This window comes from Mytilus galloprovincialis, chromosome 8 (assembly GCF_965363235.1).
Source record: "Mytilus galloprovincialis chromosome 8, xbMytGall1.hap1.1, whole genome shotgun sequence".
NCBI lineage: Eukaryota > Metazoa > Mollusca > Bivalvia > Mytilida > Mytilidae > Mytilus > Mytilus galloprovincialis.
In genome coordinates, this window is record NC_134845.1 from 39,246,742 (window position 1) to 39,390,920 (window position 144,179).

The 144,179-nt window shown below is 31.6% G+C and overlaps 2 protein-coding genes and 1 long non-coding RNA gene across 4 annotated transcripts; 1 reads left to right on the forward strand and 2 right to left on the reverse strand.

The window, feature by feature from the left end:
• The first annotated feature begins 929 nt into the window (after positions 1 to 929).
• On the forward strand, positions 930 to 64,606 carry LOC143041903 (protein dachsous-like). Of its 2 annotated transcripts, none has more exons than XM_076214041.1 (19): positions 930 to 3,204; positions 42,458 to 42,641; positions 44,003 to 44,233; positions 46,113 to 46,531; positions 47,029 to 48,148; positions 48,931 to 49,935; positions 50,371 to 50,610; positions 51,694 to 51,828; positions 53,018 to 53,227; positions 53,514 to 53,883; positions 54,268 to 54,656; positions 55,459 to 55,668; positions 56,251 to 56,462; positions 56,915 to 57,200; positions 57,631 to 57,818; positions 58,809 to 58,913; positions 59,258 to 59,402; positions 59,893 to 60,064; positions 60,709 to 64,606. In XM_076214041.1, exons 1-19 carry the CDS (start codon positions 1,447 to 1,449, stop codon positions 63,245 to 63,247), a joined length of 9,918 nt encoding a protein of 3,305 aa, XP_076070156.1. In that variant the 5' UTR covers positions 930 to 1,446; the 3' UTR covers positions 63,248 to 64,606. The 2 variants fall into 2 exon arrangements, with proteins under 2 accessions (XP_076070156.1, XP_076070157.1); XM_076214042.1 differs by lacking the exon at positions 930 to 3,204 and adding an exon at positions 20,410 to 20,431.
• A 10,831-nt stretch (positions 64,607 to 75,437) lies between these two features.
• Positions 75,438 to 78,000, reverse strand: LOC143041904 (uncharacterized). Its single transcript, XR_012967831.1, has 2 exons — positions 77,598 to 78,000; positions 75,438 to 75,918 (listed from the first exon to the last, which is right to left on the reverse strand). It is a non-coding gene; the product is annotated as an uncharacterized LOC143041904 (long non-coding RNA).
• Positions 78,001 to 108,450: 30,450 nt separating this feature from the next.
• On the reverse strand, positions 108,451 to 114,126 carry LOC143043278 (uncharacterized). Its single transcript, XM_076215664.1, has 6 exons — positions 113,991 to 114,126; positions 113,488 to 113,651; positions 112,340 to 112,525; positions 111,556 to 111,677; positions 110,779 to 110,836; positions 108,451 to 108,654 (listed from the first exon to the last, which is right to left on the reverse strand). Exons 1-6 carry the CDS (start codon positions 114,092 to 114,094, stop codon positions 108,455 to 108,457), a joined length of 834 nt encoding a protein of 277 aa, XP_076071779.1. The 5' UTR covers positions 114,095 to 114,126; the 3' UTR covers positions 108,451 to 108,454.
• Positions 114,127 to 144,179: the final 30,053 nt, after the last annotated feature.

The window sequence follows — 144,179 nt, forward strand, 5'->3', positions numbered from 1 at the left end:
CTATTATAATATTCGTAATATATTTAATATATGCATGCGTTTTTTTTTGTATATTATTTTGACTAAAAAATTAATAAAAATTGTCAATTCAGGGGCAATAACTCCAAATGGATTGTCCTTAGGAAAGAAACCTCGACTCGGTGGTTATTCATCTTTTATCAGTTTTGATCTAACTACTTTAGTTTTTTTCCAGTTATTAACCTCGAATTATTAAACATAACTAGAGACATATATGTGTATATATGTCTCTGACATAACAAACTTAAGTTTTACCAAAAAATTTTAATTGCAGCAATAGATAAATTTCAATGTTTAGATAAAATCCCTCAGAAACATTCAGGACATTCAGGTAAAGTGTGGTAACATTTGATCTAGTACTACTACTGGTAGTGTTAAAGGAGAAATTATGATTTAGAGCACAAAAAGTCGAAGAAGAATGAATTGGCGGACGACGATGGACATCAATTAAGTGTCAAATAAAACCTTTTTTTTTTATTTTTTTTATTTTTATAATTTCTCCTTTTTTTCCTTTTGCATTTTGTCTTCATTTGCGTGTTCGTTTTCTTAATATAAAGGAAATGCCGGTTTTATTATAAAGTGGAATTACTTATATTAATCTGATCTAATTCCAATTGATTTAGTCAATTTTTGTTTTGTTTTGTTTATTGTTTTTTTTGTTTTTTTTTCTTTTCCTTTCTCTACTATGACAAAATATATTCATCAATTTGAATTATAATTTTGGGATGTCTCTGCACACATTACACATATTATTTTTCTTCAATTTGATTTAATTGAATAACCGTATTTCAGCTAGGTAATAAATTGGATTACTGTCTTTCTGTTGATCCATCGATTGGCTGTCAAATTTATTACTTTACAAATGGACTCAATAGTCGTATTTCTACCGAAGCGGTAAATCTCAAACGATACGAAACCGAGGCTTGATTGGACACCTAAACATAGAAACTGCAGTACAGGTAGTAAGTGTGTATATTGCATGAAATTCTACAAATTAATCATGTGTACGGACTAAAACAAGGTTATAAGATGGATTTGGACGAAAACTTAAATTGTGTTTTATCTATCTGATATGATACGATATGAATTTCATCAAACGTCAACTGAAAACGCAGGTGTGATTTTTTTCACAGGTAAATTATAGAAGTGACAATGTTGTATACCGTTGTAATTGAATAATGGGGTCTCGTGTGACGGACTTGTTTTACACCCAAGCAACAAATATCTGAAAGCATGTTGTGAAAAATACTAAACTGTGAAACAATTATATCTTCATTCATATTATGGGATTACAAATGGAGAATTTTAAAATAACTATAAATATTCGAATAACCATGTAAGAAATTATTTTATTTTTTAAATACTGATATGGAATAAATTGTAACAAAATTTATTCTGTCATATTACAGCAAAATATTTTAAATCAAAATGGTGAGGTTCAAGATTTGTGCAATGGCACAGAAAATATCAGATAATCTGTTATTAACATTTTTAGCAAGTTTTATTTTATTAAATCATTTCTGTTGTGGAGAATCAAGCCAGTATTTAAGTGTAAGAGAAGAACAACCTCCAAATGTTTATGTTGGTAAAATTGGAGATGGAATGGCAAATGCTGTGCCTCCTTTTGAAACTTTTGAAGAAACACAAGATTTTAATATAGACAAAACAACTGGTGAAATACGAACTAGTAAATCGTTAGATAGAGAAACAAAAGAGAATTATGCACTTGTGTTTTTCAGTGGATCAGGTGAAATAATTCAGGTTTATATAAATGTCACAGATATGAATGATCATGCACCATATTTTCCAAATGGCAGCAAATCCTTGAGTCTTTCAGAAACTACTCCCCAAGGAACTAAAGTCATCGTTGGAAGTGTTGTTGACCGTGATATAGGACAAAATGGAATTCAAGATTCTGTCATTATAAGTGGAAATGAAGACGATCATTTTATTTTGCGTAAAAAGATGTCAGGTAATAGCTGGCTGAATTTAGAACTTGAAACTAAAGGTGTTCTTGATTTTGAATCAAAGCCTGTTTACAACTTAGTCATTCGTGTAACTGATGGAGGGGATCCTCCAAAATATGGGGATGTCCGTGTTACTGTCATCATAATTGATGCAAATGACAACCCACCACAGTTCATCCACACAAAATATTCTATTAGAGTCAACGAAAGTATAGCAGTCGGAACGAGTATTGCAAGAGTAGAGGCAACAGACCAAGACTCAGAGGAAAATGCAAGAATCACCTACACATTAGATCATCGTCTGAACCCTGAGGAACATTTCGCCGTAGATCCAGTAACTGGTATTGTACGTGTCAATAAACCTTTAGATTATGAAACGACACAGAAATATGAATTATCTGTGTTAGCTACAGATAATGGTTCCCAACCTCTCTCATCCTCAGCAAGGATAGAGGTTATTGTTGAAAATATCAATGAAAAACCTGCTACAATCAATCTTGTGTTTTTAACTACCTCAAACCAATCAGCAAAAATAGCCGAAAATGCTACTTATGGTACTCTGGTTGTTAGAATATCAGTTAGTGACCCTGATCATCCAAATGAATATTTTTCAAACATCAATGTTTCATTGCAAGGGGACCTTGGACATTTCGGATTAAAAACAGATGACAAAGTCATTTACTATATTTATGTTAAACATCATTTAGATAGAGAAACTGTTTCCAAATATGATTTAAACGTAATAGCTGTAGATTCAGGGAACCAGCCACTTCATGCCTCATCTTCCTTTACTCTGTGGGTAGAAGATGTGAATGACAATGGACCAATCTTTACACAATCCCAGTACCTAGCAGAGATTTCTGAACAATCAGCTGTTGGCACACCTGTCACTAAAGTCAGCGCCTCTGACAAAGATGAAGGTCTAAATGCTAAAGTAACTTATAAAATTTTAGACACACCCGATAGTAACTCTGACTGGTTTAAAATTGATAGTAACACTGGATTTATTTCTACGCGTGTGGATAAAACGGATTGTGAATTAAATGCATTACCAAGGATTGCTGTTGTTGCAACGGATTCAGGTGTCCCTCCATTTTCCTCAACAGCAGTTGTCCTGGTGACGATCAAAGATGTGAACGATATGGAACCAGAATTTCACCAGTCTTTTTACAAGACAGCAGTCAAAGAAAATGCGGCACAAGGATTTTGTTTCCTACAGGTAAGCTTTTAAGTGATATAAATGTTGATGAAATGAAGCATACATGTAATTTGAAAAAAAAGTAAAATCAAATGTCCAAGTTGCTAGATTTTCTCATTTTCAGAAAGACTTCAGACACTGGCATTCACCCCCCCCCCCCCCCTTTTCAAATATACATTTGTATGTTTCTTGTAAATCCAAGCATATCTACGACTTGATAGGCTGGAACCAAGGACCCTTGTAAAATTATCTGGATCTCCACCTTTCTGGTATGAAAGGTCATAGAGTCTTTTATCAATTTCTATATTGAAACGTTCTGGTTCTTTTGGTTTTGCAAGGGCAATGGTTGGGGCACAATGAAGAAAAACATTTTTCAGAGTTACTAGTTAAAAAAGCTGGCTCTTCAATATAAATGCTGACTTCATGCCGGTCATTCATTATGTATCATTATGTAGGAGGTTTTCTTCTGAGTAGTTGCTTGAATGATGTTCCATGAAGATAAAGAGATTACGCTGATGGACTTTTTTAAATTAAGCTAGAGTCGTAAAATTTTAATGTAAACTGATGTTTCAAAGCATATATTTTGAAGGGGACAAGATTGCACTTGTTGAAAGTCTTATGGTTTGAAAAATTTAAATGCACCAAGTACCAGTATTTATGTAGTCATGTCCTAGAAAATATAAACAAAGGATAGCACAAATTGTGCTATATGTGTACCGTAACACACAGTAGAGTTTACATGTATACATTTATGTAAATTTACGACAAAAACTTCATAAAAAAATTAAAAATAGAAATGGTGGTGAGATGTCTCCTCTATGTTGGCCATTATTTCATTTTATTATATGGTAGTGAGATATCTCCTCAATGTTGGCCATTATTTCATTTTATTATAAAGCTAGAGTGATGAATTGTTGTTCTCAGTTTTTTCACAAGTTTTGACCAGTGATAAATGGTCCATCTTTATTATATAGTCATTTTCATGAATCATTCTAAACTCGCACATGTGGTGCAAATTTACCTGAACTATCACAGGTGTAGAAAATAAAGAAAAATATCAAAAAGTCATGATACAAAATTATCGGACATGTATCATTTTTTTACTGATTTCTGTTAAAATTTAATGAATAAACTTCAAATAATGTCAGAACTTTACAAAATGTACTTTTTATTTTCATATTTATCTTGATGTATAAATTTAGACATTAGACTTATTTCATAAAATGTTTGTGAGCAATATTCTAATAAAAGGTTATTGAGGATACCACTTTAGGTAGTCTGAGCCACCTACCACATGATACCACTTTAGTAGTCTGAGCCACCTACCACCTACCACCTACCACATGACTTTTATCTAGTAAATTCATCTTCATTCTTAAATTTTAAAACAAACAAAAGTAAAAATAGTTTTGTATCAGGTATTAAACTTCATTCTTTCTTCATTTGAGAGGCAATTGTTGTTGGAATTGTCAATCTTGTTTCAATTTTGTTGTTGACACTGATGACAAAGGGAGGACATTTATGAATAAAAAATTATATTGTAAAAATACAACTTTTAAGTCATGACTAAAATGCTTTTTCATTCATGTCTTCCATGGAAATATATACATTCCAGATTGTGTATTCAAATCTATTTCCTTTTTTGTTTGTTAATGGTTAATTGTGTACGATTATATGAGGAAAAAATTTAAGCGGAAATGAAAACGATTAATAAACAATTGACTTGATGGTCAGCGGGTGCTTTTAAAAAGTATGTCTGCTCGTAGGGGTTCACTCGTTAAGTAAAAGAGCAGATTCACTTTGTTCGTGATCACGCAAAATGAAATTTGATCTTGGGTGACATCTTTTGTAAAGGTAATTTTGTGTTGGAAAGAAATGTTAATTTACGTATACATTGTTGTGGTCTGTTTGGACTTTTCTTTTGTATGATTCTGATTAAGATCTCAATTATATGTTTAGTAATAAAAAGAATGTTCGTAAACTGAACAGCATGATTAGAAAGTCAAATTTTAAACTGGTTACCATAACTACAAGTTTGAATTTGAATTACAATCAGAATTTTTTTTTGAAAATTAAAGCCAGGATGAGTGATGACATTTTGTTAGTATTTAATTGATGGAAAAAATAGTTTCAGTATTACTTGATGATTCACAATATGACCTTTCCTATATTTTAAGCGACAGTTCAAGATAATAACTTTTTTATAATAAATTTGAATTGAAATAGATAAATCCTCCAAAACTGAAAATGACTAGCTTGTTTTTTAAACAACTTTAACATCTACAAAGGCTAATGAGAATCATGCTTATCAAAAAATGGAGAAAAAAAATTGGTTGGCATGCTGAGAATTTGAAAATGAAGGACTTTCATAAATTCCTTTTGTTTCATGTTCGTTATCTTTGAAAAACTCAAATACATGTATGTATTTGAAAGAAAATGCCTATGTTGCAAATGGCAAATGTGAACAGTAAATGTATAAGATAGAATCAGCATGAGAAATTATGATTTTCTCACATTCCAGTATGTAGTAGTGATAGTAAGTAAAATGGAATAAATGACAGTACTTCTTGGCATAATTATATAACATGCATACAGTAGATGTCAAAAAACATTACGACAGAAATGATTCGTGACAGGAAATCACATCTACCATTGAATCTATTATTAAATATTTTTTATGTAAAATTTATTATTGTTTTATTTTAGAACTTTTATTTTGAAACCTAATAACAAGGTCGTTTTGATAAATTATCATTTATGATTTGTTTTATTACGTTAATTGAAAAATATATGGTACTCATATCTTGCACATTTCCCCATTCTGTCATGGTTCGAGTGCTTTTATTAAATTTTTGGTGAAATTGAAGATTTTTTAAGTACTATCCAATCAAAGAATGCAGTATTATTTTCTATGGTTAACTTTGTTCTTTATCCGTCTAATAGTGTTTCTATTGATGTAATGGTGTTTGAAGTCTGAGTTGTTGGAAATGACCATGAAAACACTGATAATAGTATAGATTGTTAGACGGTCACGTCAGGGCATACCAGTAAGATGAACTGATAAACTACTGAGTGACCAAAGCAATGTTTGGATGTGTTACTGTTTAATTCCAATTTTGTTTGATATCGCTGGTATTTGGCGAGGTTTTGTTTGAACTGAGATGAGACAAAATCGTGTGTTTGTGTTCCAGTGAAATGATGGACGGAGAGTTTAGAAACTTTGTATACTAGATATAGATAATGTTAAACAAACAGATTTTTACTAAATTGACTGTTTTGTAAACATTAAAATGAATGTTGTTTAGAAGGATGAATGTTATCAACATACATGTTTTCTTCGGCTACACATGAAGCTTGCTTTATAGTAGAAAAATTTAAGAATTAAAGACCCAATACTGAATAGAATTAGTTCATTTTTTCATTTTTTTTAAATTAATTTAACGACTATCATAGTATGACAATTTTAAATATATAGCCTTGAAATTCATTGGTATTATATCCAAAATCTCTGAATATATATATATAAATATTTGCCAAGGGCATGGAATTTCAAGCAAATCACATTAGTATAGATGTGAATATAAAAAAGTTCTTAAGTAGTTTGGATGTAAAGCAAGCAACCTTCAATCAAAAATAGTGTTAATCCTTCTACTACAATTATAAAAAATGTATAAAAATAGATTTTTTTTCAAATTTTATAGAAAAATTCCTAAGAATGGCGACAGATTATTTCAGGAAAAATATAGGCCAGAACGTCTATTTAGAGAGATAGTTAGTGAGTGGTAGTACAACTTCTTTTCATAAAAAAAATATTCAAATTATTCTTCACAAAGGTTTTAAAAATTCAGACTCAGAAAATTTGAATTTTAACAAGAGTGATCAATTAGATTTTGTCAGTGATTTTATGTGAAGTGGTCTACAATATTTACTGTCACACACCGTTATAACCATAGAAAAGCCTTGATATTTCTTTGTATATTCTAAGTCATTATACAGATCTTTTTAAATAGAAAACTACTTTAAACCCGTGTGACCATTCTTTTCCTTTACATTTGGTCTTTGTTTACTCAGAAACAAAGAATTTGGCTCGGTTTGTATTTAACTTGGGATTAAAACCTTAAGGTTTTTTAAATCTAAAGTGTACTTATTGGGTTCTCTGTTTCTATGGCTTTAGCCGGTATTATATCATCTTATTAAATAATCGAACATTGGCATGTTGTCTTTTCGACTTTAGAACCAACCTCGATAATTTGAAATAGGGATATACATGTATGTGTGACTGTTTACAAAGATTTAGATTCTTTAAAATCTCATTCGGCCATTTTAATTTTGTAATCAGTGAATGTGTCAAAATTGTGTAACAAAATTAACTATCAAACAGAATTAAGTTTGACCAATAATGATAGTAATAATCCCCGTTATAGAAAATACTAAGGGGGGATTACTCAGATATTGGTCAAATACAAACAAACAAACAATAGATAATTGCTAGTAATACTAAAACAAACAAAAAATGTTGTTTTATAACATTCCACAATAATGCAGGTTTTATCCTATAAATGTTTTAAATCCCTGATAAAATGGGAAAATAGTTGAGGTTCTCACAAATGTTTATCTACCTAATCATGAAACACTAGCAGCTAAATGTCCTGTATGACTTGGAATTAGACAAAAGATGAAAAGAAATGACATGCTTTTTAACTCTTTATCTACCAAATCTGTAATAAATACAATTTCACTCAAAAATGTCATTAGTATAGGAATTAGTAATGTAATTACTGATGGCAGATACCAATAATTAATCCATGGTCTACTGATAACAATGATGGGAAGCTAATTGAGTTTTTTTTTACAATTAAAATTATTTTTTAATGTTTTAAACTAAATTGCACTGACTAACTCATATGTGTACATTTATTGTTTGAAAATATAATTTAGGATTGTGATTCAAAAAGTAGCTACTTGGAAAAAATAACATTACCAATATTTAGATTCTCAATTAACACTGTTTTACACTCTCGAGGTTTATGAAGCTCACTAGCTGCATTTTGTTTGGTCCTTTTCTGAAATAAATAAAATATAACCCTTTTTCTATAACTTTGTACAAATGTATATAAATAATGCATGATCATGATGATGATGATTATGAGTTGTATCAAAAATTTTGTATCATTGAAAAGGTATGTAAAACTCTATAATGTTTTACCTGAAATTGAACAGATGAGAAATCACAGATTATAAGTAGGAGAGGAAATGAATATTTTAAAAGATATATATCAAATGTTTTTTTGTTTGTTTTTAAGGTTAAAGTTATAACTTGAAGCAATGCATTAACATTTTTCATCAGTGCCGTCCACTGAAAGGATCATTAATTTTTTTATGACAAAAGTCTTATTTGAAATATTTGGACTAATGCAGAAGTATACATTAAAATAATTGTTCTGCATGACTTGAATTTACACCCTGTGAAATTAGCGAAAATTGAAGAAAACAATTATCAGGTTTTAATTCATTTTCTGAATCATAAACAAGGGCAATAACTCTTTAAAATTACATTTCAATTTCTATTCCTAAATTTATTTTCAACTTTTTTATTGTTCTTATTAATTCAGGGAAACTAGGTGCAAAATTTTAACAGCGGAAGTTGTCTCTGTAAAAAAAAAATAATCTTAAAGATACTTAAGAATGATCTGAAGCCTTTCTTTAAATTGAATGGATAAGAAAATATGTTACAGAAAATGAAATCAGTCACATGAAACATTGCAGAAATCTTCTTGTTCGGTGCATTGCGGAATAATTTCTACCTTTATACCACAAAGAATTCCTTATGTCAACATTATGTTAATATCAAAAGTGTTGATATTCAGTCCTATAAGAAGAAAGAAATTGAGCAAGATGTCCAATTTTAAGCCTCGTTGAATCCCATTAATTGATTCGCACACAAGATGAAAATTTTCATTAAAAATTTGATTAATAGGTTTAAATGCAAAATGGAGATTCTTTTGATGTAACGTGTTGTCCCTGTGGTAACTGCTTCAGGGGGAGATAACACCCTTGTTATCAACTGCTGTTTTTCAACACAAAAAAGTCAGATTATTTGACCAATAGTTGACCAGACATAATTTCATAATGACAGTTGTCAGGACATTAAATTTAAACCATTTGAAGTCTCTTTCAATTGAAGTACTAATAAAATTCAGTTGCTGAATAACCTCCTACGGCCTCTGGTTGTATTGCATTTGTGAAAAATTTGGGTATTTTGCATTGGGTAATTGTGGCATGAAGGATAGCTCATTCACTAACATGTATTTATGGCATAAGTAGAGTTCATGCGGTTAATTGTCATCACACGACAGGCAGTTGGAGCAAATTGCTATGCATGCTCACAACCCCTATGAATAAATTGTCATAAAAATCAAAGAAATCTTATAAAGCTTTACATTCCAATAGTAAAATGTTTCACAATAAAATGCAGGGAAATAAAGAGGGTTTTCAGAATATTATTTCTGTTTGATGGTTTAGAGAACTATACTAATGAATGGCTTGAACTTGTGAACTTAATTAGTCAAATTTTATGGTCTAAGATTATTATGAACATAAAGATCTATAATAGTGGAAACTAGGAAGATTTAGCTTGAAAAAATCAATAGAATTTTTATGATAGTAGAATAGTTTTATAGGAAACAGGACCATAAAATTGAATGCCTTGAAAAGAAAGGCAGACTGACATAAACTTGTTACATCTGTGGCTGCTATAATTGATATTAAAAGCAGGGCCGTAACTACATTGAGGCAAATGAGGCAAATGCCTCATGTAAAAAATTTCAAAAAAAAAAAAAAAAATGAAACAAAAGTTCGTTTTCATATCAAATTGTTTTCACGGAAAGTGTCTTGCAAGAAGCAAGTTCTCTTCACTCTCTGGTGTATCTCCTGGATGTTTTTCGTTATCCATGTTTCTATTTTCCTTTTAGTTTTCAGAGTTGATGGTCTATTGTTTGTACTTCTGTGTTCCGGGTTCGTCTTTTGTTCATTTATTGTCCTACTTTATGACTATAGTCTGAGTGTTGATTTTCATTTGTAAACGTGGTTTCGCAATGTTGTACAGTCCACCGATGTCCAGAATTGTGCGAGAAATATATTTTAAGAACATTCGATGCTACTCAGTGGACACAAAAAATAATGTCCTTTCTGCATGGATAATTGAATTTGATATCAAAGAATACAAAACAGTTTGTTTTATTGTAAATAAAACTAGATAGCTGACATGGTTTGAATTAAAGTAAGGTCACATATTTCCCGGTATCAAATAATTTGAAGAAAAAAAACCAAGGTATTGCCATATATGACCTTTTACATTGAAAGGTTGAACTTGCATTAAGTCGTGTTGAGACCCTTTAACAGATAATAAAGGAGTATGGGGACATAATCGCACCCAAAGTCAATGCATAGAAAAAATACAAATGATCAATGGTCAAAGTTTGTGTTCCTGCTCTTCATCTTGATAGTTGCCGGATGGTTTTCAACAATACTTTTAAAGAATCATTAATACCGTAAAAGATCGTAAAACAAGGTGAAGATTGTCCCTAGTGTGGACTTAAGCAGTACTAGTACTTAAAGTATAATACTGCAATGTCACTATATTTAAATCTAGTCATAGAAAATCACCAAAGTCTAATCACAATACAAGACAAGAACAGACAAACAGATACGGTATTAATAATTATGAGAATTACGATTTTTGCTTTATCCTACATATCGGTCTTTTAATGTTGTATCTAATACCTAAAAGCCTTAAATCACGATGAATCTTTGTTTTTGCTTTGGGACCTGATTGTCGAAAAAAATATCTAAAAATTAATTAAGCCGTTTCAATGCAAGAAAGAGTCTGGGAAACGCTCAGAATGCAAGATTTTGCGTTATTTTTCTCAGAGCTTCTGGGGGCCTTAAGCGGCCCCCAGACCCCTCGCCCAAAATTTTCGCCTCTCTCCGCTCGGCGAATATATTTTGCCTCACTATTAAAAGAGGCTAGTTACGGCCCTGAAAAGAAGAAGATGGGATATGATTACTTACAAGACAGCTATCCTCTAGAGACCAAATGACATGGGTAATATTGGCAGTATAACTAGTATGCTTCAACAATAAGCAAAACACAAAATGTTTAGTAAACTATAAAAGGCCCTAACATGATAGAATGGAAAGCAGTTCAAACCTGAAACAGCCTGCATTTTCTAATTAATAAATGAAAACAAGTATAACCAACAACAACTAACAGTATGTGGTTTTAAAGTTTTTTTTGTTTCTTCAGTCATTTATTTATCCCATCATTTATTTTAATTATTTGATGAATCCAAAAAAGCCACATTTTTTTCCATCTCCCTCATATGTAGTTTACCTCTAAAATGTCTCTTTAGTGTTGTTGAGTTACTGTCTCATTATTGTATACCCCACATCTCCTTTTTGTACTTTACATATTTCTTTTGTTCATGTATTTTAGTTCTGACATAGCACTAAAATGTCAACCTTCCAATTAATTATAAAGCATACTAAAAAGCTTTTGTTGTGTTTCTCTGACATGATATACTGCAATTCATATCTCATTTACACCTTCTTCGTTAAATAAAAATTCTTGCAAGTTAAAAGTAATTTACACTTGTTAGAACAGCTATGGCAAAAATGTTTAGAGAATTCAAAACAAAGCAGTCGCAGAGATGGAAAGCAAAATCATCAAAGCGACCAAGATCTCTGTTAAACAGATGCTTAAAGCATGTTTATCCAATCATATCATTAGCGAGTTATGGCAAATATGTTTTCTCAAACAACAGGAAAATGATAAATATAAATAATTATAATATTTATTTTCATTTGACTGCTGTTAATAATGCTCAACTATATCCTCTATAATTGGTTCCATTCTGTTTTAAACCATAAAACTGTAAGTTACTGCAATATTTGTCTTATGAATTGATGTTGATTTTTCTGTGAATCTCAGAGTTAGCTGTTGTTATTTCATTGCTATGTTTATTGTCCTTAGATGCTTTATCTGCCAAAACATACTTGATTGTACATATTTTCTTCTAGTTTTCATGAGCACTTTTTTGTGATCTGGAAAAGGACACCTCAAGTTATTTTTTTTCATAATTTATTTTTTTGTATTGAGGATATATCAGATTTTTTTTATAATTCCTTAACCTTTGCTGTTCCAGGACCCAGGTTGACACTCCTGAAACCCCCCAACACACCTATACTTTTTCAATCAGGATGTAAGTTTCAATAAGAGAAAATACCTGTTTGTGCAAGATCCCTATGGGCATTCATATACCACCCACCCCTACCCCTGTAGTAGTTAATGTAATGAATTGCAATAATGATGCCTTAAGGATCCACAGAATTATTTCGTGCTGTCAAACCCCTGGCACTGAACAGATGAAACAATGTTAATTTAGAGTAAAAAGAATATTAAAATTCCTCAACCATGTTTTCCAGTAACTTGTATGATGAACAAATATGTATAAGGCCATATTGTTTATGATGTTACTGCATTAAAATTACATTACATGCACAATTTCCGGTGAGTTAATAGTCCCTAGTTGAAATGGGTGCAACTCTGAAAATTAAATCAAGTGTTAAACTACGACTGCACATAATTAATTACCAGAATAGTTTTTTAAGTCATTTATTATATTTTCAATGTATATGCACTAGGTAAAACTCTGAATGAGTTCTGCCATGTTGGTAGCATGCCTTGGGTCAGACGGTATATTTCAGTAGCTTCCTCTGTAAAAGCAATTTTCAGTCAAAACAACTTTTTAACTTATTCAAAATATTTGTATTATTTCTGGCACATATAATAGGCTACAAATGTGTGTTATAGAACAGAGGGATAAAAAATAGAATAAAAGGTTGGCTAAATTCAAAACTGAGAGAGAGGGAGCACACTGTAAATCACAGTGATATTTACTTTAGAACAGCATAATTAATTTGACAATTATTAGGGTCTACAGCAAAAAAAAGATATGTTTAGACAACTGGACAATAATTTGGGTAAAAATCTTTGTGAAATTGTGTTACATGTACTGTTGTTTTTGGGATGCTCTTTCTCATGCAGTTAGAACTGAAAAGGTGTAGTTCTAGAGACTGCATGAATACTCTTATCATTTTGGAATGGAACTTGGCCATTTGACTGCTTTTTAGCTTGTTTGTTACAATAAATGTTTGAAAGATACAAACTAATTTAATTTAGTGCAGCACATTGCTGTTGAACAAAAGTTTATCAAAAACACATCATATTTAGTATTGCCTTTAAAGATTTCTCATCAAAATGTGGTACAAATGTATTGAAATTTTCTTTATTTAATACGAACTATGATTGCTGTGAATAGAGACATTTATACATTGAAATTGATGTTTATTGCTGTGGCCAAATCTAGACAAGGGGAGATTTTATGACTTTAAAAGCTTTAGGTATATACCATTTTATGACCAACTTTAAATGAATCCTAGGTATGGACAATAACATCCACATAAAATATTGTCCATAAATATTTTGTGTATTGCCTCATTGACCACTACTTATATTGGTATATTTAAACTTGAGTGTTTTATTTTGTTGTGAAGTATTTATGTGACTCCAGGCTCTTAAGCAAGCTGTCATTGTGATATTTAGTGAGACTTTTGTCGATTTTTGTTCACATATCCTATCTTAAAGAAAGTTAAAATAATTTTTCTTTTACTTTTTTTTTTTGGCTGTTGAAAAATGCATAAACAAAATTAGAATTTGCTATCTTGAATTAGACACGCATTTTCACTGTAATCGAATTAATTTCTAGATTTTATTTGCATCAATTTCAGAGACTGGTTTGCTTTTTTTGAAAAATAAATATATTGAAGCAAATTGATTGGTTCTATACAACTTGTATATTTATAATTTATTGGTCTTCCTAGTAAATTTATCATATTTCAAATTTTAGAAGTGTATATTTGATACATCGGCAACATGTATAACTACCATACCGCCCTTTATCAACATGTAAATCATACAAAAACAATTAGTTAAAATGACTGAAAACAGTTAAAGTACATGACAAAATACAGTTGTAAGCAAAGGCGTCTCTTTGATCATGAGCTCTATAGTTATCTAATTTACCAAAACAAAAACATTATATACAAATAAATAAACTACTTGCCTGGGTTTAAAAGCAAAAAAAATATGGCTGTAAGTTAATATGGGTCTTGACATATCAAATAGAATAAAAAAGAGAAACTTTGAAGTATTATTTTTATTTACTTGATCTTGTAAGGTCCGTTTGACAAAAGATTATTGTGAAATTCTATCACGGTGATAGCTATCAGCTACTACACAAATTTACTATGAAAACAAACCAGTTGTGAGGCCTATAGACATTATCAAACTTTATTTTTAGCATTGTCGTTGTAGGAGTAGATCTTTTTGAGAGAGTGTATGTTAAACATGGACTGATCTTGCCAAAAATATGTCAGGTACATGCCTCGAGTAGTAACAGATTATGTATTTGTGATTTCAATTTAAAAAAACCCAGAAAAAGTTTAAATTTGTTGCATGCAGCTTTCAAGTCTTTTCCAGCAAAATCTGCTTTTGTTTTACTTCATAGAAAATCCAGCTCTCTTTCCACAAATAAACTTTAGCTGCCATGATATTACTAAATTTGCTGAAAGTGGTGGCATGACATACCAATAATCAATCATAGGACATGTAAAGAGCTTTAGTGTCAACACAAAATAAAATTACATTCAGAAACCATTTCAGTGGGATTTTTCCCGGGCTTGTTTTTGACAAGAGTACTCATTCAGTCCATGTTATATGATGAATGGCTTCTTAGTGAAACAGTGATCTGCTTAGAGAGGCAGGGTGATTTACTAAGGTATAATTGCAAATCATTCGAATTTAAGGTTTAAGAGAGTTCTTTGTTCATTTAGAGAAAGGTGAAAAGTTATAATTTGTTCTCAGTGGGTCTAATACATCATTCCGTCTCAGTATAGGTTATTACATTGGTCACAAACCCGAGGTACAATTTTGATGACAATCTTTCTATTCTTTTGAAAGGTAGTAATTTAACGTATTGAAAGGAAGGCAGACCGATTTAAATTTATTGTTGGCCGTGAACACAGTGTTGAATCAGTTTGGGAGTATGTTAATTGTTTGAATTTTCCATTCATATAATTGTTCATTGGCATGCAAGAAGCGTTTTTATCGACATACAACTGTCTTTATAAGTTATAATTGTCTCGTCAATGCTTCATTAAAAATCTGACATGGAATCCTCCCCTGGTATACAATTCTAGTTACAGTTTGGTAACATCATTCATTTGATATAAAAATCTACACAGTTTTTTGTATTACATAACTTTGTTTCTTTAAATAGTGCCCATAATAGTTACGTTTGAATTGCAATTCATTGTTCAATGAGTTTTAATTTACAAAATTTAGGTATATACAGTTTCCATAGGAACAATGCTCAGATTGAGGAAGCTTCTGTAAATAGTTGGAATTTGAACATTGTGAATTTGTTTTTATTTTGTAAACATTTATGAACCTTCAAAATATTTTCAAATTTCATTTGGAAATAATTAAGCTCATTAGCTGGTGCTAGGAAATAAATTCTTAAAACTCGCCTTGTTATCAGGAATAAAATTTTAATACAATTTTGTGAAATTTCAGTATTTTAGTTGCATATTCTATTCAAATTATTGCAAATAGTAACTTTATTTTATTGAAATTTTAGAAACCATATCCATGAGGAACTTATGGGGGAGGGAGGAAATATCAGTACTCATCTGTATTCTTATAGCTAGAGCAGTGTTTTTCAACATTTACTGTACTGAATTAAAAGTTACACAGGTTTTTTTCTCTCTCCAAATTCAACCTTAATTTTTTTTAATCATCCATAACCTAATAGAAGTATATTGAACTTATAAAGCACCAAGTAAATGCTAGAATTATACATATACTATTGAAAACCATTAGACTCTGTATGAACATCTATAAATGTAGGTGACATTCTGTCCCTGTGTCATCATAAGAACAGATTAAGCCTGGTTTTAACTTTTATAACTGTTTTAGGGGTACAAGAGGGATATTTGAGTGTAAGATTTAAAATCTTTTGGTATTAAATGTACACCTTATAAAGTAATTCTATCAAGAGCAAAATTTGAAATTTTATTAATTCAATGTAAATTTTGAATATAGAAATTTGAAAAAAAAAGATTTTTTACAAACATGACTGTATTGTCACTTTAGTAAACCCTAGATAAAATGGTGTATTTTACCATCCTTCCAAAATTTAATATTTTTTTCATTTAAAAAACAGCAGGAAAAGACGCTTAAGAATGCATTAGTTAAGATTGGATAAAAGTTATAAGTCAGTGAAGTTTTTACATTTGTATAGAGTAAAAGGACACGGTCTATGCATTGGTTTACTTTCGGTTGGTTTGATCTCGATGAATTGATTCTTCTTGCTTTTTCTCCTGCTGTGTAAATACTTCAGCTAAAACATTTTTTTTACTGAGTCTTTTGTTAGGCTAGATGCAGTTTAAATTCCGACTTTGATTTGTCTACTTTTTCAAGTGTGTTGAAGCATAAGATTTTGTACTATGTGTATGTATTGTCATATAATCAATGAATCCATAATGTGTAAAATAAACTGTTATTGACTACTATGAAATCATAGTCTATTGTTAGAACAAAACTCATCACGGATTTATGATGTTATGAATATATCTTTCATAAGAAAAATGGGCGGTATCGTCTTTATACCTGATTTAATCGTACACAGACTGGTTGACAGTTTGCTATCTATTTAAGGTTCACACTGACCATCTAAAGGTAACAGCTGTACTTTGTAGTGTAAAGCCACTTAAAAAATGGCTATTTCTTACAGGATCCTTTATTTAACATTGTATTCTAAACATAAGCGTGAACTTGTATGAGGTCAAGTAACATAGGGCACTCAGACTTTGATAAATACTGAAAGGAAATGTTTTTTCTTTGCTCATTTATAGCACCTGCATATATGTGGTGACCACTGGTCAGTCTTTTGTTTGTCTTGTCTGCCAATACTGCCACAAAAGCACAAATTGTGATAAGGTTGTGGAAACTAGACCTTCCTCTGAATAAATAATTTTATTCTTATATGAGAGGTATTTTTCTGTTGGTGTTAGAGTTGGATAAAAACATTTATAGGATTATTGTATATTACGTAAAGGTGTACTTGTAATGAGATTACATAAGATGTGTTTTGCTTTTTTTGTGTTGTTGAGTTGCTGTTTCATTAACATTGATCCACTATCTCCTGAAGTATATACAAATTTATCAAATTGTATAACAGCAGGGAGAGTATAAAGTGCATCTTTATTTCCTTCTTGGTGATTTATCATCAAAACGCTTACTTAAACTGTAATTGATGAGTCTAGAATTATTAAACGTGAATTTAATCATATCTTAATATATTCAACAAAAACCAAAATTACTTTTGTCAAAAAAACATTTTATAAATTGTAAAATTATTCACATCTTGTTTGTTTTCTCCAAGGCATAGGTAAATATTCATAAGGATACAGGTAACGATCTTGATCTAACATCAAAGGCGATCTCACCTGAGGGAGGGGGTCGACATTGCAGGTAGAAAATTAAAATTTCAAGTACCATTTGGAGATAAAAAGTATTTATCATGTGAGAAGGTCACTAAAGTATGTAGCAATATCTTAAAAGTTAAGATTTCAAGTGACGTTTTTGTTTGGGTCAAGAAGTTTTCAATATGGTGCTAACTGTTAGAAGTTTGTCTTATCAAGGGTGGAGATTGAAAAAAATGATGTATTTCATGTCTGTTAAGTATACATATAATAAATTTTTCTCTTTTTTTTCTTCTCGGTACTGTTGGATTTTGGGGACAAGACATTTTTTCTCACAGCTTGTTTGTAAATATGATTTGAAGGATTTTTTCAGGTAAATCATTGGAAGGGACATATAACTTTTAGATATTTTTCATTATTTTTTTAAACAGCTGAATTTATGATTGGTAATTTTAGATAATTTCTTCAGTGGTGGTCTCCTCATAGTTATACCAAGAACATGTAACAATTCATATCCATGGTGAATTAATTTATTGTATTGCTCATAACAAATTAAAGTATGCTTTTAAATAAATATATTTTTTTACAATATGTGTTTGCATACTAGTAAGGGGTTTTACTTTATTAGGTTACTGTACAAGAAAACATATTTTAATTGAAGTTAAGATATGTTACAAAATTTCACACTTACGAAAATAATTACAAAAGATAAGGTAATGCATTCACCAAAGGTGTAATTTTGTGAAATAACAATAATTTTATTTATGTAAAGTAGGTGTCCCATTTAATGAAAACATTTGTTGCAAATATATGATGTATTACAAAGCAGAAAAAATCTTCTTGAGAAAGTACCTTTCATTTAGTGTAGGCAATATGCAAATTTGGGAATCTAAAAGAAGTGTGCAGTCTTGACTCAGCACTGGTATATCGAGGCAATGGACATTAATGTTTGATTTTATTAGGCATCCTTTTTTAAAGGCAATCTAAATTTAGAATTAAATAAGAGAAATCATGCCTTAGGTTAATATATGGAATCAGGAAATTAAAAATCGCTTATTTTAGTTTTGTTTTTAAAATCCATTTATCATGGTGAATCATGTTTTTTACAGTACTATAATTTTTAGGATATGCAAATTTGTGCTGTGAATTCCAGAGCAAAATACATACATAATGATTCAGATTTTGAAACCAACCGTTATAGCCAAAATCTTTAAAGTTATATAGAAAATTCTTGTAGAAATGATATTTTTGTGATATAAAACAGAAATATTTTTCCTTAAAAAAGACTGCTAATGCTATTGATGGATGACCATAAAAAAATTTGTGTGAAAACTAAATTTGTCCAGTCTGCACTGTCAATATTTAACTTAAGATAATCACAAAAGTAAATTACCCTTCTTATTAAACTTTAGCTGGCATATGGCCAAAACAAATTCTTACTAACTGAAAAACTTTCTTAAAATTTTTTAAAAAAGAATAATTTGCCTGCCAAGGCCTATAGCAAATATATTGATCTCAATAAGTGGAGATAGGTGTTTTGAGTCGTAATGACACATAAACACAATTGAAAGGGCACAAAATTAGATGGAATGTGGATAAAATTCACAATTAAACCTTGTTTTACCTTGTTTTTTTGTCATGTATTTGTTTGTGAACCAAGTACCTTTTTAGATGACAAATCTTTTATGAATCCTTGTCAGAATATGAACAATTAGGTCATTAATATTGTCTTAGTCAAGTAGAGGCTCTCATTGGGGATTGGTGTTGCCCTGTGGTCAGTTAGTCATATATTTTTTTTAAATGTTTGTTTGAATGAAGTATTCACTTATTTAAATTTTTCAAATTTTCAATTTATTTAATAAACATTGGTCTTATTTTTGAGCAGATTTTTCAAGATTTTTCAAAACCCATTGAAAACTATTAAAACTACCAAAAAAATTTTCTTTTAAAAAAATGTCTATGAGGTGAAACGACATAAGTGTCCAGCGGCAAATGTCTTGACATATGTTTTAGGGGGTGGAATACATTATACTTGTAAGATGTTTCTCCCTGGTACTAATTCCCGTTGAAACATTATCTGTCCAGTTTATTTTCGTTCATCACCTTGACTTTTTTTTAATTTGATGACAAATGACTTAAAGTGTTTTGTCTTGAATTTCAACACTGTTGTTACATTACAATGCAAAGACCATAATAAGATGAATTTTGATGGAGTGGAAATAATATATGTATGCAATATTTTTGCAGTCTGTAATTTATACGCAACACAAATGCATTCTTGTTAAGTATCATTTTAGTTAGTTATAGGGTCCAACCACATGATCTATTAACTAGGACAGCATGACTTTTATTCCCGCAGAATTAAAATAATTTTAGATAGTCATGATATGATATTTCTTTAAGCAACACATTTCATCATTGAGCCAATACAGATAGATTAAAATATTTTGATAAATAGCTATTTTACTGTGATCACCTAGTGACAGGTGTTAACTGGGATATAAGGGGGATTAACTCTTGAGTTCAGCTCAATGTAAGAAAGGTCGGAGGGTAATAATTTTGATAAGACTTGTTGAATTTTTCAAGTTTTTCAGCTGATAACATTGAAGATACATTGCTGGGAGATTAGGAGATTTAGAAAATGGTTAACTATTTGAAATATGACAATGAATTGATTGTTGAATATAATATTATTTTGTGGGTATCACTGTTTAGCAGTTGACCATTCACGTTAGTTAGGTCACTAGCAAGCACACTGGTAAAACAGATAAGATATTAATCATGGAGATACAGACCAAAATACATACACAAGTTTAGTGTTCGCCTGAGCATTTAAATAGTTAGTTCATATTTTTTAAAGGTAGACCTGTGACTGTTTTCTTATTGAAGTGTGATAAATAAAAATTGTGGGTTGCAAAGAGACATCAACCCAAAGTTCCTTTCGATAGTGTTGTGTAGACTGTTGTTTCATTGTTTTATCATAGTTTTTTTTACCAAGAGGTTGACCATTTCTCTTTTACATGAATTTTGATAGTCCTTTGGGTATCTTCTGCATTCTCAATCTTTTACTCAATGACAAAAATAACTAAGACATTTGAAATGTCTGTTTAGTGTCTGTTTACTTTTGAAAAATTATATTATTTTTGTTAAAATTGAGTGACGTCATATTTGTTCTACAAAAATATCTTGCAGGGTTAAGACAAGGACAACCACTAAAAGCTATGTACAATGTACATAAATATAAATATTTAAGCCCCACGGGCAGTCCTTATTATGTTTTAATGTCATTTCTTAATTCATAATATTAAGTTTATGTGAAAGCCGGAACAATGAAAAGTATATATTTTTGTGCTTTGAGACATTTTTCTATGTTGGTCATCATTTCACGCTTCTGTTAATTTTGTTTGACAATTTAGTCATTTTAACCATGTATTGAGGGGCGTATGTTTGAAGTAAAACATTTTAATTAACATTTATTTATCTATGTTTAACATGGGAGTATACTACATGAGGAGCAGTGTCAGGGACATCCTTAGGGTCAGGTTTAATGGCGATGATATTTACACATGATAGGACTATCTGATATAATTACTTCTAATGATTGTTTATATCAGTGAAGTATAAACAGCGATAATCAGTCAAATTTTAACTCTCAGAAGTTCTTGTTCACTGTTTAGATGGACAATGAATGAACAAGCAAAATATTTTTTTTTTTATTAATTCGAGCAGACAGCATTATTTGTTTAGAATCTGAATTAAAAATTTACAAATAGGGTGTGACTTATCTTTGTCAGGTTTTGAAAAAACGCAGATGAATTATAAATTTTACAAAAAAATCACATAATTAAACGATCATGTAAAATTTAGTCGCCGTGCAGACTGTTACAGGGTTATACCAAGTTAGGTGTATGACAGTGTTGAGTATTCTTAAGTGATGGTTCGTGATATCAGTATGTGTAACGAATATTCACCCTCCCCTGTCAATACTGTAATTAGAGGTCAAGAAGTAAGTGTTGAAATCAGAAATCAAGACGAGATAGTTATCTCCCCCTTTAAGTGATAGAATCAATTAATGATTTATATTTATCTGATCAGTGCTGTGAACTGACTAACTCTTAATTGGACATATAGAAAGTTTTTTATCCTTTAATTAAATTAGTAGAGTGATTATGATTCACCTTCTGATGTGTTCAGACAGTTCTGATGGTAGCGGGATATCAGAATGGTTTGGGAGAATATGTCAGATAATGTTTATTTGATAAATTACAGCAAATATCTTGATTTGTATTATTTACTGTAACTTAGAAAACATGATTGAAAGTTTTAAACAAGAAATTTAGTTGTCATTTTAATTAAAGGGAACTGACGATCGTGATTGATATCATTTTTGAAATTCGTTTTGTCAACCATATTGTACATTTTCTGATGAACTAATGGATAAAGCATTTCCTCAACATTGATCGTAATCATGAGTGACCTTCTATAATTCACAAATTGGTTGTGTCAAAAGTATTGCTTTTGTGTTTAAACTTTCTGTGTAATTTGAAATCGATAATTTATAATCGTTGAAATCTTTTTAAAATCTTAATTCTCTAGGAGTGGTATTATGGTCTGGATATTAGAAAAAGTTAATTCAGTGGTTATAAGGACTTAAATGATTGGTTAGGTAATCCATTATATTTCTGATTCAGGAATTAAGACAAAATCAAAAGTGTCAAAAATATAATGTGAAAAAATTAAATCAAATTATGAAGCTTATTAATTATTAATTAAACGTATTACTTTTTATCATATTGAAAAACGAGGATACAGTGAATGTTTAAAAAAACTGTCTTTGTCAACAACACATTTGAAATTTGTATATATATGCTGAGATCGTTTGTATTCATAAGAGATGTAATTTATGTCCAGTTAAATTTAAAATCTGAATATAAATTGCCATATTTAGTGATCAAGTAAAGATTGAAATCATGAAAAGATGAATGGACTTGGAAAAAAATACTGATTTATCGTAATAGAACCAAAGTTTATTTTTGTGTGAATGTGGTTATTAAGTATTTAAGAATTATTTGTCTCTTCACCCTTGCATATTTCATACTTAAATGTACAGATTTTTACTGTTAAATTCATATTTAATTTTACTAAAGTTCATTAACCCTAAATGGTTAGGAATGAAATTTAAGAACATAAATATATCTAAACATCAAACAACTGAGTGAAAAGCATATCAACTTGGGACAAAAGGCATAACTAAGAATAACATTAATGTCTGCATGGCTATCCCCCAGATGAATTCATATGAATTAGTAAAGTATTAGTTTTATAACATTGCTCCCATTGAATGATTCACCAAACAAAAGAAATGGATTATTTTGTACATAAACAATGTCAACAGAAAATGAAATAAATGATTGCATGTCCCCTAAGGGGAAACAGCTCTTCACACTCACCATGGGAGACAACTCAATCAGATGAAATTTTAAAAGGTTAAAATCAAGTTCATAATATTAAAGTTCCGGTTTGTGATACATTTTACTTTACATGCCATGTTGCTGTTAAGCTTGAATAGGCTGAAACTTTACAAAATATATGATTGCTACTTTAATTTAGATAAATTTTAGACATGTTTGCTAAATCTTAAGAAATTTTATCTCATGAATTCCCCTTTAACCTTTTAGATTTGAAAAGTCTAAATGATCGTACTTCTTTTGTTTTTATCATAAAGAGAATTGACTACCTACTTTAAATGAGATAAGCCATGATAGAATGACAATGCAATGTACAACAAAATTATTTTCAACTTTGACAGGGATGTTTTTTTTTTGAATTGTTTTTAGTTTTAATATCAGAATATATCTAATGAAAAGTAATAATTGTTTGTATAACAAATGAAGTTTTTAAAAGAATTTTTGCATTCAGGTGTTAGATGGATTTCTTTCTATTTGTTTTAATATATTGCTGTTTGAACTGCCATCTGGGTAGATATCTCAATTCATTAGATAAAGCAGGATAAATAAATATCGTTCAGATCAAAGTCCTTCAAATGATTTAAACTTGTTTTTTCAAGATTTATTGCTTGAAAAAAGGATGCATATATAAATAAAAGATTGAGATTTCTCTATAATAAATTGTGCTAGATATCATTCAATTTACATTGCTCTATTTTGCTAATAACATCCAACTGAGTCTTTTGGCATAACACTGTCTTGCTATTATAGATAATAAAACATGTTCTTGTTGAAAATGTCTAATATCTAAAAGTATATCATATTTTCTCCTTCTTAAATGAGTGAGTGAAAAGCCAGACCAGGAAGTTTAATCTACAGTTGCTTGCAAAGTTAACAAACAAATATTACATCATAAATTGGTGTCAATTGTTGTAAGTTGTCCATAATCTTGTTAAAACTATCTTTAATATATCTTTATAGTTTATAAAAATTACAGAATTATGCTTTTTTATCCATTTGCATATGTTCTATGTCATGATATGCATTTTTTTTTTACTTATATACTTGAAATAAATGATAATAAGTCTCATCATTTCTCATTTGTAAAAGATTGCTATTGTTATAATATAAGTTCTTGACAAATTAAGCTAAATATGGTCTTCTACAGTGGGTTAATGGGTTACGTAATTGTAAGAATTGTACAGAAACTTGAACGTCATCCAGGAATATGCCAAAATCTGAACAGAACGCCATTAGTAAAAGTTACCACAGACATGTGACACATTGAGAGCAACCACATATCATTTCTAACTAAACTGATGTCACTAAATAGTGGTCCTGATGTAATTGTCAAAACGTGAACTTAAACTGTCATCTAAACTACCGTATGAACCTGGACGACCTCTTTACTGGACATCTTGTTAAGGTCACTCAGGAGTTTCTGATTTTCTTGCTTATTTCAACAGCATTTGGACTGTTATTGATGGCAATCAAGAATCTTTAAGTGAAATAGGGCTTACGGAAATTTTACGGTGTATATCCCATCTCTGCTGACCTACCATGTTTCATGAGATAACTTAAGGTCTTTCTTTTCGTCTAGGGATTTTCACCCCTTGTTGTACCTCTTGGTTTGCTAAGCTTGGTTCTATTGTATAGCTGCAGGCTGTTTATTTTTTTCTTTCATGTCAAAAGATGTGCATGCAGGAAAATGCACACATAAAAAGTTCATGTTTGTTTCATCTTTAGTACAGATTTATCAAGATGTCAACGGTCAAAAAATAAATAGGCAAACATTTTAGCTCTTAATAAATGGACACACATGACAAAATGAACAGCTTTTAGATTAAGGAGGTGAAAATTTGTTGTCCTTGTAAATAGGGTCAGTCAGGTGTTTCCCGAATTGTTTTTTTTATTATGACGGGTTTATTGAGGAATTACGAGTTGTCATATTTTCTTTATCCTGTAAATATAAAGGCTTTAGTACTTGTGTTGATCAAACAATTGGACATTTGTTCAGGTCTGATCAAATAAAATTAGATTTTGAAATATGTCAAGAGATTTTAAACATTACATTCTTTTTTCGGCGAAAATTATAAATCCTGTTAGTACCAACTCCCTATTGTATTCAGTGCACTTACTTATTTACATAATAAAGGTTTTATTAAGCACTGGTTATAATTTTGTCAAGTCTTATTTAATAGATTCACTGTGTTGATGATGTGTATTGTTAGAATAGTCGATTTGTGTTTTTTTACTTCAAGAATTAAACTATAATACACATAGATAGAACAGAGGTCTAATCAACTTTTTATATGCAACGACTGGTATTTGCTATATTTACAACTAAAAGAAAACACTTATATTAATAATCAACCATTTTCTTGACAAACTATATTTTATTTAGGTGAAGGGAAACCAAATTGTCCAGTAGTCCACAATGTATGCTGATCTCTATTTAGAGTTCATGTGATTACCTCAGGGTTTTCCTTTGGATGGTATATTCCAAGTGCATTTTAAGTTTAAGTGCATATCAATCAACTATTTTTTCATCTTTTTTAACTGAACTAGTACACAATTCTGTTTAAGGGTCAGTTCAGAAGCCGTCTCTGGGTGTGTGTTGAATACCCATTGGTGGCTTTCGGTTGTTTCTAAAAATTTGGCGGGGTTGTTTTCTCTTTGGTACATTTCTCGTTTACATTCTCAATTTTGTTAAGAACAGTTTATCATAACTTAATCCTTCAACATTCACAGAGGTTGCATGGTCTTTTATAAAAATAAAAAAAAAATAGATATACTTTTTAGAGCAAGCAACTGTTGATTGAGTTGAATTAACTAGTACCATTGACTTTTTAAGTCAGTTTCAAGTTGTATTTTGATAAAATTGTGTATCCAGTCGAATTGAAACCTGAAATTAAAAATTAGAATAGATATGCACTTTCTTTGGAAATGTGACAATTGTTTACCCTTTCTCTGCCACAATAAAGTCACATGACTGATTTCAACAACACTTACATGAAATTTATTGCACATTAAATTAGGCAATAATATTCCACATGGGATTTACAACTGGTTGTTTCTCTGTTTTAAGATGCTGTTTTATACTTTGAATTCTAAGGTTATAAAGAAAACCTGTTAAGATTATTATAAATGTAAATATTTGAAAAGAGAAAATGAATTTAAATCTAGATTCTTAAGTGAAAAATTTACATCAATATAGAAAAAATTATAAATCATCAAAATATTATATTGCTATACATATTGAGTAATATAATTTAGGATTTGCATGAATTTTCGACAGAATGAAGGGTGTGAAAGTACTTTAAATACTTACTTTCTGTGACTTTGCGAGGGAAAATTCAAAGCGTGTGTTCAAAAAGAAGAATCTGTATTTGCAGTAAAACTGTCTTTGAATCTAGTTTTTGGTTTTTAATATAAGTAAATACAGCTTAAGTATGACAGGTTGTTACAGTAATTTCTGTATGTTTACTATGGACTGTTTGGCAATGATTTGACAGAAAAATGAAGACACCTTTATTTATAAACATTTCCAAGCAGACTTAAACGATAAATGAATTCCTTATTCCAAAATTTAAAAACGAATTAAAAATCAATTTCAAACTTTTTTTAATGTAAAAGGTCTTCTTATATTTCATTTCAAAGTCAAATTTAAAATTTAATTAATTGTTCAAACTTACATAACAAAATCGACTGTAATATTTTTAACTTAAACTAGGACTTGAGTTCAGATTGTACAATAATACAATGTTTCACCACATTCAAGTTAGGCGAGGCTACCGGGTAATACTAGATAAATTGATTTTTAAAGAATATTGATCTTTTAATGTTTATTGAGCAAACTTTTAAATTTTTGAAATGAGAACACCAAATAGATTAATAGGATAAAAGAATGTGGCAATCAATACAGCCAATATCTACTGTAGGGCCATGTCTTTTTCACAAATATTTGCTAGTCGTATTTAAGCTTAAGTTTCAAGTACATTACACCTGCAGCATACATTGAGAAGTAAGGTATAAGCATGATCCTGAATGGTTGTGTTCAAATTTTGCTTTCTGATGCATGCTGGGGGTTTGATTTTGAAACAGATTGAAGAAGTTGAAAGTACATTATACATGTATAAATGAAAAAAGAATTATTAAGTGATCACATGTAAGAAGCACATATAAAATTTTAATTATGTTTTATCTGAAATTTTTGTCATAATTTTCAATCTTTTACTCACAGTCAGTTTATGTACCAACTTGAATTTATATGTCTACTGCAATTTTGCAGAGATCATTATTTGGATATAAATGTTGTAACAATTTTTATCACCAAACCATCCTTTTATAAGTTTTGACCTTCAATTCAAAATATTTGCTATGATGGGTACCAACTCTTCATTGAAAGTTTACATTCTTTCACCCCCATTTGTGGACCCCTTTAGCGAAAGTGTAATGTGTAGATTTTAAACTGAAGATTTTAATTTCGTCAAAGAGATATGCATTATCTTTGTATATGGGGACAAGACACCATGCAGATGTCGGAATGTTCACAGATCGATAGCAAGATTAACTAAGCTGTACAAAGTAACACAGACTTATTGTTAAGAATTTATAAGAATTATGTCAAATAATAGCTAGAAAATGGTTGGAAATCAATAATTTAAAACATATCTATCATCTAACTGAATAAAGCGTTTGTCAGCTCGGTGGGAAAGCTTGTCTCCGATAAGTACTGAAATTGACCAGCCAGTATCTATCCATGATGTTTTTTTGCCTTTAAATTTTAAATGTGCTTGGAAAAGCAGCCATTTTATTGTTGTTTGCACTTTAATGATTTTACTTTGTCATTGTACTTGGAAATCTATATTTCGACAGATTATGAAGATGTCTTTGCCTAGTTATAATACCTGTACACAAAAACATTAGTATTTAGTATAAAAACATTGGCATTTTCAAAAGGTTGCAGGTTTCTTATGTCAGATACATAAAATTTTACAAGTTCGGGTGTTTTGTGTCTCTTTGTTTGGCAAAAAAAGATGTCACCTGCTTTAGAGGAGTAATCAATACTGTTTTACGAGAATTTAATATGTGATGTAGACTTTTTCTGTCTGTAATTGAATGAAATTCATACCATATTGTGTGAATTCAACTTTAAAAAACATCCATAAAAATCGTCTAGTTAAGAAAATACAGATATAATGTTATTTCACAGGGAGTCAAGTTTTATTAATGCATTGTAAAATGCGACCTTGCGAAATAAAATGCATGGATTATATTAATATGTTAAATGTGAAGTAGTGACTTTTGTTGAATAGGTACAGCTAAAATATTACTTTTCTTGCATAACTTTGCATCTAGATGAATTTCAAAGTCAGAAATGTTAAATAAGAGTCAGAGATAAGTGCTGATTCATTGTCGCTTAATTTAATATAGTAGATTTAGGCACATTGGCATTTTATACATTAAAAAAAACTTACGAAAACTGTAATAATGAAAACATTTATATATTTGCCAAATGTGGTAAGATTTTATGTTAATATTATTGTACAATTGGATGTAAGCCTGCTTAGTCCAGTAAATTAGAATAAATACTATTGCTAAAGGAGTTATAATGTTACATTCCATCTTGTCAAAACAGGGACTAGCATATGCAATCTTTCTCAATGGATTTGTATCAAATTTATGTAGAAGCTTTGTTGCAAGAAAATTCTCTGACACCTTATTAAGTGTAGATGTCCTTTGAACTTAGAAGGTTTTTTTTTCCATGAAAAAAATGAAATTGGTAAATTATGTAACAGAATGACAAGAGACTAAAGATTATGCTGCTCTTTTTCTTAATCAAGAGCATAGGATCGACACACTTCTTATATTTTTAATATTTGTTAAATATGAAAAGAAATTTAACTGCAGAGTACATCTGAATTTTTATAAGATTAACCTGAGACTACTATAACACATGTTATAGTAGTCTCAGGATTAACCATGTATTAACATATGATTCATTTTTTATAGAATATGAAGCAGGCAAGACATTTCAATGTGTCCACATATTTATTTCTCGCTAAGAATTTTGAAATGCATAAAGTATGTTTATTTCCTTTTACTGAACCGAAATTCCATTACGTAACAAAAACTCATCTTTTGACCAAAATTTATTTTTCACATCTTTATAAAAAAAATTTGACAAGCAATTCATTTGATGATGTTTTAAATCGTAATTAAGTGGTCGTAAAGGATGCCCTTGCTGTGTTCTCTCAGTCAGAACAAAAACAACAATGACTATAATTAATTAGGTTGTTGTCCTGACTTGTAGGAGTGACAACGATAATGACCATTAATGGTAGGTACATCTACCATCCTGTTGTTATACTATGTAAGGAACGATCGTAAATCATTTCTTACATGTTTTCATCTGAATTATACAAGTAATTAATATTTACGTAATTAGCAATAAACAGACACTACCTCACTCAAGAAATATTAATTTTCATCAAATAAGTTATATAAACAGACACTACCTTACTCAAAAATATTAATTTTCATTAATTTAGCTTGTTTTTTTACTGACGAATGTGCTATTTTGGGTTGGAATGAATACTTTCCTTTCATTGATTAATAATTTTGTACTAAGAAATGCAAAAACATTGTTTATTAAATAATCTAGGAAGGATGGGAGGTTTTGTGTGTAGAAATCTTACTTAAAATTAAAATGATATGGGAAACTGAAGAAAATATTTTGTCCAGAATGAGATACAATTATATTGTGCCACATTTTTAGATCTATTGAAAGATTGTTTTTCCATTTGATTAAAACGTTGTGTTATCTTGGGGAACATTTCTGTGTTTCTATAATGCTAGCTAAATATTTGGTCATGTCAAGTTAAACACAGTAAAACTAGAATTAAATTTCAAGTGTTACAAATGGGCATCAAACATTACATTAAGTTATATTAAGCTTACAAAAAGTTATTGAGACGAGGTGGAATTTTTGAATTAAAGTTTGTCTCCAAAGTTATGGTTATATAGGTATTATAGACAAGTACCGCCAGAGTTATCAGCCATGTTTGGTAATTGATTATAGATGTTAGTTTCCTGTCATCCAGCTCCGTCAAATCTACTTTTGTTTTGGGGTTTATCTTTAATGTCTGGGGGTTTAAGTTGAAAGTTTGTATGAAAGGTTTTTCAAGAGCACATTCATTTTCCTCTCTGGATTAACAGTCGACAGAAATACTGTTTGCTTAAAGATTTGACGCTGGAATTTTTATACAATATTTTTTAAGATTTAAGTCGGATTTCTTTTCAAGTCTTAATTGTTTATTTTTTCGGTCTAATATTTGTTAATATTTTTGTGACATGCTTTAGAAGTACCATGATTGATAGAAGTGTTTTGAACTCTTACTATAAAACTCAAAAGAGACAGAAAATCTAGCAAATATTTAATAATGAGAACTAATAAACCTAGAAAGAGACAGAAAATCTAGCAAATATTTAATAATGAGAACCTATAAACCTAGAAAGAGACAGAAAATCTAGAAAATATTCAATAATGAGAACCTATAAACCAGTAGAAACAGACAAAAAATCTAGCAAATATTCAATAATGAGAACCTATAAACCTAGAGAGACAAAAAATCTAGCAAACTGACGTAGTGAATTCCCAAGACAAAATCTGAAGAGTCTGGGGAATTTAAAAAAAAAAAAGAATTATTGTGTATATAGTTATTCAAGTTCAATAACTCTTTTAAGTTTTCATACAAAGTTCTATCGAGAAAAAAAATCCTCATCTGTTTGATTAAACTGGTTTTCATGCTTTCATGCAACAGGAAGACAACTTTATAAATTTAAGTCTCAAGTTAAAAATTACCTCTTGAACAGAGCTAAGATTCAATTTGAATTCAAACTTGTCCCTCTTCAGATATTTAGTTTAAGATACAATTGTCCATTTCTGTAGGTTCTCAAAGTTAAATATCTTGATAGAACTCTGGTACAGGAAAGATGACTTCTCATATGCAACGATCATCTTTACAAATAAATGAACTTGAGTAAAACCTAACTTTAAGTCAATGTGGGACATTGACTTGAAAAATTCTTTGATTCAGGACAATAATTGTCAGAATCTTTACTTCAACCTTTCTGCCCCAGAAACTTTGATGTAATAACTTCATCGTGGACTATTAGGGTACATTTACCCATCTAGACACCAATAAATACAACATTGTATTGAAAAGACAAGATATATAATTCACAGGTCAATAAAAAAGAGATTGCGTTTTATGTCAATAAATGTTGGTTACCCCATGTTTTTTTCTTTTCATACAGAGATATAATACTTATATTGAACTTAAGTTTATTTCTACTCTATATTATGTATGTTAAAATGGGTAGTTTATTTAGCAATTGATGGAATTTTTATTTACATTAAGTTTGGTAGATTTCAATATAAATGAAGTCGTCAACCTTTCATGTGGTGTTCTGAAGAGTTTTTAAATTTTACAATTTATAATTTACAGAGAGCACAATATCATTTTAAAATATTTTTCAACCATTCAAGCTTGAATTAATAATTTCTCTGGTTCATTACATAAGGATATTGAAAACAGACTTGTAAAATATGGTTACGTTTTTAATGAAAACCTATCATTTTCAGCTCGTAAATAAGCTGTTTATTAGATGAACTTAGAAAAGAAGTAAAATACTGTTAGTTAACAAGGCAGTGCTTGTTCTATTGAAGCTTCTCATAAATATTTGGTTAACGTTGGATAGGGTGAAAATTACAACAATGAAATAAGTAATTATGTTAGCGAAATCAAAGATCTTGTTTCACGCTAGAACTGACCTAATCTGCTTAAAACATTTAGGACAAGGTACAAACCAAAGTTTAAGGTTGTGTTAGGCTATATTTAATTGTGTTGAATACATTAAATTTAAATGAAATGTGAGAGGATTTATAAAAATATGATAAAATATTTTATGATATTTATCTTCAGAAAAGAAAAAAAAAGTTTAATATTCAAGGGAGATAATTCTAGTTTTTGTTGATTTTCATGTGGATGTGTCTTACTTAATTTATTTACAATTATTTTTCTAATCGAGTTATTGTTTGAGGAATAATATTGTAAATAATAAAGGAGAGTTGGGCAGTTGTTTAAATAAGGGAATGTTTATCTGATTAGTCAAAATTACCAATTCCTTTGTACTCGCTAACCCGATTGATTGCTTAACCCCGGCAAAGTTATGACCTGTAAAATCGACAATTTTCTTTGTATTTTCTTACCATAGTGTCAATCAATATGGTATGATAAGAAATGTTACAAATCTATGTTAAACCGCATTTGATATAATATTGCCATTTATATTATTATTTATTTCAAAATAAAGTCATTTCTTTGTTTGGAAATATTTCCACTTTAAGGTATTGAATTGAGATTGAATATTAAACAATTGCTCTTGGTGTGGAGTATTTTTAAGATAAGACAGAACAGGATTTTTAGTATTTGATGTTTTGACAGTTTGGGACAAGTATCTAGGATTTTCATAGCAATCTTGTTTTCCGCTGACCCCTGTGTGGTTTCACAAATATTACAGACTAACATATATATAGGATCATTATCTGTTCAGAAGTAAATGATATAGTTGATGTGTTTTGTCAGCCCATTAAAGGTAAAAATTCAATATGGTTTGAAATGATAAGTTAAAGGCTTAAAACTTTTTGAATTGAAATGAAAAGTGCAGGTATTGTTAGTTTTGAAGGTGACCTCATTTTTAAATATCATAGTCTTTATTCGATTTCTAGATATTGATGACAAATTTACTTCTTTAAATGACAATTTTGAAATAAAATAAATCAAGTTTTTAACTATAAGTATAAATTAGGGAATCATTTTTGTTTTGTTTTCAAAAAAACAATTTTATTTTGCATCAATTAATCATCTCAATAGTTGATGATTGAATATAAAGTTATGGTTCATCGTCAGATCCAGTAGGCCCCCCCCCCCCCCCTATGTGGGAAAAATTTGGTTGATTATAATATATAGGGAATCACTGAAGCATAACTGAAGCCCCCTCCCCACGAAACCCTGCCTCAGATCAGTTAGTGCCCCCTCCTTATAAAAAGTTCTTGATCCGCCACTGTGCTTCAATTTTTTAGGTCCTATTTTGATATTGACACAGTGAAGTACATGAAAACTCAAAAATGGACCAAAAACCTCCTGTCCCAATTTCCACTATTCAATAGGAAAGAAAAAATTATACATTTAAGTACCCTTATAACCATATTTTTGTTTGTATATAGATTTTACAGTACATGTTGGTATTTGAAAATTGTTTTTAGAGAGTTCAGATACTTCAGTTTTATCATTGGAAGCATCGAGGATAGATCAGAGTATCTTAGCTTCTTTAATTATGTCAGAACTTAATCTATAAAAACTATGTTTCAATATTTAAGTTAGTCAAATCTTTTTACTTATCTAATCTATAATGGAATTAAAACGTTATAAAAAGATATAGCTATTTATATTTTGACATAGGTAAAAAAATTGAGGTAGATAAAAAAATCATTAGAAAATGTAAAAGTAAACAAATTGATACTGCTTTTTACAAAAACTGTACAATAAATTTTCTGGAGATGGTATTAAAGATTTTAAAGTTTTTAAATATTTATGTAATAAGAATTAGATAAGTTTTGTAGCAATAGAATTATAAACAAAAAAGTAAGTGCCAGAGAAAAAGTAAACAGAAATTTGTACTGAATATTGATGTAAAACAAAAAAACGAAATAGATTTCTTTTGACGATTTAAGTGAGGAAGAAAATAAACAGATTTTTTTGCCAGGGAAAACACAGTGCAGACTCAAGTAATATATCTTGTTTTAACTGTGCAAAAAACACTAAACAGATAGGCATCAGTATAGTGATGTTATAAACAGTTTATATGATGAAAGTTTTTACTGAGAGAAACCATCAACTTTTAAGTGCAGAGAAAATAGAAAGTTCTGTTTTATGATTTCTAGAATTACAGCAGTTATTGAAAGATGAGTGGATGCTACTGATGGACTTGAGAACTCCATGTTGATGTATCTATGATAATTTATAATTTATTTATCAAAATCTTTTAACAAAAAACAACAGTTTGTATAAAAATAAGAATAGCTGGTTCCAGGCTGTCTAGAAAAAGAGGTGAATGGTTCACATCAATAGGACATCAACCCAACAACACAATGTTACCAGTGTGCATAGAACATTTTACCTCCAGGACACCATGAAAAAATAAACTCTTTTATTTGAGATTTTGTGAGTAGAAAAAAATGTCTCATTAACAATTATACTACATCTCCTAATTTTTATATTGACTCAGACAAGAATTTTTATAATAAGAATTACTATAGAAATCCTTAGCTCAAATCACTACATACTGTGTAACGAATGCCTTAACCATTCTTTCAATACTAAGATTCTGCTATAGAATATATGTTTCTACAACAAAATAACACAATATCATTCAGTTTTTAAAACTGTGAGATTCATTGTCCTCATAAAAGTTTTGTTATGGATTTTTGAAAATGATAAAAAATAAAGTCCCATGTTCTTCCAGCAGTAGAAATATAAAATGATAAGATAATTTACTGTAATGTTGTGATGAGCACAGTATTTCAGCTGCTGTCTATAGTCTAAAGTGATCATCATTATTCTCATCAAGTCAAATATATTTGTTGCTGTCTTGATGGCTTTGGTGTAGACAATACAAAAATTCATAATTATATAATATTGAGCTATTGAGATTTACTTTTACATGTACATTGATGGTAGTACTGTAGTATAAATGTTTAGGGATTAGTAACTGAAAAAAATAAAATTTAGAATTGACAAAATGAATATTTGAGTGATCCATTGCACTAAGAACTTTCAGATACAAAATTAATTATTTGTTATACATAAACAGCTTTAGGACAGACATGCCCTTGCCGAGTCTTCTCTAAAATACTAATTTTTATTCAAATTTTTCTTTCAAATCTTGAGATCTCCATTTGAAATGTTATTTTTTAGTCTATTCATATGTAAATATTAAGCATTTTCTTATAGATAATGGAAGAAGTCTAGGTCAAGTTTTAGCTGAATAAATTACTTTGCTTAGATGAAAAAGTCATGTTATATTTTAGGAACTTAGACATAATAAGTGTTTCTAAAAACAGTCATAAGAGTGCTTGAGAAATGACCAAGGATTGTACTTTGCCAAAATATCTATGTTTATTTCAACTTATTCGGGTTCAATTTATGTTAGGTATTAGTACCTCGATTGTATTTTCAGTAGTCCTTTAGTAAGTAAGTAAGTTAAGAGTTAATCTCGTCATTCAAAAGTATAGTACTGATGTTTGTCTTGGCAAAGGAATGTTGGTCTTTCAATCGAAAATGGAAGTGAAAATTTTAAACCTTTTTAAAAGCAATTTCTTTGCATGGGGCCAATATTTTTCAATAAGTCTTAAATGGTTACAATATTTACCAGGTCAAATTTAATTGGTTAATTACAGAGACAATTTTGATTTATGTTTTTGTCAGTTTTCATCTTCAGGGCTTTAATATACAATAATTAACTTCAATCAGGTGATACTGTATACTTAAGAAAAAAACACATTTCAGGTGTCTTATCAGGTGTTAAAAATTTCAATTGGACAAGAACTTTAATTTTGCCACTTTTTTATATTTTGAGGTTATTAGTCACAAGTACAATAATTTGTCATAGCAATCATAAATTAAATATATTTCTGACACTTTTTTATTTGTTTTTTTTTTCAGTCTACAGTACATTTCTCTTTGTACTTGATAATTCTCTATTAGATATTTGCTTAAAAAATGATTGAAATGACTTTTTCCCTTTTCTGTTCACTTTATTATTATGAAATTGTTATTTGATGCAGGCATCTGCCTCTTTACTTTCTCTCTTCAACATTCTATTTAATAAATAACTTTTTTTTCTATGGCCGGATCTGTTTTCATTAAGTTACCAACAAAAACAACACTGAAGTCTTTGTTTGGTGTGAAATTTATTGAAATAAAGTTATTAAGATTTAAAAGAAGGATTGTAATATAATAGGAAGACTTGCTCGGATCAGGTCAACTTCTTTTACTATAACAAGGATACTACTATTTAATATTAATATTAAATATGATACTATTGTATAGGGATAATTTCATGTTTTTATTCAGTATTGTCATATTTATATTATATGATATTAAGTTTTTTGCTAAATTAAACTTGTATTACACTATTAAACTGTGTGAGGCATTATAAAAGTGAAAGTTGTTGATGTTTTATTAGACTCGCGTCTGTCTGTCCTTAATTATTTGTGTGGTTTTTATTTTAAATGTAAAATAATATAATCGCCAAAGATCATTTATCCTTTATTTTCTATCACAATGGAAAACATACCCGTCTTTTTTGTGTGCAAAATAGAACAAATATTGTATTGTTATTTTGGGTTTTGTTACATAGCATTAATAAGGGTAGTATGGGGAATTCCTGCAAATTTTGTGACATGATTCAGACATAAAATATTGCCATTGACAAAATAGAAGGATGACAAAGAAAGAGATCCCTCTGTGAGGATGAGACTCCAGTGAATAAAATTATAGATTATATTTTAATTTTTATACACACAATGCTTTAGCTGCTTGGCAGCTAGTGCCTTGCCTAAATAATCAGTTATCTCCCCTTCATCAAGCCTACAAAGGGAGACTATTTATACCTTTTTCTTTGTTCCTTAATTTATAACTTGACTTGTGTAAGGGAAAAAAAATTAAGGCCTATCATTTTAAAAGTATTTTTAAGACATTGTGTCAGAATAATAAATCATTAATGATGCAAGAATTTTTTACTTCAAGGAATTACATAATTTGTCCAATTATTATTTTTCCAAAAACATTTTTCAATAACAAAGTATCATCAATATGATATATAGAAATTTCTGTTGAATCTCAACAGCATAAGCATATCACAAAACAAAACGCAAACTAAAATTTGCTTGAATGCCAAAATCTTTATGTAATATGCATTTCAATATCGTGTACATGCATTCTAAGTTCTGTCATACCAAAGCACTTGCAGCAGCAGCCAGAAGTACTTCACTTCTCAATGACTTTCCTAACGAAGCATAGTAATTAACACGTAATATACATTAGATCATCTGGCAATACTTCTGAAGCATCCGTCAACAAGTCTTTGGTAAAATACGACATACTTGAACAAAAAATGGAACGTAATTATTAAAACATAATTCTTATAAGAAAATAGTGTCTGTAGCTTGTGGATGTGTTGTACCACTTGACGAACATAAGAACTAGAATAATTAATTGCAGGTTTATGGTACTTCATTATTATGTAATGGATGAAAGCATTATACTTTTTTTCTCACATATTTTTGTAATAGTTTTGTCTAACATAGTATTGAATGGAGAAACCATACTTCTTTGTGTCATTTTATGTTATTTATAGATTGTACTTTGAAAATGTTAGTACAAAGTCTTTCATATATACCCAAATTTAGATGAATAGATTTCAAAGATTTTGCAGTTGTTAGGTATATTTGTCGAGACTATGATGAGGTACCCAGTTTTTTCCCAATTTTGTGCTATCAAAACCAAAATTTTAATGTGCAACAAACTTTCTCTTTTCAACTTATCTTTCATCTACAGAATGTTAAACCTTCAGGTTAAACCATTATTTCAAATGTAACAACCCACAATCAGAAGATTTTTCGACAAACTTAAAAAAAAACCACTAAATATCTGCACTAAAGGTATTTTCACAGTATTGCTCAAAATGATCAATGACGTCATGTCCTTATAGGGACTTTTGATAGACACTTTTATACATAAATCGTAACATATACCTGTTAATTTCTAGTAAGAAAACATTTAAATAGATTGGGTCATTTTATATGATTAAATATAAAATGTAATGAACCTCACACAATCCCTTTAAAAGATCAGAGCATTTTATATAGATGTTCCTACGGCACATTCTTTTATATTTAATATTATATTATTAAAAGATAAATGATTAAACATTACTTTTTGTAATTGAAAATCAGTTTAAAGGAAATTCTGATATAATAAGCAAAATGCTTGCTTGCAAAATGGATGAATTTTGTGCCTGTTATAATGACCAAGTCATGCTATCTGGACCATATGGTGTTTTTTTCTGTTTTATTATTTCCTTGTTTTATGCATCTTTTTTTCAAGAAGTCAGGTGGTGTCTGTTTTGCAATTCCAAATTTCCCTTTTTTGCACTAAGGTAGTGCACTGTTACTGCTGTAAATATAGTCCAATAAAATTTTAAAACTTAGATAAAAACTTATATTTCAAATTTTGTTGGAAAATTGTTTTGTTTTTAGTGCAGAAGTTTCTGTTTGAAAAGTTGGAAAAGTAATTCTGTTTGTCTTGTTTAGTCAAGTATACTCAAGAGCAATTTTGAAGCAGAAAATATGAAGCATTTGTCTCAACCATAATAATCATTCCTTCTATTCTGCAATTGAACTTGAGAATGTTATGTAATGTTCAGAATAATTTTTTTAGAAAAACCTACATGCAAAAAAGAAAAGTTTTAAGAGTCAATATTATTACTTTACTCTTTACTCTTCAAAGAAAAAGAAAACTACTACACTATTTTCTTTCATAATTTTGAAACAGGAAGAGACTTCTTTACCATATTGAAGAAATTTACATTTGAAGTGGAATAATTTGTTCCAAGCTTGTGTCAGAAATAATATTATTTCATTTCTCAGGAAGAAAACATGTTTAGTAGATCTTTTGACCGTTGATTCGTATCTGAAGTTTGCTAAGTGAGGTTTCTTTGAAAGATAAGATGAAATTGAAGCTTTATTTATGTAAACTGTAAAAAACCAAGCTGTCAGAAAGTTTATTTCTTCTAATTAGTAAAGAATGTAACATGCTGATTGGGAATTAAGATAAAAAGGATTTATGGCTGTATGTTTTACCCCTATTTTGTCAGCTGAAATGCTTAAAGGGGGAAATAAATCAATTATTTCTTCAAAAAGTTTTGTATCAGGTAGCTTGCAACACTGCTTGCAGACAAGTGTAGACAGGAAAAATTATGGAAAATAAGAGAATGAAGATCTTTCAGGAGGGAAATTTGAATTTGATACTCTGAAAGTTTGTCTATAGGAGTCTGTATTAACATTTATTTTCTGATTAGAATTTAATATACTGGATCAAGAGCTGAAATTATCAGCATGCTTTAACATTAAGAGGCCCAGGGGACAACTTATCTTTTAGTAGGAGATTTATATATATTATTAGTTCTTTCCTGCACTCTAAAATGTTTTTGAAGTATACAAGAAAAAAAGGAAGAATTTTTTTTAAAACTCATATTTGTTCAGAGATGATGTTTGATACAGAATAAATTAAAGGGATTTGAATATGACCTTATTTTAATTACCACCATAGCGTTAAACGATCGTTTACATAATTACGTAACTCTCGTAAGATTTATGTATCTTCTATGTAATATTTCCTATGTCTGAGTAAATTGAAATATTTTAAAGCATTTAGGTTAAAACCTTATGTTTGTTTAAAATTTAGAATAAGTTTTGTTCCATTTCTTTTGAAGATTAGATTTAGAATACATTTTATTGTATCATAAACTAAATTCCGTCTTTTTGAAATGAAATTTAAATTGCTCACTATAAAATGCATCAAATTACTTTTAGGGTATATTTAGACTTTATTAAACTTGTCTCAAAGAAAAATCTAAGATATATTTGAAAAGGTTTGTCATAATCCTCAGCAGGGTTTAATTCTAAATAGTAATCTCAAATCTTGTTAAAAGTTTCAAAGCAGCCATTGTCCCGATTTCAATATGTCTGTTGTAATTAACAGTTAAATTACCAGTGTTAGTTTTGATGAAAGTGTCATGATTATTTTGATATTTGTAAAATGAAGGACGGGGACACCATTTTCTTAAGGTTTGACAACAAGACAGATGATATATAATAATAAATATTTCTCAATTTCAATAGGGAATGTAGGTAATTAGTACAAATAAGATGGAAGATAGTTTTTGCCATAGTATAGATAAAGAATTATTAGCTCAGTCTTGGGTGGTTGTGGAATTTTGATAATTGTGACACATTAATTGCATAAGGTGTTTTTTTTCTCCATTTTATAAAATATTTATATGATAAATTGTTGATGCTAACAAAATATCGTCAACTCTTTGACCTTTTTTCAATGATGTCTATTTTAAAAAGACTATGGAGCAAGGTCCTACAAGATGTAGGTGTAGTATAAAGAAATGATAAAATTGAATCAAATGATCTCCTACTGTTTGTGTGATATGTTGCAGATCGCTGCACTTTATTAATAAACTGCATGATAATTGTGCAGTAAACATCAATAAAACCATTAATTAGCATATTTAAAAGGTTTTGTGTTATGTTTTCTTGACTAGAAAGATGCCATCTGTAACCATGAGTTTATATTAACATATAAAAGGTATAAAATATTGGAAACTATTTTATTTTAGCTTATCATGACTATGCATGGAATCGTACCTTAATTATTATTTTTTGACGAGTTTATTTAAGAATTGAATGCTTCTTTTTGTAACTTCATTGGGGTGTAAAAGCGTTGACCGAAGTACACTTCCTAAAAATGTGCGCACGGTCAACGCTTTTACAACCCTATGAAGTTATAAAAAGAAGCATTCAATACTTATAATTACATTTTTTTAGCAATGATCATGAAAACACGAATTTCATTATTGTTTTATTTAATTCACCTGTGCACTTTATTGTGGGACCACGTGTTATCATGAATGAAAAGTTTTATTGAGCAATGCAATTGCTTACGGAATAACATGTGATGTGCAATTAGTCAATCAGAGTAAAGTATCATAATGAAACATACATCTAATGTAATTAAAAGAAACTTAACATTTACATTGAATATATTATGGCCATGAATTTTAGCTTTTTAAAAATGTGGAATGAAAATGTTTTTAGAAACTAGTGAGAATATTTTTTTTTCTGTAAACAAAACAGTATTAACAAAGATACCAAACTTCAATGCACTTGAGAACAAAGTAAATAGAGAATTTAGAATAGGCATAGATAACAATTACATGGTAATGTCTATTGTCTAGATGTTGAGATAAGATTAACAGTCATGTAAATCATGTAACCTTTGATTCTGTGAAGACACCTGGCTCCATGTTGATGTTGATTAGCACCATGGAAGATTTATAGAGTTACTCCCCTTTGTTGAAATTGCATTCAGCTTCTTGTGGGTTATTGTGCCTTGAATTCCTGAGAAATGTAATATTTCGTTCATTTCATAGTTGTATTATTGGAGCAATTTCCATGTTATGTTATTGAAAAGAAAAAAAAACATGAGTGTACACAAAAAATATGTGCAAGAGACATTGAAATTAAGACCATGAGTTCCAAACAATTAACACAGAACAAAAAGCCATTCTTTCTTACCTGAAACTTACAGTTAGAAAATAGCTGAAGATTTGAAACCTGGATCTTCCCATATATAAGTACTTCAACAAAATTAGAAAATATGTATAATGAACATATTTCAAAGAAAGGGTTAAAAATGCACAAATTCAGTATCAGCTAGCATAAGTTTGTTTACAGTCTTATGTTGAGGCATATTTAAAAATCAAATAACATATTTCTCTTATTTCTATGCAATTGTGTATTGAAAACCTCTTCTCTATGTCTGAGAGTGTCTTAGCATAAAGAATAAATAAAGCAGACATAGAAATAATATTTATCAGTAGCATATTACATATGATTGGACTGACTCAATCTTCACCTGATGGACACAATCAACCACTTTTGTTTATTGTCAGAATGACAGATCCCTTACATTCTTATGTAATGTTTATAATTGCTTAGATAACTTTGTCTTTAGATTCCAACTTGCCAAACTTTCTTTTCCCATACAGAAAATATTTTTGCAGACTTACTTCACTCGAACTACTTTGGTAAAATTATTGTAATACAATCATAGAATTAGAACATAATAAGATGACCAGGCAAAATGGGTGGACACTTAAGATACTGGACAGTTGTACAATTAGACCAGTGTATCATGCAAATTATACTGTTTCTATTTATCATCTTGCACATTATATATATTGTTTCATTTGCATCTTTTTATGAATGAAAAAATGAATATTTTTGAAATTTTTCATTTCAGGTGTCTGCCTATGATCCAGACTGCAATGGAAATTCCCAAGTCTCCTATCATCTGGCCAACATGTCTCACTCCAGTATTGATGTGTTTAATATCGGACCTACCTCTGGTCGATTGTGTGTAGCCAAGACACTGGACTATGAAACACAGAAAATCTATGAGTTTCCTGTTTACGCTACTGACAGTGGTAAGATCAATATATGTAATATGAAATATTTGCCACTGGACATTTGGCAAGGAACATGATAGATCAGTTATAAAACAATTGACAATCACCCTCTGTGGATTTTTTTATAAGATTAATGGGAACCATTTTAATGTGTTACGGTCAACTGCATATTGAAATACAAATTTGTAACAGGCTTGTTAGCAGATTTTGACAAAACCATGAAATTTTATATTTAATATTTTAAATCAACGAAAATGGGTTTCTTCTTTGATATACAAAACCACAGTATTATATAAAGGATTTTAAAGGAAACACTCAAAAGATTTAGTAATCATGACATTATCAATAGTGGCTATAGGGCTGTTTCAATTTTACTATGTAAGGAGGACATACAAGTTACATCTACTGTCTTAATGGGAAATATAATCTTTTTATATTTGAGAATGTATCTTTCTATTATTATCTTTTTATATTGTTATCTTTAAATATCAGTCAAATATGTCCTTCCTTTTTCTATTGACAAAAAGACGAGGAAAAAAAAAATAAACCAAAAAAAAATAGTTAATTTATCTAAAATTAGTTCATTTAAGATTTTGCAGTTGGTAAAATACAGTTTTCATAACAGAACATGTATATAAAAATAATGTAACTCAATTTTGAAAATTTCCATATCAGCATTTTGTCTCCTGTATATTTCTTTTATAAAGTAGCTATTAATAAGATTTGTATTTCGATTACACACAAACCAGATGTGACAATACATTCATCTGGGGATTACACATATTTGATGTGAAAACAACAGAATTTATGCTCATTTGTTCCATTTTTTTATGAAATATACATAAATGTCAATGTTTATTCAACACATGATTAAGTAATAATTTCTAATTGGTTTATTTTGTATCTGTCTGATTAAAAAATACCTCAAAGTGGGTCAGCTATATTTATCCTTTTTCTAATTTTGAAAGGGCTTTTCAAGTGGACCAAAATTATTTTATGCAAGAATATGGAAGAGTAATGAGAAATCTGGTATTAATCCAGTAAAATATGAATGAAAGGAAATAGTCGGGTATACTTCAAAGAGTCAGCAACCTAACAACACAAGTAAAGGAATTGTATTTGTGGTCGATTTGTTGGCGTAACCTTTTATACTTGCAGTAAATAAAGTCTATGGTATTTAATTCCTATTGATAGCTGCAAGACTTCTCTGATCCTAACAAACTAAAATATTCAAATTAAAGCACAAAAAAAAATCTCGTATTTTGTAACATTTTAATGCTATATATATATGTATATATATATTGATACTACAGAAAGGAAATTTGTATGCTCACGCATGTACATATGCTTATTTAAAAATAAATGATCTTTGACTTCAGGTGGATTAGATAGTTCTGTAATCGTCAGCATCACCATCGAGGATGTTAATGATAATCATCCACAGTTTTATCCACTAAACTACAGTACAAATGTCAATGTCAACTTACGACCAGGACAGGATATCATCACGGTTCAGGCTAGAGACGAAGACAGCGGTAACTTCAGTGCTATACAATATAGCATAGCTGGTGGAAATGATGACAATCTCTTCTCTGTAGACAGGTACTCAGGTAAGTTTCTTTCTAGACAGGTACTCAGGTAAGTTTCTCTCTAGACAGGTACTCATGTAAGATTTTAATGAAAGTGAACTATGTAAGATAGATGGAACTATTTGTATTGGCTTTATGCCAGCCATGCTGTTATGGAATGATTTATAAAGTCATGGTGGACAATCCTTTCACACACTTGACTAAACTTCAGGCAAAAGTAATAGATGTTGTAAAGCAATGTTACTTTTGTCATTAACGGAATATAGAAAATAAACTCTACAATGAATATAGTATGAAATTAGTCTCGGAAATTTATTATGATGAGAGACCAATTGCAACTATTTGACTTTGGTAGGAAACTTTAGACTTACATCTTTTCATGAATTTCGGTATAAACTTCTTTCAATGTCAAATTGTTCAAATTTTGCCCTATTCAAGCATATTTCATTCTTTTGAAATCACGTAACAGAAAAAAATTAAAATGAAATAACATCCTTCCATTAGTCATTATACATGTTACAAAGAAAACCTATTAATGACAACGAGAAACAATTGCTAATAAAGAATTAATGACAGGATGTAGAAATAAAATTTGTGCATATGCAGTTAAAATAAACGACAAATCTTTTTGAACAAGTTTCCAGTAAAATGAAAATTGTTTTTGATACTTTAAGTTGGTACTTTTGATATTCATAGCTATTCCTAAAGTAGAAATGTTATGCATCTTTTTAAGTGCTTTGTCATTAAACAGAAATTCTTTTGTTAACTTCCTGTGACGAGGTTCGAGGAGTAAGAATGCATCAAATTGTCTTTTTAAATATTAACGATTAATCAATTAAATCTAGACTTCAATGCTTGATTTTTTTTTCATAAATATTGTTTTGTGCAGTATAAAATCTTCTTTAATATTTATGATATGGCTGAATGAATATAACTATAGAATACCTTTGCAGGTAGATAATTTGGATCATATAAAGTTATATCCAGTGAATTGGGTACACAATTCGAATACGAATTATATTGATAGCAATAAAACTATTTAAGTCGTTAGAAATAAGTGTCGTACAAACATTAGTTTGTGATGTATGTGACCATCTGTCTAAAATTATCACCCAAAACTTGTAAATTTTATGAAGTTATATATCTTATAAAAACTTTAAATGTTTTATTACTCATAAAAATTTGAAAAAGTAAAAACGTTTTAAGTTTCATCTATTTGTAAAGATTTATTCTTGTTAAATTTACAACTAACAGAACATTAAATGTGTGTTTCTTTGTATAAATATGGATATATTAAAACATTTTCAAAATGTAACTGTCTAAAGAAAGATTCCAGGCATTGTTTCGTCAAATCCACCTTGTCCAAAGTGATGATTTCAGTGCATAATATATTATATGCAAATAAGAACATAAAAGAACATTTAGCTTTAATGTTTGAATAACTGATTAATTTCATGATACAGATTAATCTTTTAGTCTATCCAAATTTGGTTGAAATAATGATTTTATTTTGTAAATTCCACTCCTAATCGGTCAAAAGTGATCTTCTGGATCTGAGAACATAAATCAGAAGGTAATTTGCCATCCACATGTTTTTAGTGTTTCATGTTTGTAGCATACTTTTCTCAATCCTGATATCAAAATAAGGAGATGTGGTATGATTGCCAATGAAACAATTATCCAACAAAGTTCTAATACAGTGGATGTATGCAATGAAAGGCAACCGTACAGCCTTCAACAAGGAAAAAAAAAACCTATACTGTATAAGAATAACCTTACAGAATGATTATCTTGGATTGGATGAGAGTTTGGTAATGATTTTCAGTAAAATACAATTTACCTACTGCTATTTATTTTATATGTATCTTAATGTTAGTAACAATATCATTTTATTTTTCAGGCAAGGTGACCTTGATAAATGCTCTACCACAGACAGAGAAGCGCTACATCCTACAAATCAGTGCCCTTGATGGTGGTGGACTCAGTGCCGCCCAACCAGCTACCATAAATATCAGTGTCACAGGGGCCAATTCCCATCCACCTGTGTTCAACCAGGCTACATATAGATTCTCTGTAGAGGAGATTGTACCAATTGGTACCACCGTTGGTAGTGTTTCAGCCACTGTTCCCTCAGCTGGAAATAGTCCTGATATTTTATATACCATTGCTTCTGGTAACATTGATAATTTCTTCACGATTAATCAACAGACAGGGGAGATAAAAACAAGAGTTTCAAGACTACAACATCATCTGTATCCATCTGTTCTGTTAGAAGTCAAGGCTGAGGCTGGGATCCTTCCTGTTTATGGTTCTGCTCAGGTATTATTATTGACCTATTGATGACCAGATAATTTTAAGAATTTAACAGCTAAAAACTTGCTTCCATTCAGTTGCTGTAGCTTTAATGTTGTCCTCACATTTACTATGCTGTCTCATTGATAATTACCCAATATTTTATATCTTGTTTATTTACATGATTTCATGAAAGGGTATTGAATTGTTATAGTACAGTTCCAAAATCATACTACATCATCACAAAGTTCAGTATATTTTTTTATAACAGCAAAGATGTATTTAAGCACAAATAAATTCAGTGACATTATTAATTTAGTTGGCAGAATTATGTTTTGATTTTGTTTGACCTGATTCCAATAAACAGAACAACGACAGTTTACACACAAGGAGAATTTATTGAAATACAGACATAATTCTACCAAAAAATACCATCTTTGATATATGATAAAAATTAGAAATACTTTTATTGTTTGGAATATTGATTTCATGTATGAAGTACTCATGAATCACTTTTATTTTAGGTGAATATTACAATCTCAGATGTGAACGACCATGCACCACAGTTTATCAGCACATCAATTGAAATCACTGTGTTTGAGGATCAGGATCTCACCACAACAATCTACATGGCCCATGCCACTGATGACGACAGTGGACCAAATGGAACAGTCCATTATGGACTCTCTGTGAATCCTCAAAACACTTTCGCAATCAATACCATCAGTGGTGAGATCAGATTACGTACAGCATTGGATTATGAAAACAAAACAGAATATGTGATAATTGTCAATGCTTTTGACCAGGGGATACCCTCTTTGAATTCAAATTTAACACTGAAGGTCAAAGTTTCTAATGTCAACGACAATCCACCAATTTTCACGAAATTGGAATACTTACAAGATGTGAAAGAAACAACAGCAATGGATACAGGAATTTTAGAAGTTACTGCTATGGACGCTGACAACGATCAGGTGACGTACACTTTATTACATGAGGATTCTGGGATGTTTGGAATTCACGGTGGAAGTGGACAAAGTGGGTACATTTATCTTCGGTCTGAGTTAGATCGTGAAACAAGGGATACATATACATTCACCGTACAGGCAAGGGACAACGGTAAACAAACAATTCGTTCTGCAACAGCTAAAGTCAAAATTACTGTTACCGATGCTAATGATAACAATCCTATATTTTCACAGTCTGCCTATGTGTTTAAAATACAAGAAAATAATGGTGGTTCCACTGTAGTAGGCAAGGTCACAGCCACTGATAGAGATATAGGTAATAATTCAAAACTGGAATATTCTATTATTGACCAGGTCAGTGATTTTAGCATTAATCCGTTTCTTGGTGAGATATCCACCACTAAAACACTAGACAGAGAATCTCTCAAAGATAAAGATTATCAGCTTAAATTTTCTGTACAAGTAGTGGATCATGGCAATCCACCAAGAAGTCATATCTCCCATGTAACTGTAAAGGTTGAAGATGTCAACGATAATCCACCAAAGATCCTGAACCAACTGCCATTGGAAGAGTTTGTAGATGAGAACAGAATGAAAGGGACAGTAGTGATCAAGATTCTAGCTGATGATCCAGATAATGCTGAGAATGGCACTGTTATGTTCATGTTTGATCCAGGTAGGTTTATCCTAACTGTTTATGTAAAATCTTTAGGAAAGCTTAAAAAATACATGACTGTATTGTAGGTTCATGTTTTTCTATGGATTGATACGTTTTTAGCGCACCAGTATAAGAAATAAGGGAAAAGATTGAAAAACAATGCACTTAAAGTGTGACTTGCATTATTAATTGCAGAATTGAATAATGAATTTTCTCTTGATTAATAATCAAATTCTAGTCTAATACAACTGACGAACATAATGAATACACTTACATGTCAATTAATGAGTTCAGAATACAGTAGCATAAGTATAATGTCACTATTTAATTTAAACTAATATATTCTTTGCAGAATTTGTCAGGTTTCAGATCATCTAACCCTGTTGAGGAAAGTTAACAAATACACACAGAAGCGAAATGTTAAACTACTGAAATTAGTCTACTGTTCATTATAAATTCATTTTTTGAAGTCATATTTCAAATATCTTTCATATCAAATTTGGATGCTAAATCAACATCAACAGTGGTCAATGGGATCTCTTAAAGTTATTCTATTAGAGTTGGGAAGGAGAGTCTTCATTGTATGCTCTGAATTTTTTAGTCTTAGAAAATACTTGGGAAAACACTGGTTCTAATATGAATAAGCAGAAATTTGCTTATTTTCTGATTCAAGAATTTTTAGTTTTAAGTATAGTGCTCTGATACATTGAGTCCAAAAGACAGTGTGAAGTGTTGCTTTAAAAACATAATTTTGATTTTGATTTTTGTTGATACATACTCTCTGTTTATAACCTTTACAGCTAGTGACCAGGAGTCATTGAGAAACTTTGAAATCCATCCGACAACAGGATTAATAACCACAGCTGAAGTATTGGACTATGAGAGCAGAATGGTATACATGTTGAAGATCATAGCCAGAGACAATGGAAATCCTCAAAGAGAAAACAAAACAGATATAACTATTCGTGTCAGAGATGATAATGACGAAACACCAATTTTCCCTAGTGAGAATAAAACTTTCGAAATTTTGGAAAACACCCCTGTGGGTTCAGTGATTGCCACCGTAAAGGCTTTTGATAAAGATTCTGGTGAAAATGGAAGAGTTTCATATTACTTGGTAGAAGGTAATGTTTTTGGCTTGTTCTCTGTGAATATCTCAACTGGAGAGATCTATTGTGTACGAGAAATCGACTATGAGGAATCCTCCTCTCATACTATTGGAATCAAAGCTATTGATAATGGAATTTATAACCCTAAAAGTTCTGTGATTAGTGTTTTAATTAAAGTGATTGATTTAAATGACAACCCACCAGAGTTTGAATTCGATCCCGTTGTAATGAAAAAGAGAGAAAACTTGCCTGTTGGGCAAATTGTTTATCAATTTACCGCTACCGATAGTGATTCTGGTGACAACGGAACAGTCTATTATTCCTTAAAAGATCAAAATCCAAATTTAGACCTACTCGAACTAGAAAGCAGGACTGGAACGCTGAGGGTAAAGAAAAATATAGATTACGAAACTGTCCACCAAATTTCAATGGTTGTTGAAGCTCATGATGGCTGCCCAACTGATGGATGTCGGGAAAAGACAGCAGTTTCAGTCTGGTTATTTATTGAAGATGAAAATGACAATAGTCCAATATTTAATTCCTATGCACCAATCAACATCAAGGAAAACGAAGCTGTAGGATATAGGATTATTTATGTTGTGGCTACTGATCTTGACAGTGGAATTAATGGTCATGTGATGTACAGCATTGCTGGGGGTAATGATGAAGGAAAATTTCAAATTAACTCTCAATCAGGTAATTATATTGAAATGACAAATATTTTTTATCATTGTTTATAAACAAGATTACCTTTTATTTTGATCATTTGATCACAAAATCCTCTCCAAAGGTTCTAAGTGGTTTTCTTATTTTCATCTCATTTGCATCTAGTTGTAAAAAAAAGGGATTTCATATTCATGTACCAGTAAGTTTATTTTGAGCGATATAGATATAAGAAGATGTGGTATGAGTGCCAATGAGACAACTCTCGATCTAATTCAAAATTTGTAAACCATTGAAGGTCAAACACAGATCCATGGCTCACACTGAACAGCAATCTTAAAAGGACCTGAAAAATGACTAGTGTATAACAATTCAAACAGAAAAACCAAAAGTCTTATCTATATAAAAACAAGAAACACATCTGAAAAATTGAATTATAAAATAAATGTTTTTCTCTTCCATCTCCAGGACTTCTCTCTATCCAGTCTGCCCTAGACAGGGAAGAGAAATCTCAATACATATTAAATCTGATGGCCAGAGATGAAGGGGTGACACCAAGGACAGCATACACCAGTCTTACTATCAAGGTTGTTGATGTCAATGACAACAAGCCTGTGTTCCAGAAGTCAACATACAGTGGTGTGGTTACAGAAAATAATGGCGGAGGAGATTTTATACTCGTCATCAGTGCTACTGATCAGGATACAGGTAGGTGGAATATGTAGAAATAAGAAGATTTATCGCACTGCAGGGAAATTATCACTTTGTGATTGGTTTAACACCGTCACGTGGTGACCCCTATGAGACCTTAGGGGTTAGTATATTTCATAGGGGGTTCATGACACGTTAATGGTGACGTCATCTATCAATGTTGTGTTTCATTGTTTATTTTTCAACAGAATGCAGCAGAAAAAGTTGAGTGTGCGATAAATTCGTTTTACAGTTAACTATTGACCCCCTACGGATTCATAGAGGGTGAATTAAGTTCATAGGGGATTCGGCCTCCGGCCTCACTCCCTATGGATTTTACTAACTCTCTATGGATCTATAGGGGGTCAGTAGCGAATCATATAACTCATAGTGGTGTGAGTGCCAATCACCATCTAAGTCACAATGTGTAAAAAGTAGACCATTATAGATGAAAGTACGGCCTTCAACATGGAGCATTGACTTAACATGGTTTACGATATGCTGTAATATAAATGCATCTTTTAAAAGAACAGCAGGAAAATATCAAGAACTTGAAAAAATCATAAGTTAAAAAATTACACAACACCATTACCATATAGAAAAACTATAGATAGACAAACAAATCTTACTCTACTCAGAAATCGTAAAGATTGACAAATGCATACTCCACCAAAAAATTAATGATGAACTGATTTACTCTGGAAGGGTACAAAAATGATCCACAATATCATATGATCATTGAAAAGACTAAATGGCATGTGACTTCATAGCTATTTGTCAAACTTCGGGAACCATGTCTAGTGAGTAGAGAATGGAAAAACCTCCACATATGAACCTAAGGTATTAAACATTAAGAGTACTCCTTGAATTGACCATCAGCTGAAAAAAGATAGAAGAAATCAAAAAATTTAAAACAATTCTAAGGAAAAAGAACATAAACATGAACAACTTTTTTCCACTTTTTGTGAAATCCCTAAATTGTCTCCTATCATCTCAAAACAATTGTCCTGCATGAACTTGAAATAGAATTCATTTAGGTTATTTATCAAAATAATTAAAGTATCAAAAGCGTTATAAATGTGAATGTATTTTCTATTCTAGGAGATAACAGCAAACTGACATATTCTTTACCAAAGGGTGTTGCAAATGACAGATTTGTGCTGGATCCCATCACTGGACATTTAACAGCAACTGGTACCCTTGATAGAGAAGAACAGAGTTCATATTTACTTACAGGTAATAAAAAATAAGATGGAGAGTCCTTCTATGCTGTCTTTCTTTAATATGTATAATCCCTGAATCTAATATGGAAAAAAAATAATGAAATACTCCAAACTTCTGATTGGATACCTCAACAGTCCCAAACCAGAGTCTTGTGTGTTTTTTGTGTTTTCTGAAAATGAAAAGTCAAGAATTTACTTGTATGAATGATTGCAAGAACTCTTCAATTTGCTAAATTGTCATGTCATCATTGCATTTAAGAATTGACAATATGATTCCTTTCAGCAAGGATTTTGTATATGTAACTTTTTTTTTAAAATCAGATATTCAAACAAAAAATTACTTTATGAGGAAATATATTAATTTTAGATGTTGTATGATTTATCATTACAAATTGGGATGTCTAGGAAGACAGGTTTTATCTTATTAAAGTTTTTTATTTAACCCAATAAATTGTCATTTAAGTTAGAGATGCTAATCTCCATTACTTTTATAGCCAATAAAACATTTTACTGATTACTTGATAAAAGGTACATGTGCAGATGTTCCCAATCATGATTTGAAATATTTAAACATTCATGTAATCACAATTTAAAAATTGTTAAGTGTAGACTTGATTAAAAAATGTCTAATGTCAGAAATTTAAGTATGTCTGAATCATTCAGACACAAATTTAAATGAATGCAATTTAAATGAACGACATGCTTTAGTTTCAAACAATTGATGACGTACACTGTTTCATTCAAATAAATACAAATATAAAAACAATTTTCTTTTGCACAATGCAGAATTTGTTTTAAAAAGAAATCACTCGACCGATCACATTAAAGTTTTAAAAGGGTGAATGATTAAAATTAATCAAAGATAATTTAATGTATTTTCACTCTGAAACTGATCAAGGAAATAAAATAAATAAGGAATCATTCAATTTAAATTTCTCTCTAATGACACAGCATTTTTAATACACTAAAGAAAAACTTAGAATTAAACTTTAATTGACATTCCAACAACCCAAATGGCATGTTTTGAATATTTTTTTATTTCAAAAATTCAAATTGATATTTAGCCATATGTTTTTAACATTCTCAGATAGTAGTATTTGATAAAAAAAAAAAAAAAAAAAAAATTTTTGCTTGTTTGGTGAATCTACAATAATAACATAAATCATGAGTTTGAATTTGACGTGAATCTGTTGATCTTTCAGCTTTTGTCCAAGACCATGGAAATCCTTCTCTATATGAAACAACTACTATTATCGTTAATGTTCAAGATCAGAATGATAACTCACCAGTCTTTGAGGAGTCAAAGATTACTTTAGATATCCCAGAGAATGCTGGACAACAGAGCTTGCAGAAGATACTGGCTCATGATAAAGACTATGGAGACAATGGCAAAATATTCTATACTATCGATGGTATGTCATTGTTTGTATAATGTTTTTTTTATTTTTCTGAATTTTGGAAAGGATGGAGTTTCCTAAAAACATACCATTTTATACATGCTATTGAAAGAGTAAGAATTGGCATCATTACTTAGCCCCCAAAATTACAGAAAAACTGATTTAACCAATTTGTTTGTATTTTTTTAATTAAAGGTTCCTATAGAAGCTACCTTCTCAAAAGAATTATCTTTTATAGAAATTCCTAGCTAAATTCTTGTATTATATTTTTTGATTATCACAAATATATTTTATTTTGTAGCTGGAAACACGGGTAATGCTTTTGAAATAGATAGTGAGACAGGAGAACTTACCTGTAATTCTCTAGACAGGGAAGCAGTTTCTAGATACAACTTAACCATTGGTGCCCGTGACCAGGGACAAACAAGTCGTAAAGCCACCTGTTTGGTCATTGTACATGTGCTTGATGTGAATGATAATGCTCCTTCTTTTGCCAAGGACAGTTACGGCCATAATATTCCAGAAGATATTGCTGTAGGGTCAACAGTTTTATTGGTGTCGGCCATGGATATTGACCAGGGAGACAATGCCAAGGTCACATATTCCCTTGGTAACGATACAGAAGGACAGTTCCAGATAAACAGTGTTTCAGGGGAGATAATCACAAGTCGGTAAGTCAAATTTAAGAGTTTTAGTTTGTGCCATTTCAACATTCCACATGGAGCATTAAAACATAGAAAGGAACCAACAAGTACAGAGTAAAATCAAAAACAAGACAGACAGTTTTTCCAACTTTATTTTCTGAAAGTAATTAAGTGATTGATACATTACAATCTGAAAGATTTTTTTTCACAAACTGATTTTGTATATTTGGACAGTGCTATATTAAGAGAGTATATATAATGTAGAGTGAAATCAAAGTATGGAATCATACTGAATATGCATGAAGTATCTGTCACTGGACATTAAGAGAAAAACCATTCAATTCATAGTATTGGTATAAACTTGATAGTGTTTATTGATTTTGTTTTATCACATTTGATCGTCGTTTTCAGTTTATTCGACCATGAGAGGAAGTCATCTTACACTTTCAATGTTGTTGCTAAAGATGGCGGAGGAAACAAATTCAGTTCTAACGTTGTGGTCACAATAACAATTGATGACATAAACGACAATGCACCCGTCTTTACACAGTTCCCGTACAGTAAAAACATAGCCAGTGGTAGCTCATCCAATTCCTTGGTGACGACAGTAACAGCAAGAGATGCAGACTCTGGAGATAATGGTCGTGTTACGTACAGTTTAGTACAGAATACAAACTATTTCCGCATCACTGCAGATAGTGGGAATATCTTCATCAATACTAATTTACCAAGTGATAAGAAATTATACAACCTCAGAGTATTAGCAACGGATTCTGGTAGCACAAGAAAAACATCAACAGGTGAGACATATATAATATTTTTTTCAAAAATTGCAACGAGCATTATATAACTTACATTTGTAAATTTTAGGTAGCCTGTTCAATTATAACTTATCTATATTATCAGTGCATCATAAGCCTATGAAGGATGGCTGACATAAAATATGTTTCGTATTTGTATTTGTATTATTATGTTATATCAGGCTGCACTTTAATAATAAAACTATATATCTATATTCCTGGTAATTAAAAACTATTAATAACAATATGATTGCCACATGATGTTTTTATTTTCATTTATTGCTGTATCTAACTCTCTTGTACTGAATCCTTCATTTTGTTTAAGTCATTCGTGAAAATATGCAAATTTTAATGAGTGTAGGTATACTTATCATTTCATACAATAAAAAAATCTTTATTAAATTGAAGAATTATTATGGAATATCATTTCCAATGGATTAAATTAACAGTAATGTCTCCAAAAGGAATAAAGGATATAGAATAATTGTTCCAACGGTAACAGATGTAATAAAATTGTTCACAAGAAACTTTCAAAAGTTACTTATGTTAGGAGGAGAAAATATACTTTGACAGCACAACATTCTTGTTGTCATGTTAAACTTTCAGTGGAATGGAAAATATCTGAACAATATTTCTTATTTAAAAAAGAGTAGAAATGAAAACATCTTAAACCATAGTTATCTTAAGAAGTAGAGAAAATTGAATTGAATAGGAACAATGTGAAATTATGACAAAAAAAGAAGGAAAAAATGATATATCTAAACGTTGCAAAGAAATATATCAATTATTGTTTTGTTTTTAGGAGTTGTGCTTGTGACAGTTGGTAGTCCAAGTACATCAGGCCTGAGGTTCAAACAACAACAGTATACCACCTCACTGAATGAACATTCTCCACAAACCAGTGAGGTACAAACAGTAGAGGCTGAACATTACGGAGGAGGCTTAGGAGGAACCATTACCTACAGTATAGTCAGTGGAAATGAGGGGCAGACATTTAGTATCAACTCTCAAGGTAGGTTGTACAATACTTTAGGATATTTTTTGTGGAGTCAGAAGCTCCCAAGTGAGGAGAAAATTTGAAACAATAAGGGTTGTCATCTGTTATTTAAACAGGCTGCACAGTGATGATCTAGTCCTATGCTCAAGACTCGTAAAATTTGATTTTGACTAGTAAGTATATCTAAAACTTTAGACACGTAAAAAAAATGTCGGAATATTGATATTTCACCCTTGTAGTTGTGTTGACAGTTTTTAAGGAAATTTATAAAGAGAGGCTTCTCACAGAAATATTTTGATACATGAGATAAAATTAGTTGATTCCTACCCCTAGATCAACTTCAGTATAATTATGGTCTTTCATTACAGTTATTCATTTTTTTGTGTGGCTGATATATAGTTTCTATAATACACCCACATTTTTTCTGTAGAAAAATTAAAAGCATTATTTGCTGTGAAGCTGAAAATTTCTAGAAAATATACAGTGAACTCATAAAAAAAAATTATATGAAAAGACATTTTGAATGAGGTCTTGAACACTGAATATGGAATGACATTTAATAAATATTATATCTTATCATGTTTTATTTTTTTCAAGGTGTGATCTCTGTCAAAACTCCACAGACATTAGATTATGAAAAGGAGAGAAGAATGGAGGTTGTTGCATCTGCCACTGATGGTGTACTGTATGCTTACACCACTGTGTGGGTTGAGCTCATAGACAAAAATGATAACAGTCCACAGTTTGCACAGAACCAGTATTATGCCTCAGTACAGGAGCACTCCAGTATGGGTGCCTATGTCACACAGGTAATGATAGCAATCATGCAAAGGAATTAGGAAATGCTGAATTCATAAAGTTTCTGATATTGACAAAGTAAAATCTGATAACCTTGCAATTTGTTGAAATCTCTTATTTTATCAGTAAGCTGTTATAAAAATGTTCATGTTTTAAATATAAAATAAAATCTTGACAAGTATTATGCAATATATTTGATCTTTTTTGTTTGTTTTTATCTTCTTAATTGCATATGATTTACAGAAAAAATGTATTTAAAAAAATATCCAATTAGTGTTGAATTGTGATGAAATAATTTCAGCAGTGAATTTGATACGATATTGAATAAACTTCAAGATTAAAAATTTTTTTAAAGGCCAAGCAGATATATGATTTCTTCAATAAAAGCTTACTTTTTTCTGAAAAAAATGATTATGATGTGTAAATTTCCAAAAACAATACTTTTTTATTTTTGTTTGTACAGGTGCTGGCTACTGATTTAGATGATGGTAGAAATGCAAACATAACATATAATATCATTAACGGGAATGTTCGTGAGGCTTTCACAATAGAACCCATCTACAGTGGCATTGTCAAGGTCAAATATGGAGGAGATTATGAGATCCAAAAGAAATATGAGCTAACGATCGAGGCTAAAGATGGAGGAACTTCTCCCAGGTCAAGTGAATGTCGGCTCACAATAGATATTACTGATATCAACGATCAACCTCCTAACTTTCCACTGACAAAGCCAATAAATGTTTCTGAAGGTGAGTTATCTCCAAGTGCATTTCATTAAAACTATCGGTAATTGAGTTAATGCTTTACATTTTGAAAAAGCAATATGATCCTTTAGATTATACTATTCTAAAAACCCCAACAGATTTATAATTTTGGCAATGAATCATTTATATTTCTAGAGTTAAGTCCCTTTTTAACTTGGTAAATAGCAAAGCTTGAGAGTGGACATTCTTGTCTTCCAACGCATTCTTCTGTTTGAACATGTTATGATATAGTATTCAGTATCCAGAGGGGGTGCCGGGGGTTGGAACCCCCCCTTTTTTGGACGATCAATGCATTTGAATGGGGACATGTAGTGGGACACCCCCTTTTAAAATGGCTGGATCCGCTCCTGGTATTGTAAAATAGGAAGTAATTAGAGGACCAAATGTTAATAAACTTGTTATTTAACTTTTTTAGGTAGAGCAGTTGGATCGTTGGTAGCCATGATAACAGCTAATGATAGAGATAACCCAGTATTACAATATGACTTTGCTCGTCAAGGAAATCCCGGGAATACCTTTACTATGGATAGATTTAGTGGAAAGATCCGATTGGCTAAACAACTTGACCATGAATCCAGAAAACATTATGCACTAGAGCTAGTGGTAAGGGTGATTTATAGTTATTTGAACATTAGAATATGTTAACAGATAAGCCAGTGGAAATGGTACGGAATAGCTAGTAAAATGTCGTCTATTTTTGGGAAGAAAGTTAGATGAACACACTAAATCTATACACAGCCTGACAACTTATATCTATTCGTTCACGTTGACTAGTAAAATGTCGTCTATTTTTGGGAAGAAAGTTAGATGAACACACTATATCTATACACAGCCTGACAACTTATTGTATAATTTGTTCACATTGACTAGTAAAATGTTGTCTATTTTTGGGAAGAAAGTTAGATGAACACACTATATCTATACACAGTCTGACAACTTATTGTAGAATTCGTTCCACTGTGCAAGAGGACAAACACATCTTCGCAGAATAATTTGAACTAATATTTTCGCAACAAAAACATTTTATTTTAATTTCTTTTTATAGTTTACTTACATACTGACAATGAACTTTCACTTTCACTTTCACTTTCAGTTGCTGTTTATAACGTTACTTACCATTGTAACATTGTGACGTTTAAATTTTTACAACCTGATTTTATGTACTTAGTATTGTTTTTATCCTGATGACCGTGACCTAGGCACCCAAACATGTCGATCAATAAAATTTCTGCAGCAGTCCCTAAAGTGTTGTTGTTTTAAGACTCTCTACATTTTAGATATTTTAAATGATGTTGACGTAAACATTTTCTATAAATTTTTCAAACATCATTGAAGCAAAGCCTGAGAAATCTTTAAAACAATAGAAAATACATGCAGGGTTGTAATGATAAAAAAACACAAAATAAAACAGCAGTTAAACTTAAATGAATTTGATTTAATTGTCGACTGAGGGCTTGACAATTGTATTCATTCGACAGCACACAGATATATCTAGAAAATATGACTTTCAATTAATGGATAAATTTCAAAGAAATTAAGTTTGCCTTAAAATGATTTTGCTCCATAAATACTCACTATGAAATATAATTACAGGTGACAGATGGGCCCAACAAAGATCCCACGGTTTCCACCACGTTAGAAATAAATGTTACTGATGAAAACGACAACAATCCTGTGTTTACTCAATCTAGCTATCATGTAAGTATAGGACTATTTAAAAAACAGTTTTATTGAATTATTAGGGTAATTACTTTTCCAAAAATTCAGCAAACTTCTACATATGTAAACTAAGAAAATAAGGTAAAGAAAAAAGTTAGATATTTGTTTTAAAAAATGACAGCCATTGATTAGCTTAAGATGATCAGATCATACTGAATTATTTGAAATAAAAGTACTTTTCAACCATTATAAAAAAGTTTGCAACTTTGAATTATCATTTGATAAATATCTGTAATATACACCAAAGGGCTTGTTTATAAATTGTCATTTCAAATATAAGATCCTTAGGAAGATTTAATGCTTATCCTCATTCTTTTTTGCAGGCAACTTTAGCAGAGTTATCAGCAGTTGGAACTGTTCTCTCTGTAGATATTAATGCTACAGATGCTGATTCTGGGACAAATGCTCAGATAGTGTATAGCATCCTCAATGATGATACGGCTTCATTCTCTATTAACCCTCAGTCAGGTATGTATTCTAGAGTTATATTTTAGAAATTTACTGACATTAAGGTTACCAGATATATTCATTTTGCACTTAAACATGCTAAAATTACATAAACTGAAGAGATAAATAAATCAGTCACTTCAGTGTTTCAATGAATCATGCATTGTTTAATTGATTTATTGGTATGTATGAATAATTTTGAGTGTATAATATAGATTTTGTTCTTTAAGTAGTAGTATTAAGGATCATTAAGATATACAACAGTTCTCTAAATTTCATGATAAAAACGAATTCTAAATCAAATGTTTTTGGCTGAATTTTAATAAACGTTTCATTTTGGTATTTAGCTGTATTTGGCTCTGAATGTTTTACGGGAACCTGTGTGATTTTAAGTAATGACAGACAAATTTACATTCAATTGAAATATGTCTATTCAAGCTTACACAAGAAATCCATGAAACTTATAAATAAACAAACACAAGTTATTCACAGAATTTATATATTTTTACAGGTCAGATGAAAACTACTCAGGAGATAGTATTTAATTCAGCCAATCAAATCATTACTGTGACTGTTAAGGCTCAGGATTCTGGTTCCCCTCCAAGGTCATCAACTGTTGCTGTCAAGGTCAACATAACACAAGTCAATCAAAGTCCCCCTGTATTTGAATCTGCTAATTACACGTAAGTATTCATGTTTTCTACTCTTTAGTCCGATGTTGTCTCTTTGACACATTCATCATTTCCATTCTCAGTTTTATGTCATAAGTCTATCATAATTCAAAGGCCAAGAATAACCTTGTAAACTTGGAATATACATTCAAAAATGAAAGGCAAAATCAGTACAATGCTTGCTAATTTATGTATTTCATCTAAGAACTAAATGCTAAGCACTAAATAAAAAAAACATATCAGTTCTGCTTAGAAATGCACTGGTAATCTTCAACATTTTTGCTTAGACCCGGACACCAAAAATATAAAAAAAGAGAAATATTGCTAAACATTTTAACATATTTGTAAACACACGAGAAATATCAAATAAGAGACACAATGTCAATTAATATGTCAGAAAATAACAGTCCAATCAGCTTGAAACTTAGTACAAATGTTCCCTATGATATGATCTTTCTAGTTTTAATGCCATATTAAAGTTTTGACCCTAATTTCACATTTCACTGAACATAGAGAATGCGTTGGGGCATCCTTTATGGACACATTCTTGTTTATACCTCATTCCACGATGTCACAATGGTCCAATCGGAATAATAAATAAATATTTTTCATTTAATCATAATAAAGTAGTTAACATATGTTCTCTGTACTTTTAGGTCAGTTGTGAGTGAATCAGAAAGAACTGGTTATTCAGTGCTTCAAGTTGGAATCAGTGGATCTGGTCATATAATTGATTATTCAATTGTCAGTGGTCTAGACAACAAATTCCGTATCAACCAGAAAACAGGAATTATATCTGTTAACAGGGATTTGGACAGGGAGAAAAAGGACAAATATACTCTCCAAGTATCAGCCGTCGTCAGAGGTTCACCACCTCAAACCACTTCTACAAATGTCAATATTTTCATCGGAGACGTGAATGATATTGTACCCGAGTTCTCACAAGCCGATTACGGTATAACTTTACCAGAAGATTACAATACAGGACAAGTGTTTATGTCGGTCTCTGCAAAAGACACTGATGCAGGATCAAATGCTGAAATATCATATTCTATAACTTCAGGGAATGATGATGGGATTTTTGAAATAAACCCTGATAATGGAAACTTAAATATAGGGTCACCTTTAGATTACGAAACAAGGACATCACATAAATTAGTTATATGTGCTAAAGATTGCAAACAATGTACAAATAGTATCAGGCTTTCTGGATATGCCTCGGTCCAAGTAAATGTCACTGATGTCAACGATAATGGACCTCATTTTCCACAACCGTTTTATTTCCTCACTGTTAAAGAAAAAGAGCCAAATATGACACTGGTCAGTGAGGTTCATGCTAATGATAAAGATGCTGGTCACTTTGGAATTTTGACCTATCAGATTGATTCTGACAAAAATCATGATCAGTTTTTCCATGTTGATCCAAAAAATGGAAATATTTATACTAAGAGAAATTTTGATTATGAAAATCTTCCTTTTCTTCAAACAGGAAGTCATAATTATGAACTTACCATTATAGCTACGGATGTTGGAGGTCGATACACATCTGCTCCTGTTGTCATTAAAATAGCTGATGTGGATGAATTTTCACCAGAATTTTTCTCTGATAAGTTTGTTTTTTCTGTCCCTGGAAATGCTAAGCCTAATACGGTGATCGGTCAGGTTAACGCTACAGATAAAGATGGGGGTGATGCTGGTAGGATTTTCTACACGTTAAGTGAAAACAATGACAATCTAGACTATTTTGGAATCAATATGACAACAGGACTTGTCTATGTAAAACTTGGATTTAATGATAACCCTCAAAACCGGAGGAAAAGATCAGTTGGGTTAGATTTACGTCAGAAACGTTCATTGGATAGTGATTTAGTAACTTTAGTAGTGAAAGCAAGTTCTGCTGTAGAAGATGCTAAAAAGACTACAGCAGTTTTAGAAATACAAATTGATCAAAGTTGTTCTGGATGTACACTTCTTCCTCAGACTCAGCCAGAAGAAGGCATATCTACCACTGTTATTATAATCATTGTTTTAGTGATAATAGTGATCATATCATTAATAATAGTTGTTCTTGTTGTAGTGCGTTATAGAAGCAGGAAAGTGCCTCCTGTAGCACAAGTTTATGAGGGAGATTTTAACGATGCTTTTGATTTTCCTGCCTCTTCTCCAAAGGCTAGAGAGGCTTACAACTACAAGGAACACATGATTACAACACCAGATGTTTCTGAACAATCTCATCACTCTGCTTCAAGTGGGCGTGGCTCTGTGGAAGCAGATGAGGATGATGAAGTTATGAGGATTAATTCACAGTCTGTTCTAAATTCATCAAGTGGATATCGTAGTAAAAATATGCCAGATTCTGGTCTACCAGATGATGACAATTTATCAGAACCTTCGGTTCAAAATTCTAAAGACTATTTAGCCAAACTTGGCATAGACACAACTGTAACTAATAAAAAATCAAAACCGACGGAACATTATTGTGATGAAGGAGGCGGGGACAATGAAAGTATTAATATTTCTGAAATAGACTATAGCAAATTTGGTCCAATTAATGATATAAGCTATAGTGAAAGTGGTAAAGACATGGGTTTCCATGAAATTGAACCTCAACATGAGGGAACAGTATCTAATGTGATAAATAGTGAAGAAGAATACTCAGGTTCTTATAACTGGGACTATTTGTTGAATTGGGGACCACAGTATCAACCATTAGCTCATGTTTTTGTTGAAATTGCTAGATTAAAAGACGATTCTATTCAACCAAAAAAACAGCCAGTGCAAACAGTTCCTCAGAGAACTATAAACTCTTCATTGAATCCTCAGGTGAAAATGGTGCCACCGCCAATCATTACAAATGCTCCGCCCACCTCTGTTCCTCAGCCTATCAGATCTAGTCATGGTTCAAACAAATCGAAACGGACTAATAATAACATGACTACATCTTTTCAAAATATGCCTCGTTCTCCTATAGCACATGAATCAAGTTTTACCTCCCCTGCATTAACTCCGTCATTTACACCATCACTGTCTCCATTAGCAACAAGGAGTCCGGAGCCGTCTTATAATGGACAAAACATGCAAAACATGGTACATTCACATCAAAATACAAATCGTGGTATGCAAAATAGAGGTCGTCACCATGGCAGTGGACAGGTTATCTTGTCACATGATCCAGAGGAGGAATTAAGAATTTAAAATGTGTAATTTTAAATTAGTTGTTGAAATATTTGTTCTAACTAATTTTTTTATCTATTGGTTTATGATTACTTACAAAAATATGCAATTTTTTTTACATGTTGAACAATTTCTAGATATTTTTATACCAATTTTTATGTAGTGTTTTTTATTAAACCATTAAAATCATTTCATATTTTAATGATCAAAATTTGAATGTTCTAAAACCTTCAGTCATGATTCATACACAAAGTAAGGGAAACAATAAGCAATATGCTATAGTCCATGTTTTTGTGTTTTTCTTCCTTTAAAAGGATGATATTTTTCATTTGTGTCGATTATCATGTAAATATTTAGGGACATTAATGTGCCAAAGGTTCAATTTAAATGTCATAAACTATACTTACAATAAATATGCTTAATTTTACCTTACTTAGGCATGTTACATTAAAATAGGTCAAACTATCATATCTTTGATCAGACAAAGTGCAATTAATAACATTAAACTCATATAAAAAAAGATCTGGATATTTATAAAATTTTACAAGAATTCTCTACTATTTAGCTTTATTATTAAGTTCTCTTATATTTATTCTCTTTATCTTGATTAGCTTTACTATATTTTGTTGTCATTTTAAAATAATTTGTTGTCCTGATTTGTTTTTTTGCCAAACAGTGACAGTTTGTTCCTTTTCTTATTATTGCACATTTAATTTTATGAAATATTTTCTTATTAATTGGTTTGTTTTATAATGAACTTATAACATTTTCTAAATGATTGGTCACATTTAGATTGAAACATATATATATTCAACAACAAATAAAAGGCATCATTTAAGTTACTGGTAAAACAATTGGGGGAAAAAACGATATAAATAGTGACATAATGATAAATAATAACAAAAAAATCTTATTCAAAGCAACTTTAAATCCTAGAAATATTTCATTGAAAAGTTCAATTCATTTTGGAATTTTATAGATTTCTTAATTTTTACACAAAAACAGAAAAGTGTAAAATTTGTTGTTGATACTTGCATTATTTATTGAAGTCAAACGATTTTAAACCAAATATATTAGTGGTATAACATGGATTAGATTCTATTTAGCTTTAGTTTTATGATTTTGTTATGTTACAGTTGTTGCATTTACTAATTGCAATGTCTTCTATCATATTTATACACAAAGTGACATAATAATAATTGTTCAAATATGTTTGTTATTAACTTTAAAAGTGCATATGGGAGGTAACTCCAATTTCCATGGGAGAAAATTCCAGTCTTCATACAATCATTCATTGTATATATTATTCATTAAATCATGATACGTCATACCAAATATTATATTTTTTAATAAAAGAAAAAAGATAAATTAATAACTTTACATATATTTTTTATTATTTCTTTATAAGCATGTGATTCTACTGACATATTGTAATATGTATATTAAGTATGCAAGGAATTACCTATAACCATTATCCATCACACCAACCACCAACATCCAACTCCTGAAAAATAGACATATGTACAACAACACACAGCACATGGTTAAAAAAAACTTGATACTGTCACAAAATGTCATAGGGTTAATTCAGTATAATGTGTTCACAAATCTCTAACACTGCTCCTTTGTATTGTTGTTTATATTAATAAGAAGATGTGGTATGAGTGCCAATGAGACAACTTTCCATCAATGTGGCAATGTATAGAGAGCAAACAATTAAAGGTCAAAGTATGCACTTCAACATGGAGCCTTGACTCCCCACATAACAACAAGCCATTAAGGCCCCAAAATGACTGGTGTAAAACAATTCAAACAGGAAAACCAATGATCTAATCTTTATAAAAGAAACAATAATTTAAAATGAGAGACACCTTTAAATCACACTTATATGGTAAACAACAAGCTTCTGACTTAGGACTGGTGCATAAAAATGCAGCTGGTTAAACTGTTTTAACAGGTGCCAACCTTCACCCTAACCCTGAGACAGCAATGTAACATTACAACATAAAAAAGACACCCTATAGAAAATCAATTGAAATGATACTGAAATTTGGATTTCTGTTGATACATTTTGTATTATGTTTGCCATTGTAGTGGATTCCTTCATTTTCCCAACTCTCATTTGTTATTTGGAATATTTTTTCTAATCTAATAATTTGTAAGATAAGCAAGCAAAAATTAAAAGAGAGTATAAAGATACCATTAAAACTCATTAGTATAAAAAAAAACAATGCCAAAGTTGAGAAAGAAGAACAACTTCACCAAACAACCTAGAAAATAAAAAAAACTGAGCAACAACAACCTCATCAGGGTAATCTCAGGTGCCCCGGAAGGACCAGCAGATCCTGCTCCTAATGTGGCATCCATCATGTTGCTCTTGTTAGTACAAATCAAGTAATAGGTATTATTCTTTCAGTCGTATTTGAGGAAAAAAGGATGTGGTATTGGTTACAAAAGAATCCAATATTTTGTCATCTGTGAAACTGGGAGATGTATGCTCGATATGCTGCTGGAATGTTACTAGAAAGTTATAGAAATGAAAAGTTCACAATCAGGAATCTGAAATCATCACTATGTCGTAAAGAATTGTTCTCAAACAATCGTTATTGTTAATTTCTAAATGAAATTTATGAGATGAGGCAGATTTATTGTAGATTTTTATTAAGTTTTATGATAAAGATGTAGGCAACATAGTCATCAAACTAATAAAACAAAGGCAAAAGATACCCTGTTTCACCTTACCCAGATTTCACTTCCAAATTTCTTCACATAAAACAACCAAGGATTTGTATAGTACTATACAAATCCTTGAAACAACTAATAAAAGAAACCAAAAGGGATATTCAAACACATCAGTCAAAAATAAACTGACAACGCCATGGTTAAAAAGGAAACAAACACAACATAGATGACTATGCGGTATGGGCTTTGCTCATTGTTTAAGGCTGTACGGTGACCCATAGTTGTTAATTTCTGTGTCATTTTGGTCTCTTTTGGAGAGTTGTCTCATTGGCAATCATACCACATCTTTTTTTTATATATAGAAAACTGCAAACTGAGCAACACGAACCCCACCAAAAACTGTGTGGGATTTCATGTGCTTCGGGAGGGTAGGCTGATTGTGCTCTACATGTTGAACCCGTCGTGATGCTTATGCAAGTAAACACCTGTTGATAAGTCTTAATTCGGAAGATCACATTCTTGGAAAAGGAGATGGAATCATATATATATAAATAAAACTTCCGGTTTTGAAATTATCCGTCCCAATCTAGGACAAACATATTTCATAAAAGTTACGAAGGGATGATTTCAACTTCAACACTTGGGACTCTTACATGTAGTTTGATATAAATGGTCAACCAATTCCATGTGTTTTGAAACAAAACCAAAAAGAAGAAAAACGAAGGTATATGGCCACAACACTTGCATACAATCTTTGTTAACTAAATTTTCACAGTGGTTTGCCGTGTATTTCGTATTTCTTATTTTGAGTCTATACAAGGACTTTATACTTATTATAGGTACTGGTCTATAAACATACATCATAAGTTTTAAACAATTAAAAACTTCGTTTAAAAAAAACCCAACATTTTACTTTTGAAATCATTGTTAAAAAGTCTCACTGTTGTAAAAATGAATGCTAGACTAACATTTCTTAAAACTTCTCTCTGTCTCAGGGACTATTGTACAACTATATGGGACTATTATACTTGTATACTTTTGTTCTTCTACAAATAAATCTTATTCAAAAATAACAAAGAGTTTTTAGTGTATCTTAAAACCGTCAAACTAGTTCATGTGCATGTGGTTAATAATGTACAGATGAGTGATTGGTATATTACTTTGCTGACGTCCAAAGGCAAAATATACATTCATATTTAGGAATTGAAAAACATTTTATTGTAACCAGAAACCTACCGCATGATTATTTATAGAAATATAAACATTTAAATAATAAAATCAAGAAACACAAAGGTAGTACCCATATTTTGAAACTATCTATCCTATCTTACATGTTGACCTCAACAGTTTGGGAGACGATCCGTTTGCGCCAAAAATGCGTCCTTTTGCACCACAACTTTTTTTCTCTAATGCTACGTTTGCGCCACCTGTTTTAAAATTACATGGTATCATTTGCGACAAAAATAAAATATACGATTGCGCCAATTTAAAGAAAAACATTCCTTAAACAAAGAAAACATTTTTCTATTACAGTTTCCTGATTTGGAAGGCAAAAGGCAATCTTAAAGTGGAATATAAATTAAATGTTCATTCCTGAATCCATGTATTGTATACAATTGCTGGATATTCCTCGGACAACACTTAAATGTTCCATCAGCAAAAACATCTTCTGCCCCGCATACAAAGAAATTTCAAGTTGGCTTCACAACCGAGAATAACAATGCCACTTTCAATATCTTTTACTAAAACATACTCTTCTTCTTTATTTGTGATCACTCTACCTCACTTAAAATTTCTTGAAATTCTACTGAACGTTTTGGTAGGGCAGGGTACAGTTATCTTCTCTCTCTGTACATAGACTGTCTTATGCACTTCAAGTCATTTTTCTGTAGATGTTCCTCTTTATGATGGAATAGCTCCAAACATATGATCTTAGCTGGTCTTTCGGAAACTTTGTCTGTACCTTTCTTTTGCATGCTGTTCGTAGTATTTGACGTTCTAACTTTTGTGGGTCTGTCGCATGTATATGTGCAAGATTTCCACTCAGACAAAAATGATACTAAATATATATTAATCTTTAATATGTACGATCAATATGTGTTCAGGTAAATTGGGGCAAATGAGTTTCGAAAACTGGCGCAATTGATACATTTGAAGAAAAAAAAAATTGGCGCAAATGATACCCCTGAAAAACAGTAATTGGCGCAAAAGGAGTGTTGCCAACAGTTTGCTGTGTGTTTTTTTTTTCTACATTGCCAAGGGGATCTCAAAAACATCTTTAGCCTCTCCACATTTTTTTGCGCCTGTCCCAAGTCAGGAGCCTCTGGCCTTTGTTAGTCTTGTAGGATTTTTAATTTTAGTTTCTTTTATATATTTCGGAATTAAGTGTGATGTCCATTATCACTGAACTAGTGTACATTTTTGTTTAGAAGCCAGCTGAAGTACGCCTCCGGATGCGGTATTTTCTCGCTGCATTGAAGACCCATTGATGGCCTTTGGCTGTTATTTGTTCTTTGGTCGGGTTGTTGTCTCTATGACACATTCCCCATTTCGATTCTGAATTTTATTTACCTATCAATGAATACATGCATATTTAATTCTAATACAACAACGTTTGTAACGTTCATTTTGATTGGATAACGTCACTTATTTACATGGCATCAATTGACAATTGATGCTATGGGACGTACGCGCAAGCGCAGACGGCATATGACAGAATTTAAATACATGTTTTAACGTTGTTTTCTGTCAGTTTCATTAGAATGGAGATAACAATACTGTATTTTTAGCTCCGACGGCATCAATTGGGGATTTTATTGTCGCAAATACCCGTTTACTGTCTCCGCTAACGCGTCGCTAGTAAACTTAATTTGCAACCATCAAATTCCCAATTGATGCCGTCGGAGCTTAAAATACAATACAGTTATCTCCTAACTGACATCGGACTCGGACTTCTATTGAACTGAATTTTAATATGCGTATTGTTATGCGTTTACTTTTCTACATTGGCTAGAGGTATAGGGGGAGGGTTGAGATTTTATAAACATGTTTAACCCCGCCGCAATTTTAAGCCTGTCCCAAGTCAGGAGCCTCAGGCCTTTGTTAGTCTTGTATGATTTTTAATTTTAGTTTCTTGTGTATAATTCGGAGTTTAGTATGACGTCCATGATCACTTTACTAGTATACATATTTTTAATTGACCAGCTTACCTACGGTTGCGGGAGTTTCTCGCTACATTGAAGACCCATTGGTGGCCTTCGGCTGTTGTCTGCTCTATGGTCGGGCTGTTGTCGCTTTGACACATTCCCCATTTCCTTTCTAAATTTTATATTTAAAATTTTGTAACTGTTTTTGAAACACCGGATAGTGGGCTTTGTGCCTTTTTCAAAAAGATATTTTTCAAGTGAAAATTATCAAAATTGATCAGCACACCCTGAATACAACAGAGCTTTTTTAATCTACAGGTTGTGTAAAACTGTCAGATTTTGTAGTTAATTAGTGGAAATGCCAACTTTGTGTGGTAGGAAGAAAACCTAAACAGCAAAGTTTGGCTGTCAAATGTGAGAAGAACACTATTATAATGTGCTTACAAGAAATAAAAATTATAATCAGGGTCATCAGGTTTCGATTTCTTGATTTAAAACAGAATAGGTAAGAAATATAAAAAAGAAGATGTGGTATGCTTGCCAATGAGACAACTCTCCACAAGGGACCAAAATGACAGAAATTAAAAACTATATAGGTCATCGTACGGTCTTCAACAATGAGTAAAGCACATACCGCATAGTCAGCTATAAAAGGCCCCGAAATGAAAATGTAAAACAATGCAAACGAGAAAACTAACAGCCTAACTCATGTACAAAAATGAACGAAAAACAAACAATATTTAACACATAAACAAACGACAAAATTACAAGCTCCTAACTTTGGACAGGCACATGCATACAGAATGTGGCGGGATTAAACATGTAAGGGGGTGTCCTTGGACAGTGATCGATGTAACAGTAAAACATAAGAAGGAACTATACAAATCAGTTGAAGCTTGGTTGTACGTGTAATAAAGTAAACTTATTTCAAAAGGGATAACACATCCTCATTGTTAGGGAGATGTTGTTTGCCGCGTGCCTGGGAATTTAGAAACAAATTTAGAAACGATCCTGGTAAACTTATCGATCCTATTCTATAAGGTTACAATTCAAACTGTAATTAGATCTTTGAATATCAATTTTATTGTTATTAATATTGATTTTGTTATCAGTGATTTAAAAAACAAATTGTAATATAATACGACATTAATTTTTCCTTTTTATTATTATTACAATTTTTCTATAGCGCTAAATCTAAAACAATATTACTCAAAGCGCTTTACATCACATGTTAAACGAAATATACACACAGACAGTGATAAAAATATAAAACATGAACCCACAAAATAAATATTTAAGAATTAAAACTTTTCTAGATAAAAGGATTAATAATGTGGAATTTTTTTTTTTTTTTTTTTAAAGTGGAATATATATATCAATGAATCAAAATAAAAAAACGAGTAAAAAAATTATACTGAATAAAGTTGGTAAAATAAATAGCCAAAAAAGTCTAAAATAAGATTGCTATTACAAATTATCAAATATAAGTTGAAAATTTGAAAACGTATTCAAAAGATGAAAAAGGAATATTACCATGTAAAAATATAATTACTGAAATGAAAAATATGCGTGCTACTAAAAAAAAAAAAAAAAAAAAAAAAAAAAAAAAAAAAAAAAAAAAAAAAAAAAAAAAAAAATACAATGTACATATTATAAATGAAACATATCTCCAGTTAAAAGAAAGGTTCGATAAATCAAAATCAGGCTAACGTCTATGGCACAATGTATCACAGAAACGAATTTAAGGGATAAAAAATGCTTGTCGAAAAAAGTGAGTTTTTAAGTTCTTTTTGAATACAGGCACCTTTGAAGTTTTTAACTGATAATCTGCTAAATAGTTCGGTTTATGAAAAAAAAACATGGTTTAATATAAAGATTGATATGTTATTCCATTAAAAAGAATCATGACATACTTTGTAAATGCAACTTCATGTAGATAGGCGGAGCTTGGACTATGGTTTAATCTGTTATTGTTCAAGTTAAAGCCTCGGTCACACCTTACCGGATAGGACGAACGGACGCATAACGGATGAAAATAAAAGTTGTCCGTTGACAAAATTGTTATTCGTTGGGAGTCCGTTGATGTGCTGATCGAATAAAACAGACGCGCAACGAATGCACAACGACGGACACAAACCGGATATGCAACGTACGAGAAACGGAAACGTACCGGACAGAACGGATGTCGAACGTATATCCAACGGACGAGTACCGCATAAAACGGACACCTAACGGAAGCGTACCGGATAAAACGGATGAACAAGATATACAGAAACGTTAAAGGCGACGATAATAATACATGTGAATCGCATGAATATTCAAAAATCTGACATACCAATAATTGTTATTTCTGACGCGAAATTTTCAATTGGCATTTATCCGTTTCAGATCCGTTCATCGTCCGTTTTATCCGTTATACGTCCGGTAGAAGTACGTTTCACGTTCGTTCGACATCCGTTTTATCCGTTAAACGTCCGGTAGACGTCCGTTGATAAATTTGTCTACCAGACCTTCCAACAGATGTATAACGGACAAGTAACGGATACGAAACGGAAACAAAACGGACGAGTACCGTACAAATCGGACGCCTAACGGACGTTCAACGGACATTTTATCCGTTGGACGTCCGTTCAAAGTTTTAAACATGCTCCAAATTTTCCAACGGACAGAATGGACGTCGACGGATAAAACGTACGCTAAACGGACATGAAACGGATATCGACGGACGTCTGAACGGATAAGAACGGACGTCTAACGGACATGAACGGATTGAAAAAAAGTTATCCGTTAAGCGTCCGTTCGAGCTATCCGGTAATGTGTGACCGAGGCTTAAACCATGATTTAAACTCCGCCTCTCTGTTACCCCTCCATGTCATTGACAGTTTAGTGAATGGACGAGGACGAGGATTTTGTTTGTTTTACAATAGGATCTCTAATTTCTGGGAATTCCGTCACTAATTTCCAAACAAACCATTAATTTTTTTTTGGGGAAGGGGGGGGGGGGCATAACCTGTGCACTTTTTTGTGATAGCACGTGTCATCATGAATGTTAAGCTTCATTGGGATATGAAAATGAATTTTATTATGACGCACAAGCGTTGTTATCCAATCAAAATAACGGATTCTTCTGAAACGTACATGTAATGTAATTATTAGAACTTAAACAATGGAAGTGCTCTTTGACCAAACAGGACACCCATTATATCCAAGGTCATCGCCGCTTGCGAGAGTTGAAACCTAAAAAGTTCCTTGAATATCTTTATATTTATGAAAGGACAATCTTAAAAATGTTTGCAATGAATCAATTTTTATACCGAAGTACTGAATACTAAATAAGCAAAGAATGCCAATGACCTGTAGTACTGCAAACTAAAGACATAGTTTTTCACGTGGTAATTTTATGTTTCTTAGCTTAACTTAGAATATAACATTGAAGAAGTTATCTTTTAAAACATTATTATTCAAAAGCGATGCAATTAACCAGCCAGCAAAATATGGAAGACCATTTATATCACTTAGGATGTTACCATTAGGTGATATGGGATTACGGGATCAAACGAACATCGTATCTCCAACATTTAAGGCAACAATGATACTTCCTGTCGAAAAATGACCAGAACATCCACTTTCGACATTAACATGAATGGATCCCTCTACTTCGTCGTTTTTCACAATTTCGAATGTTCCAAACGTTTTGCAATACATTCTAAGGTATATATGAATCCGTATACTCCATTGATCGGCGCAGTGAAGGCGCCTGCATAACGATTATAACTGTTGTGAATGTTAGAATTCACTAAATCAAATACTATAATTTGGTGCTGTCCAGGGTTCAATTCATTGTGACTCATTTGTGCATAAAATGCAACCGTTCGAATGTCTGGCGCTGATATGACAAAGTTGTAAAGAAATAGAAACTGTTGAGCATAAATTTTTTGAATGTATAGAAATAAAACAATTTCGGAGAGAATTTTCTATTTGGTGGTGTTTAGTTTTTTTGGAGTAAAAGTATTTTTGAATAAAGACAGTGTCATTTTTGGTGTATTGAATTCTAATAACTTAGTTTTAAATTATTGTATTCTACAGGCAAAGTATTACATGAAATATGTAAAGAAAACACAATTAGACGGAATGGAAGTTATCTAACTAAATTAATTTTTGAGATGATCATATACATTTAATGTATTCCAAAGTATCCTTTAGACGTATCATATACTGAGTATTCACATCATTTACTTGTAAATTTTTACTATGTCTTATTCGTAAAATATCAATAGTATAACAATGCCATACATATCATGTCATTCACTTATGTATTGTAAAAATGTATGTATGCACTGTAGTTTTAACACCAAAAAGATCAATAATTTTTTTTCCAAAAAATCAATGTCTGGCAATGGTAGTTCGAGCTTATCGGTGGTAATATGGTTCACACATATTCAATAACTGTCACCTGAATTATGATAATATCTGCATAACTGTCGACGTGCTTCAATCAAAACACTGTATCAAATCTGAATCAACTTATCAATTATATTGCAGTGATGAGTACTGAACAGATGATACCATCGGGAACAAAACGTTCACTAGGAATTGCATTGGTCCAGTGGTTGTAAAACTCATCAAAGATACCCGGATTTGAATTTTGTGGTTTGTCTACTAACGATTCATCAATGACGATCGAAATATCACAGTAAGAATGAGGCATTTGTCATTCAAGACTATTTTCTTAGTTCAATGGTGTTGAAAAAGAAGGAGAACGATTGGTAACATTAGTATGCCAATCATATCTGGTGAGTTAGTTTTAATTATTTAAATGATTTCTGCTCTTTTACAGTGTATGTCAACAACGTCGATGTACCGTATTGGAAAAGAAATTAAGACAATAGTCCTTCCGAATACAGTTGAACTGGTGTGCTTTGGTATGACCTTGACCTTATTATTAAACATTCAGTTTAATACTTTCTACAGTAGTTTAATCTCGGTATGATAAAATTTGGAAAATATAGTTACTAAAACAACACTTTTATACATCTAGGTCCAGTGTGTCAATTTGTGCTGACTCGCTGTTTGTTTATTTTGTGTGTGGTTTGATTTATATATTTTCGATACATCACATTAAGAAATAGTTTTGACTATAAATAAAACAAATTTGTTCTATTTTAAGAAACTAACCTGTGATAATATAAAGATCACACAAATCAACATCACATTTTGTGACGTTGATTTTTCATGTGACGCGTGATTTATATTTCGTTTGTGTCCTGGTATGCTGTCTTACATTCTATTGAGGTGTCCGTTGTTTTTCTTTGGTTTATATGTTGTAATGATAATATTATATTGCCATATAAGCAAGATGTTTGGCTAGCAATAAAACAAGGTTCAACCCGCCATTTTTCTTTAAATGTTCTGTACCAAGTCAGGAATATAGAAGTTGTTATTTACAGTCCGTTTCTATGTATGTTGGCGTTTGCTTTTGTTATAGCTCAGTGTTTCTGTTGTTCCGTTGTGTTCATCGTATAGTTGATGTGTTTTTCTCGGTTATTGTATGTTTCCTGGATTTATGTTTGCTTAATGGAATTATGACTTTTGAATAGTGGTATACTACTGTTGCCTTTATTTTTATTTTTTATTTGAAAGTAAACTGTAAAAAATTTGAAATACCGATACAAAAAAAAAAATGAAAATAATCACAATCTAACTTGTGTGGTAGGACAACTGTCCTTAAATTAGAAAACAGTTAGTTTACCTCTAGATAACACCAGTCAACTAATTCTTAAAATAACAATTGTGTAAAAAGTGAATTCACTGAACTCCGAGGAAATCTCAAAACGGAAGGTCCCTAATGAAATGGCAAAATCAAATGATAAAACACATCAAACGAATGGACATATAAATACAAGAATTTGTTTTTTAAATATTGTGTTTTTTTTTACCATATTCTCGTATAATAGAATGTCGTTTTGTTCAGGTTATGTCATCATCAAATTTGTAATGAACGAAGTATTAGTGTGTACAAATGTTTGTATAACATCCTTTGAATTGTCTCAACTTTGTTTTATTTAATAAATTTTTCAAATCCATGATTATGAAATAAATCTGTACATTTTTGTTTGTGGCAATAAAAGTCAGTACAGCGTAGAACGGGATCATTTGATTATCAGTTGATTAACAACTTGGGGTAAACGCCATTTCTGTATCCATTTATATTATATGTTCTTCAGTGCTCGTTTTGTTACTCCACTCTTTGTGGCAAAAAAGGGAGGGTTAGTATCTCGAAAGATCTGAAGGCGAAAATATACTAGAGGGGCAGCCAAACTCATAGATCACAAACAAACTGATAATGCCACGACTACATATCGTTGGTTGGAGTTAAACATAAGTGATTTGTCGCAATCTTATTAAATTTTCAAAGCGATGAAATCAGCCATCCAGCAAAATACGGACCACCATGAATATCGCTCAAAATGAGACCAGTAGGTGTTACGGTAGAGTGGGTTCTAACATACACAGCATCTCCAATATTTAACACTATCACAATACTTCCAGTCGAAAATTGACCAGAACATCCATTTTGGACGTTGACATGGATTGTTCCCTCGACCTGGTCGTTTTTCATGATTTCAAATGTTCCATATGTATTACAAGGCATCCGCAATGCGTAGATAAAGCCGTATGCTCCATGAATCGGAGCAGTGAAAACTCCTGTGAAATTATTATAACTGTTGTGAATATTGGTTTTAACTAAATCAAATGCTATAGTATGGTGCGGTCCCGGGTTCAATTCATTGTGACTCATAAGTGCATAGAATGCAACAGTTCGAATGTCTAGTGCTGAAGTCGCCACGTTTAGAAGTCTCGATGCTGGAATACAAAGAGTTGGTTAAATCAATTGAAATAACAATACATTAATAAAATCAAGATAGAATTTGCATAAGTTATTTAAACGGACATAATGAAGTTTTAGTAAAATGCAAAAAAAGTAATGTATAAACAAATTCAGTTGTTGTCGATTGTTCCTGTGTTACATATTTGTTTTTGATCATTTTATGTACTTAAATTAAGCTGTTAGTTTTCTCTTTGCATAGTTTTTCATTTGTCATCTCAGTGACTTTTATAGCTGACTATGCGGTATGGGCTTTGTTCATTATTGAAGCCCATACGGTGAGCTATATGTGCTAATTATGTGTCATTTGGTCTCTTGTGAAGAATTATTTCATTGGCAATGATAGCACATCTTCTTTTTTTTTTATTAAGAGCGAAAAAAAAGAAGTAATTTATCCATTTGCTCATTACGTTGAGTCTAGAAATATGTAAAGGATTTGAGAACGATTATTAAAAAAAAAGGGGAGAAAGATACCAGAATGACAGTCAAACTCGCAGATCGAACATAAACTGACAACGCCATGGCTAAAAATGAAAAAGACAAACAGACAACATAAAGTACACAAAAGACAACTTAGAAAAATAAAAACAACACGAACCCAACAAAGACTGGGGTCGATATCAGGTACTCCGGAAGGGTAAGCAGATCCTGCTCCACATGTGGCACCTGTCGTGTTGCTCATGTTATAACAAACCCGATAAATATTCTAATTTGGTAGGTCATATTCATGAAAAGGAAAGGGGATTGTAGTTACGACGTAAGGAACATATCCGATATCGTCTGTGAAACGATTATTCAATAACGGTCACCCAACTTGTGAAGGCGTTCATTAAATTTACGAAGGGATAATTTCAACCTAACCATTTGGAACTCTTGGTTTAATAGATTCCTTGTAAGCAGCAACCCTCTATCAAGAAAATCATGATAGGAATACAAGCCCGGGAATATCGTATCAATAGGGAGATATATACTCCGTATGGAGGCGCTGATGGAATGTTGCAACATAGAAATGGAAAGTTCATAATTGGAAAGCTGAAATCATCTCTTTTGTCGTACAGTTTTGATTTCAACCGACCCTCATTGTCAATTTCTAGATGTAAGTCAAGATATGAGGCTTTATCTCTAGCTCGATGGGATAGATGCGTTTAACATAGTCACCAAATTTTGAATTATTTAGTGAGAGAAAATCATCTGTATAGCGGGAAGTAACATTAAAGGATATTGCTAACTTCTTATCTTTATCATAAGAAGTTCCCGTATTAAGTCAACTTCATAATAGTAGGAAACAAGTCGGCAAGAATAGGGGCACAATGGGTTCCCATTGGAATGCCGATAGTCTGTTGAAAAATACGTCATCAAAACGTAAGAAATATGTGGTCATACAAGAAATAGAATGATTTAAATGTCATTCTGCTACTTTAACTGGTCTCTGTATAAGTATTTTAAAAACTTTTGTGGATCCCAAGGTTTTGTCATAATGATGTTTGGTGAAAGAACACTCATGAAATGACATGGAAACATCAACAAAGAAACAAGCTCTAGACAATGAATGCCAAGTTTCTGTGAAATTTGAAATCATGTTATTTATCAAAAATAAATGACTTAATTACATATACAATGAAATAAAACATTTATTAAAAAGGAAAACAGCACTGACCTCGGTTAATTGAAACTTCACTCTTTACTATTTCTGAAATTCGTTTTAAGTTCTTGTCTTGATTGTCCCTTTTCAACATAGTATTTTCTTCTGTTGCCGATTGTAAGTTTATCTTTGGCTTCATTATGAGTCGTCGTAGAAATGAAATGGATTTGTCATGAATTCCTTGTAATTGTTTGACCTTGGAAAGTGTCATCTTCAATTGGGTTATTTCATTCTTCTGAATCTGAACAACCGATTTTAGGTCTTCGATCTCGTTGGATTGCTTCACAAGAACTGTCTCAACCAGGTTCAGTCTCTCTTCATACCGATTTTGTTGCAACGTGGTGTCTGCACGTACGATAAGAAATGTGGCAAGGAAAACTATAATCCAAAGAATTTTTATGAACATTGTACTGATACCGTTTCTAAACTTCACAACACCTTGAATGATGTCGTGTTATAGATAAAACTACAAATTAGGTTAAAGATTTGACAAAAATAAGAATATACGCCTTTTATCATTATATAAGACAATCGAAATGAATGTATGCAATGACTCTTGTATGTAGTCATTTTCACATATTTCTTTCTTTAAAAGGCTACACTTTTTGTTTTAAATTACATATACAGATTCCGCTTATTATGAGTTTTCGTAGAACCGAAATGGATTTGTCATGAATTCCTTGTAATTCTTTGACCTTGGAAAGTGTCATCTTCAATTGGGTTATTTCATTCTTCTGAGTCTGAACAATCGATTTTAGGTCTACGATCTCGTTGGGCTGCTTCACAAAAACTGTCTCAACCACGTTCAGTCTCTCATCATACCGATTTTGTTGCAACGTTGTATCTGCATGTACGTCAAGAAATGTGGCAAGGAAAACTATAATCCAAAGAATTTTTATGAACATTGTTCTGATACCGTTTCTAAACTTCACGACACCTTGAAAGACGTCGTGTTATAGATAAAACTACAACTTATTATAGAGATTTGACAAAAGATAAGAATATGCGCCTTTTATCAGGCGGATACCAGGTTGAAACAGAACAAATGAATCGAAGCTCTTTGTTAGAGAAGGCGATAAATGCTTACTGTAATGTTTGCTATAGTAACAAAAAATTTAAAAGTTAATTGAAACAAATAAAATGACAATTTTCTTCTAAATTACGAAGTGTTCTATTTTAAAAACAGCATTTGCATAAGGTTTCAATTTATCTATTACATAGTTAAGCAGAACAATTAGATATAAAGTCAACGACATGTGTATCTGTCAAGTTGGATGTAGAAAATGCATTACCACCGATTTTTGGAAAAAATTACCACGGACGTAGAACACATTAATCTATTAGTTCAGTAATTTTCGTTTCTGCCCTTCCATTACGTGACTCAAGAAAAAAATCTAAATAATTGGTAACAATTGTATCGAAAAGAGAAAATCGAGTGCACCTTTTTATGTTAGGGTGTGTTTGAGTTGAATATTTTGTCTTGAAAACGTTCAAAGCAAGAATATTTGATTCACCATCTCGCTTCAGATTCTTATATTTTTATATATTAAAGCTACAGGTTGACTTTATAACATAAAAAAAATCACAGTACTAAAAGATGAAATAAATGGGTCAAGTGAAATACCTATCTAATGAATCATAAAAACAGACTAGGTGTGTTTGAATAGCTATTTTTTTTACAAAAAGTATTTGACGACAGTCTTTCAAGTTGGATGATGAAAATACATATCTTCGAAAAAAAAAAAAATTTGTGTGTGATAACTAAGGTTTATAGTCTTCAACCACTAAAAAAATCTAGTCTGCCCTTCCACGAAATATTAAATTAGAATTTTTTTAAATGTTTGTGAAAATTTAAAAATTCCACCTGACAACCGATTAGACAATAGTTTTAAGTTGAATCAATGCAGACAAGATCATATTTCAAAGGGCAACGATATGAAAATTTTAATAATTTCAACGTAGGTCTATCATCTTTAAAATAACATACTTGTAAGATGGGACATTTTATTCTTTAATCAAGTATGATTTTATTTATTTCAAACACTTATTAAACATAACTACAAATACAAATAACTAGCAATTACCTTCAACCTTTTAATTTTATTTCTGATGATGCTCTTATGTGCTTATCGCGGTTGTGTGTTATCTCAAGACAGTACTTTATGATAGTGCCGACTCTAAGTTGGTTTGTGACTTCATAACGAGTTGTCTTAGAAGTTACAATACACCATTAGATTGTAAGGGCGCAGCCATTTTATGAGCATAGCATGGTATTCAAACCAACAGTATGGCTTATCCTGATTGGTTGATATGTGCGCCCGTTATTTTTTATTTTAAGGGACTTCGTGGATTATGCATTATAACAAAGGCCTAACAAAAATTTTTTCTTAGCCCTAACGCAAATGAGATGCCTCATCAACGCTAGGACGAGACACGTAATTTAAGTGCAAAATTGAAAAGCATGGGAGATAAGTACAAAATACGTTAAGGGCATACGATACCGTTTTGATCCCATATTGACAGTTTGCTGACAATTTGCATATAGGGTATTTTTTGCCTGATTAAATCATGTAATAAAAATATACCTTACTTTTTGAGTAAAATGAGGTCGAAATTTTATATATTTGCTCAAAATTCGGATTTGTGGACGTATTTTCCTTTCGACAGAAATGCATAACTTTTTTGTTTTAAAAGATAAACACATGCTGGTTTTTGTTAATTTATTTGTAAATTCTGTTTTATTTAAATGTAGCTTAAATTTATACAATTTGTTTTTTTTTCAAATAACTCATATTTATCAAATGTTCACGAATGTAGAAAAAAACATCATTTTTTGCTGTATATTTATCTAATTAAAAAAAATTGCACTATTTACGTTTCCATGAAAATTTGCACACATTATCGTCTTCCGTAATCAAACCAAATGGCATTTTAAAAAAAGAGGGGTCCATGAACTCGTTTTCAAGTTAAATAAGTTTGAATGATAAGATTCAAGCGAAACTGAATGTCTTCCCGATAAGTCGTAGTTTGACGTCGCGAAAATAGCAATTTACGTTAGCAATGTCATTACCTCCCCTGTAACTGTATCGTATGACCTTAAGAAAAGCAACACGAACCTATACTTTTTGAACAAAAAATACTGTCCGAATAACTTTTCTGTAATTCTAGCAAGGTTTCGTTAAAAAAAATCAACTTTCTAAAGTCTGCATCTCAAAAAAGGCTGTCATTGTCGCCTATGGGGAAATTAATTGTTTATTTCAATCTAGAATCGACAAGGAATTATCATGAATACCTTATAGTCGTTTCACATTGGAGAGTGTCATCTTCAATTTTATTATTTCGTTTTTCTGATTCAGAACATCCCTTTTTATGTCCTCGATTTCGTTGGCGTGCGTATCAAGAATTGTTTTGACCTAGGTAAGTCTATAACTAAGATGATGTTGTTGCAATAAAGTGGCTGCGCATTACCAAATACAAATGGTATAAAGAAGGATAATTCGAAACATTTTTTTTTTATTTATTGCTCAATAATCACACCCAAACAACACATACGTTTACTTTTAGTCTATGAATCATTGAACTACATGAAAGAAATTATCACGATTTGACGAATGATATGAGTTGACGACTTTTATCGTTATATAAAACAAAATAATTTAAACCACCACGATGAAAATTACATGTATCTGTTTATATATATATTAATATCATGTAATATTCATTCAAAACGTGACCCCCGCAAGTTCATGTTCTTGTCTTGAGTCAGTGACTTTGCTAGCGCATGTCTTTTAGTTCAATCTACATGTATATGTTAAATACCACAAAACCAGGTTCAACCCACGATTTCTTTTCTTAAAATTTCTTGTACCAAGTCAGGAAAATGGCCATTGTTATATTATAGTTCGTTTCTGTGTGTGTTACATTTTAAGGTTGTGTCGTAGTTCACCTCTTATATTTGATGTGTTTCCCTCACATGATGCAACAGTTTCGCAGACTTTTTCATTTATGCCATTTTTTAAGCCAAAATATTTATTAAATGACATGTAGCATTAAAATGGAGATAACTGTATTGTATTTTAAGCTTGGCCTTCAGAAAACGTAGATTTTACTGTCGCAAATATCCGTTTACAAATCTCCGCTCCGCATTGATAGGTAAACTCAATTTGAGACAGTAAAAGCAGTCCTACTCTAACACAAAATAGTGCTTTTGATGTCACTGTTTACTTAAACTAACAAAACCAACAATTTTGCAGAAATTAAGCTTTTGGTGAAAGGGAAATATATTTCGACCATTTTGAGCCAAAATTCACTTGTCTATGAGTTTGCGTTAAAAATTCAGGATTAATGCGCTACATAGTACACTAATTTAAGATTTCCAGAAAACGGGAAGTTATTTTGGTAGTACCTGTGTTTTCAAAATCAGAAATTTGTTATAAAACTTTAAACATTGGTTGAAAGTTGGCATGTAGAAAGGTGATACATGTACAATTCAGGATATACCTGGTTTCCTTGGAGTTAAACTTAAGGTAAAATATTTAGAAAGCTGTGATAATTGTAAAATTTGGTTGAACATATAGGGATTTTTAATTGGTGGTATTACACCTCAATTGATTTACGAATTTCGAACAGCGATATACTACTGTTGCCTTTATTTAAATGAGTCTTTTTATATTCCCTATATCATTTGAAATTTTCAAGACTAATTTCGAATTAATAACTTCTATTTGAAATCGGTTTCTTTTTTTTTTTTTTTTTTTAGAAATAGTTAGAATGTGTTTTTTTTTATAAATATGAATTATACCTCTTTGAACTACACATCGTTAAGGACTACAACCATGAAGATTACGTAAGAGTAAGATCATTATGGAGATATTACAAACTTTAAACACTACATTTCTATCTTTGACGATTCAGGAAATATTTTTGTTTTGTACATTTGTATCATTTCGTCAACTTTCCATTAATTTCTGTTTTCAAATTCTTTATGAAATGATTAATATGAACCGACGAATATAAATTATAAATACGGGCAGGAATATAACAATAGTTATCCTTTCGTTTGAGCGTTTGATTTTGCATTTTGATATGTCCATTTTTTTCCGCGGAGTTTGGTATTTTTGTTATTTTACTTTTGAGTATTAAGTTTAAGATCAAATTTTGAATATGCAGTTAAAAATATTAAAAATGATATTAAAATTGGTATGATGTTGGCCATTTGTTTTCTGAAAAATATCTGTCATGCTTGCATATTTGTATAAAATTCAGGATTCGTCATTTTGGTATGAAATTCGTGATTATTTCTCATAATTCCTTACATTTTTGCATATTGGAACGATGTTGAGGGTTCGTTCTTATTTGCGAAAAATGATTTAAATAAATTATTGCAAATTGATGTGCCTATGACAAGTTAGGTATTTTATTCTTAGTTTTACTGTTAACATTTTTGTTAATTGTTTATTTGTAAAAAGCCCTGTTCTGTCCATCTCCGCTAGCCAAGGATTACTACCCACTCCCCCACTTCTCCACCCTGGCGGATTAATACTGGAGGGCAATGGATCGTAACCCGTGGCTAGCTAAGATGTGTTTTGTCTAAATAACTAAAATAAAGACTGATGTAAAAAGCTTTGCCATCGTCGGAGAATGCTACAAAAGTTGGGCAAAAGATACCACAGGGATATTCAAACTCATCATTCAAACTACAACAAATGATCAATTTTGGCTATTGCGTCGTCAACTTCGTACTTTATTTGGCCTTTTAAACATTTTTTGTATTCGAGCGTCACTGGTGAGTCCTTGGTAGACGAAACGCTCGTCTAGCGCAAATATAAAATTTCAATCCTGGTATCTATGTTGAATTTATTTATATATTGATATTGGATCCATTCAGAGTGTCAACAAATCATCATCAGACAGCCAGTAAAGCTTGCCAATAATGTGCAATACAAATACACCTATAACTCACTTCTGATGTATGAGCAAGGACTTGAACCAGTTATTTTTTCATGGTGTTTTAAAAACCTACTAGAATTTCCTTAATGTTATATGACATGACATCACTTATTCACGTGCTCGTAGCCCTCTTCTTTGAAGTGTTCCCCTCGTTTCTGTAATTCAAGAAATTGTCAAATGAAATCACTGAAAACGGGCCTTAAAACGGTTATCTTACATCCATCTGTGTAAATACAATGCATGCATATTGACTTGATCAATAAAATAACGAATATATCACAATTGCCGGATACAAAAATAAACATACACATGTATAATCCTAAATGAAACATATGGTAACTTTCATAACATATATATAAGAAGAATGGAGAGACCAAAAATATGTTGCTATAAAATACATAAGTTAAGTTGTAAACAAACATTTTGTACCATATATCTATAAATTAGAAATGTAACCAAAGCACCCAACGTACTATCAAAACCTTGCTTCAGAAAATCCAACAGTTTAACAAGTTAACATGATTAAAATAATATTGTTTGTAGTAATCTACATTGAATCGTAGATGATGGAATTGTCTTATGTTTGTGTTAAGGGATTATTTGAATCAGTTTTGGTTCCATTATCCATTTCTTCGTCCTTTGCTAGTTTTCTTTTAGGAGCAGTTCTGTGAGCTTTTTTCAACCATCCTTTCTTTCGGAAAAAGAAAAGCAGTGCTACTATAACCAAAATAATTACTATTGCAATTATAACACCAATCAGCCAATCCCATTCAAAATCTGAAGAAAAAAATAAGACACGTTAATTTAATTCGTCTAGCATGAATATGGGACAGATTTTGTTTCTAATTCAAGGAATCAAGATAAATTCTTGAAAAATGTAGTGTATAATTCATTTATGGGTCATTATAAAAAAAACCAACATGCAAAACTATGTTATTTGGTCTCTTTAAGTCACAGACATGACAATATATAAAAAATAACACTTGTAAATGTTAGATATATAGATTCCTACACTGCAACAAGTGTATTACGATATTTCTCCACTCGAGACAGTTACATTTTATTATTTAAAGCACGAGGCTTGCCGAGCTCTTTAAATAACAAAAATTTAACTGTCGAGAGTGGAGAAATATCGTAATACACGAGTTATAGTGTCGGAATCTGTTTCTCTAATGATTTTTATCCTTCTTTTTCAAAGATTTTCAGAAACTTGTGTTCTTTATATGCGACGTCATCAGGCATTGCCGCCTTTTTTCATGGCGTCACAATAGGAAAATTCAGAAGAAAACAAAACATGTAGACGTCATAATCAATTTTCGACTAATCATTTGCCGAGAACAGATTTTTCACTAGTGAGGAGAAATATTTTTCTCACACCGGTCAGGAAATGTGAAAATAGCACAAAAATTAGAGAAATGAATGTTTTGTGATACACTATATACAGTTTACAGTATGAAATGTTATAAAAACATCCTTAATGTTTTCTGAAACTGGATATAACCAGAATTAACTGTTATTTTTTTCTTTAACTAAATAGGACTATCATTCATATCATTTGTTATTAGAATTAATAACTATTTATTGCATTTTGATACATACAAACACTGCTTAATGATTTCGGAGGGGTATGTTGGTTTTATGATAAAAGATTGCCACTAAATGAGGAGTCTTATTTTTTTAAGTCACTGGTGTAACTAAAAGGCAAATTGGTTGGGTAAGAGTAATCTTTCTCAAGATTTCAGCGTTTACAATAGTTTATCCCCAAGCAATGTTACCTGTAAGCATGTTATGCGAAAGAAAACAACAACCTGTGTTGAAAATTAGTGAAAAAATCTTTAGAGGGGGTAAAAGCTATATCGTAAATGAAAAAAGTGACAATGGTGTACCCTTATAAAATGATTTTTCGAAAGCTTTTCTAAACTTTGATTGAGGAAAAGATATATATTGTAGAAACATGCACCAGGGACAACATATATAATAGGGGAATGGAGCACTTAATATTTTGCAACTCATTCTAAAAATATACCTGTAAATCATTGGTGTTACCGTCAATGGTGAGACCACTTTAATAACACCATTGACCAGTTTAGTAACACCGATGAACATCCTATGACAATCAGCATTTTTTTGTGTTTCTTTCATGTTTAACAAGCGAAACATCATATTATTTATGATAAATAATTCTTATTTAACAATGTTTAACAGTACAACAATGTATTACCTATACCAAGTTTTCACAAACTGGTGTATACTGATAACACCAAGGACACTATTTAGTAACACTATTGACATTTTTAGTTAATGATGTTATGTTATATGATTTGGTATTTTTAAGGAAGCTCGCTTGTCATGTTTTGGAATTTTGGTCAGATTTTCGGAATCCTCTGGTTTTATTTTGAAACTGAGAAGCGAACTCCCTTAACCTAAGAATTGTTTTATTTTTATTTCTCTTTTGCTAAGGGTTTTTTGTTTTGTGTTCAGTGCTTAATGAAAGTAAAATTTTAAATTTGTTGTCAATGGTGTCATTGGGGCTACATGGTGTTACTATATAAAAAAGCAATATTTTTTTATTTTTCATCAACAAATGAAAGTGTTTTTAGGAGTATACGAAGGATTTGATATTATCTATAAGCATTCAGTCGTACACATTTTACATATATTCAGTTTAAAAGTATTTTCTAATATTAACAAAGACCATAATTAGGACAGCCTTGTTTTTTACAAAAATTTATTCTGAAGTTTATGTTTAAATAGAATGAATACCTATAAAAAATGTCAATTAGTAGTAATTTAAACCTTAACAACAAATTGGAACAGTATTTAAATATATTTTTTAATAACTAAATGCATGTGTTTATATTCGTAAAACCATTGACACGATTCTATCAAAGGATGACCTAAAATTGATAAAATTGAAGGAACTCTTCATTTTTCCTATTGCATATTTCTGAATATAGGTGCTACCATATTATATTATAGGAAGACATATTTAATTTTTTTAAACAATGACATCATTTTTCTAAACTTTCCCTTATCGAAATATGCATGTATTTTTATAATGATCCTTTTACAGTGACTCAAAAAGAAAAGGACATAAGAGACTAGTCGACAAAATTGTATCAATTAAGTACAGTAAAACAATAGAATTAAGAAAGGAAAAGGTAAATGTGTCAACGTGATAACAATCCGACTAAAGAGCAGAAAACAGCATGAGGCCACCAATGAGTCTTCAACACAGCCAGAAATCCTGAACCCGGAGGCGGTAAGTGTAATTGAAAAAATATAACCTACCTTCTGAATCCCCGGATGAAGCAGCTGTGTTAACAGGTTCGTCTGGACCTTTAGTTGTCTACAGATAAAAAAAAAACATATATGAAATGCTTATATATGCCAAATATATGAACGCTTTACAGAATGAATACGTAGTTAACAGAGCGGTTTTAAAATTTGCTGTGTTAAAATATTAATTTAATTTCATCTTTTTATCGGCTAGTTCGATTTTGATTCCTTTCTCTATATATAGGCAGGAGGTGTGCTTACGATTACAAACATATCTGTTAAAATAATGACATAAGATTTAATTGAACTTGGTCATTTTCTTCTAGCAAACGATCTTGGCAAATAGATTAAGGGAAACGTGATTAAAAGAACAACATGAACAAGACACAGCACCACAAATTTACAGAATGTTGAAATACAATACTTACAAATCTAAGGCTTCTAAAAACCCTGATTCAAAGACTATTTGCTTGAAAAAGCTAATTACTTACGAAGATATGTTTCTAAATGTATCATTCTCATAATTTACCTTCAAAGACGAAACCTTTCTCTAGCTACATAAACATAGAGTTAAGCGCAACCCGTTTCCGGTTTAGATTAAAAAGTCGCGTGAATACATATTAGATAAATATAGAATAATACATCACGATAAACCAATATCAGTCCCGAGGGCCGAATGTCCCGAGGGCTGATATTGGTCGAGTGGTGATACAGCATGCGATACGGATTTTGCCATGTATTATTCTGTTTATGATATATTTTGATAGAATCAGATTTATGGGATATCCATTTTTTTTTATCGTCTGAAATTATAAGCTAGCAAAGACCCATTGGTTGACATCAGCTGTTGTCTGCTCTATGGTTGGGTTGTTGTCTTTTTGACACATTCCCAATTACCATTCTCAATTCTATAATGATTTTTCTGTATTTTTCCAGTAGACTTGCTTTTTTTTTTGGACATCCTTATTTGCATTATATTCATATCGTAGTGCCCCTATAATCTTATTACATTCCAAATATATGTTAAAGACCATGTATTAAAATGCATTCACTAACGATACTGTCCTATTATTTCAACTAAAATTAACATTTATCAAATGAATATAAGATGTAGAAATGTTTACAGTTTTATTGCTTATTTGGCGATGATATCATTCATGATCATTTTAATTTGCTGAAGAGGTGAACAGCAAGACAAATATTTCTTGAAAAATTTGCTATCTACATTTTCAACTAACCAAAATTTCAACCTTAACAATTTGCATTTGTGTTTAATCCATCAGGTAATAAAACAAACTTCATGAAAATTATGACCAAATAAACAATATAACTTCATCTATTTCTACATTTTTTTGTGTCTTTTTTATATATAAAAATCGCTCGTAAAGTTACTGGGTAATATTTTTTGGAAAAATTATCGACTTTAGTTGAAATGATAGGACGGTTTTGTTTTAGCGAGAACTCATTTTTTTTCCTATGCCAGGAAATACAGCAACTGAACGTCAAAGGTCAAACTTTTACGTTTTTTGAATTGTGACGTCATGCCAGGTATGCGATACGGGTTTTGCAATACGATACGGGTTTAGCCATGCGATACGGGGTATGCGATACAGGGTAGGTGATACAGACTAGAAAAAAGAACCTTTATCAGATATACAAAATTGCTGTATTTTGTACTAAACATAATATGATAATTCATCTGTGATGTTTTTTTGCACATTTTGACAAAATGAACCAAAAATTGATAGCTGATATCGAATTATTTCAATATTCCGCTTTTAAATATGTTAAAAATCATAATTTTTTTTGTCTGTATAATAACTAATTCCACTTTAATGTAGAAATACACGTGAGAAGTTTACCTAGCCATACGACTAGGTTTAATCCACAATTTTCTACGTAATGAAATGCCTGTACCAAGTGAAGAATATGATAGTTGTTTTCCATTCGTTTGATGTGTTTGAGCTTTTGTTTTTGTCATTTGTTGGGAGACGCTCCGTTTACAATTTACCTGAGAATTCGGTATTTCTGTTATTTTACTTTTAATAATCATTATTTTATTGGTTTATTTTCTGTAAATATCTCTTCATTCACACCTTGGTTATTTGATTACGTAGTTGTAGTCTCTATTGAAAGTATTGATCAAATCCGAATACTTCCACTTTCAACCAGGTATATCATGCACATCAGTATCAGTTACTTCTATCAGGAAAACTTCAGTCGGTTGCTGGTCAAGATCACACATATCAGCTTGGGAAATGATACTAGTGTGTGGTAAATTCTTAAAACTAGGTGGCATTTCTAAGAAGTAATATCAGCAATATTAAAAGACAATTTATGTAACAATGTTCTCTATTTAGTTGGTTTTGATTTTGTGAATTTTTCTTAGAGTTCGATTTTTGTTTGTTATTTCATTTTTTTCATGGAAGTTAAGTGCCAATATGACGTTGATTTTGATTATTTATGATCATCTGCGATCACCCTCGGTTCTTGCCGCACCGTCTTTAGTTTTATATACTGTTTATTTTTTGTCTGTTGGACTTTTTCTTTTTACCATGTTGTAATCAGTTTATTTTTTACTTATGCCTTTGAATGTCTTTTCGGTATCTTTCGCCTCTCTCTGCTATGATCATGAAAAATCGGTGTTGACATGAATATCAATAATGTGGTCATTTTTACAAATTTCCTGTTAACAAAACTTTGAATTTTTCGAAAACTAAGGATTTTCTTATCCCAGGCATAGACTACCTTAGCCGTATTTGGCACAACTTTTTGGAATTTTGGATCCTCAATGCTCTTCAACTTTTTACTTGTTTGGCTTAATAAATATTTTGATATGAGCGTCACTGATGAGTCTTATGTAGACGAAACGCGCGTCTGGCGTACTAAATTATAATCCTGGTACCTTTGATAACTATTTATTAGTTTATATATTTACAGCTTAACCTGTGCACTTTTTTGTGATAGCACATGTCATCATGAATGTTAAGCTTCATTAGGATATGAAATTAATTTTAGGATGACGTAATGTAATTATTAGAACTTATGTTTTTAAGCTTAACTTAGAATATAACATTGAAGAAGTCATCTTTTAAAACAATTACATTATTATTCAAAGCGATGCAATTAACCAGCCAGCAAAATATGGATGCCCATTCATATCACTTAGGATGTTACCATTAGGTGATATGGGATTACGGTTCTAATAAACATCCTATCTCCAATATTTAAGGCAACAATGATACTTCCTGTTGCAAATTGGCCAGAACATTCATTTTCGACATTAATATGAATGGCTCCCTCTACTACGTCGTTTTTCACAATTTCGAATGTTCCAAACGCTTTGCAATACATTCTCAAGGTATATATGAATCCGTATACTACATTGATTGGAGCAGTGAAGACGCCTGTAAATTGATTATAGCTGTTGTGAACATTGGTCTTCCCTTAATCGAATACTATAATATGGTGCGATCCTTGGTTCAATTCGTTGTGACTCATTATTGCATAGAATGCAACCGTTCGAATGTCTTGCGCTGATGTGACATCACTCAGAAGTCTTGATTCTAGAATACAAAAGGATATAAAAGATATGACAATTTAAATTGAAAATAAGGTGTAGTTAACACCGGTTAATTAAAAGGAAGGTATTTTCAATAAAATTACGAATAATTAGACTAAATTAACCGAAAGAGACACGCATTTTACCCATTTGCTAATCATGTTGACTTCCAAAGTATGTGCAGAATTCTCATATGGATTGTTTAATCAACTACAAGGTGGAAAATGTTTGGGTTCCAAGTCACCAAAAAAAAATTGGTGAACCTAAAAAACATTTAAAAAACCTACATAAAAATGTGACAGGCCAGTCTCAGATCCAGAACGGGTTGTGGAAAAGATGAATAAAATATGAAAGCAAAGATGACACAAGAAAACTGAAATATGCTACGTAGATGCAAATGAATTTAAAACTTTCTTGTGAAGGATTAAACAGGAGGGGGGAATGATTTTGATCCGGGTATCCTAACGATTTTGGCAGTACAAATACATTGTACTGGCATTTTGATAAAACAGTTTTCGAACGTCATTTTCTTTAATAAAACTTGCATGTATTTCAATCGAGATAGCATAGTATAAAAAAGCTCAAAACCAACAAAACAGAACTGGATAATATCTTTTAGCCAATTTTTGACCATTATTCAATTAGAAAGAAGCTGTTGTGAAGCGACTGATTATATGCCTGTCCAAAATCAGGAATCTAGAAAATGGTTGTCTTTATTTTTTCCCCGTTGGAACGCTTGTATATATACACATGGAAAAAAGTATTGCAACACCTTGATTTTTTAAAATTTAAAAAATGAGCCTCTTTTTTGGATGAAATATAATAAAATATGTGTACAATATTATTGAAACATAGTTTATGATAACATTGGCATTGAAACGAACAAAAAATGTTTGAAAAAAAATAATTTATATAACCACAATTTTAATACCAAAATGGAGTGTTTTTTGTACCAAAAAATGCATTTTACAACTTTTACTGTAGTCGAACTTTACAATGTCAGACATTTCAAAATTAATCCTTAGATGACTGTTCATATCATGGTTGATCGTTATACGCCAAAGAATTAGTACTTTGTGCGCAGCCTCCATTCAAACGGATAACCGCATCTAAACGTCTTCTGAATCCTGCCATAAATCGACTAAGTTGTTGCTAAGGTAGCAGCAACCATTTCTGATGTGGGCATTGTTTATTTCATGATGGGTTTGAACTGGGGTGTCCTTTCGCGCACTTTCCGCCCAATAGTGCCCAAATATGCTCGATATGGTTGAAATCCGGGCTACGATCGTGCCATGGAAGATAAACCGAATTCCATTTGAACATTGAATCTTCCTCCACGATGCTAATTTCCAACTTTGGCGAGCTCTGCACTACATTGGATACGGAAAATTGTGTGTCTGTTCGTTAGCAAAGGTCTCCGAAATGGTCTTATCGCACGATCACCAGTAGCGATGAGTCGATCTCGAACAGTTCTTGTTAAAAAGCTCCTGTATGGCCACCACTCTCTTTTTAGGATTGTCCTGTATGCAATGGGTTTCCTTCTGACCAACCTTCATTATGCTTGATTTTCCTTAGCAAATGGTATAGGGGGTCTTCATTATCTTGAAATGTCTTTAACAGCGTTTATTGCCTGATTTATTCTCAAAACGACTTATAGTGAAATGGTGATGACCAACAATACGTGCAGATTTACATCGACATCCCTGCTTCCCTTGTGCTGATAATCTGCCATCTGGCTGCAGTTAAGAGTTGTCAAGGACCCATTATAAGGTGTCAATCACATAACTTTAAAAATTTGGTTATTTAAATGGTTGAAAACAAAGAGGATAAAAACAACTGTTTTGCTGTTTACGGGTACAGTAGCTGCATGTGCAGATAAAAAATATCGAGTCGATATTTATTGATTAAACTCAGGTGATACTTAAATAATGTTTAACTAGTTCTATTTTACCAAATTATATCCAAAAAAAATGAAAAGTGTTTTTTTAATTTCAATTTCAATTTGGTGTTGCAATACTTTTTTCCAACTGTATATTTGATTGCAGATCTTTGATAGTTTTTGAAATGTTACTCTAGATCATTTACAATTTGACATATTACGTAGATATTTGATTATTGCTGAGGAGCTTATGTTAACCTGTACATTTTGTCTATTGATGACGAGCTTATTCTAACTTGTACATTTGTCTATTGCCGAGGAGCTTATTCTAATTTGTACATTTGTCTATTGCCGAGAACCTTATTCTAATTTGTACATTTGTCTATTGCCAAGGAGCTTATTCTAACTTGTACATTTGTCTATTGCCGAGGAGCTTATGTTTACCTGTACATTTTATCTATTGATGAGAAGCTTATGTTGACCTGCACATTTTGTTTTTTGCTGAGGAGAATATGTTAACCTGTACATTTAGTCTATTGATAAGAAACTTATGTTGATCTGTAAATTTGGTCAATTGCTAATGAGCATATGTTAACCTGTACATTTTTTGTCTTGCTTTGGAAAATATGTTTACCTGTACATTTTGTCTATTGCTGGGGAGAATATGTTAACCTGTACATTTTATCTATTGCTGAGGAGCTTATGTTGATCTGTATGTTTGGTCAATTGCTAATGAGCATATGTTAACCTGTACATTTTGTCTATCAATGAACAGCTTATGTTTACCTGTACATTTTGTCTATTACTTGGGAGCTTATGTTTACTGGTACATTTTGATTGTGTGCGCCTGCTTGCTTTTGTGTGTATGTCAACATGTTTCATGTGGTTTCTTTATTTTTTTATGCGAGCTCCACTAATTAGTCTTATGAAACAGAAACACTTCATCTTTAACATTTTATTAGTATTCAAAGCGGTGCAATCAACCACCCAGTAAAGTGTGGACTACCATTTTTATCACTTAGAATGCGACCATTAGGCGATACGGTAGAGTGGGTTCTTACATACACAGTATCTCCAACATTTAAGGCAAGGATGACGCTTCCAGTTGCAAATTGGCCAGCACATCCACCGTCGACATTCACCGTGATCGTTCCCTCCACCTCGTCATTCTTAATAAATTCGAATACTCCATCATTACGGCAAAACATTCTCAATGTATATATAAACCCGTATACTCCATTGATCGGAGCAATGAAGGCGCCTGTATAACGATTATAGCTGTTGTGAATATTGGTCTTAACTGAATCAAATGCTATAATGTGATGCGGTCCTGGGCTCTCTTCATTGTGACTCAGTTGTGCATAGAATGCAACCGTTTGGGAAGTTTGTCTTACCGCTTGCCTATCCATAAGTTGTGATGCTGAAATATGATACAATTTTGAATGAATAATAGTTATTAAAGGTACCAGGATTATAATTTAGTACGCCAGCCGCTCGTTTCGTCTACATAAGACACATCAGTGACGCTAATATCAAAATATTTATAAAGCCAAACAAGTACAAAGTTGAAGAGCATTGAGGATCCAAAATTCCAAAAAAGTTGTGCCAGATACGTCTAAGGTAATCTATGTCTGGGATTAGAAAATCCTTAGTTTTTCGAAAAATTAAAGATTTTGTAAACCGGAAATTATAAAAGTCTTTTTTAATCAAATCATAATAAATATGACCTGATAGAAGTACGTGGGACACCTGTTGTTTCATGGTTTCAGTCCTTAAATCCTTACACATTCTATAAAATTGAGAATGGAAGCGGGGAGTTTTTAAGAACAACCCGACCAACGAGTAGAAAACAGGCCAAAGCGAACTATAGATCTTCAACACTGGCGGTCGTCAGCAGGCCCCTAAACAAAAATGAGTACTAGTTCAACGAAAATGAACGTCACACTAAACTCCGAAACATATAAATGAAAAAAAAAGAACAACACACATATAGTGTGAACATATATCTTCCCGAAAACGACGAGCAAAGTGTTTGTGAGATGTGGACCTATTTGTATTCATCCAACTGAATTGCATTTTATTGCGCACATACTTATATAACATGAACATGAAAAACAAGCACTAACCTCTATCAAGTGAAACTTCTCCCTTTCTTATTTTTGATAATGGTTCAAAGTCCCTGTTTTGATTGTCCCCTCTCAACGAAGTATCCTCTGCTGGTGACGACTCTATGTTAGACTTTGTCTTCAGAATAAGTCTTCGAAGAACAGAAAAGGAGTTATCATGAATTCTTTGTAATCGTGTCACCTTGGAAAGTGTCATCTTCAGTTGTAAGATTTTTTTGTTCTGAGTCAAAACAACCATATTTAGGTCTTCGATCTCTTTGGTTTGCCTCAAAACAACTGATTCGACCTTATTAAGTCTTTCTTCATAACCATGTTGTTGCAATGAAATGTCCGCACATATGCTAAGAAAAGTGGCGAACAAAATTACAATTCCATGGATTTTTATCAACATTACACTGATATTACCTCTATAGTACTTTTAAATCCGTCTACTGTGAATTGTAGATAAAGAATTATGTTCCAGTTAATATCACAATTTGACCGTAGATACGTAGATAAGATTTTTCAACACTATGCAAGATAAAGAAAAGAAACATAATTCATCACCCTTGCCCGTTGTGTGTATTCATAATAAAGCAAGCACAGTTGGTTTCAATGAATTGGAAATATGGCAGACTTTGTATTTTTCCAAATAAAAATACAAGAGACATTTGCAGATGATCAAAAGGTTGTACACCTTATAAAAGAGAGGAGACATATACCAGAGGGACATTCGAACTCCTAAGTTGGGGGAAAACCCTGACATCGCCGTGGCTAAAAACGAAAAGAAAAAGACAAACAGATAAACAATAGTACATATAACACAATATTGAAAACTATAAACAAAATCTTAATGTATATAAAAAATGACGTCTGATTGAAACGAGAAGAGACATATAGATGTGGAACATAACAGAATAATATGACACGCCAATTTCAGATAGATCAAGGACAAATGGTGGAAAGAGAGGATAACAGATGACTTTAGACTAAGAAGTGTGTTACTTCGAAAATATTCGATTACTCCCTGATATCCTTTATTAAGCGGAAATATCTATGAACCTACAAATCTGTCATGTTTTTGAAACCGAAGATAAGACATTGTCATGTTAAAAGCTGGGCTTAGGGCAGGAAAAAAAAGTGAAAAACTGTACCGTGATTGTAAAAAAGTATCGGACATACTAAGGTAACTACTACTTAACTACCTATGGTGTAAAGAAGAGGCAAAGCAACCTTTACCAAATTGTTCTGTCAAGTAAGAACCGATACATTCCATCATCTGCAAGCTTTTATTACGGCAAACTATTCTTAATATAGAATAAAAGGTTGTTGTTTTTTTTAAATGGAAAACGAGAAGTCAATAAAAACTGACAAGGTTAAACTTCATTAACAAATGGAACGAGAGAAAAACAACTAATTTCCCTGGCTGGGTACAGACATATTTTGATGAATACATTAATGAACACATACTTATATAGCTAGCTAATCCGTCAATCTGCATGACAAGTGTTTATTGATATTGACAAAATTGGGTGCTCATCCCAAACAGACATACAGACACAACAGGTTATTGAGATAATAGTTGGTATCAAGTAGCCAAAATTGATAACTATCAAATATGTCATGTCAAATTAATCGAAAAGTATATCCAGGGAAATGTGTAAAATAATGGGATGCATGACTAAAACAAAACAACTGAAAAATCGTCTAAAAGAAATAGTCAACAATGCTTTTCAAAATAAAAATGGTAACATACGCTATGACTTTATTACTTGGCATACCATACGGCATATTTTGTTAATAGTGAACAAAAGGGTAAAACATGCTACACAGAGGAACTATAGTGATCAGTAAGCTGGAGTTTCATATTGACAACATATTTGTAGAATTTGCGGTAGACTTATTCGAAAAATTTCCAGCATTCCGATGGGAACGGACTGAGCGCCACTTTTTGCCGATCTCTTCTTTATTTCATATAAATCGGAGCTCCTCCAGGCCTTGTAAAAAAACAAGAAGATAAAAGAAGTCGGGTCATTTAATTTCACATTAAGATATATTGATGATGTTCTTTCCATTAACAACTCCAACTTTTCTGATTGGTTTCAATTAATGTAACCCCAGAACTATAAACTAAAGAAACAACAGACACGGTTTTCTCTGCCTCGTTATCTTTTACGTATAACTCGAATTTGACATACGCAGTCATCTCAGTACCAGAATCAATGACAAACGAGATGATTTTTATTTTGAAATTATCAATCCCCCCTCCCCCACTTTCGTAGCAATTTACCAACTTCACCTGCATATGGGATATACATTTATCCAACCTATTCAAGAGCACGCAGCAACTATTCAGACTTCGCAAAACGTCACCAGTGTCTGGACAGAAAGTTGACAAGGCAGGGGTTTGTCCAAAAACTTCTCGTTCTTTTCTAAAAAGAAGGTCATTGGAAGGTACCAAGACCTTGTTGATAAATATTCCGAATCAACTGCACAAATAATACACTATGGTCTTGAATTATAGATTCTTGGTACTGACGACATTTTTCATCTTAATTACGTGTTATAGTATTCTTTGATTTTTCATTATAATATTACTGTTACCTTTTAATCTGTTTATGGTGGTATCTCTTTGAAGTGGCTGTGTACTTGTACATCCCGTTATTGTGGTATTGTTCTATGATAATTTTTGGATTTTTTTTTCTAATATGCCTTTTAGTGTGATTTTGTAACAATGGCGTGTTTCTGAACTTCCTGTCATTGTTCTATCTATTTTGAATTTCCATTTGAGGTCAGTTTTTTTTGTGATTTTACTTTTGATCAAGCGTTTTTTCTTCTAAAATTTGTCAGTGAGAAAACAATGAATTTAAAATGTTAGTATGTACAATGTTTGTACGACACTCTTTATATAGTATATTGTCTTTGTCTATTCTAATGAAAATTTTAATTCACAAAACCCAGTATTCAGCACTTTTGTGTTGGCATGAAATATTATTCATATGGAAATTTTCTGTAAATTAACTGACAAAAAACCCCTGCTTTTTCTACAACCATAACATAGATTGGACTTATTTAGCCCAACCTTTTTTAATTTTCGGTAATCAATTTAGTTCTTCTTCCATTTGTTCTGATTCGAGCGAAACCAGTGAGTATAAATAAAGGCAACAGTAGTATACCGCTGTTCGAAACTTATAAATCGATTGAAAAAAAAACCGGGTTACAAACTTAAACTGAGGGAAACGCATTAAATATTAGAGGAGAACAACGACACAACATTAAAGTTTAACACACACAGAAACGAACTAAGCATTAAACAAAATGCAGACGATGTAGACGAAACCTGGCATATCAAACTGTAAGTCGGGTATCTTTGATGAGTTTTTTGTTTAATTAATTTAACTATAGAATTTTCGTGAGCGTTTGTCTAAAATTGTTTTTGTAATTAGAACATCGGGTGAATTGATTGCAGAACTTTTGTAGACAATGTAGAGCTGATATTTTGCGTGAACATCTGTGTATTGTTGCTGATCGGATGGTGCGGTATAAATGATTTTTAGTATTTTTTTGTCGTTTAGTTGCTTTTTCCATGATATATACCACACACCTTTTTCCCTCATTATAAGAAATGGCATTAGTCTACGTTAAAAGTTACAAAAATAGATTGTATATCAATAACACAAATCTTTACCATCCGAGTTTATTCCGACAGATCGTGGGTTGGCGTTTAACATTAGCTATTTATCATGTTTCTCAATTTTAATAAATTTTGAAAGCGATTCAGCCATCCAGCAAAATACGGACTACCATTGATATTGCTTAAAATTAGACCAGAAGGTGTTTCGGTAGAGTGGGTTCAAACATACACCGTATCTCCAATATTTAAGACAACAACGATGCTTCCTGTCGAAAATTGATCAGAACATCCATTTTCGACATTTACATGGATTGTTCCTTCGACCTCATCATTTTTCATGATTTTAAATGTTCCATACCCATTGCAAGGCATTCACAATGCGTATATGAACCCATATGCACCATGAATCGGAGCGGCGAAAGCCCCTATAAAATGATTATAACTGTTGTGAATATTGGTAGTCACTAAATCAAATGCAATGGTATGGTGCGGTCCCGGGTTCAATTCATTGTGACTAATGAGTGCATAGAATGCAACAGTTTGAACGTCTTGTGTTGAAATTGACATGTTTAGTAGTCTTGATGCTGGCATACAAAGTGATGGGTGAAATAAATGAGATGACAATATATTAGTGAAATTAAGATGAAATTTGCATTAGTTATTCAAAGGGAAATCAGTTTCAGTAAGATGACGAATATCAACATGGAACGGAGAAGACAAGTCGATTTATCCATTTGTTTACTATGTAGAATCTGGAATTATGTCAAGGGTTCACAGACAGATGATTAAATAACATACTAGCCTAAGAGTAATTCAGCTACTTTAACTGGTATGTGTCTAAGCTTTTTACAAATTTTTGGGGAATCATAGGCTTTGTCATAATGATACTTGGGGATAGAACATTAGTTAAATGACATAAAATGATCAACAAAGAAACTAGCACTAGACAAACAAATGCCAAGTATCTGTGAAATTGGAATCCTGTTATTTATCCAAGATATGTACGATTTTTTTCAATATACAATGAAATTAAATTAAAAAAAAAGGACTAAATTCGTTTAATCGAAACATCATTTGGTATTATTTCTGAAATTCGTTCCAAGTTCTTGTCGCGGTTGTCCTTTCTCATCAAAGTATTCTCTCCTGGTCTCGATTTTAAGTTGTTCTTTGACTTTATTATGAGTTTTCGTAGAACCGAAATGGATTGAATTCTTTGTAATCGTTCCACCTGAAAAAGTGTCATCTTCAATTTTGTGATTTCATTTTTCTTGAGTCTGAACAACCGATTTTAATTCTTCGATCTCATTGGATTGCGTCACAAGAACTTTATCTACCTGGTTCAGTCTCTCTTCATACCGATGATGTTCTAATATGGTGTCTGCACATATGCCAAGAAATGTGGTATAGAGAATTATTATCACAAGGAATTTTTTTGAACATTGTACTGACGCCGCTTCCAAAATACACAAACACCTTGAAAAACTTCGTATTAAAGATAAACCTTCAAGTTAGTATAGAGATTTGACAAAAGATAAGAATAGACACCTTTTACCATTATATAGGACAAACCAAATAATATTATACAATGACGATTGTCTGTAGTCATTTTCACATATTCTTTCTACAAAAGGCTACACTTTTTGTTTTAATGTACAAATGAAGATTCTCCTTATGAAACTGCCATTGAAGTGATACAACCATGATTCTGGTTAAACTGTGGTCTCGTTTTGACGTGCTATCCACGATTTCAAATTACGATTGAATTGAACATATGTAAAGGTCAAATAGGTCGAGCAATATCTTAAAACTATTGGAATTTACTGTATTCATCCAAACACGTGGCATTTCTGATTAAGTGCGGAATAAAAATAGTCTGATTGGGTACAATATGATATATTTTCTTGCGTTGTCAGGTCATTAAAGATGGCATATTTTGGTATGAATATTGATTCACTCATAGATTTGTATACGAAATAAACATATTTTTTCTGAAGCAAGTTGTTGACATTGGTTATATTTTTCTCATGTATTTTATGATGATCTAATACTTAACCCATAAATAGATTGATTTTCGTTTGATGGAGACACTCTTTCAATCAGTTTAATTGAGGTCTGGTGCTCTCATGTTTGTAACTGCTAGCAATCCTTTGTTAATTTATGTATCTTTGTCATATTGGTTAGTTTATTTTGTTATCTATTCTGACATCGGACTCATATGTCTTTTAAACTGAGATTTACTGAGTGTATTTTTGTGGGTTTGCTTATTCTACATTAGCTGGAGGAATATTGGAGATCTCACTAAACATATTTAAACCCGCCGTATTTTTGCGCCTGTTACAAGTTAGGAGTCTCTTGCCTTTGTTAGTCTTGTATGTTTTTAAATTTAATTCATTTATGTGTATAGGAGATTAAAGTAACGTCCATTTTTAATGAACTAATACACACTTTTGTTTAAGAGTCGGCTAAAGCACTCCTGCGGATGTGGGATTCTCTCGCTGTGTTAAGGACTCGTTGCTGGCCTACCGTGTGTTTAAAAAAAAAATTAAGATATATATTGAACATTCTTTTTCATATTTATAAAGACTAATTTGACCACAGAACATTTTCCCGTCAAAAGTTAGAGACTTCGGAAGTTGTTGTTTTATGTCATGTCTTGGTAATGTTTTTTTCTTATTTGAAGAACTTTGTAACTTGTTGTTGATTGCAGATCTTTGCTTGTTGTATGTTCTATTATCGGGGGCTGTAAGGTGTCTTATAGATGCTTTTCGTTATTTTTTCCCGTTCAATTGACTTCTCGGTCCCATTAATTATTTACACACGTCTCCTGTTTCATTTCCATTAAGAAAAGACCCGAGTACATGGCAAAAGTTATGAAAACATACTTAATAAGATTATAATAGAACACAAATCTTTACGAAGCCTGTTCCATCGTCAGAATTTGGGTTCAACATTTAGTACTTTTTCATGTTCAGAATATTTTTATTAAATTTTCAAAGTGATGCAATCAACCATCCAGCAAAATACGGACCACCATGAATATTGCTTTGAATGAGACCACCAGGTGTTAAGGTGGACTGGGTTCTAACATACACCGTATCTCCAATATTTAAGATTACAATGATACTTCCTGTCGAAAATTGGCCAGAACATACATTCACATTCACATGAATCGTTCCCTCTACCTCGTCGTTTTTCATAATTTCGAATGTTCCATGACTTCTACAGTTCATTCTCAATGTATATATAAATCCGTATACTCCATATATCGGAGCAGTAAATGCCCCTGTGAAAGGATTATAACTGTTGTGAATGTTGGTCTTCACTAAATCAAATGCTATAGTATGGTGCGGTCCTGGGTTCAACTCATCGTGACTCATGAGGGCATAGAATGCAACTGTTCCAATTTCTGGTGCTGAAGTTGGCACGTTGAGAAGTCTTGATGCTGGAATACAACAGGATGGGTGATTCAAATCAAATCAAAGTAAATTATTGAAATTAAGTTGAAATTTGCAAAGGAGAAATCTTTTTCAATAAAATTATGGGTATAAAAAAGAACGAGAGCAACACGTGGTTTACCATTTTCTTACGTTGATTCTCGAACTGTGCCAATGATTCTAGCAGGGCTGGTAACATTAAATACCAGCCTGATAGTCGTTCAGACATGTAATCTGTTTGTTTGTATCCTAAAGTTTTGTGGATTCCAAGGTTTTGTCGTCATGATTATGCTTAGGGACATAACACCAGTTAAATGACATTAAAACTATCTAAACAATAAAACTCAGAATTTTCGTACGATTGGAATCACTGTCATTGATCTAAGATATACTAGTAAATAATTTTAATCCATATTTATTGAAATTAAATGATCATAAAAACGAAATCAGTACTGACCTCGGTTAATTGAAACTTCGCCCGTCTTTATTTCTGAATTTGGTTCAAAGCTCTTGACTTGGTTTTCCTTTCCCAACAAAAAATCTCTCTAGGTGTCGATTCCAAGATAATCTTTGACTTCATTATGAGTCTTCGTAGAACAGAAATGGACTTGTCATAAATTCCTTGTAATTGTTTGACCTTGGAAAGTGTCATCTTCAATTGGGTTATTTCATTCTTCTGAGTCTGAACAACCGATTTTAGGTCTTCGATCTCGTTGGATTGCTTCACAAGAACTGCCTCAACCAGGTTCAGTCTCTCTTCATACCGATTTTGTTGCAACGTGGTGTCTGGACGTACGTCAAGAAATGTGGCAATGAAAACTATAATCCAAAGAATTTTTATGAACATTGTACTGATAACGTTTCTAAACTTCACAACACCTTGAAAGACGTCGTGTTATAGATAAACTACAAATTAGTTTAAAGATTTAAAAAAAGATAAGAATATGCGCCTTTTATCATTATATAAGACAATTGAAATGAATGTATGCATTGACTCTTGTCTGTAGTCATTTTCACATATTTCTTTCTTTAAAAGGCTACACTTTTTGTTTTAAATTACATATACAGATTCCACTTATCATGAGTTTTCGTAGAACCGAAATGGATTTGTCATGAATTCCTTGTAATTGTTTGACCTTTGAAAGTGTCATCTTCAATTGAGTTATTATATTTTTCTGAGTCTGAACAACTTTTTTTAGGTCTTCTATCTCGTTGAATTGCTTCACAATAACTGTCTCAACCAGGTTCAGTCTCTCTTCCTACCGATTTTGTTGCAATGTGGTGTCTGCACGTATGCTAAGAAATGTGGCATAGAAATTTATTATCCCAAGGATTTTTATGAACATCGTACTTGAACCGCTTCCAAACCATATGAACAAATTGAAACACGTCGCATAATAGATAAGTATGAAGATTTGACAATAGATAACAATAGGCGCCTTTTATCATTATATAAGACAAACGAAATTAATTCATACATTACAGTGACGCTGGTTGTAGTGATTTTCACATAGTTCTTTCTTTAAAAGGGTACACTTTTTGTTTTAATGTACAAATGAAGATTCCTCCTATGAAACTGCCAGTGAAGTGATGCAACAATGATTTTGGTTCAATTGTGGTTTCGTTCTAATGTGCTATCCTCTATTTCAAATTACGACATATTCTATCATAAGCTAGGTCCAAAAGGTCAAACAAAATCTAAAAACTATTAGCATTTGCTGCTTCTATCCAAACACGTGTCATTCAGGAGTATGAGTAGAATAAAGAATAGTCAATCTGGGTACAAGGTGATATATTATCACGTTGAAACATTTGACCAACCGTGTCTGTCTAGTACAAATTATGGTATGATAATATTTTCTTAACATGATATTGTGATGAATATTTTTTATAAAATTATGAAATTTAAAACATTTTGTGGAAAGTTCATATATAAAGGTTCCGAATAGACAAATGTAAAACATATTGTATCAAATGAAACCACCCGAGCCTGGTATCATAGTATAAGCGCGAACGTTTTCGTCATTTATTGCTTATTATCCACGCACTCTTTTTAAAGGGCAACGATATGAAAATTTTAATAATTTCAACGTAAGTCTATTATCTTTAAAATAACATACTTGTAAGATGGGACATTTTATTCTTTAATCAAGTATGATTTTATTTATTTTAAACACTTATTAAACATAACTACGAATACAAATAACTAGCAATTACCTTCAACCTTTTAATTTTATTTCTGATGATGCTCTTATGTGCTTATCGCGGTTGTGTGATATTTCAAGACAGTATTTTATGATAGTGCCGACTCTAAGTTGGTTTGTGACTTCATAATGAGTTGTCTTAGAGGGTACAATACACCATTAGATTGTAAGGGCGCTGCCATTTTATGAGCATAGCATGGTATTCAGAACTAAGAGTATGGCTAATCCTGACTGGTTGATATGTGCGCCCGGTTTTTTTTTATTATAAGGGACTTCGTCGATTCTGCATTATATCAAACAAATAATTTTCCTTAGCCCTAACGCAAATGAGATGTCTCATCAACACTAGGACGAGACACGTAATTTTAAGGTAGATATATATATGTGGTGGTGTTTAACGACCTTGACTGGCTATACAGCCCTCGCACGGTCGGCTCGGTGCCCGAAGGCGATTGGTGAGCGTTTGAATAATTTCTGCCGTGGGTCAGGAACAAGTAGTAAGGACGCCGAATGGAGGCCGCCATCTTGGTTTTGGTGAGTTGATTTTGGTTTGTTTACTATTTTGGATTTTACTTCTTAAGGTAGATTCATGGTATACGGCCATCTTGGATTGAACAATTACAGTAAAAAATCGGTCTAGTCATTTGCCTAAATCTGCAAATTAGGAGACAGATTTGTAATTTAATGGTTAGACTGTTTAATATGATAAAGAAAACTTGATCATTTATTGTATAATTCAAAATATTTAAACAAATATCATTTTCTTTTGCTTTTAGAATATTTTTTTTCAAATGAGCTATTTAAGGGAAGATAACTCTTGTAGTAAAAAAATTATACTGGACTGATAGGGGATATTTTTCTTTTTACTTGTAGCGAGAAAACAAGTTCGGTGACACCATTCTTTCTTTTTATCTTATTAAATAAAATTGAGAATGGAAATGGGGAATGTGTCAAAGAGACAACAACCCGACCAAATAAAAAACAACAGCAGAAGGTCACCAACAGGTCTTCAATGTAGCGAGAAATTCCCGCATATTACAAAACCTATCTTTTCACAATTTATTTCAAAATTCTATCTCATAGTTTTTTTTATGATCACAAATGTGTTTTTCCATGAACAATCTAACCAAATGTAGGCAAGTTTCAACGACTCAAAGCTTGAAAAATAGCACGGTGACCCATACTTTTATTCATATTTTTGAAAAGATAATAGTAAAATCTTCATTTTGGCTAAGTATAAGAAAATTCTGTCTCAAAAAATGTTTACTTATGATCTACCTTAAGTGCAAAATTGATAGGCATGGGAGATAAGTACAAAATACGGTAAAGGCATACGATACCGTTTTGACCCCATATTGACAGTTTGCTGACAATTTGCATATAGGGTATTTTTTGCCCGATTAAATCAAATATGTAATAAAAAAAAATATACCTTACATTTTGAGTAAAATGAGGTCGAAATTTTATATATTTGCTCAAAATTCGGATTTGTGGACGTATTTTCTTTTCGACAGAAATGCACAACTTTTTTGTTTTAAAAGATGAACACATACTCGTTTTTGTTAAATAATTTGTAAATTCTGTTTTATATAAATGTAGTTTAAATTTATACAATTTGTTTTTTTTCAAATAACTCATATTTATCAAATGTTCACGAATGTAGAAAAAAACATCATTTTTTGCTGTATATTTATCTAATTAAAAAAAATTGCACTATTTACGTTTTCATGAAAATTTGCACACATTATCGTCTTCCGTAATCAAACCAAATGGCATTTAAAAAAAGAGGGGTCCATGAACTCGTTTTCAAGTTAAATAAGTTTGAATGATAAGATTCAGTCGAAAACTGAATGTCTTCCCGATAAGTCGTAGTTTGACGTCTCGAAAATAGCAATTTACGTTAGCAACGTCATTACCTCCCCTATAACTGTATCGTATGACCTTAAGAAAAGCAACACGAACCTATATTTTTTTAACATAAAATACTGTCCGAATAACTTTTCTGTAATTCTAGTAAGGTTTCGGTAAAAAAAAATCAACTTTCTAAAGTCTGCATCTCAAAAAAGGCTGTCATTGTCGCCTATGGGGAAATTAATTGTTTATTTCAATCTAGAATCGACAAGGAATTATCATGAATACCTTATAGTCGTTTCACATTGGAGAGTGTCATTTTCAATTTTATTATTTCGTTTTTCTGATTTAGAACATCCCTTTTTAGGTCCTTGATTTCGTTGGCGTGCATATCAAGAATTGTTTTGACCTAGGTAAGTCTATAACTAAGATGATATTGTTGCAATAAAGTGGCTGCGCATTACCAAATACAAATGGTATAAAGAAGGATAATTCGAAACATTTTTTTTTATTTATTGCTCAATAATCACACCCAAACAACATACGTTTACTTTTAATCTATGAATTATTGAACTACATGAAAGACATTATCACGATTTGACGAATGACATAAATTGACGACTTTTGTCATTATATAAAACAAAATAATTTAAACCACCACGATGAAAATTACATGTATCTGTTTATATATATATTAATATCATGTAATATTCATTCAAAAAGTGACCCCCCGTAAGTTCATGTTCTTGTCTTGAGTCAGTGACTTTGCTAGCGCATGACTTTGTTCAATCTACATGTATATGGACCAGGTTCAATCCACGATATCTTTTCTTAAAATTTCTTGTACCAAGTCAGGAAAATGGCCATTGTTATATTATAGTTCGTTTCTGTGTGTGTTACATTTTAATGTTGTTTCTGTTGTGTCGTAGTTCACCTCTTATATTTGATGTGTTTCCCTCAGTTTTAGTTTGTAACCCGGATTTGTTTTTCCTCAAGGTGTCACACCACCAATTACTCCCTCCAATTTAGAACGTAAAAGTAGTCCTACTCTGACACAAAATAGTGCTTTTGATGTCACTGTTTACTTAAACTAACCAACAAATTTGCAAAAATGAAACTTTTGGTAAAAGAGAAATATATTTAGACCATTTTGAGCCAAAATTCACTTGTCTATGAGTTTGCGTTAAAAATTCAGGATTAATGCGCTACATAGTACACTAATTTAAGATTTCCAGAAAACGGGGAGTTATTTTGGTAGTACCTGTGTTTTCAGGATCAGAAATTTGTTGCAAGACTTTAAACATTGGTTGAAAATTAGCATATAGAAAGGTGATACATGTACAATTCAGGATATACCTGGTTTCCTTGGAGTTAAACTTAAGGTAAAATATTTAGAAAGCTGTGAAAATTGTAAAATTTGGTTGAACAGATAGGGATTTTTAATTGGTGGTCTGACACCTCAATTGATTTACGAACAGCGGTATACTACTGTTGCCTTTATTTATATGAGTCTTTTATATTCCCTATATCATTTGAAATTTTCAAAACTAATTTCGAATTATTAACTTCTATTTGAAATCGGTTCCTTTTCTCTTTTTTTTCTAGAATTAGTTAGAATGTTGGTTTTTTTTTTTATAAATTGGAATATACCTCATTAAACTACACATCGTTAAGGACTACAACCATGAAGATTACATTAGAGTAAGATCATTATGGAGATATTACAAACTTTAAACACTACAATTCTATCTTTGACGATTCAGGAAATATTGTTTTTTGTACATTTGTATCATTTCGTTCACTTTGGAATTTCCACTAGTTTCTGTTTTCAAATTCTTTATGAAATGATTAATATAAACCGACAAATATAAATTACAAATACGGTCAGGAATATAACAATAGTTATCTTTTCGTTTGATGTGTTTGAGCTTTTGATTTTGAATTTTGATTGGTCCATTTTTTTTCCGCGGAGTTTGGTATTTTTGTTATTTTACTTTTGAGTATTAAGTTTAAGATCAAATTTTGAATCTGCAGTTAAAAATATTAAAAATGATATTAAAATTGGTATGATGTTGGCCATTTGTTTTCTGAAAAATATCTTTCATGCTTGCATATTTGTATAAAATTCAGGATTCGTCATTTTGGTATGTTATTCGTGATTTTTTCTCATAATTCCTTACATTTTTGCATATTGGATGTTGAGGGTTCGTTCTTATTTTCGAGAGTCACTGGTGAGTCCTTGGTAGACGAAACGCTCGTCTGGCGCAAATATAAAATTTCAATCCTGGTATTTATGTTGAATTTATTTATATATTGATATTGGATCCATTCAGAGTGTCAACAAATCATCATCAGACAGCAAGTAAAGCTTACCAATAATGTGCAATACAAATACACCCATAACTCACTTCTGATGTATGAGCAAGAACTTGAACCAGTTATTTTTTCATGATGTTTTAAAAATCTGCTAGAATTTCCTTAATGTTATATGACATGACATCATTTATTCGCGTGCTCGTAGCCCTCTTCTTTGAAGTGTTCCCCTCGTTTCTGTAATTCAAGAAATTGTCAAATGAAATCACTGAAAACGGGCCTTTAAACGGTTATCTTACATCCATCTGTGTAAATACAATGCATGCATATTGACTTGAACAATAAAATAACAAATATATCACAATTGCCGGTTACAAAAATAAACATGCACATGTAGAATCCTAAATGAAACATATGGTAACTTTCATAACATATGTATAAGAAGAATGGAGAGACCAAAAATATGTTGCTATAAAATACATAAGTGTAAAAGTTGTAAACAAACCTTTTGTACCACATATCTATAAATTAGAAATGTAACCAAAGCACCCAGCGTACTATCAAAACCTTGCTTCAGAAAATCCAACAATTTAACAAGTTAACATGATTAAAATAATATTGTTTGTAGTAATCTACATTGAATGGTAGATGATGGAATTGTCTTATGTTTGTGTTAAGGGATTATTTGAATCAGTTTTGGTTCCATTATCCATTTCTTCGTCCTTTGCTAGTTTTCTTTTAGGAGCAGTTCTGTGAGCTTTTTTCAACCATCCTTTCTTTCGGAAAAAGAAAAGCAGTGCTACTATAACCAAAATAATTACTATTGCAATTATAACACCAATCAGCCAATCCCATTCAAAATCTGAAGAAAAAAATAAGACACGTTAATTTAATTCTTCTAGCATGAATATGGGACAGATTTTGTTTCTAATTCAAGGAATCAAGATAAATTCTCGAAAAATGTAGTGTATAATTCATTTATGGGTCATTATAAAAAAAAAACATGCAAAACTATGTTATTTGGTCTCTTTAAGTCACAGACATGAAAATATATCAAAAATAACACTTGTAAATGTTAGATATGAATGTTTTGTGATACACTATATACAGTTTACAGTATGAAATGTTATAAAAACAACCTTATTTTTTTCTGAAACCCTTGGATATAGCCAGAATTAACTGTTATTTTTTTCTTTAAACTAAAATAGGACTATTATTCATATCATTTGTTATTAGAATTAATAACTATAATTTATTGCATTTTGATACATACAAACACTGCTTAGTGATTTCGGAGGTGTATGTTGGTTTTATAATAAAAGATTGCCACTAAATGAGGAGTCTTATTTTTTTAAGTCACTGGTGTAACTAAAAGGCAAATTGGTTGGGTAAGAGTAATCTTTCTCAAGATTTCAGCATTTACAATAGTTTATCCTCTAGCAATGTTACCTGTAAGCATGTTATGTGAAAGAAAACAACAACCTGTGTTGAAAATTAGTGAAAAAATCTTTAAAGGAGGTAAAAGCTATATCGTAAATGAAAAAAGTGTCAATGGTGTACCCTTATAAAATGATTTTCCGAAAGCTTTCCTAAACTTTGATTGAGGAAAAGATATTGATTGTAGAAACATGCACCAGGGACAACATATATAATAGGGGGATGGAGCACTTAATATTTTGCAACTCAATCTAAAAATATACCTGTAAATCATTGGTGTTACCGTCAATGGTGAGACCACATTAATAACACCATTGACCAGTTTAGTAACACCGATGAATATACTATGACAATCAGCATTTTTTTGTGTTTCTTTCATGTTTAACAAGCGAAACATCATATTATTTATGATAAATAATTTTTATTTAACAATGTTTAACAGTACAATGTATTACCTATACCAAGTTTTCACAAACTGGTGTATACTGGTAACACCAAGGACACTATTTAGTAACACTATTGAATCTTTAGTTAATGATGTTATGTTATACAATTTGGTATTTTTAAGGAAGCTCGCTTGTCATGTTTTGGAATTTAGTCAGATTTTCGGAATCCTCTGGTTTTATTTTGAAACTGAGAAGCGAACTCCGTTAACCTAAGAATTATTTTATTTTTATTTCTCTTTTGCTAAGTTTTTTGTTTTGTTTTCAGTACTTAATGAAAGTAAAAATTTGAAATTTGTTGTCAATGGTGATAGTTTTGTGTCATTGGGGCTATTGAAGGGTCAGTAGTGTTACTATATAAAAAAGCAATAATTTTAATTTTTCATCAACAAATGAAAGTGTTTTTAGGAGTATACGAAGGATTTGGTATTATCTAATCATTCAGTCTTACACATTTTACATATATTCAGTTTAAAAGTATTTTCTAATATTAACAACGACCATAATTAGGACAGCCAAGTTTTTTACAACAATTTATTCTGAAATTTATGTTTAAATAGAATGAATACCTATAAAAAAAATGTCAATTAGTAGTAATTTAAACCTTAACAACAATTAAATTGGAACAGTATTTAAATATATTTTTTAATAACTAAATGCATGTTTTTATATTGGTAACACCATTGACACGATTCTATCAGGATGACCTAAAATTGATAAAATTGAAGGAACTCTTCATTTTTCCTATTGTATATTTCTGAATAAAGGTGCTATCATATTATAGAATAGGAAGACATATTTAATTTTTTTAAACAATGACATCATTTTTCTAAATTTTCGCTTATCGAAATATGCATGTATTTTTATAATGATCCTTCTACAGCGACTCAAAAAGAAAAGGACATAAGAGACAAGTCGACAAAATTGTATCAATTAAGTACAGTAAAACATAATAGAACTCAGAAAGGAAAAGGTAAATGTGTCATAGTGATAACAATCCGACTAAAGAGCAGAAAACAGCCCGAGGCCACCAATGAGTCTTCAACACAGCCAGAAATCCTGAAACCCGGAGGCGGTACTAAGTATAATTGAAAAATATAACCTACCTTCTGAATCCCCGGATGAAGCAGCTGTGTTAACAGGTTCGTCTGGACCTTTAGTTGTCTACAGATAAAAAAACACATATATGAAATGCTTACATATGCCAAATGTATGAACGCTTTACAGAATGAATACGTAGTTAACAGAGCGGTGTTGAAATTTGCTGTGTTAAAACATTAATTTAATTTCATCTTTTTATCGGCTAGTTCGATTTTGATTCCTTTCTCTATATATAGGCATTGTATTTTCATAACTGTTGCAATCAGTTTATATCTTGTCAGTTTTCCTTACTGGCATTGTTTTATCTGAAAAATGAGATATATAATTATTGCTTAAAGTTACTGTCGATATCCATGTATTTATACACAATTCATACAAAAACAGATGGACGAATCGGAATAACTGTGATAAAAGGGAAAGTATTAACGATAACCGGTGAACATTGGAATATACTAGAAAGAATCAACTCAGAATCACGAAAACGTGTGTCCAGACAAAAACACACAAAGGAACAGAAAATATTCGTATCTAATAATTATGGAACAACACCTCCATAAAAATCACGATATAATGAATCGAAAATAATAACCCCATGGTCTTAAGAAATAGTATAAAGAACATTCGGACATTTGGACCGACACAAACTAATTTAAAAAGTATTATGTACAAACAAAAAAAATAAGTATACCAAAAATGCAACGTAGATTCGAATTTATATTGTTTTGTGTTGTCTTGGTTAATCACTGGTATATATTTTTTATAAGCTGATTTTAAATACTTACAGTGCCGAAGTCTTTTATTTCTACAGTCAATTGTTCTGTCTTGTTGAGGCCACAATGATCAGTTACTTTTATTTTCAGTACATATGTGTCTACAGGAGGTGCGCTTACGATTACAACCATATCTGTTAAAATAACAAGATTTAATTGAAGTTGGTCATTTTCTTCTAGCAAACGAACTTGGCAAATAGATTAAGGGAAACGTGATTAAAAGAACAATATGAACAAGACAAAGCACCACAAAAAAAAACAGAAAGTTGAAATACAATACTTACAAATCTAAGGCCTCTAAAAACCCTGATTCAAAGACTATTTGTTTGAAAAAGCTAATTACTAACGAAGATATGTTTCTAAATGTATCATTTGTGATGATTTTCTTGCACATTTTGACAAAATGAACCAAAAATTGATAGCTGATAGCGAATTATTTCAATATGTTTTTTTTAAATATGTTAAAAATCATAATTTGATTTTTTTTGTCTGTATAATAACTAATTCCTCTTTAATGTAGAAATACAAGTGAGAAGTTCACCTAGCTATAAAACTAGGTTTAATCTACAATTTTCTACGTAATGAAATGCCTGTACCAAGTGAGGAATATGATAGTTGTTTTCCATTCGTTTGATGTGTTTGAGCTTTTGATTTTGTCATTTGTTGGGAGACGCTCCGTTTAGAATTTACCTGAGAATTCGGTATTTCTGTTATTTTACTTTTAATAATCATTATTTTATTGGTTTATTTTCTGCAAACATTTCTTCATTCACACCTTGGTTATTTGTTTACGTACTTGTATTCTCTATTTGAAAGTATTGATCAAATCCGAATACTTCCACTTTCAACCCAGGTATATCATGAACATCAGTATCAGTTACTTCTATCAGGAAAACTTCAGTCGGTTGCTGGTCAAGATCATACATATCAGCTTGGGAAATGATACTAGTGTGTGGTAAATTCTTAAAACTAGGTGGCAAATCTAAGAAGAAATATCAGCAATATTAAAAGACAATTTATGTAACAATGTTCTCTATTTCGTTGGTTTTGATTTTGAATTTTCCTTAGAGTTCGAATTTTTGTTTGTTATTTCACTTTTTTCATGGAAGTTAAGTGCCAATATGACGTTGATTTTGATTATTTATGATCATCTGCGATCACCCTCGGTTCTTGCCGTACTGTCTTTAGTTTTCTTTGTTGTGTTTTATATACTGTTTTTTTTGTCTGTTGGACTTTTTTTTGCCATGTTGTAATCAGTTTATTTTTGACTTATGACTTTGAATGTTCTTTCGGTATCTTTCGCCTCTCTCTTATATATTCAACTTAGCTTTTCTCTCATCATAAATATTATACAATGAACGTATTTAATGATATTTTCGACAAAGAAATTCGGAAAAAGGTGAAACTCTATTTATTTTTCCTTTCAACGAGATGGTAAAAAAAGAATATCAACAGAATTTTCGACAAAGAAATTAGAAAAAAAGGTTAACTTTTATTTATTTTTCAATTCAATTAAAAGGTAAAAAAAAAAACCTATAACAACAGAATTCCAATGTAAAATCAATCAGGTGATATCCATAAAAACTGACAATATCAAACGTTATCAACAAAAGGAACAAGTGAAAATCAACTTTCTGATTTTTTTTGATTTTTTTACGCCCCATTTATGGGCATTAGGTTTTCTGGTATGTACGTCCGTTCGTTCGTCTGTTCAATCGTCCGTCTGTCCCGTTGAGGTAGTTTTTGATGAAGTTGAATTCCGATCAACTTCAAACTTAGTAAACATGTTCCCTATGATATGATATTTCTAATTTTAATGCCAAATTAGAGATTTTATCCCATTTTCACGGTCCACTGAACATAGAAAATGATAGTGCGGATGCCCCATCCGTGTACTTCGAACACATTCTTGTTTTAAATATACATGTAGATGGATAAACATACTTTCATTTCCTATAGCTTCAATGGAGTATGACCTTTTATCGACCCTTGTCGCAGCCGACCAATCAACTATTGCTCCAAATGACGCTCCTGGCATAGACTGCAATACGAAATTACCGTCACTTCCGCCATCCTCAAAAATAAGCGTACCACTCGTTTTTGTGTGCCTTAAATAGAAAAGATTACACCGATTCATTGATACATATCCTAGAGTACGACCATTTAATTTTCAGGATGTGGCGGAGGATTATTTTGATCTGCTACTAATGATGCTATTTTTTGCCGCGGGAAAAGATATTTTTCACTACTGTACACGTGCACATAAGTTGCAGAATATCAATTTTCATCTTATCTTTTATAATCAGTATAGACAATGAAATGTCTACCAACGAAAAGATGTCAATCATTTTAAGTGTACACACAATTACCGATAGTGCTTTAGAGTCTAGAAATGGCGAATTGATACTGAAAATACTAATTGATCTTTGCTTGTATAATCTACTTACCATCCCATATGATCACCTTTCTCAACAGAAATTCTATTCTCCTCTGGTATATTTGTTACTACACCCCCAGCTTTATCAACTAAAACGAAAGGGTTAATCGTCATGCATCGCCATTTAAACAAAATATCAAATAATTAAACAAAACTTTAAAAAATAATTTGCAGCAGTTACTGTTATGTTGGGAAACGCGATCAGGTCTCGTTAACCCAATACTCGGTTAAATGAGTTTATTCTTGTTGACTGACGAATATTCTTCCCGGTTCAATAATACAATACAGTGTAACCACATCTTTTCCCAAAAAAAGCAAACATACAAAAATCAAAACAACACACAAAAAACTAAACCGAACTAAGCACATAACACTAACATTTATCATAATAACAACATAACCACCTCTCAAGAAAACGAACCTATAACACAAATTTTGTAATATCCTATAAATAATCAAAATAATAAAACAAGAACACTTCCTAATGTCACAGAACACGTTCAACAATATGTAACTTGGACACTGCTTTCATTCCTCTTGTTGTACGGGTAAATAACAAAACAAGAACACGCCAAAATCGCACAGAACACCTTAAACAATAGGTGACATTGACACAGCTTTTTATGCATCTTGTTATACGGAAAAGTTTTTAACTTAAACACTGCTTTCATTCATCTTGTTGAATTGTCGTCAACAGACTTTGTATCAAAACAGGACACAAAATTACAGGTACACATAATTGAACACTGATACTGGTGCCCGAGTAATCCAGTAGTTAAATTTAAAATACACGCATCATCACTCTATGGATGCATAGTACTCAGGTAACTGATGGGGAATGTAAATGGAGAATATGTCAAAGAAACAACAACCCGACCAAATACAGTGTAGCAGAAACATACACTCTACCTCAATGACAATACAGATCTATATGTTTTGGTAATACCAGACGTCAGGTAATGGTCATACTTACATGTCAAAGAATTCTGTCCCATCAGTCTAAACTCGTTTTCCTTGCCAGTTGGTCGCCATACTTGTAAATCTACTTCTCCTGGGCCACCAGCTGTAGCGCGCCATCTTCTTATAGTACCACAACAGTCGAACGTAAACTTACTATCGGTAGCAATTACTCCATAGTCTTTAATATAAATATAGAATTTTCCTATACTAGTATGTTAAAATTCCCTGATGGAGATTAAATGATTAAGTATAAATATTCCATCGAGCTTAGTCTATTCTTAAATTGAGAGGTGGTACAAATGTAACTGCAAAGGACAAATTTGAGTCGTCTGCAATGGTCAAACGTTCTACCTGGATAAAAAATTTCGAAAATTTGACCTACTTGGTCAAACGAATATTTGTTTTGTTTATATTGTTGTTGAAAATAATTTTGAAATATTATTAAAATTGTTCTTGTCGAACATTCATTTTGATAGCTTAATGTGTTTTAAGAAGTTTAATGGAAGTGCATTATTAAAGAGTCTCTTAGATTATACATGGAATATATACATATCATGATAAAACAAAACAAAACGAAACGAAAGAATTGAAATCACAATATTTATAATTTTTTCAATATCTCGTGCTAAACTTTTTTTGTGTGAAATATGAATTGCTGTAGAAGAGAGGAGAACAATACCAAAGAGATACTCAAACTCATAAATTCAAAACAAATCCAAAAACTTAAAAGTCAAGGAAATCGAAATACTTAAACACGTAAAGCGCTATTAGACCGAATGGTCAGTAAGGTCAAAAAGGCCCATAAAATAGTTACTAAATCCAGCTGAGGTCAACTTTGCCTCGAGGAGTTGAAACCATTGGTTCTTAAAAGAAGGACGAAATATACCAGAGGGACAGTCAAACTCATAGATAGAAAATAAACTCAACGACATAGCTAAAGATGAAAAAGACAAACAGACAAATGATAGTACAGAAGACACAAAATAGAAAATTAAAGACTAGGCAACACGAACCCCACCAAAAACTTTGGGTGATCCCAGGTGCTCCGGAAGGATAAGAAGATTCTGCTCCACATGTGGCACCCGTCGTGCTGCTTATGTTATCACAAATCCGGTAAATAGTCTAATTAAGTATTATCTGTAAACTTAAATAACAAAACTAACTTGATAATTGGTTGTCAATATCTTTTCCGTTTCCATGGTCATTGTATCCTTGTTTCACACCGTCACAAGCATTTACTGAAAATAATAAGTCTGTCCAGTAACTGAGAAAGTCAAAGTAGGAGGTAAGAATTTTACATGATTAATAACTAAAACTATCAAGTTATCAAGAAAAAAGACTATGAGACTATATGACAGCTTCGTATATAGATTATATACTATGTGCAATAACAATATTGTAGAAGATGAATACCATGTTATTCTAGAATGTAATAGATATAGTGATGAAAGAAAAATATAACATTAAGAAATATTATTGGCAATATCCATCCACTTTTAAACTTATACAGTTGTTATCAGTTCACAATGTGAAAGAACTTAATAATTTTGGTAAATTTTTGTTTAATATTGAAAAAAATCGTAATATGTAGATTGTATTAATCATTAATCATATGAATTTATTTTCATTCTCCACCATACATGTATTGTGTATAATTATTGTATTTATATTTCACTGATGCATTCAAAAAAATATTGTAAAATTGTATATTATATAAGCTGTATTGCTTCTGAATAAAGTATTATTATTAATAACAAGAGCAATGCCGGATTTTCGCGTATTGCTGGAAATTTTAACAAACTATAAAAGCGAGAGGCAGTTCAGAACTGCAATTTAAACAGATTTAAACAAAACTTTGAGTATCAATGTGGAATAAAAAACATAAAGGGCATTCTTAGCAAACGTTTTAATTTTTGCTGAAATATCTTTCCTTTAAAAATCTTCAAATGATTTTGACAAATCCGTATTAAAGTTGACTATCCAGTTTCACCGCAAATCTTTTGTTTTGCTGGTTTTTCTTTCAGGGGAGATAATGCATTTCTGTTTTTTTTTTTCAGGAGAGATAATAAGCTGTATGGTATGAGGTTGTGAGCGAATTAGAGGTACATGTCTCAAGATGATTATAAGTCGAGAAGCGCCAGTCAACGTTTCTAAAGAACATCGATCAATTTATATCGCTTCAACTGCAATATTTTTGGATTAGCCGTTTTCTAAGGAAAATTTGTTAATGTGTCAGTCAAAATTCCGTTCAAAATACAACAAACTAATTTAAATCAATTATATATGGAAAATAAAAAAAATGCTAATTATAGTGAAATGATATCGATAAAATGTATCAGTTCTTACCATGTTTAAATCCTAAGATTGAAAATACTACCAAAATGAGAGGTTGCATCATAAACAACTGTTCAGATACACTAATAATTGCACTGTGACGCCTAACTGATGGAAGGGCAGATATTTGTTAGTCCATGGCTACCACTATGGTTACAGTACATAAAATCAGTTTAATACAGCTCTTAGTAGTATATCTTTACCTGTGAAATATTAAAAGATGAGACAAAATTTAACAGCTGCCCAGGGGTATCCATAAAAATCAAATTAAGCCAACAACCGAGAATAAGGATTACCACTATGAAAATATATTATGTATAAAGATGTATTGACATCTACCTAACAACACGACAAAACAAAAGAAAAGGCATCTGAAGTTCAATTAATATACGAGTAGCAATAATATATCATACTGTTATATATTGAAAATATGGAAATGCGGTATGAACGTATCAACCTCCTCGGAGACACCTATTCTGCAAAGAAAAACAGGACGAGGGTATAATCAATTATAGATGAATGTACGGCCTTCAACAATGAGCAAAATCCATACCGTATTTTAAGTTGTAAAATGCCATAAGATAATAAAATGAGAAACATTTCAAAAGAAAAAAAAAACAAATGGTCTGATTTAAACGATTATATTAAATGAAATATAAACAGTAACCATTAAACACCATGCACTAAATAACATGCCCAAGCCTTGGAAAATGCAGATACTAAACTTGACGTAGCAATCATGTTTGTGAGCGCTTAACCTCTTCTCAGTTATATAACAGTTAATCTTCAGAAATGCTAATGCAATTTCGTTGAAAAGTGTTCCACTCATTGAAATGTAGCATATAAACAACCAACACAATGACAAATACCCGATTTGAGAGTACTCGCTGTTGCTGAAAGCTCATTAGGATCCCTATTTCAATTAAAAAGACCACATTGTCTCAGACTAAAACTTCAACAGTTCACTACCAAAGGATTCAGCATGAAGACGTCACGAGCAGTATAGGCAAATTATTTTAGGCTACAAACAAATCGTGTATGGAATCAATAGAGAATAGATAGCATTTTTGCCAATAACACACAATAGAGGAAAATGTAATATGAATCAGAGTAGACCAACGCTTAGGATCTTGACTTTGGAAATTCCACTGTTTAATGAGTACTCAACCTCGATTAAAGTTTTTTAACTTCAGTCATAGTAGTTTGTAATTGGATATAAAATGACTTTATAAATGAGTTTCCAAGTCTTATCTGATAGTTATCAAAAGTACCAGGATTATAATTTTATACGCCAGACGCGCGTTTCGTCTACATAAGACTCATCAGTGACGCTCAGATCAAAATAGTTAAAAAGCCAAACAAATACAAAGTTGAAGAGCATTGAGGACCCAATGTCCTGATAAATGTTTTGAATATCACAATTAATTTCATATCATATATAAGAAAAATAAATTGACTTTTATATTAGAACACGAATACTCTCACAAAAAATGCTCAATCAATAGATATAAGAAGATGTGGTATGAATGCAAATGAGACAACTCTCTATCCAAGTCACAATTTGTAAAAAGTAAACCATTCATTATAGGTGAGTGTATCGCCCTTAAAACGGAGCCTTTGCTCACACCGAACAGCAAGCAAGACTGTTTTGTAAAAAGTTGAGATAATTTTTTCCTAACATTTCCAACAGTATAAAAATTTAAAAAGCTTAGCATGATGACAATCAATTTAGTATTCTGTGTATTGTTTAATGACCATAGTGTTGTATGTTTTCGACTTATGGTTTATCATTGCACCCTTTGATTATATGTTTCCATTTGTTTACACATCTTGAAGAAGCATACACCGGATTTCTGTTTTTAATCTCATGCATTTAGTTTAATATTTATTCATTTATAATTACAGATATGTATATAGTAATGTATGTATGTTCGTCCGTCGGTACATCGATCTTCGGCTGTTTTTGAACCAGTGACTTGATTTCAATGAAATATTTAGAAATTTTCGGTACTAGTATCTTTAATGAAATTGTACACCTTTTACTTTACTCAGGGCCGTAACTAGGGTTCGAATTCAGGGGAGGCAGGGGTTTGGGACCGGCGATTGAGCACCCTTTGATAGGGAGTAGGGGGCTACGCCCCCCGTCGATTTTTTTTTCTCTCAGTCATTGGCTAAAAATTACCCGTTTCCCTTCGATTTCCTTACTTTAAAGAAACATCAGTATTGCTTGAAAATGGAAGCAACTTTTATGCAAAAGCATGCAAGCTAAGATTGCTGTTCGGGGTGAGCCAAGGCTAGCTCCGTCTTGAAGGCTGTACTTTGACCTACAATTGTTAACATTAAATACATTTTGACCGTGAATTTTTTTCTTAAATGATAAGGCTAAAATTACCCGTTTTCCCTTGATTTCCTTACTTTAAGAAAGATCAGTTTTGCTGGATCCTTGGAGCAATTTTCATGCAAACAATTATTATCTGTATTTTCTGTATTTAAAGATATTTTTTTTAGAAACTGGTAAGTTCAAAAAAACATATAAAGCAAGATTATAAAACGCAAGATATTTTTTTATCGAGGATCTTGAAAATTCAATATTGTTGAAAGCTGAACAGACATGTATATAACTACAACCAGGGACTTTCTATACTAGTCTAGTAATATACGTAGTATAGAAAGTCCCTGCTACAACGAATGGGAGTCTTTACCTACTAAGGCATCGACCATAATGTTCTCGTACGATTGGGAAACTTAAAAAAACGATCCAACAGTTGATTCTGCTGGTAACGAATTTCCGATGTCTTAAAAGATTCACAATACAAAAGGAACTTCCTCTGCTTAATAATTGAGCTCCCAAATAAATGTGAATAGTTAAGTTTTTATTTAAAATTATCGAAAGCAAAGTGTCATATGTGTTCTCATACGAATACTGACCCCCTCAATACTGAATAACAGACGGACGGCCACACCAAAAAAAAAAAAAAAAAATACTGAAACGGTTTACTTTCGATCAAAAATCCGAAAAATGACATACATATCACGTATCATGATAACACTGTTAAAACTGTTAACTTGTGTTGTTTATAATATAAATTCAAGTTCTTCGTGTACATATTGTCAATATTTTATTTTTTTACTTCAAAAGAAAATTTTGGTGTAGAAAATTCAGGGGAGGCAGTTGCCTCCCCTGCCTCATAGGTAGTTACGGCCCTGTTACTGTTCATCTGTATAATTTCCATCAATATATAAAGGCAACAGTAGTATACCGCTGTTAAAAAGTAATAATTTTATTTGAGAGAAAACAAATCTGGGTTATAAACTAAAACCGAGGGAAAAACACCTATTATAAGAGGAAAACAACGAAACAACAGAAACACTGAGTGAAGTGCCACAAAAAAAAATTTGCCATATTCCTGACTTGGTACAGGACATTTCAAGAAAAATGGTGGGTTGAACCTGGTTTTGTGGATTTTCCAAATATTATTGGAAAACACGGACTTAACTAAATCTACAAAAAAATCTTCAATCTATGCGATCACAAACTTATATTTTCAGAATCGATCCTACCAGATGCAATTATGATCCGTTAAATCTGTATTTTGTTACATACACAAATGTGTGATTTGAGGGGTTACCCATGGCTCTACAAATATAGGGAGGGGGTATAAATTCGAGAGCTCTCGTCACATATTTATAGTAGTACTACGGTAAACGTTGACACGTCTGTATAATTCTAGTTTTTTTCCCACCATGTATAGCAAGATTTGTCTTTGTGTTATCCGCTTTTTCTAAAACTTGTTCAAACGTTTTGATAAATTTACAAGTTTATATCTATCATATTATGTGTTTTTTATTTTCATATTATTCAAATAAAGAGTCAACCCTCCAGAAAGATATTCCAATATAATTCTTAAATCTTTAACTTTGTCAATAACTCTCAAGAGAAATTTGTTTATTTGTCAAGCTTAAATTAATGTATGCGTTGTTATTGCTCAATTCATTGCTCACCACATTCATCACAACATATATAATGTCGTATATATTGTTATTAATATTTCCCCTAGCGGAGTCGGGAAAGCTTCACAGTTTTGTCTTCATTATCCAATGTTATTCATAGCTTTTTAATTACTTATATAAACTTTTAGAACTAAATCGAAGTCAGGAATTTATTCACGACATATTTTTCCCTTATACAATATGAAATTTGTTTTGTTTGTCATAAATGGACTTGTCTCCATGACCTCGGTTGGAGTTATACAAAACTATTGTGTTAAAGTAATTTTTTTATAAGGATGGGGGAGGTTTTTTTTTTTATTGATATTAATCTTAGAAAGTTTGAATCTACTGACCCAATGTACCGTATATAGCTATTGGTGCTAAAACAGTAAAATATATAAATTGATGTTAACAAACTATTGATAGTTGTATCTTGACTTTTTATTCGTTTATGTATCATTTAGAGAATAAATCTCACGTCAATTAAAAGCAATGAAATGCACAAACACCAATCCATTGAAGGATAACTGGAAGCGCGCCAACCTCCAATAATGTAGGAAGTCTGAGCATGTCAGCTCCACATTAAGCCAAAATATGCACTTCCGGTATCTTTTTTGAAAGCCAACTAAAGGATTTATTTGATGTATCCACTGTTGTGATTCCCAGCTGTGTCGTTTATTTTGTTATTTTGTATCACCGCAAATTAATGTTTGTGATTTTTTATATATATAATAAACTGAGTTTTATTTTCATTGCATAATTTTTGGACTTCCTATGAAACTTCAATATTTCTAGGAATGAGGATTTTAACTGGAACAAGTGCTAATTCAAATCAAAGACAGAAAGCTAAAACAATTTAACACTCTTTGACGTTTTAAATATTTTATATGAAGACAAATAGAAAGCATCACATTCAATATCACAGATATACACAAACTAAACATACATTGTATGTTGGAAATACTGTACATACAACATCTTATCTGAAAGCAAACTGTAAGTATATAACTTCACACTTATATCACAGGCACAATATGTCAACTAAAGAGTAGACCTTGGTTAAGGGAGATAACTCTTATAATCAATGATGCGTTTGTAATTGGTATCTATGATCCCATTTTAAGAACTCCTGTGACACAGAATTTAATTAATCTTTGTGACTTTGAAACTTTTAATACACATATGAATTCTAGGCACTACAAGCGCACAGGTGATTTGTTAGAGTTACGACCCTTATGTCTTAACAGGGCACTATGTCCTTGCAATCTTACCCAACATTTTAATTGTATATTTACTCGTATGTAGTCCTTTTGTAAATAAAAAAAAAGTTTTAATTTATAAACAAGAGTAACAGTTTACGCGCCATTTTAACAAACACAGCCACCTAACTAATGATTTTTTGAGAATAATATCATAATAACACAATGGAAATCTGACTCGGATTCTAAAATTACTTTAAAATCATGAAAAGAAAACACTCAATAAATAATATGAAAAATAATTAATTTATGTTCTGCTTGAAAAACAAAAGATATACATGAATGATAAACAAATTATGAATAGAAATACATTGTTAATAACTAAATTGGTTTTCAGTGACTAATGTCGTATATCATCGATGTCTTTACTTGCATTGTTTCCTCTTTGAACGTCATTTTATTTCAAATAAACTATCGAGATAAAATAAACTGTAACAAAAATTGATTTGGCATCTGTTCAATAAACAGTCTGTATGCCGTAACAAAATTGGGGTTTGGTAGGCTGTGCAATACTAATTTAAAAGCTGAACCGACAATTTGTTTACATCGGAGGCCAATTTCTGTTGCAAAGTCACGAGCTCTCATACACTTTCACAAAGTTCACCGTTTGATACCCGTTTTTGTGAGTTTCGAAATTGGTCCGATACTTCTGGTACAACTCAAAAGTTGTATTGAAATAAGAATCGAATTGTTCAGGTTTTAGTGATTTTGAAAATTTTGAAGTAATCATCGATTTCTGTTAAGTTTCATTCTTGTATCATTTTTTGTTGAGAATCAACTTAAGCATCTCATTATTCGTTACTCTACTACATCGTACCATGGCCATGCACCTTGATACTCGTTGAACATTCTGTTGTTACATGAGAAAGAAGCATTATTTTACTCAATTGCTATACTTCTTTATAATCAATAACTAATGTTTATACTTCTTTAAATAAAATGCAATCTCAAATACAATTTGAAAAGCCAAAAAATAATATAAATTCAAACGATGTCATTCAAACAATAACAAATAAATTAAGAAAAGGTGATGCCATTTTCCTACTTAATGGTGAAAATCAAATTACGATTTATCATTCATGTGTTTCACCAAATGAATAAATTTTAGTATTAAAAACAATCCAATAGAAATATATATGTATACATTTTTCTTAGTATCTAATTTTGGAATATTTCGATTTTGTAGTATCTGGTTTTGATTTAATGCCGTCCTGTTTCGGAACATCATTCGGTTTTGTATCATTGTTACTTGTGACATCCGGTTTGTTTTCAGTTTTATTGAGGTCATCTATTTTTGTCTCAGTTTTAAGACCATCGGAACTTTCGACATCCTTTGGACTTTTCCTCATTGGCATAGTTCTATGATGTTTATGTAGCCACCCGTTCTTGTGGAAGATGAAAATAAGTGCTGCAAATAAAATAATCAATCCTGCTACAATTAAAACAGCAACAAGCCAATCCCATTCGAAATCTGAAAAAAACAAACATAAGTACATAAATTCATAGATATATCTTCATGGTCTTAATGGTATATCCGTATTTTTTATAATAATAATATACAAACAAGTGTGGATAGTATATTTGGATGTATGACAGTGTTTTAAAATATACAAATAAAAAATCTATGAATATTAACTTTAAACTTTCCTTTATTGTCGCTGTTCATATGTATATTTCGATATTTTATGTGAAAACAAAAACTTGTAGCAAATAAATTATTCATCACATCTGACATATTTCATAAAAAGACTCTCTGGTAAATCATATTAAGATAACAATGTCCTTTTTTAATACAGTTTATTCTCTAATGATCGTGGACTGTTCTCTATTATTTCCCGCATGTATAGATATTATAACAATAAATAAATTGTATTATGAACACGAGATATGAACATGCGTGTTTATCTGGATAGCGTCTCCTGTAAGTCGTTACCAAAATGAGACAGCCTTGCTCTTTGGTCGGGTTGTTGTCTCTTTGATATATGTAAAACTTTTTCGCGAATGTTCATACAAAAGCAGAATGAAATGTTAAAGCTTTGTTGCCAAAACGGACACTAGAGAACAAGCGAAACTAAAGCAGGTCAAATATTGAATATGTAAGCCTCACTTTGACTTTGAGGTTGAACAGCAATACAAATGTTGCCGCCAATAAAAAAGGTGTACCACTAATGATAACATACCTTGTAGAGTGCCCGACGCAGGTGCTGCAGTTCCACTAACAGCGTTATTGTCATCACCATCATCATCATCATCATAATTATAATAATCATCGGGAGTTGTTGTAGGTACTGTTGGTGCTTTAGTTACTACAGAAGGTGCGTCTGTCTACAAGCAGAAAGTAGAAAACTCATATAACAGATAGAGTACTCGACCTTACAAGTAAGAGCTACAGTGGCGAATTTAGGTGGGAAAGACGGCATACGCTCCCCCAATTTATATCGAAAACAATATATGTTTTGGACATAAATTCGTCCATTTCCCCCCCTTTTTATTGTATATGACATATTTCAGTTTTGTGAAATAACGCCCCACCCTTAAAAAAATGCTGACTCCGCTCCTGTATAATATAGTATTATTGCAATGATTTTCCCAATACTTGTGCAGCAACTCTTTTATTAATATACATGTACTATAGTACCAAATAATACTTTAACATCGACGATATTTTTTTAAGGACGCATTTTTTTTTTTGTATTTCGCCATCTTGTTTATGTCTTATTTTCTGGCGTGTAATTTGTGTTTTCAAGTCTATTGCAGAAAGTATAGAATGTAACATGAAACTGAAATCGAAATGATATATCCGGCTGTATCGTGTTAATAGTAGTTGGTTAAACTGTGGTGTCGCTTAGTAAGAATGAACGGGGAGAGAATATTGTTAAGAACCTTTGATACATTGAACAACAGTGTAATCCATCGTAAACGATTGTGGACTATCAGACTTATTCACTTCTAAAAGATCTGAATGTGGCAGAGTCATATTTGATTGATATATTAAAATATGATATTGTTGATTATCAATTTTATTGCAGTGCTTGATAGTTTAGTTACTCATTGTTTCTATTTCTAGCACTATTGTTCTAGAATTATTCTTGTTTCCCTTTGGTGAACCTCTTTTCTTTCATATCAATTTGGAAGGAAAATTCTAACCTTTTGATTGGTCAATCTTCAGGCCATAGGCCTTACTATAGGTTTTCTTTGTTTCTGGTAGATTTAGACTGCAGACATATTGGAATGCAGTGAAAATTACCTGCTTGATATATTCAACTCTGACATTCATGATATTTATATTATACTTCTTGGATTTTCAATATTCTTATATTCAGGATATGGATTTATTCTTAGTCGTACATATATGAGTAGTGCTCAGATTTTATATACACGTACAGCACTGTGATGCATCCAGCTATTACACAGACCTATGTACCATATACATGGGTCTAATTATTGTGTAATAAAAGGAAAAGAACCCTATATCATCGTGTATGTTGTATTTGCCTAGAAAATACCCCGTTACATGAATATCTTAGGACCCGTGCCAAAATTGTCAGTCATAATGGTAAGAGAATGTAAAGAAAACCTCTTTTAACGCTTAAATTCCTCCTACACTGTGCAACTATATGCGAGAAAGATCGGTTATTGTTCGACTTCGATGCGGAGTGTCCCCACAATACACCTAAATATGACTTTATTGAGGGGTTGTTGAAGAAATGCTATAGTGTAAGATATGCAAGTCATTCTCATTTTATATTCACTATTTTACTCAACAAGTGATTATATTAACAGAACAGAGACTATTAAACTTAATGTAACTCTGATTTAAAAAATCTATGTTTATTTTTTTCTTCATTCGATCTTTGATGAAAGGTTTCTAATCTATAATTATTTTTCACCTTTAATACATTATTTCAAATGATATCTTGAAACAGTATAATAATGATTGTTTACTCCCAGCTTTAGCACGGTTCGATTTGTCTTTATAACAGTGTGATGATTTTGAATCTACGGTTAGATTGTTTACATTGGTTACAGTTCGGTAGAAGCATTATTTTATGCATTGTATATATACTTTAATAAAACATAGAAAAGAGTAAGATGTTTCGCGGGTAAACTTTGGGTCAGGTCAAACGTGAAGGGGTGTTCCAAAGGAAACTGTCAGTACGAGTAATGAGACACTTTGGAAGAACACCCCTCCTATAATAATGGTACGGCTACCATTGGGGTATATAAGCAGGAGAGATTCCTAGCTCAGGGTCGATTGTCATAAGTCTTCGTAGACATAATACCAAGGTACGGTACGTTGGTATTCGAGATCGTAGTCTCGTTTATATTAGATTTATTAGATAATATTACTAAGTGTAATAAAGAACAGGTTGGTTCCTGTTAGAAATACGGACTTGTACGTTTACAAGCTGAACCGTATTGTACCGTATAGGACAAGTGTGAGTCTGTGTGACCACCTTGTAAAGTACATAATTGTACCAACGGAACAAAGACAAGTGTGTAAACTTGTAGGGTACATTATTGTACCAGGAGAACAAGTTTGTTCCTGACCTAGGACAAATTTGTAATAGTACAAATTTGTACCAGTTGTATATATATATATATATATATATTAAAGAAGAATTGTTTATAGCTAGTTTATTAAAGATTGCAAAGAGCAGTTGTACATAATTTGGTTCATTGACGTAAATATTTGAATAAAGATCATTTGTTATATATTCTGTAAATAGAACATTTTGGATCCAGTATCAAACTGGTAACGAACACATTCTAGATAGAAATAGACACGCTTACCCTGTGTACACGTTACAACAGTATGTAGGGATGACAAGAAAGCGTTTCCACGAGCTATATAGCTGACAACAATGTTTCTTGATTGTAGAATGCATTCACTCTGTACGTTAATTCCGTAACAGACCCTTTCGGTAACTGTTGACAAATATTAACAATTAAAACACAGTTTTAAGCGCTCAAAAGTAACTGCTTGTAGATAGCACAGTTATAAGCGCTCAAAAATAACAGCTGGTATATAGCGTAGTTATGAGCGATCACAATTAACTGCTGGTAGATAGCACAGTTATAAGCGCTCAAAATTAACTGCAAGAAAATAGGTAGTTAACTTCACTTGATACAGTGTGACGGCCAATCATAATCATTGGCTTTAAAAATGTATTGTATGCAATGACACGGAAATTAGCCATATGTTTAATAGTGGAATTACACATATAGTTCGCTCTTTTTGTAATTGTTTCCCAGTTCCCACTATATTCATTTTGTCCCGAGAACCCTCTTTGTGACCTCCATTAACCCATCCCAAAATGTGTCTCCCTTCATGTGTAATATTCTGTGATGACGAGACACGTGACTTACAGGAGAATCATCTTTTATTTCTACAGTCAGTTCGTCGATCTTGTTTTTACCACATGTATCCTTTACTTCTATCTTCAGTACATGACTCCCCAAAGGAGCGTGCTTCACCATAAGAACCATACCTGTGTAATGTAAACAAAATATTAAAAACCTCTGTGTACGGAAGCATACAGGTAAAGACCAAAGTGAAGAAAAAAAAACACGTCGTTTCTACGACATAGCAACATATTTGATAGTAAATCATTATAACTGTAATTTCCACTATTTCCTAGGTAAATTTTGTAAAAAAACGTGAATAGCTTTTCATGATTTCATTGTGTTAAATGCTGTTCAATTGACATATGCCAAACATCCTTTTTAATGCAGATGAAAAATGAAACATGTGTTAGGAAACCTAACGAACCTCACTGCATGCAATTAAAGAAGACAGCTTTGTTATCTGAATTGGATGGTTTACATAAAGAAACATGTTTGGATCCTGTTTCTGAATTCATTCATGAAAAAATAAATTACACCCCCTAAAAAAAAGGAAACTTCTTCCGACTCAGTGATTTTTATAATGAGTACTTATAAAATTCACATTCTGTTGCTTTTGAAAAGTAAAGTTATTTTGTATAAATATTTAACTCGTGTTTATGTTTCATTCGGTATTGCAACCTCTTTAGAAAATCCCGGTACCTAACACTGCGAGTTGTAAAATCTACCGAGGTGTCCTAAATAGCCACTTTATGTATTAATTTCACTCGTAGCATAAATATCGGAAATTTGATAAAAGACCAACGAACTTTATCATATTCTAATCTAAATATTTTTACAAATTCATATATATTCAGAGAAAAGAATAATATTTGAATAGCAATGCATAATAAATATATAATAAAACACCTTGTTTTGGTTTGAACGGTTTTCCTATCCTTTTATGTATGATAGAAATCTCTTAACCGAGTTGATACTGATAGGTTTATGCAAACTTTGAGCATTTATAGTTTGAATTAAATATTCATAGATCTTACATTATGTTGCCAGAAAAATATAATAAACGCTTGAATCTGCCTGTAATCCAGTGGTTGTCGTTTGTTTCTGTTTCCGCTAGTTTTCTTGTTGAATTGTTTTTCATTTGTCGTGTCGGTGCCTTTTATAGCTGACTATGCGGTATGGGTTTTGCTCATTGTTGAAATCCGAAAGGTGATATATAGTTGTTAATTTCTGTGTCGTTTGGTCTCGGGTGGAGAATTGTCTCATTGGCACTCACAACACATCTTCAGGCTTATGCTAATAATAAAACAAAATTCATGGAAATGATATAAAAAATGGAAAAAATAAGGAGATGAGGTATGATTGCTTATGCGGCAGCTATCCACCGAAGTTCAAATGAAGTGGATGTAACTATTATAGACAAGCGTATGTCTAGTTTAAAAATATTTATTTATAGTGGATTTGGAAACAAGTTATTACAACTTCTATTAATCTATTTCAACTTTGCGAGTGCGATTGCTGCCTTGTAGCAGCATTAGCCTACTCTTTTTTTCGAAATCTACAAGGGTACGTGTCTTTTACGTAGAGATATGGCTCTCTCTTAAAACGGGTCAGCCATTTATCGTCCCCTTTTGACGGAATATCATCGTTTCTCAAGACCATACTTGCAAATGGTGTCAAGGGAGAGCCGAAAATTCAGTCCCTGAAATCTTTTTCTCCGGAACGGGGATCGAACCAGGAAGCTTTGTGTTAGTAGTCCATTAACTTAACCACTACACCACGGCTCTCCTTGTCTACTCGTACTTACTTGTATTCTTTCTTATCTGAAAGTATGCATTCACTGCTTCTAGATGAACCAATAATGTAGGAATGTCCTGTTTGTCAGGATCCGTGCCTTGTACGTCGTAAACATTCATTTTGTCAGTCATACTATCCACTGCAGCTTTTGTAATGACCTTGGTGAATGGTAAATTCTTAAAACTTGGTGCCACACCTTTATTAAATTAAAAGAAAGACTTTGGTGAATGGTAAATTCTTTAAACTTGGTGCAACACCTTTATCAAATATAAAATAAAAGCAATGAGTTCTATTAGAAAAGGAAAATATTATTTCATAAATTTGGTACTTCCGAAGAGTTTTATGGTTTTGCTCATTTTTATCAGTTAGCGCCAATCATTGATTTTGAAAGCTATGATTGTATGACGTGTGGATGGAGTTCGCATGATAGAGAATTATCGACAAAATGTGCAACCCAAAGAGAAAAATGTTAAGGCTGGAAAAAAATTGTAGATAAAACATTTGACAAACCGTTGAATTACAATATTTTTAACAATAAGTTGACGCTTTTAAAAACGAAACATAACACAGTTTATAATTCAGTTATATAATAATTTTAGACATATTTGATCAGTTGGTATTAGTTGAAAGCAGCTTTCTCCAACTTTTACAGTTTTCGCTTTTCCGAACTTGTTGACTCGAGGTGAAAATCGACATATCGAACATGTTTTTAATCCATTGTGAAATTGAAAAATTTGTGTACCTCAGACAGAAATGTCGACACAAAAAAAGGAAAATATCAACAAATGAGGGTATAAACGGGGTTTTCAGAAAAGAGAATAAGCAATAAAAAAAACATAAGATATAGAGAAAATTTACCTACAAAATAAAGAATAGAGAATAATTGTTTGCTAAAATATAAAGAAAGAATAAATAATGATATGGCAAATAAATACAGAAAAGGCTTAGAAAATTAAAGATTTCAAAAACGTATACCCCCATCCAGACCCTCTTAAATCAGAGAAGCCATTTAGTTTTCATTTAAGAAGAAGAAATAGTAACATTTACATACTGTCTTCTCCCATTGCTTCAACTGCGTATATTCTTTTTTCTTTGACTTTATTTTTAGACCAGTCAACATCTTGTCCTTCAACTGGAACTGGCATATTTTCTATTATATGATGATCTTTGCTGCCTACATTTTCTTCGTGCACAATGAAAGCTTCTGTTACTGTATACCTAAAAATAAGATATATATATAATTTGATGCGATTGTCATACAAGTGAGAGGTTTAGTTAGCTATTAAACAAGGTTCGATCCACCATTTTCTTCATAACAAAATGTCTGTACCAAGTCAGAAATATGACAGTTGTTATATATATTCATTCGTTTGATGTTGTTGAGAGTTTGATTTTCGGTTTTATGAGGGACTTTCCTTTTTGAGTTTTCCTCGGAGCTCATTTTGTTTACATTTTATTTTAGACAAAGGTGTGTTCAAAAAAGACATTGAAAAAATAAAACCTGTTACTAGTATGTTAGTTCATCATGGTTCTACGATTGGGTTGTTCATAGAGCATTTCCTTTTTTTCACATCTCGTGACAATTGAAATATTAATTTGAAATTTGCAACTATAATAAGGTCGTGTGGGAATATTTCATCATCACAGAATCAGTTCAGAATTTTACTGAAATTAACAAATTTCGAAGCAGAAACGCAGAAACGTATGCAGCTGTTTCTTGATACTATCAATTTACATTTATAAAAAAAGAAAGAAAAAAGGATTAACCGTAGATTTATCCATTGTGCTACTAGAAAAGTAGGAACGAAGTTCAATTATTTATTTTATTTTCTGAAAATATCTTATGTGATCGATCCGTGTGTTATCCTTACAAAACAATAGACTTTTAAACAGTATTTTGGTTTGAAAACAGGCACGGCGATCTATGCTTTGTATTATAAATCTTAAGATAGCACGTGTGTAAGTACTATATTTTAACAAATTTCAAAGCATTCCGTCATTATTTTTTTATACTCTCGTACTTCCTTGATCGGAATGTTTATTACCTTTTTTTCGTATTGATTTTGTTTTTTTCCCCTTTCTCTTTGCTGATTCATTGGATGACATTTTGGTGAAAGAAAACATTTGATATACAATATTTATGAAGTAGATCAGAATTACTCTTTACTTGAAAAGTTAACACAAAGGAATAAATGGCCAAGTCGTGTAACATCAATAAATAGAATCGGAATTACATGTTTATGCTTCATATGCTTTCAGATAAAAATCAAAATACTTAGGATGTTCTACCCAAGGAAGAGATTGCCGTAGCCGTATTTTTCAAAACCTTTCGGAATATTAGGTCCTAAATGTTTTTCAACTTCGTACTTTATTTGGTCTTTTAAACGTTTCTGATTTGAGCGTCACTAGTGAGTCTTTTGTAATACAACTTTGTTGAAAAATAGAAATAGAGTTATCTTTCTTTTTACAAAAATATTATGTTTTTTTTTGTAAAAAGAAAGAGCGCGCAATTGTGAGCACAGGAATATGTATCATACTTCTTCTTAAATAATAAGATGATTTTGAATTATCCTTTTTACACCTCTGATCTCGTACATATTGTTGATCAAGCATTGTTTGCGGAAAATTAATTCTCTTAGGTTAAATTAGCCATTGGATATACATTTTTACTATTCTTTATCGAGTTTTTATGTGGATATAAGAAGATGTGGTGCCAATGAGCGGACAACTCTCCATCCAAGTCACAATTAATAAAAGTAAACCATTATAGGTCAAAGTACGGTCTTCAACACTGAGCATTGGCTCACAACGAACAGCAAGCTATAAAGGGCCCCAAAATTACAAGCGTAAAACCATTCAAACGGGAAAACAAGCTGTCCAATCTATGTAAAAAACAAGAAACGAGAAACACTTATGAACCACATAAACACACGTGATCTTTTAAAGTTTACCAGACGCATTCCGTTTAATAACCAACACTTCAGTTCAAGTAATTCATTGTGTCTAAATGTCCAGTTAATAAAATCATGTAATTGCATTAAGTTAAGACTTAAACTCCATCAGGCAAAGTTAACCTCATGCGGTTTTTGGTTGTTTTATTTAGGCAGTTTTTTGTTTTTAAGCTCGCGGCGTTTTATATTTATGGCTTTCCAACTTTTTGTTCTGTAACGAATTCGAACTAGTTTATTTCAAAAACTTGTGCGTTGTCTCGAGCATATCTTATGAAGAAAAAAGTAAAATAACAAAAAAACTGAACTGCAAGGGAATGCAAAACGGAAAGGCCTTTATCAAATTGCAAAACCAAAATCGCAAACACATCTCATGAATGAAGGTTATTCAGAAACATATGTGTGGTCTCGAGATATCCGAATATTATTTCAGAAACACGTGTTTAAAGCACTTTATAGCTGACTATGCGGTATGGAATTTGCTCATTGTTGAAGGCCGTACGGTGACCTATAGTTGTTAATATCTGTGTCATTTTGGTCTTTTGTGGATAGTTGTCTCATTTGCAATCATACCACATCTTCTTTTTTATATTAAGCACGGTAATCGTATATTTTACGTTTTTCTTTTTCTTTTTTGGGAGTCTAAAAGATCGATTTATTTACTACCACGATGGTAGACAAGTATATAAGCCATCACCGACAAGTACAGTCAGTGGGCTTCGTCAATTGTCATTATTACTCAAACACATTTTGGTATGATCTCAGTTGATTAAGCTCGTTTTTTTTGTTACAAGCAATGGCTCAACTCCTTCAGGTGAAGATTCCTAAACAGGCTATTCTTTACAAGTAGCGTATTTTTTCTAAATTTCTCCTGATTCCCTACTATGTATTTATACATACTTTGAGTTCGCAATAAGGCTTGTTCAAGAATCGCGCTTCACACACTGTCTTTTTTATTGTCTCATGTCTAATATTGGTATTAAACTTCGAAAATATTTACCGATTGAGTTTCATGAATCTACAAAAAGTTATGAGTTTACTTTTCTACATTGGCTAGAGGTATAGGGGGAGGGGGTTGAGATATCCTAAACATGTTTAACCCCGCTGCAATTTTGCGCCTGTCCCAAGTCAGGAGCATCTGGTCTTTGTTAGTCTTGTATGATTTTTAATTTTAGTTTCTTGTGTATAATTTGGAGTTTAGTATGACTTCCATTATCACTGTACTATACATATTTTTAAAGGGGCCAGCTGAAGGACGCCTACGGGTGCGGGAGTTTCTCGCTACATTGAAGACCCATTGGTGGCCTTCGGCTGTTGTCTGCTCTATGGTCGGGTTGTTGTCACTTTGACACATTCCCCATTTCCTTTCTCAATTTTACTACTATCGTAGATTTGTTGTTAAACAGTAAAATGTACATGAGTACATTGCAACCGTTACCGAAACTTAAAAAAAGTTCATGCCTACGTACCATCCTATGTAGTCACCCTTGTTAACGGAAATTCTTTCGCTTTGTGGTATGTCCACTGTTGTATCCCCAGCCTTATCGACTGTAAGAAATGATAAACAACATAATAAATGACATGATAAATATAGGATAGAAAACTGTGAAATAACCTCAACATGAGAAACACGACGGGTGCCACATGTCGAGCAGGATCTGATCACCCTTTCAGACCACCTGAGATCAGCCCAAGTTATGAGATGGAGTTCGTGTTGCTTAAGTCTTTAGTTTTCTATGTTGTGTCTTGTGTACTATTGTTTGTATGTTTGTTTTTTTTCATTTTTAGCCATGGCGTTGTCAGTTTAGTTTCGATCGATGAGTTTGACTGTCCCTCTGGTATCTTTCGCACCCTCTTTTCAAAATAGAAATGTTGCTTATCAAAACAAGATCTACTTATTCTTGTATTTTTTTCTCAATAGTAACAGTATAATGTGAAATAGACCAACAAGACAAACAAGAGGATAGAATTACAAATGCACAACTCAAAAAAAAGTTTCAATATTCAGAAAACTACATTTAAGAACATTTCATTTTTTTTTATTTCTTCTCTTATAATGCTATCACTGTATGTTTTTCCAAGACGTTGTCATTTTTATACTGACAAATGATATAAACAACAATGCTATGATCTACAAGCATATCTAAAGTGTATAAAAAGTATATTAAAACGAAATCACGCTAACTTTGAAATACAATTAATTTGGAACTGCATTCTTGCAATCTTTACCTTTGTAGTACGATTATTCTATCGAAAATAAAGTGAATTGTGAAATTGAAATCTCCACTAAATTTGAACTTAGGTAGATAGTTGCCTCATTGGCAATCATACCACATCTCCTAATTCTTATGTAAAGTTGCTTACACTTGACACGGTTCTGTCCAATCAGAATGTAATGGTTTTTCTTGTCGGAATGTCTCCATACTTGGAATATTACTTCCCCGGGGCCTTTCGTTACAGCTCGCCATTTTTTAATGGTACCACAACAACCGAATCTAAATGGTCTCGATGTAGCAATAATTCCAAAACCTAAAAAATGTTCAGATATATAAACAATTCTTGTATACATCTATTCTTGAACTTCGTTATTCATTTGGCCTTTTAAACTTGTTTATGCGTCATTTGGAGAGGAAACGCGCGTCTGGCGTACACAATTTTAAAACTGGTATCTGTTATATATGTGTTAATCGGTATTTTAATATATATATAAAATTATATATATGTATTTTGGCATGATCGCTTGAGTCATTAGGTGTCTGCATACACACAGAGAGCATGATTCTTATTTAAAAACACAATGTAACGCCCGGGACCTCTGTTTTCGAAGCCAGCACTCTAAACGACTGAGCTAAATATGTCCTCCCCTATATAGCTCAACAACTTACAGCTTGTTTAGTTTCATTTCAAATGTTTAATGCTTGATCGTTAATTTCCCTAGAATCAAACCGGTGCTATAGAGTCCGTCTTAAACTTGCAGTGAGGTGAGAGTTTGATTTTGTTTGCTCCGTGTTGAAGTCCTCATTATGACTTTGAGATGAAGAACACCAATTTGGATACCCCGAATCTTTTCTTTTCTATTTTGTTGTCAAAATAAACGTGTCTAATATTCGAACACAAGTTGCAAGACGAATGTCACTAGAACAGGTACTATCTCATATTTTAAAGCATGAGTAGTGTATTTACCTGAATATATTGGGATATCGGTATTTAGTCAAATCTTGACATATTAAAAAAACGACATTGATAAATAATAAAAAAAAAAAAACCACAATGTAAAAATGTTAAGGCTTTAATTTAATCTTTACTTAGGTAATTGAATGCAAGCATAGTTTACGATCTGTATTGTGTCTTATACTTTAAGAGGCATGTACAGGTATAAAAACCGTATTGTATTTATGTGTAAACACGTTAATTATGAGCTATGAAAGTCAAGAAGTTTATGCATTTCCCCTAGTAGGTTTAACAAGATTTCAAACAAATATACTATACTATGGGTTATCATTCATTATATCTGCAACTATCTTATAGATTAACAAATTTTGGTTAAATTGAAAATTTAGAATCTTCATTTAAGGTAGAAACGAATGTTGTGTTAATTAATTCGTTTAATGTGTCATTTGTATGCAAGAGTGACCTTTGTACTATGTTCAATTCCAAAAAGTCTATCGAATCAAGGCGTGTATTGTCTCCCTTGAACATGTTCCAATTTCATCTTGATGTATACTTATTTGATTTAATTTCAAAATAACTTAAAGGTTAACCTTGCCTTTTAATTTGCCATCCAGAAATTGTTTGCCTTTAAAAGGACCATGCCCTGTGTTCTTACCACCACAATCATTTGCTGAAAATATAAACATTATATGAATTACTTAATTCTCCGAAAAAATAATGTTACTAATAAATTGTTTAAATCTTAATTTTGTCAAAAGTGCATCATCAAACTTTGTGAACCAGGTTCAAACCACCATTTTTTTTCTTAAAATGTCCTGTACCAAGTCAAGAATATAGCAGTTGTTCTTTTTCTTTTTTATTATAACAGAGTCTTTTTCCGTTTGTATTGGCGTTGGGTTTTGTAGCAGGTCAGTCCTTCTGTTGTCCCGTTGTACTCTTATAGTTGATGTGTTTCTCTCGGGTTTGGTCTGTGACCCAGATTTATTTCAGTTAAACCAATGTATGACTTACTACTAGTGCCTTTATTTAGACAAGGAGTCAAAAAACTTTCAAAAAGCTACAATGAATCTCCCACAGCAACTTCAGACCTGAATAGAAAGGACCTTGGAGGACATACAACACGTGTATATAATAAGATTATAAAGCAGTAAGATTTGTTTTGTAGATAGTATTCCACAAAGCTATATAGAAATATTACATATGAATAAGTATACACAATGTGGTAACTTGGGACAAAGTTGAAACGTCTTGACTTCAACAGCCATGATTGATTGATTGTTGGTTGCTAAACATCCCAACAGTCAGGAATATGATTTATATCAAAGTCACTTATATGACTCAACTCAAGATATGAGGTATTAAACGAGATTAGGAATAGTGAAAAAAAGGAGCAGAGACATGAAGGGAGTCCAGGTAAAACAAGCACCACCATCAATTTCTAAGCAAAGATCGAAGCTCATAATTTTGGTAATCCATAGTTAATTGTAAGACTTCGGGAAAGATCGGAGAGCGGATGACCTTGCGTCGGAAATTGGATGCAGCATATGCGCATTTAGATTTGTTTTTGTATCGTCAATGGGTGCTAAATAAAATATGGAAATCCGAAACAATAAACCAACCTTAGTAACCATTACGTCAGACAACAAAGAAAAACTTAGAACCGATCCCATTTATTATCAACTGAAGACCATATGAAAATAAGAAGATGTGGAATAATTGCCAATAAGACAACTCTCCACCAAAGACCAAAATGGCAAAGAAATTAACATATGTAGGTCAAAGTCCTATTAAACTTTAAGTTTCTCTGGACTCCCATTTTAACCTGGTCTACTTGGTCAATTATTCCACAATGATTATACATATAAAAAAATATATCACAAAAATACTGAACTCCGTGGAAAATTCCAAATGGAAAGTCCTTATTCAAATGGCAACATCAAAATCTCAAACACATCAAATGAATGGATAACAACTGTCATATTCCTGACTTGGTACAGACATTTTTTTATTTAGAAAATAGTGGATTAAACCTGGTTTTATTGCTAACTAAACATCTCAGTCTTATAAGACAGTTGCATAAAATATATGGCACTCCGTTCCATTAGAGTTATGTATAATGCTGATATACACAATACCTTAATTAATTGGGAATGCTCATACAATTCCGATCATTGTTTTGAAAGTACAGATGTATAACCTTAAAAAGTCATCATCTTTATTATTTTAATTCATTTTAACTCGGTTTAAGTTCTATTAAATATCAACTAAAAAAGAAAGAAAGAAAAAGCAAGTTATGATGAATTGATGTAAAAAAGGTTAAAAATTGATTCCAATTTCTTATCTTGTGGAATTCCAAAAGAAAGAAAGAAGCAAAGCTAGCTACCGATTGTTTCACATTTCTCACCTTGTGCAATTCCAAAGAGTAGCAATGCTAGCAAACTATTGTTTCCCATTTCTTACCTTGTGCAATTCCAAAGAGGAGCAAAGATACCAAAATAAGACTGAACATCCTTACATCTGATGTGATTGACAAGAAAATGCATTGTAACCGAGCACCTGTAATGTTCTACGATGCAGGGAGGAGAATATTTGTGAGCTTAGGACATTAATCCATGGCATCCTCTATGGTAACAATACATACAAATCAGTTTTTATTGTTTTCAGCGAAGAACCTGTACCGATGACACATATTAAAGATAATAATCGTCACTGCTAAGTTTTGACCCGATGAAAGTATTTTAATGTCAAATCGTAAAACGAAATTTTGTATATCTAAATGCATACATAATGTTTTTTCCTGTACGTGTTTGAAACGCATAATCTGTTCGCGTGGTATTTTAGGGTGTAATAAGTCGGAACTGGTGCCCGGTGTTTAGGTATTAACCTATTTCTTTTGTACTTGCTGGTGATTCTTCTACCGAAATGGAAATGAAGGTTAAAGGTTATAGTTTTTTAATCTTTGAACAGGTTTTATGTCATTCGCAGAACCGTTTTGTTAGACAAATGTTAAACTTGTGAATGAGAAAACACGACTATAATCTTATCATGTAGAGAAACACATAGGTCATAAGCTATAATACAAGTTTTACTGACTTTGGAGTTTATAAAGAATCTTTATATACAGGGAATTTACATTTTTATGTGAAAGCAATAAAACCAGATAACATGAACAAAATTGGGTAGTTTCAATATGTATTCAAAGTAAAAGAGATCGAAGCAACATCAAGCATTAATGTCCTTTTTGCACTTAGTAATATGCTATTTTGTATGACACAATGATTTCCAGTGATAGTCAGGTTGGTTTTTTTTCACACGCGTAAATTCCTTATTCATCATTCCCCAAGTAAGTTGAAAGAAATCTGATTTGAATTTTTTATTGTTTATTATATATATAGAAGAATATGTCTATATTTGGTTTTAATGCTCCCAGTGTTTTAGTATTTTGACATCTCTAACGGTTTGATCCAAAGTAAACCTGATGACATAAACACTTGTTGTGAGCGCTGCAATTGGTACTAAATTTTTACATTAACTTAGATGTTGATGAATGCATTTTATTTTCCAAATATGCATAATTATCATTACAATCAATCAACGAAAACATAGAGATAGTTCGAATGTTTGTCTTTCAAATGCAAGCAGCAGACATTGTTTCTGATATGCTGAGAAAAAGATGCCTGGATCTTTTCATTTGAAATGTATGGTGGAAAACGAATAATAAACTGTGGTTATCATTACAATCAATCAACGAAAACATAGAGATAGTTCGAATGTTTGTCTTTCAAATGCAAGCAGCAGACATTGTTTCTGATATGCTGAGAAAAAGATGCCTGGATCTTTTCATTTGAAATGTATGGTGGAAAACGAATAATAAACTGTGGTTATCATTACAATCAATCAACGAAAACATAGAGATAGTTCGAATGTTTGTCTTTCAAATGCAAGCAGCAGACATTGTTTCTGATATGCTGAGAAAAAGATGCCTGGATCTTTTCATTTGAAATGTATGGTGGAAAACGAATAATAAACTGTGGTGTAAGTGTTCAAAAAATTACCCCAAAAAATTAAGAAATGGTACGTGTTGTAACATACGCATTATTTTACCACCTACATAGCTCTTAAAATGGCCATTGGAACATTTTTTTTATCTGCCTACAGTTCAGCAGGTGTGGTTGTACATTTCAGCATTTTCTCACAAAATGAAAAAAAAAACGAGCTATAGTGTCCGTAACTTTCAATAAAGGAAGAATAACCAATCTCGCCATGAGGTCGAGAACCAAAGGTATACTTAGTTTTTATAATCTTAAAAACACACAAAACCTGGAAACGTGGAGATTGGTCAAATAGTCAAGTCTATATTTTCTGTTGATTCGATCATCCGTATCAATGATCCTGCTACATGACGTGATCTGCTTACCTTTCTGGATCATATAAGATCCTCTCAGTCTCGTTTTCGGTTTGGTTCATGTTGGTCAGTCTTCGGATTTCTTTGATGTGTTTTGCTTTTTGTTGTATGTCTTTAACTTTGTCTTTTTCTTTTTTTGCCTTTGCGTAACTAAGTTTATTTCGACTTATGAGTTTGAATATCCCCTTGGTATTTTTTGCCTCTTTTTCATAATATATTTAGCATTATGAAAATAAGATGTTGTATGATGGCATATGAGACAACAATCCAACTGATTCTAAATGGCTTGGATATATGCAACAATAGGTCACAATAAAAACATACCATACAGTCAGCTACAAAAGTCCCCAACATGACAATTACCAGTTTGACAAATATTTGAAAATGTATGTTCGTCCATTTATATATTTTTTCTACCAATTCATATTATACACATAGACATTCGTTGATAATTTTTTTCTTTTTTTATTCATAAACATATATACTGTTTAATGATAACTTAATATAAACTGTAATTTGTAAGCAACGTCTTTTTCTTTCAGCAGATTAAACTAAGAATGTTAATAGCAAGAGATATATCAATCCAATAAAGTTTCTAACAGTTTTTCATTGGTAAGTAATTGAACCTTAGAAATACGATTGACCACTTTGAAGAAATGATGTAAACATTGAGAAAGTCTTTCATTAGACGCGTACAAAAAACAAACAATGTATGCGCGGGTGTCTTACAGCTTTTACATTAATGCTAGCAAGACAAATCTTTGTTTGACTTGCTTGCTTTGTTTGTATCAGTGTTTGCTCAAGCATGGTAATTAAGATAGGCGGGGCTTCAGCTTGTATACATCATACTTAGATTTTTATTGGACGTTATGTCTGAGGTTAAGGACACTTAATTTTAAAACATCACATGACAAATATTCTAACATGTTTTCTCACCTGTAAAAATACAATAGTTTGTCAATGAAAGAAAAATATAAACTTTTTTCTTGTATGAGGCTGAGAAACTGGCCTTCAACATTAATTGACCTAATATTGTTTTTATAACTTATCAATCTATTAGTTCAGTCAGTTATTTCCATGTCTGTCCTTCGATTATGCAACTCAAGAAAATATTCCAAAAAATGGGAAACAATTGTATCGAAAAGAGAAAATCTTTTTTATGTTAGGGTGTGTTTTTGTCTTGAAAATGTACAAAACAAGAGTATTTGACACATCATTTCGCTTCAGACTCTATCATTTTATATAGCAAAGCTAAAGGTTGACTTTATAACATAAAAAAAATCACAGTACTAAAAGATGAAATATAGGGGTCAAGTGAAATACCTATCCAATGGATCACAAAATCAGAGTAGGTGTGTTCGAATAGCTATTTACTAAAAGTGCTTGACGACAGTCTTTAAGTTGGATCTCTGAAAAAAAATTGTCTTCCGTTTCTACGATTGTGAAAATGAACTGGCGTAATAAGAAGATAATTTCGACGAAGTAGAATCCTGTCTGTATTGTATATTTACAGGTAAGGAAGGAAACATGTGAGAATATGTGTCATGTGATGTTTTAAAATTTAGTGTCCTTAACCTCCAACATAACGTCCAATAAAATTTAAGTATGATATATACAAACTGAAGTCCCGCCTATCTTAATTACCATGCTTGAGAAAACATTGATACAAACAAAGCAAGCAAGCCAAACAAAGATTTGTCTTGCTAGCATTAATGTAAAAGCTGTAATGTCTTTTTTGAAGACACCAAGTAATCCTTGAAACAATTTTGAGTGTCTTTGTTTCAAACAATATATGACTGAACTTCTGGAAACAAAATTTGAAAAAGGTGTGATTTATGAAGTGAATGGTAAATATTTAACCTTATAAACTTCAAACAATCTGATAAATTAACATAGTACAACTAGGTTACAGTTCTTCACAGTTTTTTTCTTTATACGTAGCATTGACTTATCGACTGGCTAATACTGTATAAAAAAAAATGATTTCTTAAGGTTTATCTAAGTTTTGGTGGTGGGGAGTTGTTTTCATTCTGTATTTCGCTGTCTTTTCTTTCTTTTTTTCTTTTTTTTTTTATATCATTTATCGTTTTTCTTAACCCCCTCATTATTCTCAATTTTTTATATCTATAGCATCACATTTATGTTTTTTCCACATCTGTTTCCTCTTTTTTTTCTCTATTTATATTATTTGGAACAATTTTTCGTTAATTTTGATTTTTTTCAGAATATTTTTTGCCATTATTCTCTATTTTGTAAACCCCATCCAGACCAGCTTGTTACTAACTTAAGGATTTCCGCCAAGTCCTTGCGTTCTTTTTTGTATTGATTTCGGAACTTTAACTTTTAATCTTTATACTAATTTGTGTCAATATAATGGACCTATAAACAGTTGCATACAAGTGGAAGGTAAAGCTTGTTATAAAACCAGAGTTTTCTCTCTATTTTCTTCGAAAATAGCATACAGAAGGTCAGTTTTCACTTGTTCCAATGATTGATAGTGTTTGATTTGTCAGTTTTTATTAAATTCCACTTTTTGAATTTGCATTGAAGATGAAATTATACCGCTTGTACTTTACCATATTTTGAAAGAAGTAGCATTGCAAAATCTTTGATGGTGGTACATGTATAACGCATTTTGAAAATTCATTCCGAAACAAATCATGATTTATTGGATATCTTACAAACAAAACACAAAGAGCACACATTCGGCGGTATGGGATTTATAAATACGCAGTTACGTATTTACATTGAATCCAATACCTTTTGAAAGGTAAGTGCAACAGCCCCTGCACGTTGAAGAACCCTTTCCTTCCCAAAAAATTGTTGACAGACTGCCACAATCATTTGAACAACTGGAACATGTATGTAACCTGTTCGAAGCAATATGTCCCAAACTATCCCCATTTTCTATTCGAAGTCCATATTTTTCGCCCTTCATCTATTTTAATCCAGTTTACTTATCCTACCTATAAGATTTAATGTTCATTGTCTCGTCTAAAATATGCATGAAATATTTTTAACTTGACGCTAAATATAAGTTCCTAGCTACAATACATATAAAAACGCCTTTACCAGTTCATTATTAGATTAGAGGGCGAGGTTGTACTTTCACGCAATTCTTAAAAAAATTTAAATTCTATCGAGATCTGTATCACGTAGCATGATAGAAAATCCGGCATATCAATTATTTGCAACATAGAAATTCGTTCAGTCTTAAATTGAAAATAATGAATTATTGTTTGTTTAAGATCAGTGGCAACTTTTCATACATATTCAAAAGATAAGAAACAATGAATACCACAGGCAGATTTTTTCACGCGGCATAGCTGAAAAGAGTTTTCCTCCAAGGTATATAAGATAAAAGTTAGCCCATTGTGCCTCCTGAACAGTTGTACCAAGGGTTCTTTGTGTTGCAAAGAGCTATACAAAGAGAAGGGAAGAATACCAAAGGGACATTTAAATTCACAATAGATATAGGAAGATGTGGTGTGAGTGCCAATGAGACAACTCTCCATCCAAATAACAATTTTAAAAAAGTAAACCATTATAGGTCAATGTACGGCCTTCAACACGGAGCCTTGGCTCACACCGAACAACAAGCTATAAAGGGCCCCAACATTACTAGCGTAAAACCATTCAAACGGGAAAACCAACGGTCTAATCTATATAAAATAAAAAAATAGTTAATAAAATATTAGGGATAAACATTCAAGGCCAAAAAGTAAACAAACAAGTCCAAACAAAGCCTAAAAAGAACCAACTAACAATGCCACGGGTAAATAGAGAAAAAATTCAACAGACAAACAAAATAACACACATCACAACATATATAGCCACATAAAGACTGATCAATACGAACCCAACCATATATTGGGGATACTCTCAGGTGCGTCAATAGAGTAAGCAGATTCTGTTCCACATATGACACCGCCTTGTTGATCATGCAAGTAACAACCCAAATGTTAAGGTGGTACCTAACACTACAGGGA

Coding starts and splice junctions, on each gene's coding strand:
- LOC143043278 (XM_076215664.1), bottom strand. CDS start 114,094: ATGACGATTAACCCTTTCGTTTTAGTTGATAAAGCTGGGGGTGTAGTA. Junction 113,652..113,990: donor AAAGGTGATCATATGGGATG/GTAAGTAGATTA, acceptor TTTCTATTTAAG/GCACACAAAAACGAGTGGTA. Junction 110,837..111,555: donor AAATAAAAGACTTCGGCACT/GTAAGTATTTAA, acceptor TTTTATCTGTAG/ACAACTAAAGGTCCAGACGA.
- LOC143041903 (XM_076214041.1), top strand. CDS start 1,447: ATGGTGAGGTTCAAGATTTGTGCAATGGCACAGAAAATATCAGATAAT. Junction 49,936..50,370: donor TCAAATTAACTCTCAATCAG/GTAATTATATTG, acceptor TTCCATCTCCAG/GACTTCTCTCTATCCAGTCT. Junction 57,819..58,808: donor ATTATGCACTAGAGCTAGTG/GTAAGGGTGATT, acceptor ATATAATTACAG/GTGACAGATGGGCCCAACAA.